Source organism: Lissotriton helveticus, chromosome 12 (genome assembly GCF_964261635.1).
Source record: "Lissotriton helveticus chromosome 12, aLisHel1.1, whole genome shotgun sequence".
Lineage (NCBI taxonomy): Eukaryota > Metazoa > Chordata > Amphibia > Caudata > Salamandridae > Lissotriton > Lissotriton helveticus.
In genome coordinates, this window is record NC_136073.1 from 740,731,130 (window position 1) to 740,875,308 (window position 144,179).

General features: G+C 43.4%; 1 protein-coding gene across 3 annotated transcripts; it reads left to right on the forward strand.

The window, feature by feature from the left end:
• The first annotated feature begins 12,361 nt into the window (after window positions 1-12,361).
• On the forward strand, window positions 12,362-101,675 carry HJV (hemojuvelin BMP co-receptor). Of its 3 annotated transcripts, XM_078671521.1 has the most exons (6): window positions 12,362-13,163; window positions 13,468-13,560; window positions 19,940-20,043; window positions 76,896-77,090; window positions 85,316-85,818; window positions 95,021-101,675. In XM_078671521.1, exons 4-6 carry the CDS (start codon window positions 76,997-76,999, stop codon window positions 95,678-95,680), a joined length of 1,257 nt encoding a protein of 418 aa, XP_078527647.1. In that variant the 5' UTR covers window positions 12,362-13,163; window positions 13,468-13,560; window positions 19,940-20,043; window positions 76,896-76,996; the 3' UTR covers window positions 95,681-101,675. The 3 variants fall into 3 exon arrangements, with proteins under 3 accessions (XP_078527647.1, XP_078527649.1, XP_078527648.1); XM_078671523.1 differs by lacking the exon at window positions 13,468-13,560; XM_078671522.1 differs by lacking the exons at window positions 12,362-13,163; window positions 13,468-13,560; window positions 19,940-20,043 and adding an exon at window positions 28,247-28,415.
• Window positions 101,676-144,179: the final 42,504 nt, after the last annotated feature.

Here is a 144,179-nt window from a genome sequence, read left to right on the forward strand (position 1 = left end):
CTTCTGCCAAGGGACTATTATTCAGTGAGTCTATTATCAAGGAGTTAGGTAAATATGTTTCTACATTTGCCACCATGGACAAGGCTCCGATGTCTCTTAAGATTTTTTCTCCTTCGGTTTTTGCCAGGGCTGGCAAAGGTCGGAGCCTCTTTGCCGGCCACTCCTCCAAAAGAGGCTCCTTCAATCAACAAGGTCAATTTTACTCTTATTCCAGAGGTAAGCCTCAATTCTTCCACAACTGTTCTAGAGGTTACTGGTCCAGAGGCTTCAGCAACAGAGGAGAACAGTATTCCGGTAAGTGTTTCCAGTTCTTGCCATTCTCCCGTAGGAGGCAGACTGCCTTATTTCTCAACTCATGGTTTTCTCTCACCACAGATCCCAGGGTAATCCAATCAGTTCAAGGGTATCTCATAGAGTTTTCCCAAACCCCTGATTCAACATCATCTCCCTCTTCCACCCCGTTTTTCCCAAGAGCAAAACAGCCTCATATTCCTCAAAATTCTGTGTTTTCTCTTCAGGTTATAGAACAGATCCCCTTCGATCCTTCAGGATTCCTCTGCACCATTTTTCTCATGCAGAAAAACATTTAGTTTGGTCCTAAATCTAAGAACTTAGTATTATATCATCACTTCAAAATGGAACAAATGTTACATCTCAGAGACATTCTCAGAGACATTCTCATTCAAGATAATTGGCTAGTCAGACTGGATCTTCAGCCCGCTTATCTGACTGTCGCTATTCATCCTTCCCACATGAACTATGTCCAGTTTGAATGGGCACATTTTTTATATTGTTACAAAGTACTTCCCTTTGGTCTGTCTTCAGCCACTTGGTGTTTCACCAAGATTCTCAAACCGGTGGTAGACTTTCTCAGAGCTCAAGGTATTTGTCTTGTCATTTATCTCGACAATGTTCTCATCATGGCATAGGACAAGAATCTTCTTCTTACTCGTTACATCTTTGTCAAAAATCTCCTGTTTTGTTTGGGTTTTCTTATAAACATACAAAAGTCCGCCTTAATAGTGACTCAACAGTTGGAATTGCTCGGTTTCCTGATAGACCCTTCCCATTCTATAATTCAATTTCCTCCTCACAAGGTGTCTCTCATAAAGAGATCCATCACTGTGAATCTTCCCTACTTCTACCTCAGGTCTTTAGCCCGTTTGGTAGGCCTTTTAGCCTCCTCAATTCAGGCTATATTTCCGGGCCCTCTCCAATATAGAGCTCTTCAACTACTAGCCTATTCAGATCCCCTTTTCCCTGGGACCAAGAGTCCAAAGAAGAGCTTCTTTAGTGGCTTTAACATTTAGACACCTTGAACAGGAGAACTATTTTCTTTGCCGCCCCAGAGCTTGTATTAGAATCTGATGCAAGTCAGACCAGATGGGGTGCAAGATGTGGCCAGTTTTTGACTGGAGGCATATGCTCTCCGAAGGAGTCCTTCTCGCATATCAACAGTTTTGAGATGCTTGCAGGTTCCTTTGCCATCCAGTCATTTACCAAAGAAAAAGTAAGTTGCACCGTCCTTCTTTGCATGGACAATCTGACGACTGTCAGATATATCAATCACCTCTGTGGGGCAAAGTCCACGGTTCTTGCAGATCTTGCCAAACACCTTTGGAATTATTGCCTTCAATGCAATCTTTTAGTGCAATCTGTTTATCTTCCAGGGAAATTAAAAGTTGTGGCAGAATGGTATTCCAGACACCTTCAGGATACCAGTGATTGGCACTTGAACCCTTCTGTGTTCAATCGTCTTTCTGCCACCTTCGGCAGAATGTCGATAAACCTCTTTGCTTCTTGGTGTGGTCTTTCATTGACAGGTTCTTATACAGGGTAATGCCTAGAGATTTTACTGAATCCGATAGGACAAAGGAGCAGTTTAGAGTGTTAAGATTTTTGAGCCAGGCTTGGATAGGTCGGTGGTTACTTTTCGGAGAGAACAGTATTCATTCTGTTTTGTCCGGGTTCAGCTTTAAATGGTTTGCGTTAAACCAGGATTGGATTTTTTATTTATTTTTATTTATTTTAAAAGTTTTATATAGCGCTGGATAGACCCGGAGGTATCAGAGCGCTTTACATGAGCATCGGATCATAGTTACAGGTTACATTGTTACAAAGGTTACACAGTTCTTAGAGCATGGCAACATAGTTACTTGTAAGGTCGAGATAAACAATAAGCACAAATACGTAAGGGGAAAAGAAGGCAAGGTGAGAGATTCAAGGGAGGGGGGTTGGAGTAGGGGAAGTAGACAGATAATGAAGGTGGGAAAGAGGAGGGGAGGGTGAGAGACACAGCATAGGGAGAGGAGGGGAAGGGTGACGGGGACACAAACCGGTAGATGAGTCAAGGCAACGTCCAAAGTCCAGTAAGCTGTGATCCCAGGGGAAGTGGTATCCCTTCCCTATCACTATTGCGAGAGGCGCCCTTTACGCAGTGGACTCTCTCAGAGGGGTCTCAGAGACTCCAAGGCCTACATACTGGATCCTTCCCCAAAAAGGGAAGAGGGAGTGCTTTGGCAAGGGGTGCCATACCATACCTCAAGTGTGAGTGGCTCCCTTGGCACTGTGGACTCACTCAGCGGGTTCGCTGAGACTCCAGAGTATAAATATTGGATCTTTCCCCAACAAGGGGAGAAGAAGTGCTTAGTCAAAGAGCACAACGGACAGGGGGGTAGGCAGAGTAGCAGTCAGGGGGAGAGACTCAGGGTAGAGAGGATAGGAGCTATGGAAGAGACAATAAGGAGAGACAAAAAGAAGTCTGCCTAAAGACTGACTGGGTAGGTGACGACCAAGGAGGGAATCCACGGCCCATCTCCCCTATAGCTAAACCAAGTAGCTCCATCGGGCATCAGACAAAATAGTTTGGTCTCAATACATTGAGAGAGGAGGGAAGGAGAGACATAAATAGAGGGAGGATGCTGGAGGAGACGACAGGAGAGACAAAAGGAAGTGCAACAATGTGGTTCAACAATATACCAGAAGAAGATCAACAAGTAAACATTATATCAAACAATCAGCAATACAACTAGGGGAGGAGAGAAAGGAGAGAGAAAGTAGTGGGGCGGGGCGAGGAGGGAAAGTGAGGATAAGGGAAGAGACAACCGTAGAGACGAAAGGAAGTCTGTCTAAAGACCGACTGGGTAGGTGACGACGAAGGAGGAAATCCACGGCCCATCTCTCCTATAGCTAAACCAGGTAGCTCCATCGGGCATCAGACAAAATAGTTCAGTCTCAATACACTGAGAGAGGAGGGAAGGAGAGACATAAATAGAGGGAGGATGTGGGAGGAGACGACAGGAGAGACGAAAGGAAGTACAAAAATGTGGTTCAACAATATACCAGAAAAAGAACAACAAGTAAACATTATATCAAACAATCAACAACACAATTAGGGGAGGAGAGAGAGGAGAGAGAATGTAGTGGGGCGGGGCGAGGAGGGAAAGTGAGGATAAGGGAAGAGACAACCGTAGAGACGAAAGGAAGTCTGTCTAAAGACCGACTGGGTAGGTGACGACCAAGGAGGGAATCCACGGCCCATCTCCCCTATAGCTAAACCAGGTAGCTCCATCGGGCATCAGACAAAATAGTTCGGTCTCAATACATTGAGAGAGGAGGGAAGGAGAGACATAAATAGAGGGAGAATGTGGGAGGAGACGACAGGAGAGACGAAAGGAAGTGCAACAATGTGGTTCAACAATATACCAGAAAAAGAACAACAAGTAAACATTAAATCAAACAGTCAGCAATATATTAGGGGAGGAGAGAAAGGAGAGAGAAAGTAGTGGGGGGTAGGGGAGGAGAGAGAGTGAGGATAAGGGAAGAGACAACCGTAGAGACGAAAGGAAGTCTGTCTAAAGACCGACTGGGTAGGTGATGACCAAGGAGGGAATCCACGGCCCATATCCCCTATAGCTAAACCAGGTAGCTCTATCGGGCATCAGACAAAATAGATCAGTCTCAAGTGGCGAGGGAAGAGGTTCACAAAAAAACAGGGTGGGGACAAAGGGCAAGGGCATGTGAGGGCAGAGGACAGAAGCTGGAAAGAGTAGGAGCGGAGAAGGGGAGGGTTGGGGGAAGGGGGAGGGGGAAGGTAAGGTCAGGAGAGACGCGGGCGCGTTAGCCCGAAGTCCGGCTGGGTAGGTGAAAGTCAAAGGAGGGAGCCCAAAGTCAATCTCCCCCATAGCTCGGCGAGTCAGCAGGCCCTGGTTCGTTCTTGCTCTTCTTTGGTTGGGTCCGCATTTCCCTTTCAGCCATTTTGGTGTCTCTTGTGTGTGATTCGTTGGAAGAAACCAGAACTCCTCGTCCCGCAACAACCAAGCCCGGTAGGCTAGGCTGCAGTCACGGCCCAAGAAGTTGTATCACAAAGTAGTCTGCCTAACTCACAACCATGGGAGAGCGCACAAATGAGGTAAGAGCCTAGTTGGTAGCTCTCGAAGAATATCTAGCGAGGATGAAGAAGATTGGTTGGCAGCTCTCGAGGAATAACTAGTGGGGGTGAAGATAATCAGGTTGTCTTTAGGATTTTCGCCAATTCTAGGTCAGGCAATGAAAGGTGAATGTAAATTCTTCAAACTGACGCCATTTTAGGGTCAGGCGATGAGTAGTCTGCCAGTATAGAGAAAACGTGGAGATACCGCCCATAAATCACGGCTGGTGATAGAAGGTATAAGCTTCCATAATGCTAACTGCTCATTTTTTATGGTGTTTGCATGATCCAATTAGGGAAGCACAATGGATAATTGCGAAGGTACAGTGATCCCGTGTTTATCGGGGCGCCGCCATTTTGGGTCCAGGCAGCTGTCGGTGCACAATGATAATTACGGGGGTACAATGATCCCGTGTTTATCGGGGCACCGCCATATTCGGTCCAGGCAGCCGTTGGTACATTTATTCTTAATTAAATAGAGGAGGTGATGCGTGCAATATTCTGGCGCCGTCACGTCGAAACTTATATTTGAATCGGCCAGTGCAGTTGGCGGGCTCAGGCATCAAGCGATGACATCAGCGAGCCGCAACGTGGAGGAAGGCAGGCAGGAACGCAATGCCTGAACAGTACCGTAGGGGCCGATCTCAGGCCAGGTGCATGTCACAAGGCTCAGGCCGCTCCCAGGATCAGGAATCGAAGTCCCAGGATGGGAAAAGGCAGGCACACACACTACCTGGACAACACCATAGGCGCCGGTCTCGGGCACGGTATCCTTTGCAGGGTTCTGCTGTTACAAGGATCCAGAACCACTGGGGCAGTCACGGCTGGACTCGAGAGTTGATGTTGTCGGTCGAGGTCACGCCGCCCAAGAACCGTCCTTTCAGGGAGCTGAGCATCAGCCAGGCAGTGCGCAGATCACTCCGGGAGCTGGACGCCAGCCAAGTCGAGCAGCGCTGGGGTCCGGGCAGCGAGGTTGCTGATCAGGGCTGCGTTGGTCGACCATGCAGGTAAGTTGGTTGCCAAACTCCGTTTTTTGGGATTGTTGGGAGGGCTCCACAGTCCGGTCCAGGGGCGGGCAGGTGGTCGGCTTGTGAGGTGGTATTTTCTGGGGATTTTCACCAGATGGCGATCCCCAAACGAGGAGCTCCTCGGGGGAATTGAGGTGTAGGGTATCCTTAGGTGATTTGGTTTTGTGGTATATTTGGGTGCCATCGGCATAGAGTTGGTATTGAACCCCTGCTTGCTTCAGAATAATTGCAAGGGGTTCCATGAAGAGATTGAAGAGGGATGGTGAGAGAATCGATCCTTGAGGGACTCCAAGTTTGACACGTGATGGTGCAGAGAGGTAGGAGTTGATTTTAATTTTTTTTGCGAACGGTGCTGAAGGAAGGAAGTGAACCATTTAAGAACTGTGTCATTAATGCCAGAGCGTCTATTCAGAGTCTCAAGTAAAGCTGTATGGTTTATTGTATCGAATGCCGCTGATAAGTCAATAAGGAGGAGGGCAGGCCTCCCCTACATCTACGGCTCTGTGGATATCATCTGAGATATTGAGCATCGCTGTTTCAGTGCTACAACCTTTCCTGATACCCGATTGAAAGGTGTCCAGCAGGTTGAAGTTGTCCATATGTTTGTTGAGTTGTTGGAGAACACATTTCTCTAATGTTTTAGCTAGGAGCGGTAGGTTGGAGATAGGTCTGAGGTTGTTGAGCTCGTTGGGGTCGGCCCCTAGATTCTTGAATACGGGGGTAATTTGCCCTAGTTGTAAGGAGTCTGGGACACAACCTGATAAGAGAGATGAGTTAATGATTTTTGTCCAGAAAGGTGTAACAATGTGGTTGAGATTTTTTACTATTAAGGATGGGAGGGGGTCCAAAGTGTGGGAAGATGACTTTAAGCTGGCAATTATATTGAAGGCTTCAATTTCTGACATGAGTTTGAAGTTTGACCAATTAGCGCCATTCTTCAGTTGGAAGCAGGCCTGGTTGTCTGTGGTAAGATTTTGGTCGGTTTGGTCAGGAGTGGTTAAAAGGGGACAGGTTGCGGGGGAGGGAGGCTTAGGGGATTGGATGAAGGATTGCTCAATTTTTGCGACTTTATCTGTGAAGAAGCTGGCGATTTCTTCGCATCGATCCTTGGTGGTAAATATTTCTTGTGGCGGTGTGACATTCTTTTGACTTTTTACAATTTTAAAGAGTTCTCTAGGTCTTTTCTTTGCCTGGTATAGTTGGGTGCGAAAGAATGAGGCCTTTTCTCTAAAGATGTGTTTCTTATATGCCAGCCGGCTAGACCTAAGTTGTGCTAGGTGGAGAGTCGAAGGGTTTAGTCTCCAAGTCCTTTCCTATTGTTTGAGTTGTCTCCCTTCGTTATTAAGATCAACATTGAACCAGGATGTAGATTTGGTAGATCTCAATTTTTTTAGTTTGAGAGGAGCTATTTGATCTAACACTTCTTTCATTTTTTAATTAAAGTGGGCTGTGAGGTCATCAGCCGTCATATTGGAGGGCTGGGGTAGTAGCTGGGCCTGAATACTAGATTATAGGTCGGTTATGGGGACTCCTTTGATTTTCCTGGTCCAGTGCTTAGGTTTGACAGGACGTATAGAATGGTTTCTGGCATGTGAGACAATAATAAACAATATGAGGTGGTGATCGGACCAGTCAATGGGAGAAATCGACCTCAGAGAGATCAGCTCATTTTTGGTGATGATCGTATCCAGTGTAACTCCTTTGATGTGTGTTGGTCCATTGCAAAGTTGTTTGAGGTTGTTTATTTCAAGCAGGGTGGAGAGGACCTGTGTAGTGTTGTCTTCTGGGTTGTTCTAGTGAATATTGAAGTCACCCAGGAACACGTCTTCTGTTTCTGTTAGAGAGAAGTGAGATATTATGTCGGTTAGCTCTTCAGAGATGATGGCACTTTCACCGGGAAGATGATAGATGGTGTGAAATTTGATGGGCGTGGTGCCTTTGATTGTAAGTTCGACACCAGAGTTTGGTATTCCGTGGATTTGAATTTGGTAAGTTGCATTCCTTCTTTGTAAATAATAGCTAGGCCGCCACCTCTTTTGATCTGTCTGTTGTGTCTGATGATGTTGTAGCCTGGGGGGGGGGGGGGGGGAGAAGGTCAAGGATGGGGGTCGAATGGTCATTGAGCCATCATTCTGCGAGGAATGCGATGTCTATTTCCTCCGCGAGTAAAACTTCAGCAATATCTGTGGCGTGTTGTACTTCTGATCTGCAGTTGAGGAGCATGCACACTAGGGAACGGGGGACCTCAGTGTTGTTGTGTTCTGTATGTATAGACGTGTATACAGCAGGGGGCAGGTCTAGGGATTCTGTTTGTGCTCACTAAAACAGGGATAGCAGAAGGGGCCGTGTTCTGGCTTATTGTGAGGTACGAGTCGTTGATCTCCTCTGCTTCTCATGCTGAGACAGGGCAGACAGTCCGGCTAGGTCAATGAGCCTGCTTCCTCATAGGGTTGGTGGGCCAAGGTGTACCAGGCAGGGTCATGGGCGAGGTTGTAAGGCAACCCTGATTGTGTGAGCAAGGTGGCTTCATCTGGTAGGCGAGGTCTTGTTGTAGGTGTAGGATATCTGCCGCTAAGGAGTCTATTTTCTGCTCCATTCATACAGTAAGTGGGTAAGTGCGCTGCAAGGGCATAATGCCTTCATCTGTTGTAGTGTATGACTAGAGTTAGTGGAAGGAGAGAATAGACGGTTGTGAGATTGAGAGGCATCATTGGGGTTAGGAGCGGGGATAGATTGGACGAGAGGAGTCGGGTCATTGTTGCTTCTGGTCAAGGGGTTAGGTGGAGGTGTTGTGCATCTTGGGTCGAAGGGCGAGGACAGAGAAATGTTTGGGCTGTGGGTTGTTTGAGTATGTGACGGTAGGTCAGGGGAGGGTGCGTGTGCAGTGGTTTGAGGGGGGTCAGTATCCAAGGGCTTGTTGGTGACGTAGGATAAGGATATTGTTTGGGTAGGAGGAGTAGTGGCAGTAGTGGAGTTGGGGATAGTTTGCGTGGGAAGAGTCGGGACTCCTGAAGTCGAGGGGGGGTATCTGTAGAGAGTTCAGTAACTGAACGATTGGCGATTGAGTCCGATCTGCTTGGCTCAGGATCCACCTTCTGGTGATTCATAACTGTGCATTTGCTGGACCTGGTGGTCCCGGTTGGAACCATTGTAATGGGTGTTTGACAGCGGAGAGTGATGATAGGGGTAGTGTGGTTATAATTAGTGATGGTGGATGTCCAAGAGTTGTGATGAGGGTCGTCTGGGGTGGGAGCTTGGGATGGTTCAGGGTTAGCTTTCAGGGGGGAAGGGTATGGGAGATTGGGTTTGGTGGTCCTGAAGATTTGGAGAGGAGAGTAATGTTGGCAAGTGTCGATCAAAAGTGGTGAGGTGCGGTTCCATGGCCTCTATCAGAATGTTTCCTGTTCTGAAGATGGAGATTCTGAGTTCCCCTTTAAAGGTAGGGGAGGCAGTTGTGAAGGTTTTTTCACCATAGGGAATGTTAACTGACTTGGCAACTTTAAAGAAAAGAGGGAAGGTTTTTTTCCACTTAGTTGGACGATTTGTGTAGAAAATGATGTTAGTTTTCGTCTTGCCATTAGTCACGGTACGGTAGTTGTCAACAATAAGTTTTTCTGGGTGTTATTTTCAGTTCATTATCCCTTTTTCCCTTCCCAACCTAAATTGTGGGCTGGAAATTGTTTCAAAGTAGTATGTTGCCCGTACTGCAGATTTGAGATCCTCGTCTTTCTCTCAATTAATCATTTCCTTTCATAAACCTCATAAGCCCATTTCTTTTCCTACCCTTGCCCGTTGGGTCATATGGATTATGTCACTAGCTGGTATTAACATTGATTCTTTTGGCACCCTTTCAGCCTGAGGAGCCATGACTTCTCTGGCTGTTTGGCCTGGGGCTTCTTTACACGATATTCTCAAATCTGCAGATTGGTCAAATGTGAATACTTTTGGAACTTTTTATTGCAAACCTTGCTCATGTTTCTGATTCTGTTATTGCAATGATTTGAACATGCATATAGGAGACTCTTTGTCTTGAAATAAAATTGAGATTTTCTTAGCCACGGTGTCTGAAAGGCTAGATTTTATTAAAAGACACAGAGGCGAGTGTTATCCCACCACTATATTTTAACCCTCCCTGCTGCTATTCTTTTGCAGTGCCAGCTCCTTCCACCAACACTTTCTCCTAATTTGGATGGGGCAGTTTCTCTCATACAGGTTACCGAGCACCAGCATGTGTTTCTTTTCCCATATAGTTTGCATCATGAACATTTGTTCGTGGACTGTTTTATGGATTTTTTCATCATGTTATTTACCTTTTATTCAGTACTTGTGTTTACTTCTTTACCCGTTTAACTTCTCGCTTCAAGAAAAGAGGACTTGTTTGCAGTCAACATTATTATTGGGTTACTCATCGTCTGATTAGTGTTGCCATTGTGATGTCACTTTGTAGTTTTTTTCTCTTTCATTTGATGGGAAACTTAGTTCTTGCTTGCCTGCTGTAAAAATAAAGCAAGAAAAGATTGCATAATACGTGCCTCCGTGTCTTTAATAGGCTAGGATAATCTCAACTGTTGTATCCAAAGTCAAAAGTGACAATGTCTCAATAGGGGTAGAGATGAAATTCAAATAAATTTCTTGATATTTAGTGCCAGGAGAACACACAGTTCATGACATCAGTTAAACAAACATGTTAATAACTGTGTGTTTTTTTTTTGATCCTTGTACTACAAAGATGATTTGCAAAGCTCAGGCCTAATGTAGCTTAGCAAACAACCAAAGTGGTATTGCATCAAAGGCTGAGAGAAAAGCTGTGCTTCTCTCGCCCGGTGCTGGCACACTTTAGGCTGCCAGGCACCAATCAATGCACCCTTACACCATAGTGCAGGAGTGTGTGTCTTTTGTCAGGAACAGATTTTGTACTAAAAGGGGAGCCGTTTTGCACAAAAACTATCAGTTAATACTTTTCTCAGTTTGTAGTGTGCTGTAGTACAGTGAAGCCCACGTGCATAGCTACAAAAATGTGGAACTTGTGAAAGTTGCTTAAGGAGGCGTAACTTTTTGGTGCAAATCCATTCTACAACTGTTGTAGATAAGGATTTACTTCAAAACCCATTGTGTGATTGCCTGAGTACACCCTAAATCACCCATGGTAGGACCCCTTGACCCAAAACAGCGCAGAACTACTTTGTCTCTAGAGGATTTCAAACACAAATCATTATTTGTGTTGGAACGTTAATTCCACCACAACACTTTGCACCGAATTGGTATCATTTTTGTGCCACAAAACTGGTGCAAAGTGTAACAAATATGGGGCTACTTGTTGTTTGTGTCTCCAAACAGTTACTTTACGCAGGGGCGGCTCTAGGGTCATGGTGGCCATGGGCAGGGAGCGTAGGTAGGGGGCCCAGGAAGAGGGGGTCTGGGTGGGGCGGAGCCCCCCGGAGCTCAGGAGGGGGGGTCAGGGTGTTAGGAAGTGGAACAGAGATGAAGACCACCAGATCCCTGCCAGGGGCAGCCACGCAAATATGTATCCATCCTCAGAGGATTATTATATTAAGGATATATATTGGCGTGGAGGCCCTTGGGGTTTGGTGGCCCTGTGCAGGTGCACAGCTTACACATGCCTAAGGCCGCCTCTGCTTTACGAAATATAGTGGTACATAATAATTGCCTCTGAACACAATTGTGAGGCGGGATTGGTGACCTAGGAAACCAGGCGTCCTTTCTGAAAAGAAAAGGACGAGTTTTTGTTCACGTTTGGAATCATGTCAGGTGGTCCGAATGTGGAGCTTTACTGAACGCTCACAGTGCATTTTGTCTTTTTTCTTTATACGAAGAAAATTTGGGGCAAAGGAAAAGCAACATTTTACAGAAAACCAATAACTGTTCAAGCAATGCAAGATTTTTTTTCCCCTGTCCGTTAATACCAGCATTGAGAATTGAGTCCATTTTAGCACCCCCACGCTGCATACGATAACTTTATTGTGTGTGTGGCGCTATATATCAACCGTTGGAGCCTGACGTTTGCAGGTTGCACGTGGGTCTCTGCAGTGAGAGCCGAACCTGCTGAACTACCTCGTCGACTCTCGTGCAGGGTGGGGCCCCCTTCTGAGCCCTGAGCCTCCTCGTCCATCTGTGGAGTCTTTTTTTAGCCCCCTGTAGCCCCGTTGGTTCTCCCCTCCCCTCCCCTCTCACGCCCACTCTCCGGGACCGTTCTTGCCTGCAGCAGCAGCACGTGCCCCCCGCGCGCCCCGCGCAGTTGTTGACTGCGGAGCAGGTGCGTCGTCCTGTTGATTTATCCGGGCAGTGTCAGTCCTCGCGCCCCACCGAGAAAGACGCAGCCACTCTCCAGAAAAGCCGAGGGGTGGGGAACAAGGAGGTGAACAGATGGACTGACAGCATCCGACGGCAGCGCGCACTGCAAACTCAGGGGAAACTCTGGACTCGGCCAGCAGGGCGCATTGACCCCCCCGGCCGCAGACTGTTTGTCCACCATTGGCCACGTTACACCCCCTCCCCTCACCTGCGCGAGAGGGCCGATGGACGCGCTCGGGGGGCTCTCCGTGACTTCCAAAAAGTGAGCTCGTGGGTCCTGGCGCCGATGACATCACTCCGTGCGCGCGGGGCCTGCGTCTGAGCAGTTGTTGCTTCGCACATCTGCCGGGAACCTCTGGAGAGCTGAGAGTGGGATTAGAGTCCATCTGGTACCGGAGAGGGGGGCTGCAGAGCGCGAGCGAGGAGGACCGGGGCTGCTCGTCCCTCAAAGACTGAGCGTCCGGGCGCGCACTCTGCATGGGCCTCGAGCTGACCATATCCTACCCAGTTAGGGCAGTTTGAGGGACCCTGCACCCTCGCTGTCTCCTGGAAACAGACCAGTTTTGCAATTGGGGTTTGGATTCAATTGTGCGGCGACGGATACTGCTGGTGCAGCTGAGATTTCAGTCCTGACAGCCATGAAGGCCTCAGGAGGGATACACCTTGCGTCAATCAACTGTAACACCTGGCAGGTCAACCCATGGCATTGACAGTAACCATACTTCACAGCATTGATACTAGTGGCAAACCTCCTGGAGTCATCAAGGACAACACCTCGAGACAATCAACAATAGTCTCAAGTTGCAGCATCGACTGCGATATAAATCTACTAGTAATCAGCAAGAACATCACCACGTTGGAGCATCCACAGTAGCAGTCGACAATAACTGCACCTTGCGGCAGTTGACCACAACTTCAAGTTGCAGCAGGGACACCAACAATATATCTTGTAGCAATCGACAATAACTGCACCTTGGGGCAGTTGACTACAACTTCAAGTTGCAGCATCGACACCAACAATATATCTTGTAGCAATCGACAATAACTGCACCTTGGGGCAGTTGACTACAACTTCAAGTTGCAGCATCGACACCAACAATATATATTGTAGCAATCGACAATAACTGCACCTTGGGGCAGTTGACTACAACCTCAAGTTGCAGCAGGGACACCAACAATATATCTTGTAGCAATCGACAATAACTACACCTCGCGGCAATTGACTACCACCTCAATGTGCAGTGTCAACAGTGGCAATAACTCACATCAAGGAAGTGTACTGCTTTGACAGACTAAATTAGTAAACAGCTTGCTCCACCAATATTTTCGGATGGTGTAAAAGTTAAATTGACGAATTGGCTTCGAGACATCACAGACTTGGGGAAAAAATGATTGTAAGTGAAATATTCATATCACAGAGCTTCGTGCAATTGCTTTTGTGGAGTTAGTTGGTTCAAATTGTGCCGCTTTGAAGTGGGTAAAAGCCACTTAGATCTAAGTTTAGAATTCTGCTGGGTTAAACTTTTTGTCACTTTGACATAGATTGATGGCCAATTTTTTGTCGTAAAATAATGGTCAAATATAGCACACGCTAAAATTGAATGATCTTTTTTCCTTAATTAACCAACTCAATGTTACTCGAACACTGGTACAGACTTGCCCCTCATTGGCAACCAACTTTTTCTCTCTGCTTCCCAGGGTAGCATTCTGCCATCAGAAAAAAATTATCAGTACGGGGGATCGACTGGTTTAGAGACTTTATTGCAGAACATTTTTCATGATCATTTAAAGGTGAGTAAAATCAATATAATGGCATGTATCTGCTGATCCAGGAGACATGGTCTAGTCTCAGCTTCATCACTTGATCAAATTGTGTGCTTCTGGGCAAAATACTTTACTTCCATATGGGTCAACTGCTTTAAGTGCCAAAATGAATGTGCCTTTGAAAAAAGGTCCAAACCCTACTATAAGCGATTTATGAGAAAAAAATACATACAATTTGTATCAATAATTGTAAACTGTAAACTTTTTTTGTTTGCACAATAACAGTAACTTTTAAACAATGTGAATAATGTTATGCATCACTGGAGCCCTAATTATGCAGGAGGTTTGATTAAATGATCCAATACGAAAAGCTAAATTATGCAGTATTACGCAACACATCATGTAGTGGTATTTTTTCTCTATTTTGGCATTTTAGCACATAATAATACTGTCTGGGCTATAGGTTTACCTTGTTAGTGTCAATGTAATACATTATGTGGCTTCCAGGAGGCGACAATATTTGCTATTCATTCGCAACTTTGCAGCACCAAGTATGGCACTTTTTAAATTACTTTGGTGCCATTGGGCTCTGCAAATTATGCAGCAGATGGTCGATCATGTGGCCAGTGTGATAAATCCATCATTATGCAGCTAATGCTGCGACACAGAATAGCAGGAAGTCAATGGTTGTGCTTTTAAAGGGTGAGTTGTTTGAGGCAGTATATGAGACATGCACCCCTCTGGGCCAGTCTTGTATAAGAACAGAACTAGTTGCCAATACTAATGCATAAGCACAGGGGCGGGTGCAGCAGTACTTTGTGTTTTGTCGCAGGACTGAACCTTTGGATAACCAGATCCCCTTAGCTGCTTTTTTTCTAAAATCCTTTAAAAGGACATTGCAAGGAACAGCCTTCTGGAACATGGGACCCCGGTGCTTTCCAGTACTGTCCCTTTAGGTGTGGTCTTTAAGTGAGTATATTGTAGTGTAAGTGTTGTTACTTACTAAGTGCTTGTAGTAATGCTTGAATGACTGCAATCAACATTTTAGCTAGAGTAAGCAGTGGTAGGCAAACCACGATTTCACTTTCTCCCTGCTCTGGTCATTTAAATTACACCCTTTTGGGGCAGAATGGTCTACTAGTGATAGGGTGTGATTAATCCAGCCTCTAATGCTAGTTAATGCCCAGCAGAGTGAATCCAGCCTCTAATGCCAGTTAACGCCCAGAGGAGGGAATCCAGCCTCTAAGGCCAGTTAATGCCCAGAGAAGTGAATCCAGCCTCTAATGCCAGTTAAGGCCGAAAGGAGGGACTCCTAGAAGGCCAGCTACATCTAAATCCACCTCTCTGTCTCACCCCTTAAGCCCTTATACGCTGGAAGAGGGTAGAATATTGCCCTCTGCGTCTTACTGAGTAGCTAGTTCAATTTTCTCCACCAGCTGTCCCGTGAAGACTCAGCAGTGGACAATGGAGGCCTGCAGCTGAAAATAACCCTTTCCTCAGAACCTCTGATCGACTCATCTGGAAACAGCAGGTCAACTTCACTTGGCAAGTTGAACTAACGGTTAACGTTTGTAGATTTAAATAGCGCTGCTTATCACCAGTGAGGGGATCTAGGTGCTGTCCACGAGCACAGGGAGATTAAGTGATTTTCTCAGAATCACAGGATGCTGCACCAACACTGAGACACGAACCTGGATCCCCAGCTCCCTAGTCGGAAGCTCTGGCTGCAGCGCCACACCCTTTACCTTCACCAACCATGGTGGGGGAGGGTAGTTTGGGATGGGGAGGTACATTGTATATAATTATCTCCTTAATAGTTCAGCTTCGGAGTAACTCCAATTGAAAGAGGTTGTTCTTCCTGGTCGGGCTAAGCTCAATCACCCAAAAACTGGATTGACCTAAAGCCAAAAATTAGTGAATGGTCGATTCTATTCATATCTCGGAGTCAAAGAAGATAAAGCGGAGAACCGTACTTAGTAGACGTTTACTCCAGAGCCCAACTCACACAAATAGCATCCAATTTATGGCCCTGAACTTTCAGCCATGATTATTTGCTCTTTTTTACTAAACTTGAGTTACTCAGCAGCACAGGGTTCAATGCACCTCGAAAGTTTTTGCATTTCTGTGTTCCACCACCCACAGAATGACGCACTTCCTGGAATTGTGACAGTATCAAAGTTCCTCAGCTGCACCGTTTCCTGCATTCTGTTGATGCACTAAAATTGGGAGTTGTGTGGGAGGGGGAGGACACTTGGAAATTTGGTTGGGTTGCAGTTGGGTTGCTACATTTCTCAAAGAAAGGCCACTGCACCTGATTCTGGGTTTCTGGAAGGGCCAGGCATGGATTCTGTATTAGCAGGTTGAGCAAAAGAGAGGAGTGGATGTGGTCTCAGAGCTAGACTGCCGACTTTGGAGCTGGAAAAACAAGGTTCGATCCTCGGGGTCGACTGCACATCCTGTGATCTCCCCGACCCTACCAAAAATGAATGTTCCCATGTGAAGCGATCCAATACCTTCAGTCGAGTTCGCGCTATATAAATATGCAACAACAAAAAAAATCCTCTCCGGCCACTTTTTTTAACATTCCAGTTCTGCCTCGATTTGCTGTACACCCCATTTTGGAATGGTCTTGACCGCATCAAAATACTTATGACGTGTTTACATCTCTATACGTCAAATGTGAAAACAATCCTGATTTTAAGGATTTTTATTTTACCTGTTTTGGAAAGAAAATCCCAGCCAGGCTCGAGAATGCTGGTCGGGAGGCAAACCAACGTTCAGGTCTGTTGCAAAGGCAATTCAATTTCAGAGGCTAACATAAGTCTGACGCCACCCCAGCCCTCCAGGCTATTCACCGACAGTAAGCCTGACAGTCCAGATGGGCTGCTTCCACTTGGCTATTTTCGGACTTCTGTCCCCCACCCCTTTCAGAGCATGGTGGCAGTCACAGGATAGGGTTGCCTGCTGGTGAATTGTAAAAAAAAAAAATGCCCAGCTCCAGTTAAACAGGTGCAGCGGCGCTTCTGGCCCTGCAGCGGAGAGGGATGCCAATGCTTGCATAGCGCAGGCCCTTTGATGGGTGGCAGCAGATGCCCGCTGCGAGGAGGCCAGCTTGCATCACCACCAGAGGCGGGAGAATCATTGCTGGGTCTATCTCGAGCACTGGTGCACCACCTCACTGACTGATCAACATCCTTGGCCCACAGGAGCTCCAGCGTGCCTGTGCAGCGGTGTATTCCACTCTATGCGCTTATGCGGAGTCCAAAAGGAGGTTGGTGAGAAGGATTTCATTTTGAAGGTACAAGTGCTTCCAAGGCTATGACTGAGTGTTCTTATGCCGAAGGCGCAGGCAGGCTTTATGGCGATCTGCTCTTATGCTAAAGTTAAAGGCATGGATGATCTATGCTCACATAAGGCATTGAAGGTCTCTGCGCACGCGTTCTCATGCAGAAGTTAAAGGCATCAGTGGTCTATGTCCACTTGATCTTATGCGAAATGTAAAGGCATCGAAGCTCTAGGCTCATGTGTTCTTATGCTAAACGTTTAGACATGGAGCATTTATGCCTGAATGTTCTTACGTGGAAGTTGTTGGCTCAATGAGCTGAATACTCACTTGTTCTTATGTGTAAGGTTTAGGTACTGAAGGTCTGTGCCTGTACTCTCTTATGCTGAAGGGACAGGCATTGAAGCTCTAAGTTCCTGTGTCCTTATTGTAAAGGTATAACCATTTAAGTTATATTCTCCTGCGTAATTAAGCTAAAGTCTTAGGTATTTACATTTTATGAGGAGTGATCTTATAACGAAGGTACATGTGTACAGCTCTGCATTCACAATTATTATTATGAAGCTGACATATGTATTGGCACTTTGTGGCCGAGTCCTCTAATGTTGAGGGTATATTTGACGAAGCTTTAAACTTAAGTCTTATGCCGAACTCTATCCTTTACTCTGCTTATGTTGAAGATCTAAACATTGAAGCTCTAAGTGCGAATGTTCGTATGCTCATAGCAAAGGCAGTTGACCTCTGAGCTTTAATCTTCTAATGCCAATGGTATATCCGTTGAAGTGTGAGTGTTATTATGCAGATAGTAGAGGCATTAAAGTCCTATAGTGTGTTTATGCTTAAGGTTTAAGCATCAAAGCATTAGAGCTGACCATATAATGCTCAAGGTGCAGGGAATGAAGCTCCATACTTAACTGTTCATATGTGCATGGCATAAGCACTGGGGAAGTAAGATGGAGTTTTCTAAGGTGGAAGATACTTCGGTTGAAACTCTAAGGCCGAGTATTTTGAAGTTAAAGGTATCAGTGTTGAAGCTTTATGTCTGGAAGGTTTAATGCTGAAGATATACTCACGGAAGCTCTTTTTCCAGGTACTCTTGTGCTGAAGGCACCCATTTAAAAAAAGCTATAGGAAGATATATATGTATAGTTATATATATATATAAGATATGAAGGTTGGTTTAGTCGAACATGCTAAGGTTGAAGGCGCATAGCAATAAAGTTCTGTCTATACAGGAATTCCGACTATGCTTCAATGTGCTGAAGTCGTACCCCCGGGTGCCGCCTTACCCTTTCTGAAGGTACACGTACTCTGGATATACCCTCTGTTTTGGTAAGCTGATGGTGTGGGTATTTGCTCAGCTCAGTGTGTTTTGGTTGCATGAACAGGTGTTTGGCCACTTTGTTTGAATGTGACCATGACAAAAGTATGTGCTGCTTAGCCTCTACACTGAAGAGTATATAGTAGAGGTCTCAAGGTTCAATGCTTTCTCTTCCCTACCCAGAATTTATGGGTGTCTCTTTAATATTTCTATGCTGAAGGAGAGTTCATAGGGCTCTGGGCTTTAGTTATTAAATGTTTATTGGGAAATCTTGTACAGAGCAAAGCATTGTCCCACAAGGCACCACAGTGCACTGGGGTGCATAGTGGTGTAAGACAGCAGAAATAGTTTGAGTTGAGAGGCCAAAATGTGTCGTCTAGCTGGATGCCAGCTTGAAATCAGCCTTCAAGAGTCATATAAAGCTAAGTTGATTGGCTCTGCCCCATGTCTTGGCTGTAGGGCATTAAAGATGGCAAGGGATGTGTCCAATGGAAGAACCTTTGATGGACCAGTTTTGCCCTCCTGAAGAACCACGTACTGATGGACACACGCCAAAGATGAATGTATATGTGTTGGGAGTGTTGCTTAGAAGGTCTTATGCTCTAGGTACAGGGGCCACGGGGCTTTACTATCTATATTCCGAAAAATTGATTTAGGCATGTTCACTATTAGCACTGTTGTTACTAATATCGGGTCTCTGTTCTTGAGGGATCTTATCCTGAAGACAGGAAAAGTTATGCTTGACTGGTATCACACCGAATCCATGGTACGGTCTCATGCCGACTCGATGGTTTTTAAGGATATGTGCACTAATGATCTTATGCGCCGGTGATGAAGCAATGGACATGCATGTTCCTGTGCACTTGTGCAGAAGTCACAGTGCACTGTCGCTTTCACTTATGCTTATGCAGAATGAAGCTATTGGCCATGGTGAATGAATGTATACTTGAGTGCTCATGTGAGGGCAGTTTAAGTATTGAAGTCACCTGCTTGATAGCACTTATGCTAAAGGATAATGTGGAGGAGATGTGGCCTGGCTACTAGACCAGCCGACTTTAAAACATGGGCATCCAGGTTCCAATACTAGCGTCAGCGCTTGACTCAAACCTCATGTGATTCTGGGCAAATTACTTAATCTCCATGTGCCTAAAAATGCATTGCGTGCTATGTATTTCTGTAATCCCCTCATGATGTTGCCAATCTACTAGATTGCCTCCCAACAACCATTGCAATGTAGAGTGACCATGGCTTACTAGCTCAATTTGCGCTATACAAATACCAAAATGTACATAAATACGTATTGCAGTAGGACTCCATGCTTCAAATTTCTTGTACTTACCATGCATATGTCATTGTGTTAGTGTAATGAAGACACAGGGCTGCTGAGGATGCTCCCTTGTGATTACACTGAAGATGCTGGTGGTTCGAGTTTGTTACTACTGGCGGTAGGGTGTGGGGGGTGTCTATGTCAGACCAAACACAAGATGATGGAACAAACATGGAGGCATTTGATGCGATTGCACTTTTGGTGAAAGGTATAGGCGTTGGGGGTGCCTACTCCACTATTAGTGCGCTGAAGGTGGAGTAATCCGGAGTCGAAGTACAGCTGAGGGGTACACTTGAATGTGCTTATTTTGCAGGTACCAGAACGCCTAAAACCAGTTAGGGGTTCTATTGACTGTGTTTAAGCGAGATTGAGTTTTTTGCTCAAGTGTGCTTCTAGTGCAGAAATCCGTAAAGAACAAGGAGTTGGATAACCTCTTCCATGTAGGTGACGCTTTGTTTTATGTTTTTGTAAACAGCTTATGCAGTTGGAAGGTTGATAACAACTGCGAAGAAACCCTACATAATTTCCAAATAGAACTCGAGCAACCAGATAATTAGACACCAATGACCCTACAACCGGGTAAGTGATCTTATTGTAAGTGATGGGGGGAGCTTCAAACTGTGCGCTACTCGAAACAGAGGGAGGGATGGAATTTGAGCGTTTAAGGAAAAAGGATGAAGTAAGTTCATCTAAGAAATGGAGTACAAGACAGCAACATCTGGGAATCTGATTTCTGGCAGTCCGCTTGTTATTCTGCACAGGGAAGAGTTTTGCAAACAAAAACAGGGAATACAGGTGGTCCATTAAATAATATGCAGATTACGAAAAACGACTAGACAATCTGATACTAGATATCAATCTGATGCAGCCTTCCAGGTTTACAGGCAGGATTTTTTTAAAATGATGTGGAACTTCTTTAAAAGTTCCTTGCACTTTAAACCCCTGGAGAAGTGTCTATTGAGGTATCTACTGGACAAAGTTTGGAAGTTCTTGGGCGGATAGATGTCTCAGGTGCAGATAGATGTCTCTTGGGTGGATAGATGTCTAAGGAGCTGTCATGCCCTCAATTTAACAGCATTATAGCCCCCGGGCAATGTATTGGACTGGGCCCTGCCACATGTCCACTCACAGGAATAAAAATGTTTAACGGAAAATTTGTGTTAAATTCTGGTCTGCATGGGTCTCCTATGCTCGTGGGACCCCGGGAAATTGACCAGCATGCCCAAGCCTTAAAACAGCACTGCTGGAAGACAGAGAGTGCAAGTCCACTGCAGATTGCAGGGTTCCTCTAGGACTAAATGAGAAACTGTACCTATTCTGAATAGTGTGTGAACTGAGAACAGCAGAATACCTGAAGTTACTTTGTAGAGCTGATTTGATAATGGCCTGGCGGAATGTGGTCATGCTATGGGCAGCAAATGCCCATCTGCAATGGAAAGCTGCAAAAAGATAGGACTGGTGCATCATGGCTAAAATATGTGTTTACGAAGGAAGGGTGTTTTCCAGAAATGGGAAGAGGTTTTGGGATCGCTGACGGCGTACAGTGGGAGATTATAAAACAGAAATAATTCTAAATATATATCAAATTAATGAAAGCAGAAGGAATCCCAGGGAATCCAGAAGACATCCACCTAGGCATTTTCTATGATTTGAACCGCAAAAAAATATACAATTTACAGAAACTAGTATACCTTTAAAATACAGCTAATATTAAACAATGTATTTAATTCATAATAAAAAAAATATACAAAAATTAAAAATTCTATTATAGTGAAGGTTGGAGCTTTTCAGAATTTGGTTTTATTTCTAAAATACAAAGTCGATATGTCATACTTTAGTATATCACTGTGCCCTTTATGCCCCAAAGGCATCCTTTCTTGTTGTCATCACATACTTGTGTTGCAAGCGAGGCCGTCAGTCCTCTGTACTACTACTTGCAGGACTTGCGCTAATCCTAGGAATTAAGGTTTAGCTTAAAGTTTCATTTTCCTTACATCTGCAGAGGACCCTTGGAGGTCTGAAATGCATTGGGACATAATAAACTGCTTTTAAATGGATTCAGCACTTGTCGTGTTCTTGGGAGAGGTTCGGATGGCCCCGTAGGAACATAAGAAACCTTGAAAATGGCTTTTTCCTTGCATGAGGATACATAACTGAGATTAATGAAAAAATAGAATAAGAATCGTATGAAAAATTATGAAAATTAGATATAAGCGACAAAGGATTAAAAATGGTTGTAAATGCAATTGAAAACGCTGTGCCACAGGTTGGGGCCGGAATGTGCCCCATTCGGATGTTGTTCTTTATGCCCCAAAGGCATCCTTTCTTGTTGTCAGCACATACTTGTGTTGCAAGCGAGGCCGTCAGTCCTCTGTACTACTACTTGCTGGATTTGCGCTAATCCTAGGAATCAAGGTTTAGCTTAAAGTTTCATTTTCCTTACATCTGCAGAGTGCTTTAAAATTTTAAATTTCGATGTAATATATTTTCTAATATGTTAATCTGCTAAAATTATTTACTTTTGTAAATGGCCATGGGCCACCCGAGCAGGCGTTGCAGACCGCTAGGGTCCACATGATAAGAACCACTGGTTTAGAACACTAAGTGGGCGTTAGCTTGTGTCGAGGCACTCCCAATGTTGACAGGAAACAGATCAGAGCATTGAAATAAAAAGGTTTTTAACAGGAGAAGGAACTTTGTGTAAATGGAAAAAAAATGATTGTGACTTGGGTGCTCGATCATGGATTTCAGGCTAGAAGTTTATTTGATTTGCTATGGGGTTGAGACAGGAAGCATCCCAAACAGGGATGGAGAATTATAGATGACTGACCAGTCCAGCACCCCAATACACTACCGGCCGCCCAAAGAGGTCATGCGTAGGTCAATGCAGGCTTACTACTAGGGCTGTACAAACCTGGGGATAATGTTGTAAGCCCCACATGTCATGTGGGGCACTACTTGCTAGATGAAATGAGCCCACAGAGGATTTATATATAACTTTCCTGCTTAGGCGTAAAAGGGAACGGGCAGGTGTTTCTCACTCCTCACTACAACGCGTTGTACTCATTCAGATAACGAGTGTTAGGAGTGAGACAACTCTGTCATAGTAGCTCTCATCTGCAATGGGAGTTTTCCTTATATATAAATGCAGATCCCCACCCCGGCCCCTAGAAACAGTAGATGCATACGCATTGGTTGACATTTTACAATAAAAGGTTATTTATTATGCACTATTCATACATAAATATTAAGTGCCAGAATGATGGCAATTATTGCGGTAATTTCAGCAGTCATAGTAAAAATAAAACTGACCAAAATACATGGAAACCCTCGGACATACGTGTTCAATCAGGTCAGGTAACCATTCATCCAGATCCAAATCCCAGATACATTTTAAACATGTTTATATAACCTGGGTGGCCAAGTGCCACATTTTTAAACTCCAGACAAACTGTGCCTTCAGACCCCATCAAGTGGTATTAGAAACACGGCGTATTGAAAAATCAAAAAGAAATAATTACATTTATGACAATGCAGAGGATAGTGTCGATCAGAGAGGGGAAAAAAGGAGAAAAGACAGTGCACCCAACTAATCTAACCATTTATGCACTGAGGGTTGCTACTTAGTTTCTACGTTTTATGGTGGCTGCCTCCATACTCAGAAATGCAAAAAGAACAGATGATGGATGGAATGCTGAACAAATCAAACATTCACTCTAGTCACATATCAGGGTTAAATCCATCATTTTTTTTACTCACCATGCCACCCCAGTATGGTCCAAGCCATATGCAAATCAGTCTTGATGCTGCGCATCCTGGGACCAGTTTTGGGGTTTCACCCCTCATCAGCCATGCTAGCTTGAATCCTGTGGCATAGTGAGCATGGGACCCACGTCTGGGCATATCTTTCCCACTTAGGGATTCAAATGCAAAAAGAACAGATGATGGACGGAATGCTGAACAAATCAAACATTCACCCCCATTCACAGATCTGTGTTAAATCCATTGTTTTTGTGCTCACCATGCCACCCCAGTTTGGACCCAGTAACCTGCAAATCAGTCTTGAACCTGCTCCCCATGGGAACAGTCCAGCCCGAACTGCCAGGCCCTCCACGTTTTATGGTGACTGACTCACTACTGAGAAATGGCAACAACTTGGGGCCTTGCAGGTTGTTCGCTATATTGGAAGTTAAAATAAGATTTAGGTAGAACAAGTAGATAGAAGTTTAATACATTTCCATAAGTCCACTATAAACGTCATTTGCAAGAATATATTTAGACCTGCAGTCAGGTCTGGCCATAAAATTAATGGCAGACACTGACAAACTCAAGACTAGTTTGAACAAGGCAACGCCTTTGAGGAAAACTGCCAAACCTTAAAAGAAAGAGGGAAAATCCTTGGAAGAAAGAGAACAAAGCCTTGGATGAAAGAAGAGAACACCTCAGACTAAAGAGGAGAACCTCTTAAAAGAGTTAGACTGAAACCTTGGAGTAAAGCAGGCAAAGACTTGGACGCAAGATGGCAATTTCTTGGAGAAAGAGAAAAATGTCTTGGGGAAATGAGGACCATGTCTTAGAGAGACAAGGTAAATACCTTAGAAGAAAGAGGACTAAAGCCTTGGATGAAAGAGAATACTGTCTTGGAGGAAAGTGGGCAAAGCTGTAAGTGGCAAGATGGCTAAATCTTGGAGGAAAAATGGCAATATCTCAGTAATAAAAGATTACACCAGCTTAAAGGAATACGTACAATGCCTTAGAGGTAAGAGGAAACTGCTAGGGAGGAAAGATGATTGCTTCTATTCTCACAGGCCGCACAGTGACATTAGCAGGCTGGGATGTGAGGCTGTTTTCAAAGGATCATAACTTGGCACTTTAACTGCCCTCCATTCCCACTCTGCTGCTGCCCAGTTAGTGGGTCTATTTCTGTCCCTGCGAGCCATGTGCTTGTTTTCCTTGGCTGGGCCGATGGGTGGGTTAAATTTAGTCCAGTCTATTTTGAACCCTACCTATGCTTGTAGTATCCTGATGAATCTGCAAACTGACGGGAAGGTCGGTGCTAGGAAACCCACTGGCAGAGCCGGGGGTACAGACAGCTCAAAGGTTCCCATCAGGGACAACTCAGAGTTTCCCGTAGTGACAATTCAGAGTTCCCGCTCAAATTTTCCCTACAGTGACAACTCACAATTCCCTGCATGGACAACTCAGAGTTTCCCCGCAGTGACAATTCAATTTCCTTGCAGGGACAATTCAGAATTCCGCTGATGGGATAGCTCAGTGTTTCCATGCAGTTACAGTCAGAGTTTCCCAACAGTGACAACTCAGAGTTTTGTGCAGTGACTGCACAGAGTTTCCTCACAAAAACAGCTCAGAGTTTAACCACTAGGACTGCCCAGAGTTGTCCTGCAGTGGTGCTTAATTTGAGCTGGTCGTTGTCGATGGTGGCCACCGGCACTCATTTTTGAGGACCGGCAGTTATTTTTCGTGATGTGACATTTTCCGAGAGCAAGGGAAAGAAAAACACACAAATGGGATAGACAGAGGAAGCGAGAGACAGAAAACTGTCACAGAGGGAGAAAGTGGGAACCAGCTAGAATGAGATAAATGGACAGCGAGGGTCTGGTAGTGGGTTCAGGACTATGAAACCTTGGTTTCGGTAGACTGTCATGTAATAGTGCCAGCCACGGGCTTCTGAGCAGCGCTTTGGGCACCAGCACTCATTGTTTTACAAATTAAGCACCGCAGGGTCAGCTCCTATGTACCCACAGTGACTGCTCTAAGGTCCACACAGGAACTGTTCCAAGGACTCCACAAGGACAGGTCCAAGGATCTCAGCAGGGACTATTCCGTGGTCCACTCAGGGACAGCTCTGACGTCACAGCTGGGACTGTTCTGAGGTTCCCTCAGAGACAATTCCAATATCCTTGCAGACAAAGGTCTAAGGTCTCATGAGAGGCAGCTCAGAGGTCCTCATATGGACAGGTCCAAAGTCAAGTCGAGGATGGCTCCAAGGTCCCTGCGGATACAACTTCTAGGTCTTCACAAGGACAACTCTTAGGTCACTGCGGACATAGCTCCAAGGTTCCATCAGGGACAGCTCCAAGGCCCCCACATTGACAACTCCATAGTTCACGCAGAGCCGGGCTCCGAGGTCCCCACTGGGACATGTTTAATGTCCCCAGTGAACAGTTCCAAGTCTCTGCAGAGACAGCCCAGAAACCCCTGCATGGACAGCTCCGGGATCCATGCAGCATGGCTTAGAGGTGCCTGCAGGGACAGTGCGTCCAATCATAGCAGACCAGTGTAGCACTGGAAAGACCTCCATAGACAAAAAACAGGAATGTTCTAACATGAATCCACCATCAAAACGTCCTCCTCTCATTCATCTGGGCTGAATCTAAACCTAAACGTCAACACACCTGGAATATTCACTTGTCGGGGAATGCCCTTCCATCGAATTGACACCTCCATTAACATCGGTCGGGAACATGGTGTCTTTTTTTGGGGTCAACAATGTCCATTCAAAGATCAATTTTTGGGATAAAATGTAACATTTAAAGCAAAATAGAATGTTATTGTTCGAGAGGAAAAATCCCCGAACTCAGGTTGAGTCGTAAAAAATCCAAACATGTAGAAATGTAATTATTATAGTCACAATGAATACTGTGCAAAGAGGGTTTGACTGACTAAGACAGATCAGCTGCTCATAAATTTCCATACAACTTTCTCTCAATCACGGATTTGAGTAACTTTCTTTATCTCTCTCCTGGAGTCCTGGTAAAGAATACTAACTTATTTCACTATGAACACCAAAGAAGAATGGAGTTATTTCTATTTTTAAAAATTGGAATAAATGTATTTCATCTTCCTGCAAAACGGCGTGTAAATCATGGATTTTCTTTCAAACTTTTATTGAGTTAGATTTTATTCCGGATTTGCAAATGCATTGAGGTTAATAGGAAAAACAACAACATGCTTTTGCCTAAATATGTATATTATGCATGCGACTAGAGTGCTCAAACAAATTCTAGCATTTCCTTAAATGAGCAGGCAGAAAAATTATTTTAGAATAATTCCAGTTTAGTCAATGTTTTTATTATTCTGGCACAAAATACATTTGATTTATTTGATCACATCACAGCCGAGCCAGGGTTTCCAAATAATACTATGTCCCATGTGTTCTTTTACATGAAGAATTCTGAAATCGTACTTTTTTTAATGAGCAAAGTTACTCACCACGATTTAACTGACTGTTTATAAAGATTTTGTATGGTTTAAGCATAGTTACTCAAGATTGTGAAAAAAATCTAATATTGTTTTTTTCATGTGATGGTACACTCTTCCCCCCAGATGCATCAAGCATCCATTTTGCGATTCCTTATTAGCGAAAAATAAGGATTCGCTAATAAGGAATAGCAAAATGCTACGCATGAAGAAATCGCAAAAAAATTGCGATTTCTTAATATTCCTTAATTGCGAGTCGCAAATTGCGAGTCGCAATTAAGGAATACCTCCCCATTCATTCCTTTGGGCCTAGAGGCCCATAGGAATGAATGGGAAGACATTCTCAATTTGCGATTCGCAATTAGCGAATCGCAAATTGAGAATGCAATTTCAAGGGTGCAGGGGTGTCCAAAGGACACCCTGTTGCACCCCTGAAATTAATCTGTGCACAAATGTTGCGCACACACATGCCCTAAGGGCATGTGTGTGCACAACATGAAACTTTGAAAAAAGCCCAAAAGTGCATTTTTCAAAGTTTTTGCAAATTACCATGAAGTTCAACTTCATGGTAATTTGCTCCCCCTATTAGCGAAATCGCATTTTTTTTTTACTTTGTTGCATTGCATTTAAGGAATCTCAATTTGGGATTCCTTAAATGCAATAGCAATTTAAGGAATCTCAATTTAGAGATTCCTTAAATTGTGATTTTTGCATTTGGGATGATGCATCCCAAATGCAAAAATACCGGTCGCAAAGGGGCAGATTCTGAGAATCTTCCCCTTTGCGACCAGATTTTCCTTTCATGCATCTGGGCCTTCATCTCTTACATCATCAAAACAAAATGATGACTGTGCTGTTACGCTTCATGGCGAGCAATGCCCAAAGTGTTTCTTAGGAGCCCACAGCCAGTGTTGCTGATGCCATGGTTACTGAATACCAAGAGGGCCTAGACTCGATTCCACCTCAGACCTCTTGCTTCCACCTCCATACACTTCAAGTTCCCTTATATCACTCTTCGAGGCTCTTTTTCATCCCTCCTTTCTTCCACTGTCACTCTTTTATCATCTTTAAATTCCTTCTTATGTCCCTGCCCCGATTTTCTTCCATTTTCTCTCTCCATCTTGTTCTAGTTCAAAGTCTAATGGTGAAAAATAAGTCCTCGTTCCCCAGAAAGGAGTGCCGGTGCCCATCGCCTGCAACCACCGGCAGAAATTAAGCCCTTCATATATTCCATACCCTGACATGGCATCTTTCTGATGGAAGTTGTGCTGAAGACAGTCAAGGGTGGACAAAGTAGTCAGAATAGAACAAAAACATAACTATACAGTATTTTCCAAAAAGCTCACAACGGGCTGTGAGCTCGCCTTCAAAAGAAATGTTGATGGGTCCTGTTTGTTATCCATTAACAAAAGGTTTGCTCTCTGCAAATACTGCTCTGGAAATGCATTCGTTTTGTGCTCGAACCCTGTTGACATTACACCCTTCTGCGAATGGGTCAGTGGCCAAAAATATTTTGCAACCATTTAACGATTTAACACTAGTCTGGGTTGGAGGGGTTGGAGGGAGAGGGGGTCGCGTTGGATTGTAAGTGTGAAACACATGAACAAAAACTCAGTGTGCATCAGGAGACCTGAACAAGAACATTTGTATTGAAGAGGCCTTGGCTATTGGTTACCTTTTCTCGATGTCATAAATCATTTCAAATCCACGGTATTTTCATCTATTATCAGGTATGTTGGGGGCGGGTTTCATGACTTCAGCAAAATCTGTAATAAATCCATTTTCATCAAAGGTTTTTACATTCATAGTTCAGTACTAGAATAAGTGTCACTGTACAGAATAGCAGTATGGATTGTTTTTTCACTACTGAATAATTTGTATTTATATAACATATTGTTGTGTCAGCCATATGTTTCCAACTTGATCCCATCTTTTAGATCCTCTGTGCAGAACTAACTTTCTGTTGTCTACTTTTCAAATTTCCTGTTAACTTTCAGCACAATTCGCCTTTAAAGAAAGGGTTATAAGCAGCTGTGAAACCCTAAACAGGCTTAGAAATCCACCTAGGTGTGTAACATCCCGATTACTGGCAGATAAACTCGCCACATTAGTAAATCCAAATGGTATTTGGGAAACTGTCACACGCTTTCAGGAAATTAAAACGAAATCGACAATGCCAGCATTTCAGCAATTTACATTGATTGTGCATTGCATTCTTTAGTACTAGGGTTCGTGTTGTGTTATGGTTGTGGCTTGTGTTTTATTGTCACAAGAGCTCAGTGCGAGCTCAGTCTAGTGGCGGCATATGACAGTTCACAAGGACAGAGAGAGGGCTGGCATGTTATTCTACCACAGAGGTGTCCAACATTGGTCTACGACCACTTGATCCATTGCATAATTCTAGGATGAGCACCATTTCGGTAAAGATTCCACATTTAGGTTTTCTGTACATACATTCTATGCCAAATGTAGCATGGTTCCATCCCTTCTGAACCAATTTGGCCACTCCTGATCTATATGCAGGTAGCCCAGATGTATGTAACATTGGTAGGCAAAATGATGCACAGGGCTGACTAAATTATGCGGTATGAAAAGGCAAATTAAGCTGCACAATGCTGTAGCAGTGTTATTTCAGTGTTTGCAATAGTGCAGCAGATGGCGGATAATGTGGCAACTGGCAAGTGAAGTAAAGTAATATTTATGCGAAAAATGTCAGAGACACAGAATCAGCAAGTCCAGTGGCTCCATCGCCATGTATGTCATTTAACTGACCTCGGGCTTGCTCACTGCGATCCCGGGCACTGCCTTTGCAACCCCTGGCCTTAGACCTCACAAAATCACTGCCACAAAGACAGGAGGGAGGGATTCCCTCTCCTTGTTTTGAGGTCATTTTTTTTTTAATTATGCTAACTATAAATACTTTTATAGTATTCACTATTAGTGTATTAAAAACTTGAGTATCAGGCAAGTGAAAATGTTTTTAAATGTATATTGTGTGCGTGCTTGTGGGTGAGAGTGTTTGTGTGAGATATGGGGTGTTTATGTGCAAGCGTGTTTGTATGACAGCATGTGTGTGAGTGAAAGTTGAAGTCAGTGATGGGACTGGCATTAAATTTATATTAAATGTGAATAAGAGAGTGGGGGTGAGTCAGGGTGAGTGAGAATGATGGAGTGTGGGTAAGAGTGAGTGCAAGTCAGTGTGAGTGAGTAGCTGTGAGTTAATCAGTGTGAGAATGAGTGACAATGTGCGAGTGAGTGTAATATTGAGTGCCAGAAAGTGAGAATAAATGAGTGCAAGTGAGTGAGAATGGTTGAGTATGAGTGAGTGGGCGAGAATGAGTGTGGGTTAGTTAATGTATATTAGCATGAGTGAGAGTGTGGTATGCTTGTGAGTCTGCTGTTGGCCCTGGTAAATTACTGGTGTTGGCATTCTGGGGTAATTATTAACAGATGGGCACGTGACGTACTAGAGATAATACTTGATATATGGGACATCCGTGGCAAAAGCTGGCACAGTCATACTGGAGGCAATTCTTCGTATAGGACATCCATGGCAAAATGCTCACACTAGCATGCTGGATGTGATTCTTTTTTTTTTTTCAAACCTTTTTATTGAGTTTCTAACTTACAACAAACAGTAGGTAACAGCCACCATGTCCCATCCCCCAAGTTCTACACATTTAAAACAGCTCATCCTTGACAGTTAAACCAACTTTGCTTTCACCGTCTCGACCCACCCTCTACCCGCCCATCTGGCTCCGCCTGCAGCCCTCTCCACGTCTCAGTTGTAGATACCCTTCTAGGCCCCAGGATCTTCTCCAGGGGTTTCATACTTTCGTCGGTTTTGTGGGGCATCCCCATCCAGCATATACCTGCTTTTCAGTCATCATGCACCAATCCATGTTCTCTGTCCACTCTTGCACATCAGGGGGTTCCCTAACCCCCCATTTTCTGGTGATATTCCTCTTCGCAACAGCCAGTCCCACCATTAGGAGAAGTTTGGTGTAAAGCGGCACCACCTCCTTCCCCTATATGTTCAGTAACAGGATCTTTATCTTCTGTGTCACCGTAACCCCGGTTGCAGTGCAGAGGCCCTGACCAACTGCCTCACAGTAGGACCGTACACTCTCACAGGACCATACTCGATGTAGAAAATCTCCTACCTTCTAGCCACCTTGACTAAACAACGGAAACTCCATCCTCCCCATCTTACAAAGTGTCTCCCTAGTGTAGTATGCCCTGTGTAGCAGTCAGATTTGTACCAAACGAAACCCGGCTTTCATCGATATCTCTCTTGAAGCCTGGAGCACCTCCTGCCACTTTCTATCTTCCAGGGGGACCCTCCCAGTCCATCCTCAGCAACCTCTCTCGCAAGTTTATCATTACTTTCCAATATACGAGGGAGATAGTTTTCCTTGTCAATGGTTCCTCCAACACCCTATCTTCTATTGGCGAGCCATCGTCAATCTCATTCCCGCTAGTGCTGTGCACTGCAAGAGCATGCCGCACCCTCAGGTACCAAAATACTTCGGTATCCGCTACAGCCCCTGGCCCTCCCGGACATCCCCCAGGGTGGAGATGCTGATTGTGTCCCACGGTTGCATGAAATCCAGCTTACCAACCACCCTCAAGTCATCATAATCACACAAAGGGGTAGCACCAGTGAGCTTCTACCCCCAGCCCAGGTGGATTGTGGCCTGCGTCCAGACCCTTGCAACATTGCGTGTATGTGGGGGGAGGCGATCCCTCTACTTATTTCGGTCTAAAGCTGCCAGGTAATCCCTGACGCTCATCGCATTTTTGTCCACCCTCAGTGAGGGATTTGCCAGTGGTACACAAGCCCAGTCATTCGCCACCACCACCTGCACCACGCAGTAGTACTTCTGGATATCTGGCAGGGCTATTCCTCCATCATATACCCTCCTCATCAATTTTGCCAGCACTATGCAGAGTGCCTTCGCATTTCACAGGAGGAGCTGCATCTTGCTGTTCACTTGCCAGAAGAAAGTATCTAGGACTTTGTTGGGTGTATTCTGGAATACATACAACAGTTTCAGCAACTTAATCGTTTTATATAGAGCTACTCTACCAAGCAGGAAACGGTAAGGAGTAGAGCCCTCCAGTGCTTTATATCTCTCCTGAACTCATCCAGGAGGCCATAAAGATTGCCCTTGCGGAACTGTTCCTCGTTTCACGTCAATCTGATGCCTAGATATTGGAAGCTTTCCATGGCTCTCTGGAGTGGGAGGTCCCTGGGTTTTGGCCCCCATGCCCAGACGTCAGCTAGATGTTCGACGTCTTCTAATATTATAGCCTAATGTGGTTCAAAGAGATGAAAGATGTGTAGGGGCTTCAGGATTGTGGAATTCAGCTGTGTCGTGGAGAGTAGGACGTCACTCAGGTAACTTGAAATTCTGTCATCCCACAAGTCATCCCATCTGGACAATCTGTTCTTCCAAATCCGTGCCGCTAGTGGCTCAAGTGCACTGCAAAGAGCATTGGCGAGAGCGGACGGTCTTGCCTTGTCTACTTGTGTAGCTGAAAGGTCTCTGGCATCTCTCCATTGACCTTGACCCACACGATAGATTAGCTGTACAGCAAGTGGACCTCTTTCTGCTATTCTGGGCCAAACCCATGCTCTCCAGTGCCGCCAAACAAAAGGGCTACTCCAGAGAGCCAAAGGTCATTTTTGCATCCAGGGAGAGCACCACCATTGGTTCCATAGCAAGCTCCATGTAGGCCCTGCAGCCCTATAATCGGCACAAATTGAGTCTTTCCCCCTATTGGGTATGAATCCCCAGTGGCTGCATGGAGCTATCACCCGTTTCAGTCTGTTGGTCAATAATTCTGCAAGAACTCTGATTCCAGCATTTCACAGGGATATTGGCCGATAGAAACTACATCTGCATAGTGGTTTGTTCTCAGTGGCCAGCCCCATGTCAAATGGAAGGATTCCGCTCCGACTGACTTCCTTAAACATGTTGAGGAGGTAAGTGGCCACCCCTCCCGCCCCTTTATAGAGATGTACGGGGAGACAAGACCCGATGCCTTTCCTGATCACCTGTTCTATCTATGTTGTTGTTATCTCTGAGTCTAGCAACTGTCTGTCCTTTGTGGAAAGTATCGGAATTTATTTTCCTCCACAAACTCCTGTATGTCCGCCAACGACCAGGTCTCCGTGGGTGCATAGATCTTCCCCATAGATTTTGGAAAATACTTTAGCTATGCAGGATATGATTCTTGCATGAAGGATGACAACTATGGCATATAGGAGGGAGGAAAACACGAATAAATGCTGCCCATATCATACTAGAGGTCAATTTTGACATAAGGGTCACTCATGGTACGTGGATAACATTAACAGCAAACTTGCAGGACAGGCATGTTATATGTAATTGTTAGAATAAGGGGGCACTCATTGCTTATAGAGGGCACCCATGGCAAAATGCTAGCCTTGGCACAATGGATGTTAGTTTTGGCTATGGGGGCACCCTTAACAAATTTTGAAACAAAGGTGGTATGTCAGATTTAATTGACTTGGGACACCATGAAAAGACTTGTATATTTAACGAGTGCCCTTTCATAGCCCATTGCTTTACAGCAAGCATCTTTTTATGTGAAAGGTTTGTTTTAAAATGCACTATTGGACCCATATTTTCCCAAAAATTGCTTTTGGGGAGAACCCCTACCTTCAATCCCATTCAAAAGAGCTTTGGTTCATTTGCTATGCTCAGTTCAATTTAGGGCATGTTTTGTATTACATATATCCCACCACTATTATAGGTTATGTCAGCACCCTAATATATGCGGATCCAAAAGAGACATTTGTGTCGTATTTTATATTAATGATCCATTTATAATGTAACTTCAGTGATGTCAATTATTGTGGTGTTATCTGGGTTAAGGTATAGTCACATCATTTCCTGGGAAGATTCAGGATCAAAGGTCATATGATGTCAAGTCCTTTGATTTCAACAAGGTCAAAGGGTGTGTGATGCTACTTCCGCTACCCCTGGAATTTTGGTGAACCGACGTCCATGTCTATCTCCAGACTAAGAACAGAGGAGCCTATCAAAGCTTTGGTCAGGTGCAAAGAGAGGTGAGAGTAAATACAGTAAATACTGAGGAGATAGAAGCAGGAACGTTGTGATGTTATGGATGCTCTTTTGAAATTGGCCCTATGAGGCAATGGGGTGCAAACAACTAAATACAAGTTGCTGCATTGGTTAATATAGCAAATAAATAAGATGACACCCAATGCAAATGACTAGTGTTAGAAATGGGATTTCTGGTTGGCTAGGGCTTGTGCCTAAGCCAGGCACAAACCACCACTCTAGTCAGGGCAAGGGAGTTAAACACTGAAGATTACCCCTGCTCACCCCCTTGGTAGCTTGGCACGAGCAGTCAGGCTTATCTCAGAGGCAATGTGTAAAGCGTTTGCGCACCACACACACAACAGCAGCGACACACTAGGCACACTACAAAAGAAACTCCACACAAGGTTATATAAAAATAGCCTTTGTATTATCATAAACACATTAGAAATCATCACAAATGTACACAGTGCCATCTGGCACTAGGCAATATTTCACAGGCGATTATATACATGACAGGGCCAATCGGGCCACTGTCAGAACCATCAGAATGCAAGTAGGGAATATAAAACAACCAGTAACTACTGGTAAAATACTGTACTCAGGATTATCACATTAGGCATCAACACATTATGCATCACATTAGGCATAAACACATTATGTATTATATTAGGCATAAACACATTATGCATCACATTAGGGCCTTACACATCCCAGCACATCAGGTGCTTCACAGGCCACTGGCCTTTTCTCAGGGGCCCATCTTGGACTTCCCCATCATGCCCTATGTCCACCAATCTTGTGTAAAGAAACAGGAGAAGAAACTCATCAACCTCGTTGGGATTGGGGTAGAAAGATATGTATATGAAACAATATCCCAACTGGTATTATTCATAGACAATTAAGCAGGATATCTGTACAGGATTATCCAAAAGAGAACAAGGAGACTCAACTTGAATTTCATATGTGCTCAAAGCATCATTTATATCAACATTTCAAAAAATCATATACGACAATTGCAATTACAGTTAGTATCAGCACTGCAATTAATAAATAGCAAATGGTAGCCCAAATTTGTACACTGTGCACGAGTGCAAAGTGGGTGGCACTACGGCGACGCAAGTGACAGTGAAAAGCAGCGTGGTCGGCGCAAAGTGAGAGGTGAATAATTATATACAGTGCGTAAAGACAAAGTGGTATTCGAACAATTCAATTTTCAATTTTCATTTTTTGAGAACCACTAAGTGAAGGGCGCCTAGAATCTCGCTGGGGAGTCGACGGCATTTCGATCCGTAATATTTTGGGTCATCTTCAGGACAGCAGGGCAGAAGGCAGTGCGTCTGGCAACTGTTGGGAGCGTACCACGGGTCACGGAACAGTATCGGTATCTCTTGGGAACAATGTATAGGAGGCGGGGTGTGGGGACTGGCAAGTCCGAGATTACATCTTCGGTTATTTAACATGTAATTATGAGGAGTGATCAGGGTCCGGATGGTCCGACCAAGATATGGATACTCTCGATGTGACGAGCGTAGATGAAAAAAATCGATCCGCGATAATTTTATCCATGGGTGGCCATGGTAGTCCGCGTGGTGGGCCGAGGAGAGTCAATCTTTCCTCGGAGGTGTTCCGAGCGAATAAAACGCTGTCTCGGGGTTGCTGTGGTTGCAGCCCTGAGACAGCGTGGTCACGCAATCAGAATCCGCGCATGCGCATAGGGTAGCGTAGAGCGTTTGCTACGATCTGTAGGGATTGAGTGGACCTTCTGTCGGCCATATTGCGAGGGTAGGCGTTATGTTTTTAACCTGGAAGCCTAGTGATCCCAAACGATAGTAAGATCCCAAATAATCGTGCGATCGATAATTTAAGTATCACATAACTGAGTGCGGGGATAAAAAGACTGAGGTCTTATATTGATTACATATACCCGTACATAGTGATAGGTAAGGTAGATCGTAAGTTGATGGCTCGTTATGGTGGAATCAAGCTTGATCTAGTCACATAACAAGGGCGGAATCGGGAAGGGGAGGGGGAAAGGGAAAGGGGAGGGGGGAAGGGGGGAGGGGGGGGGCAGGGCAAGGCCGGGCCATACGATGAGCCAGGGGTCTGGGTAGAGGTAAGCGTGGTGAATGCAGGTTGCTTGAATGGTCTAATTGCAAGGAGATGGTCTAGTTGCTAAAAGATGACCAAGGTACGGCGTCGTTAAGGCCCAGTGTATCCAGTTTAAGGCGATGAACCCACCTTTGTTCAATCCTGAACAAGCCTTCTTTGGTGACACCTGGGTGGCATTCAAGGATCAGCCAGCGGATACTGTCAGCTGTGTGGTCCATTTGTGTGTAGTGTTGGTAGAGTCTGGTATGCGTTTTGAGGCATCTTATGTTGCTTTTGTGTTCTTGAATGCGCAGTTTGGTTTGTCTCATTGTCATCCCAATGTACTGCTGGTCACATGGACAGGTGAGGAGATAAATACACTTGGCGCTATTGCAATTGGTATGCCTTTGCAATCGCCAGGTAAAGGTGTTAGATAACTGGATCTCTTTGGTGACACTGGTTTGCGGGCATACTGTGCAACCGCCACAAGGGAAATGGCCAACTATTGGAGGGAGGTCCCATAGGGTGCTCTGAATGTTAGTATTCTGTTTTTTAGGTCTTGTGTGAACCAGTGCATCTTTCAAATTGGGTGTGCGTTTGAATGCAAATCTGGGGCCAGGGAAGCTCAAACCCCCAGAGTTGATAATGTTCCAATGTCTATTAATAGTCTTCTTTATGAAGGCAGAGTTCTTTGTGAATGAGGTCACGCAGGTGATCACATCCTCCGAGTCTTTCATTCTAGTCTCCAGTAGTGTTTCTCTGGGGTTGTTTGCCGCCCTTTTGTAGGAGTTTTTGATCAACCTAGTAGGATAACCCCTGACGCTCTACGCTACCCTATGCGCATGCGCGTATTCTGATTGCGTGACCACGCCCACCATGGTAATCGCCGGAGTTTGGAGACGAGGGTACAAGTACGCTACACCCATGGCGACCTCGTTACCAGTTGCTCCGGATCCCGCACGGATTCCACGTGGGGGTAGGTTAGCCGGCAGAGACCGCACGCCGTTTGGGTAAGTTTCATTTGAATGGTGTCGGCTCACCAACGGGTTGAGCTTCATTGAAATACTCGTGGCTTCCAGTGCAATTGCATGCTGTGGGTTTGTGTGCAATCTGAGACAGGCTAACCTGGGGCACACGTGCTCTATCAGGAGACGGGGACCTTACTATGCTTCTCCATTTGGTGGATGTTATTTTGGCAGGGGAACACGGGCGTTTCCTCCCCTCATACTCTCACGTCTACACTCCCTGTTGACATTGCAGACCCGAGGGGTATGGGGAGGCTCGTGGTTCTCCCTGCCAATCACCACTAAACACAGGAGAGGCTGTACCTCCGGAATCCTTTCCTTAAGCCTAATTCTGCTACAGTTACCGCTCTGAGAACTGGACATTGGACATCAGCAGTGGAATTGGCTAGGGTAGCCTGGTTGTGAATGTTCTTTTCCAATAACTGAAAATTAACATGTTCAGCAATTGTAAAAATAGTTGTAACCTGTCAGAGTTGGAAAAAAGATTGAGAGAATAAAAGAGAGAGAATGAGACCCGAAGAGAAATTACAACGGTGCCTATAGTCCTAAAATGGGTTGGCCATGCGAAATTGTGAGGCGGAGAGATGAGGTGTGGTATTACTGAATACGGAGAAAGTATGTGAAGGCGAGTGAACAACTGTCTCTAGGGTGACGGAATCTATATAGCCGGACCGAGGACAGAGAAAGGAATAGCGGAAACATATGCCTGAAGGCAATGACCTAACCTTGGATAAGGCGTGCAAAGTGTGGGGCTCCTTTGAAAGGCAGAACCTCAATGTGGTGAGCCGGTATCCAATGTGCGGCTGGAAAGTTTGGAAAAATTGCGGGTTGCCAAGATGGTGGCTATCGGTGATCAATACTCCGTGGGACCGAGAACCTGGATGAGAAAAGGGTTAAGTAAAAACCGGCACCCGGATTGCCAAGTCATGCAGGTGTACAGGCTAATGGTGCGGCGCTTTACCTGTCCGAATGGAGTAACGAGGCAGTGGTTGTGCATGCGGAACAGCGGGGCTAATTATCCTCGTCGGTTTTGGGGCAGCGGGAGACAATGCCTGTAAAAAGAGGTTAACGCCATGAGCGGGACAGAGGGAGTGAATGGGTACAAGGGGCGCCAAGGAGACAGGGCGCTTACCTTAGCGCTCAATAGCGAGTGTTCAACGACTGCCGGGCGCGATGGCGTGAGCAGGGATGACTCACTAGGGAGCGTGGAGGGTGGTTAAATAGACAGGAAAACACGGCGGCCATCATAGGTGAGGCAGTGTTTGCGGAACCAATAATTAAAAGAGGTGTGAGGAGCGAAGGGAGACAGAACAGAAATTTAGTCCCGAAAAAAAGAGAATTAAAGATATAAAGGAAAATCAAATTAGTGTTACATTAATCATGATCATAAGCATTTTAGAAAAACATTTGAATTAAAGCATTACAATTGTAAATTCAGAGACTAGAATAGAAGACAGTCAGTTCTGTGGAGCAAGGCTAAAGGAGTGAAGTCCAATCTTCACTCCGATTCAGTCCAGTTCTTGTGCTGTCCATAAGAATTATCATCTTGAGTTCCTCTTTGTTTAGAAGGAGAGCCATGTCGCCGCCTCGGGGGCAGCTTCAGAGCATTCAGAACAGTCCACTTAATGTCATTTTTATTATGGCCTTCCTGTGTAAAGTGATCAACCAGAGGAGCATTGGGGGTTTTACAATTCACCCTGCTTCGGTGCTGCCCAATCCGGGTTTTGATTTTCTGTGTCGTCTGGCCGATATACACTTTTTGACAAGAGCATTGAATTAGATAAATTACATTACATGTGTTGCAGTTTGAGAAAGTGCGACAGTTTATTTTTACATTATTGAAGGTAAAAGACTTCCCTTCGAACGTAAATTCACATACATTACATGCTCCACATTTTGAATGTCCTACAAGTGGGATCGGGTTCCAATGTGCATCAAGGGTAGAGTGCTGGACTATGTTGGGGAGTGCTGCGCTTACCAAATGGTCTTTCAGATTGGAACTTTTACGAAAAGCAAAAATTGGTCGTTCAATATTGAGAACTCCTACGTTGAGTAGTGGCCAGTGTTTGAGTATGGATTTTCGTAAGGAATTGGAAATGGGAGAGAATGTTGTCACACATGCAATTTTGTTAGTTTGATTTTTTGGTTTGGGACTAAGTAGAACCTCTCTAGGGCAGTACCACGCTCTTTCCAGAGCATTGCATATCAGTCTTTTGGGGTAACCTCGGTCTTTCAGTTTCAATTATAATGTAGTTGCTTCTCTGAAATAGTCCTCTTTTGCAAAACAATTGCGTCTAATTCTTAGGAATTGTAAATATGGTATCGAATCTCTAAGGGCCCTAGGATGGTTGCTAGTGTAACTAAGCAGAGTGTTACGTTCTGTGGGCTTGCGGTACAGCTTAGTAAGAAGGCTACCTTCAGATTGATAAATGGCCAGATCTAGAAAGGCAATAGACGATTTACTGCTTGTGATGGTGAATGTAAGACCAGAGCAATTATTGTTCAGCCAATGAAGGAATTGATTGAGGGTGTCTAGATTGTTGCACCAAATGAGGAATATATCATCGATATATCTTCTCCAAATGATAACTGCAGGAGATAAAGGGTTGGAAGGGGAGAGTATGGTATTGGTTTCAAGGTAGTCCATATACAGTATTGCCAGATTGGGGGCAAAAATAGCCCCCATAGAAGTTCCCTTGACCTGTTGGTAATGCTGGTTTTCGAAAACAAAAAAATTCCTAGTCAGATATAGTTCCAGTAATTGGAGAATTAATATGGTAGGTACCAAGTGTGGACGTGGTCTGGAGTCAAGTATTTTTTGAATGACTAGCATAGCGCTGGTCTGGGGAATATTCGTATACAACGATTCTACATCGAGTGTACAAAGTAAATCAGTATCTTCGGTGAAGGGGTGATGTTCTATCAAGTTGATCATCGCCATGCTATCTCTCACATAGCACTGGGTGGGTGGAACAAATTATTTTATAAAAAAGTCGACGTAGTGTCCGAGGGGCTCAAGGATTGAGCCACAGCCCGAAACTATGGGTTTGCCAGGTGGGTTCGAGGTGTTTTTGTGGACTTTGGGAAGGGTGTAAATGACAGGTGTCCTAGACGATTTGACATTGAGGAATAGAAATTCCTTCTGACTGATAAATCCTGTCTCTAAAGCTTCGGTTGTGATTTTGGTTATGATCCCCTGTAATTCTTTGGTGGGGTTAGTGGGAAGTCTTGTGTAATGGTCAGTGTTCATGAGCTGTCTGAGGATTTCCGCGCTGTATGCATCACTATCTTTGAGGATGATCCCACCCCCTTTATCTGCACTTTTAATGATCAGTAATTCAATGGATTTCAGAGATCCAATTGCCTTTTTCTCCTCCAGAAATAAAATATAGGGAATGAATCTTCTGGTTTCTTTAAGTAAGGAGAGATCTTTAACGACCATTTTTTCAAAAGCAATGACTTCAGGGGGAACCATTCCAGATGTAGGTGAGAAGGTAGATGGTGGACGAAAGGGAGTGTGAGTTGTGGTCATAGGTGAGGGATTAAGTTGAAAAAAAGCTTGTAGGTGAATGCGGCGAAAAAACCTCAAAAGTTCAGTATGTAGGTCCAAAAAATTGGTGGGAATGGTAGGAACAAATTACAGTCCTTTATTAAGAAGTGATATTTCGGCCTCAGACAGAATGTGCTTAGAAAGGTTAAAAATGGGAATGATCTGAGACTCCGTCATGTTGGTATCTGATTGACTCACCATTGATAACATTTCTGGCGGGTCCCTCTCGTTAGGTGTATGCCCGCCCTCTGTCAAACCGAGTTTTTAGAGGGCGAGGACTGGCCAATGATGAAGCATGACACCAGGTGGTGTGTGAGACCAGTCCTAAACTTTTTGTGAGATGTCCACACTCACATACACATAACACTTCTGAGAACTTTTTAGGTCATTCTAATAGGAAGTGCTTCCCAGGTTTCCTAATGTAGATGGACCATTAACTTACGTTGGCCACCTGTTTTTTGAGCGAGTGCAGTAGCCTCGAACTCGGTTTTGGATTTGCCAATTTCCTTTTCTGAAGCCGGATAACTGCTTGAGGGACATCGGCTTGTCCCGTTAAGTGCTCTATGGGCGCTGGTGCCCAGTGGATCTAATTCGCCCTCGTTCCCTGGGTGACCACCACTTGGATGAGCGCGTGTTTTTGTCTTCAGTACCCTTGTCCTGATGATGCCATAAAGACCCCAGTGGCTGAAACGCGACCGCGACAGCGTCGACACCCTTGTGATTAGGAGTCCCTGCTTAGTTTATCTTTGTTTGTATAGTCAGGCGCCTTATGCAAAAGAGAGCGTTGAGAGAAGTTACATCTCAGGCATATTGGGATCTCCATTATAGAGTTATATCACTCGAATTTAGGAGTGTATATAGTGTGTGATAGGTCATCCAATGAGATCTATCTATGGGTACACGTTTTGTATATATATGTAATGTATAGATTGTATTTGTGATTTGTATATAATGCATTGTTATGTGTGTATATAGTGAATTTGCTTTCTCTTTATACATATTTGTTTTGCGCCATTCCCTTTTTGTACTTGTTTATATGTCCTCAGAATTTTGTAAGTGATTTGTTATATATTTAGTTATATAGAACAGGATAATTTATCTTTTCATGTTCTAAAATTATAAATTGAATTTATCCCTCAATACTATTTTGTTCTACTTTTTCATCTTTTGATGCTCCTTGTCCAGGTATGGGAGGGTAATGTGGACATAAACCCTGTTTTTGCTCCATATTCTAATAGGAGCAGCCCATTTGTGTTTAACATTTTGTGTTGGAGGCTGGATGGTTCCCTTCCCCAGTAGAACCTGGGGCTAGTGTGCGCTCATTGAGGACTGCAGTCAGCCACAATTTAGTAAAGCGATGCAACAACCCTCCTTCTTTTATGGTTACCCAGGCAAACGCCATGTTTTGCTTAACAAGTACGTAACCCTGTGCTCAAATCAGAAGTGTTCTGTTTTTGCAAGTTAGTAAAGTAATCATTTAATTTCCACTTGCCTAAAAAAAAAAAATGTGACCTTGTGTAAATTAATTGGTGCACATGTAAAGCGCTCAAATACTTTCTGGTGGAATTTGCGTTGTATAGCACTGCCAAAAAAAACGTTAATCCAAGCAAATCTCGAAAACCAGGGTCCTGCAAAATACCCCAACCCCAATGCGGGGAAGGACGGTGGCCAAAGCAAAAAAGGCCACGCCCTCTGCCCCATCACACACACAACCCAAGATCTTTATTCTAAACTTGCTGTTCCTCAGAAGCTGCACAGTGAAGGAGAAGCAGGTGGCTCTGTTTACTCAGACCACAATTAATACAGGCCCCCCCACTGATATGCTTTCGTGCTCAGGAGCGACAACTCACCCAGCATGAAAAGAGTCACCCAATCTCCGTCTCCCCGGCAGCCCTGGTCCCTGAAGCGAGGCTTGGCCTAGAGTTGCCCGAGGCTGAGGAAGCTGAGCCCCGCTTCTTGTCACGCGGTGGCCACTGGCGTCTGCTTGCGTCATTCACTGGGCGCCATCACTCAACCTCTTATATGCCGCTCAAATATTATTGTGCGAGAGAGCCGCTCATGTGAGCATGGAAAGACAATATTGGTCGAACCGCCTCCCCGAAGGGTTGCTGTTTGTACGGCTATGGCGCTTAAGCTCCAGCCCTGAGAGTGGCTCGCCCAGCTCCACAGCTCAGCCTTTCATATTAGCATGAAAAGCACCTCTGCCTTGTTCACTATTGTTTTTCCGATGGTAATTTATTTAGCGGAACTCTCAGAAGGCACTTCCTGTCCATTAGCAGATGTCATCGCCGTGCTGACTGCCTATGGGTGGGAATTAAAAAGGCTGGCTGCCTTCAGTTTCACCAGAAGCAGACACTTAGCAAACGAAAGCTGGGGCTACCCTCTCACTTGTTTGCAGAGCATCCTGAAACTCCCAGAAGGCATTCGCATTTCAAAAAGGGCAGACAAGCGCAGTAGCGAAAGTGAAAGCGACTGTGCTGGGTTAATTAGTAACCCGATCCTGGAATGCAGCTGGCACACTGTGCGCCAGTGCTCGCTCCTGAGACCCATAGGCCATGGGAGTGAACCTTTTCAGAAAAGGCGGGACATACCCCCGCCTTTCACCATATGCGTGCTTTCATTTTTGAAAGCCACACACAAAGGCCAATGGAATTTGTGTGAGGAGTCCGACCCACACGGAGAAGACTCTTGGAAGTTTGGAGTGATTCCAAGAAGCTCTCTCCTAGAGCAGGGCCTGCTCACTGCGCTAGGCTCGACCTAAAGAGGGGTGCCTGTTCCTATATGAAAAGTGAAAGGTTGAAGTTTGTAAAGTGAGGGTTTTTTCCTTATTAGGGAGTGTTGCCCTCACACACCCATGTGGGATTCATGCTTCATCATTGGGCTTTTGCTCCTCGTGGGGCCGGCAATATTTTTGTTTCAGCTGTGATGATATGTGTGGGTGTGTATAGACTATGGTGATAAATATAGTGAGAGAAATGGTGGTCTTAAAACTACCAAAGAGTACCAACAGGTATAATCAGGGGTCTCCTTGGCAGGATTAAAATCAGGAAGGTGTAGATTGCCAGGGCAAAATTAAGAAGCATGACAATCTAGTTTGTAGTGTTTGGAAACTTAGGTCGACTTGTTTCACGCCTTTCTGGTCCAGGAGGGATCCATGGCATTTCTTCAGGACCAATGAAATTAGATACCGTACCCTTACTCAGCGCGGGTTGTTTAAAGTTAAAACTGGGTTATGTCTAACGATCTCTAGTGGTGAGACAAAAGGTCAATAGTACCCAGGAGTTGATCACCCCATGGCAATCTCATAATGCAACCTAAAAATAGAATAAAAGAAACAAGAGCAAGTATTTCTACAAGCATTATTCAATTCAATTTTTATTTATTATGTTTTGGCTCTCAAAAGAGGGCCACATAAGACAAAATACAGCAAATACAAATATTTCTCTAAAATAAAATGACAACTACAACACTTTCCACTAAACAAGAAAATCAGCGTCACAGACCTCCATATTTCATCAATAAATAGCTAAAAACATTTTAAAAAGTTAAAAATATTGAAGCAAAACATTTCATTTGGAGGAGTATATAAGGCCTGTAGAAAAGAATTCACATTAAGGATACCCAATTGCAGACATATTGGTTTCAACCACTTCAACCGAAGTGGACGCAATGCATAGCATGTAAACAATATATGGGAACGATCCTGAACAGATATATTACAAAAATTACATGTGGAAGAAGACCCATACCATTTTGCCAAAAGAATGTTCAGGGGTAACAAGTCCTGCCTTAAAAGGAACCAGAATCTCCGAATACCATGAGGTAAATTCCAGGCGACATAGGGTTGGGCAAGCTTCATAGAATATGAGTTGACAAGGAGATCACCTCCCCTCTTTACTTGCATAGACTTTTTATCCAACGTGAAACATAATTCTCATGACGCCTGTTTCAAAAGGGATTTTAACTGGTTAGGAGAGATAGTAAAGAGAGTACTCTCTTCTAATTCAAGAAGTGCCACAGCCTTTCTAAAGTTCTTAACAATTTGGGAGTACTCTTTTAAATTACCCAACAATTCCCCCTTAAGAAGGAATCTCAAAGACCCCGTTTCTCCTCTAGCAAGGCTAACAACCCATCGAACTAAAGCTGATAGGCCCTGCGCCCAACTGCTACGGAGACCGAATTCCATTCTGCAGGTGGCCACAGTACAGGCCAGGTTAAGGGATGTAATAGACCTTAATAATTTTCCTTCTACCGTCTGCAGAAAGCCCCAATGCTTTATATCAACCAGTTCCATTCCATACAAGAGAGTTGGAGGAATTTGTGCCCTAAAAACCTCCAGTAAACAAGCAAAATGTCTTCTCCCTGTGGCGGAGTAGAGGGCACTCAGACTTTTGCCTTGGGATCTGGCTTTACGAGAATTATTATCAATATGAGGCTTCTCACTCAAGTTAGCGGAAATTATTTTTCCTAAAAAGGTATATGTCTTAACCACTTCCAGTTTCTGACCGCCTACTGCCCAACCAAAATTCTCAGATTTAGATTTTTTCTTCCCTGTAATGCACATGATTTTACTTTTTGAGGCATTTATCCTCATATAGTGAGACTCTGCAAAAAGATGTAAAGCCTGCAGACGATTGGCCAATCCCTTGGGAGTTAAATCCAGGATAAGAATGTCGTCTGCATATAGCAAGCAGGAAATGGAAGATCCCCCCCACTACCGGGGCTATGCCAACACAAGATGAAAGGGTAGCAGGAAGATCAGCAATGTACAGGGAGAAGAGTAGAGTTGTTTTAATCCATTAATGGAGGGGATAACTCGCGATAGACCCCTTTCTCCTCCCTGTAAAACTCGGCACCAGGTGTCCGTATGTAAGGATCGCACCAGATCTAGTAGGCGAGGGGGCATGCCCAAATCAAACAATTTTCTCCACAGCAAGGGACGGTCAACTTTGTCGAATGCTGTGGAGAAATCAATTAAAGCCGCATACACTCCTCCCCCCGAACTCTTATATATTTGTCCGTAATAACCTGAAGGGCTGTAAGGCTATCCAATGTACCATATCCCTTACGGAAGCCAGTTTGTTCAAGGGGTAATATCTGATTCACATCAACCCAATCCGTTATTAAAGAGAGGAGACATTTGGCAAAGACTTTTCCGATGGCATCAAGGAGGGCTATCTGGCGATAATTCATTGGATTATCCCTATCGCCCTTTTTGAATAGAGGGACCAATATGCTCCCCTTCCTAAGAAGAGGGTACAATTTTGCTAATGAAGCAAGATCTAAATAAAGGAAAAAGAATCTTACTCCATGAAATAGGATCCTGCTTCAATACTGAAATGGGAAGTTCATCAGGCCCCATTGCTCCAGAGGAGCGCATATCCCTAATGGCCAATTCAATGGTTTTCTCCGAAGGGGAATCAATCGGTAACTCATCTTCTTTAATAATCTCCTTACAATCTACCATTGCGATATTCCCAGCATACAGGTTGGAAATGTAGATGACCCATGATAGTTCAGCAATGGGAATGGGGAGAGAGCTGACTCTTGCTCCACAACCCTCGCCAATGAGAGACCAAAATTGTCTTACTTTGCCATAAACAGCGGCCTCCCGAAGTCTTATCCAGAGTGAGTCTTCTTTTTCTTTTCTAAGTTTCTTCCTAATTCTGTTTCTCCTTCTTTTTAGCAAGTATATTTTCTTATTTGTTTCGATAGTTCTGCACAAAAATTGCTCCCGCACTAATTTATTTATTTCCTTATTTAGGAGGAAAATTGATCTGGGAACATAGATCTTTTTTACAGAGAAGCTAGACCTTTTGGCAACAGAGATGACCTCCTTCATAAAATTCTCAAAATGAATTATTTCGGAACCCTGCCAAACATTCAATTCTAGTATTGTTTTACCAAGTATACCCTCCAGGCCTTTCTTGGCTTTAAAATTCCAGAAGCATCTACCAGAGTCCTTATGGAAGTTAACTATGTCACTGCCAAAGGACCATGAATCGGATTTAGGAGGGTGAAATGAGAGGCTTATAGTAATCACATTGTGGTCACTAAATAGTGTCGACGAGACCACCAAATCCTTCACTAGGGAGAAAGTACCATAGTCAGTGATTACATAGTCCAAAATTGACTCACTTTGGGAGGATCTATGAGTATATTTAGCAGGGACATCTGAGGGAAGCCTACCATTCACTATTAATCCCTCCGCCGCTGAAAGTTCTTCTAACAACAGCTTCCCTCTCTTATTAGTTTTAATTTTGTTAGGGAAGAGGGATTGGGGAATAAGAAGGGCTTCTTCTTTAAATTTGTTTCTAAATAGCTCTAAGCTTGAATTGGAAACTTTGCAGTTAAAGTCACCTACTAGCAAAACATATGGGGGAAATTCTACATCTTTAATCTGTTTAATATATGAAAATATTTGCTTCAATAGATTATTAAAACATTCATCGGGGGGGATGTATGCATTTATTATTACCAGGGAATTAAAGTTTCCCCTACTGGTTAAGCTACAGAGGGACACTGCCTGAAATAGGTTGCTTGAATCAACATAATGAGTGAAGTTCCACTTCAATCTATTGGACAGAAGGCACGCAATTCCCCCTTTTGCACGCCCTTTCTTCGACGGAGCAGCCACAGCCTCTAGAACAAAATAATCTCTCCCTGCACACAATCTACTAGCGCACCAGGTCTCTTGGATGCAAATCACACTAGCGTTCAGAGAGAACAAGTACTGTAATTTCTCAGGGCTATTGTTTATCCCGGCGGCATTCCAAGAGATAACTTTCAAATTACTGCTAAAGATGTTGAAAAAGTTTAGGGTTGTCTGTGGCTTTACTAGACAAAGCACCGGGCAGCCAATTCCACCGCTGATTATCTTCTATTGGAAGACTATTCTGAATTAACGGGGGGGGGCATTACATGTGTCACCAGACGAGTGTTTTTCGATACCCATATTTTTAAATTGTCATAAGAGGTAGTGGGACCATCTTTACCATTGCCCTGCTGGGGAAGTCTGTTATAAGGGAGACTATCTCTTCGAGAAGCATTACCTTTAGGAACCATGGGGCAATTATTCTCAGGCAGTAGGAGTTCAGTTTATAAACTTTATTTGTTTTTTTGATGAACCATAAAAATCGCACACACTCAAAAATACAAGATGTTTCAAATACCTAAAAACATAAAACTAGCCAAAAGCAGCTAGCCCACGTAAAATTCATAAATGAAACATTGTCAATTTTCAGCTGCAACAAGACCATTTTCCATTTTAAATTTCAACACCAGATCCCAGCAGTAAAAATATCATTTTTCAAAGTGCATAGTGCCATTTGTTAATGAAGAGCTTTCCTGGTTAGCAACGGTGTGTAAACAGGGGATGTAAACATTTGATAAAGTGCATAGTAACTTTTCACAGAAACTGACAGGTTTCAATCAAGTATAATTAATTTTCCTATTGTCATTGACTTTCAAGTAAAATTTGGCGTTCAGCCAATAAATAATGCCTTAAAAAGCAGTCATTTTTAAGGTGCAATGATGCTTTTTTGACAGCGCCAGGAAAATCAAACTGTGAAATGTAAAATCCTCCACAGGTTACAAATAGTCATTTTAAAAAAACCTTATGGGGTAAAAGACAGAGCAACATCTCAAAATAGGGAGACCCATTGTTTTCCAACTAATCTCCTAAAGCGAATTGCAGCAGCAATAAATCTATATATCATTTCGCAAATATATATTCTGATTGGAGTAGTCGGAGATAAAACAGCACTGGCCTACATTTATTGATGTTCAAAACCCTCAAGAGTGGTAGGATGAATTACCTGCATGGGATATTGTATAACTCGCAAAAGAAAAGAAAGTGCAATATATTCTGCCTTGAATTGCAATCACAGGAGGATGGGTCCAGATTGGCCTTGTGGTATTTCTGACTGGGATATGAGACCAATAAGTAGGCAAAGCCGAATCTAAACCTAGTGAGATTAAAAAAATGAAATGACTTAAAGGATATAAAAGATATGGCTCAATTCCTTCAGGGGTAATAAAAGATAGATAATCAGCTACCTGCTTTTTACTGTGCTCCTTATTTTCTCTGTGATCACTTAAAGATTTAAAATACCTCTTTTTAATTGGAGTTTCGTGACTGAGGTGATAAGCTGAGGGTTTGTAAAGCGATCCTGCCTTCCCATGCTGGTCAGCTGGGTCTTCACGTTTTCTCACCTTACTTTTGGGTCTCAACCCCTTCCTTCCTGTGCTTTACTCACTAGATGCGGGTGGCAGGCGAGGGAGAGATAGGTAGAGATAGATGGGTGAACAGCGTTCTCTCTTTTAACAATTTGAAAGTGGTGAACCTGGTCTAGAAATACCAGCCTGAACAGATGGCCATGTCCCTATCCTAATGGAGATATAGGAGGGGTTGACCAAGGGTAACTGCATCACCGAAAGTAACAGGTCCCGTGTTGTTACAAGTATACAGAGAGGGGGACGACCTGTTCCTTCAATTCCCTGAGCTCCTACTTGTATTAGTCTCACGTAGCTGAGCCATGGTATTTTGTGTGCATGGTCACACAAAATACCACACACAAATGGTCAAGGGAAGTCGGTCATTTGGTGCGGGTCTGGGGAGTGCCAGTGTGCCTCTTGAGCACTGCGTGTGTACGTGGCGGCCATCTTGGTGTTGCATAAGCTTCCTCAGAGGTATGTCATTTGTGCTATTTTTAAGTTATATCAGGCCGTGCTGGCAGTAGATAGAAGTGTTTGAACAAGAACATTATGTGTATAGTTGGTCAGATGTTATAGGTGCTTATTTTGTGAAGTTATGAATTGGCGGAGGATGTGGAGGGATCCATAATCCATAATTATGTAGCAGAGCCAGCAGCAGCCATCATGGACTGGTGTCACCCTTATTTTTAGAAATGTCTCAATGCGCTGATGTGAGTCGCTTATTACTGTGAAATGTACGTATATCTTACTGATGTAGCAGTGGTCCACCCAACAGGTCTCCCAGCACAAAGTATCTGACAAAGGATTTGTGGATGATGTATTCTGAGGAATACTCAATAGCGGAGTCACATAGTGTGGGCTAATAGTGAGAGTCTGTACAGATGTCAGGGGTGTCATATTCTGTATTCCAGTGTGTGAGACATGATCATTGTCAAATTTGGGGCGGAAAATAATAGAGGTGAGATCACTCTTATTTATTTTTACTGAGTTTTATATAGCGGAATCTTGACGCGAATCGGGTATCAGAGTGCTGTACATAGCACCAGTTGCATTACATGAGGACACATTCCTTTTTGTTAGGCACTGGGAGATTAAGTGAATTGCCCAGAATCACAAGATGTTCAGCATCATTGCCGAGACTCGAACCCAGTTCCCCAGATTCGAAGTCGACCGCCCTAGCTTTTAGGCCAGCTCCTCTTCCCTTATATTGTAATAAAAAATATATCTTAGTCTCCACAAACAAGGAGCAGGTGTATGTAGTGGTACCAACAGAACTCCTTCCTTATCTAGTGCCTGGTGTTCCTGACTTTGGTCCACAGCAAGGAAAAGAAAGGGAGTAAGGGGAGAAACAAGGATACAAAATATTAAAACAGTGATAGAACCTTAAATCTAGGGGCCTTATTTATGAGGCCTTGCAACACTTTTGCGCTGCTGTTGCACATCACTTTTTGTGCCATGTTGCACCCTATTTACACAGTGACGCATCTAAGCAGATGTATCACTTTGTAAAGCCCTGCGCTACATTATACCTGCGTCAGGTATAATGTATGCAGGGTGGGTAGTCCCAAGTAAAACGCCTCATAGAAGTGGCGCAATGAAATCTATCAGATTTCACTGCACCACTTCTAGGACGCCACTACATCAAAATCTTACACCTGCCTCACAGCAGGCATAAGACTGACGCAGGCCCATTCACACTGGCTTACCCAATACGAAAGGACACACTGCTGGAGTTGCGTCACTTTCATGACACACTCCAGCAATGCGTCATTACTGCAACTATAAATACGTAAAAAATACTTGCGACATGGAGAGCTGTACATTAAATACAGTGCATCCATCGTGTCGCAAGGAGGGCACAGCGAAAAACTGTTGCATCCCTTTTCATGCACCGATGCAACAGTTTTTTCATAAATGAGGCCTTAGATTTGTTAGACAATAAGTGTAGGAGATGGGAAAAGGAGGACTGAGGTGAAACTAAGGCCACTGAAATAAGGCGATTTTGCAGCTGCGGCGATTTACACCTAATTTTGGATTTGACTCAATTGCCAAAGTCCATCATCTACTACATAATCTGCAGATTTCAAAAATTAAATCTAGCTCAAATGGATCAAAAGTTAATAACAACTCAGCAACACGTGTTGCTGCGAAGTGGAAGACCCTTCGCAAAAGTTGGCTGATCACCCTTCCTTTGCTTATCACTGTATTTGAGGGTTAAGCACTACTAATGAGGCAAAAGCTTACGCGGACAGTGTTAGTATGTATAAACATGGCAAAATAATAAATAATACTATCGCAAAATGTGCCCTATTATGCGGTATAATTTGCATAAATTAGTCAACCCTGCCGCATCATATGGTCGTCCTCGGCCGCATAATTCCAGTGGCCCTGGGTGCACCCAAGAATAACAAGGGTGGAGATGCCATTTCAGGAGCCTGACTGCTGCAGGGGTGTGCAGGGAGGCGAACCCTGGCCGGGTCCGAGTCTGCGGAGGGCCTGGCACCCCACACCGGCCAGAAGTCTTACATTCCTCCTCCCACGTCAACCGAGTTCCCATCAGCTGCAGCTCTCTGGCCCGGCCTCAGCCCGGCAGAGCAGGTGGTGTCCAGCAGGACCGCGGCCTGGTGGTCATTAGCACCGAGGAGCTACGCTTCCTTCAGGGCTGGACACGAACCAGCTGCCCGAGGCCATAAATCGCCCCTTGTCCCGCGGCACCGGGGTGGGTAGAAGCGAAAGCGGGCACGGGAGGAGGGAAGTATTCTAGCAATGCTCTGGTGCACGCCGCACGGGTAATCCCTTCCAGGCACCGCCGCCCCCTTCAAGCCCCACGCGCATCCCGGGGCCAAGAACGCGGCCTCGATGGGAACCACGGACGGCGCACGTTCTCACCGCGCCACGCGCGCACTGCGCCATTTGAGGAGCAGGAATATGGTGCTCCCCGGGGACATATAAATGATGTAGTTGGGTTAAAAGAAATATCATGCTTGGAATGAACAACTCCTGGAACTCGGTGAGGTAGAGCTTTTAGACCCTATCATTTCAGAATTGTGAAATTTAGAACCACGGAGAGTGCAGAGCATCATCAGCGAGACTCCCTTCGTTAAGCGCTTCCACGCTTCGGCAGGGGTAGTAAGCGCTATACAGGGCAATTACAATCCAATCAGTGTCGCGCTAGTGACGGCCCGTGCCTTTCTTGTGACTCTTATACGCATAGTTTCCACTTAGCAGTAGTTTGCATAATGGGACGTTTACAGGTGCACTTGACAAGCTGGAAAGCATTACTGCACAATTCAAAGTGTTATTTTATCGATCTGGGAGAAATGAAAAGCAGAGTTCGCCCTGCTGAGGTCCAAAACAGTGATCTATGAGTTACGCCTACTATTTTTCATTTTACCACAGTGAAGTGACATCCGTCACCTTCTATGCGCTACCCCGCTTACCCATAATCCTCTACGTGGAAAGAAGGGATGTGCTGAGACAGATCTCTATTTCCATGATACCACTTTATGAATTCACCATTCAGGGCTTGATTCTTTTAAAAAATAGGAATACATTTGCATTTAACAGCATTGCCTAGCAGTATGCCGGGAAATCAACAAAACTCATAGATATTTCCAAGTGACCACGTGTCCACCAACCCATCATTGCCAGTTCAGGTCATTCCCTAAGCTGGAGTGTCCATTGAAGGTCCAGGAGGGCAGGGTCTATGTCGAACTGTCAGGATAACCTCTGATTGTGTAAATATATTCTATTCATATTAATTGTATATGTGAATATGCTGAAATTCCTTCATGCGGTGGCCCAGCTAGACTTACATTGGGCAAACACCCCTTATTACGTCGGGGTATGTTTGCAAAAAAAGGTTTACACCCATTAGATGGTCGGGACTCTCGGATTCGTCTCTTGAGGGTGTGACTTTGTCGTCTTCCTCACGAGCTTCCAGTTGTTCCGTGCTGTCGGTTATATAGATTGATGCTTTTCATTTTCCCACGGGACGCGGGTGTCCAACATAGTTCCAAGAGGGTCAGATCAGTACTAGATTTTCAGAATACCGAACTTCAGATAAATATACATACAATAAATTGACATGGATCTCATTTGCACAGCAGCCACCAATCATGAAAATCTGAAGTAATCCTGTCCTCCAGGAGCTACGATGTACATCCATGTTTTAAGTGTGGTTTTAATAGTGATTTCCGCTGCGTTCATATCCTTTTTGTTTGCTTTTATAATACAGAGAAATTAATGCTGGCTTCAATTTTGGTGTATTGCACTCATAATTCTACCAACATTCAATTAAAATGAACCAGCCACAGACTCAAGTATCTTTCACCATATTACAATAAAACCAAGCATCATAATTGAAAAAACAAACACAGTACTTACCCAATTATAGCATCTTTCCTACCTTTGGGCCAGAAGTGTTTGTGCACACACATAAGTATAGGGTCTTAAGAAAGAAAGAAAAAGAACCATTTCATTCTATCAAAGAAGAATCAACATCCAGATTATGGCAGCCCACGCTTCTTTACCAATTGCCAATAGGTTAAAATGCAATAGTAATGATCTCTCTCTCTCTCTTCTCTCTCTCTCTCTCTCTCTCCTCTCTCTCTCTCTCTCTCTCTCTCTCTCTCTCTCTCTCTCTCTATATATATATATATATTTTTTTGTAAACAAAAGGCAAGGACGCGGCACTCCTCTTGAACACGATAGTTTATTTTTAGGTCTCTTTGCAAAAACTCCTACGCGTTTCGAACTAACGTTCTTGGTCACGGCAGTGTTCTACAAGAGTCCCTTTTCACTTTCCACCATTTATACTATTCACTCAGTTTTACAAGAATGAGGAATTATGGGCCTTGTAGTTTATACATTTAAACGTATGTTTTTCAAGATCAAACAAACAAAACATTCATGTTGGGATTCACGTGTGGGTAACATTCCTTATAAGAAATGTTCTAACATAAATTTTATAACAATAAAATTATATGCTAACTAAATTCGCAATTATAGTCCATGTTGTGCTTTCACAATAAACACTTTTCATCATGGACCTATTGATATAACGTTTGCGTTATACTACGTTCATGGCTGAGTGCCCCATGTCCCACACATTTCCCTTGATTCTACGTTTTGGCCCGTATTGTGTTCCTTCACACAGGATTGTACATAAGGTCAATGATCAGTGTTTTTCAGAGGTGTACATGCATCTCCTCGTCTGCGTTCAACCCTCTTGGCTGTCTTGTTTTGAACTTAATTATAAGTTTAGACTCCAAACGTCTCAATTTCAGAAGTCTGTCTCCCCCTCTTTCCTGGGTGGGGATAGATGCTAAACCCAAGTATCTTATATCTTCCCAGGTTTTGTCCGTGTGTGTTTTCAGGTGTTTTGCCATGGCATAGTTGTTGTCACTGTTTTGTATTGCCCGAATGTGTTCTAAAATTCTCTTCTTGAGAGGACATTTGGTACTCCCAATGTATTCTTTCCCACATTGGCACCTGAGCATGTATACAACAAAGGAGGACTCACACGTTATTTTTGTTCTGATTATGAAGTCTTTGCCTGAGGGGTCTGTGATGGATGTTGCATTTTGACCTATTCTACATGCTTTGCATGTTTTGCATTTGGTAAATCCAATGTTTCTTTTCTGTAGCCAGTCTTTTTGTTTCGTCAGTGAGAAATGGCTGTTTACCAAATGGTCCGAGAGATTTGGCGCTCTCCGATATGTTATTAGAGGGCCAGTTCCAATGTCATTTCCAATGTCCGGATCCTTCATTAAGATATGCCAATATTTTGCCAATATTTTTCGGATTTTATAACTTTCTTTGTTATATGTTGCAATCATTCTCGGTTTTTCTACATGCTCTGTTGTTTGTTTGTTTTCTTCAGGTTGTTCAATTTCTTCTGACTCTTTGGGTTTTTCCAGATTTAGTGTTTCCAATCTTGTGTTATATTTCGCTTTTTCTTCCCCAGTGGTTACATCTCTGTGTTTATAACCCCTTTCAAGAAATCTTTTTCTCGTATCATCAAATTTTATTTCCAACTCCTCTTCTGTTGAGCAATTTCTTCTCATCCGGAGAAACTCCCCGTAGGGTATGCTTTTAACCAATTTTTGGGGATGGAAACTTAAACCGTGCAGGATGCTGTTTGTTGCCGTTTTCTTTCTGTGGGTAGTTGTCTCAATTTTGTTGTTCTGTACAAAAACTTTAATGTCCAGGAACTCAATTTCTTTCTGGCTTATGTTATACGTAAACTTTAAGCCAACATCGTTTTCATTTAGTACATCAAAGAAGGTTTTGAACTCCGATGTGCTTCCCTTCCACAAAAGAAACAGGTCATCTATGAACCTCACCCAAAGTGCTACTTTGGCCATATGTTGGTCGTTTTCTTCTCTCCAAGCTATGCTCCTCTCCCACCACCCCATCATGAGGTTCGCATAGCTTGGAGAGAAGGAAACTCCCATGGCTGTTCCACACCTTTGCTGGTACATTTTGTGGTTGAATAAGAAGACATTGTTGTATAGACACATCCTGATCATTTCAATTAGCATTTTCGAATGTTCTCTTTCTGTAATGGGTCTTTGTTTCAGAAAAAACTCTATGGCTTTGATCCCAATTTCATGGCTGATGGAGGTGTAGAGCGACACCACATCTATCGTTATCAACGAATAGGTTGGATGCCAATCAGTATTCATGAGCACTTTAAAAAAATCTCCAGAGTCTTTTATGAAAGATGTCAGGGTAGGAACTAATGGAGCAATAAAATAATCCACATAATTTGCCACATTCTCATACAAACTGCCACAGCTAGATATTATCGGTCTTCCAGGGGGTTTATTGAGTGTCTTATGAACTTTCGGTAAGAAATATATCGTGGGTATGATTGGATTTTCCACCATTAAATATTTCTTTTCATCATCTGTTAGAAGGCCGTTCTGTTTCCATGTGTTGAGCTTGTTCTCCAATTCTGTTATAAGTTTAGGGATTGGATTCGTGTTTAAAGGCTCATAGTTCTCTTTCACAGTCAATTGTCTTAGGGCTTCTTCTATGTAATGTTCTTTGTCCATTATTATGATGTTTCCCCCCTTATCGGCTGGTTTTATTTCGATATTGGCATTGTTTTTCAAAGTTTGTATCGCTGCTCTTTCTTTTTTGGACAGATTTTCTTTTTTCCGAGGGTAGTTGTTTGTCATTTTCTCTATGTCTCCTATTACAAGGTCATGAAACAGGTCGATTTTGTTGCCTGGATGGAGAACTGGATAGAATTTAGATCTTGGTTTGAAAGGAGATTTTTTATGCTTGTCTGTCACTATTTCCATTTCATTTAGTATTTGTGTGGAAGTTATTTGGGATCCACTTTCTTCATTTGCCAGTTCGTATGCAATCCGGAGGTGGGGAACATCCTCAATATTGTATTCATTGCTCGTAGTTGTCTGTTCAGAGTTTTTGTTTGTTTCGCCGGGTTTATCAGATGTTTTGTCTTTTGTTTTTGATGTTTTACTGAAAAATTTCTTTAGTTTCAGTTTCCTCACATATTTATATATGTCAATTTTAGTGTCTACTTCATCATGATGGGTTTCTGGACAGAAAGATAATCCTTTGTTTAGTAGGTTTATTTCTTCTTTTTGGAGATTATATCTTGACAAGTTGATTACTAAGTTCGGTGTTTGTTTGGTTTTCCGACTCAGCTTCTCGCTGGCCGCGATCTCAGGTTGTATCTGCTTCCTGTGTTTTTGGCTTCTTCGGGTTTTGTGTTTTGTCTTCCTGAGAAGTAAGTACCCCTTCCTCTTGCTCTTTGTCGCTGGAACCCTCGTCCGCGACCACTTGGAATGTATTGGGGCGTTTGTTGTTGGTGGTACAAGAGTTCTAGTTCCTCTAAAAAAGAAAACCTACGTATTCCTGTTGCTCTTTGTTCCCCATCACTTATTTCCGACTCCGATCCACTCATTTGGTGAGTAGTTCCCTTCTTCGTTTCATCCCATTGTTTTTTAGCTGTGTCGAATTTCCGTGCGAAGGTCAAGATTGTACCAAATTTATAATCATCCTCATCGCGACGGAATTTGCGTTCCTTTCTTTTTTGGACCTCGTCATCATGTTTGTCCAGATTTTTATTCATCTCCGTTCTCAGTTTTTTTGTTGTGGCATTCTCTTCTTTCAGTGCTGATATTTCCTTTTCAGTATCTGTTATTTTTTGTATCAGTTCTTCGACCTCTTCTTTTGCATATTTTATAATTATCAACATCATCCTCTCCGAGCAGTCCATATTATTATTGCCCCATTCCTCCAACATCTTGGGTTTTGTGTCTGGATGGTTAGGGAGAGTGAAGATGCGGAGACCCCTGGGTACCATTTTACACTCCACATATTTTTCCAGAGTTAGGATCTCCCATCCCCTTGAAATTTCCTTTCTCATTAGTTTTTCTAATTTCGTGAATAATTGTTTTATCGTCGTGCTACTTTGTGGTGGTGTTTTTTCTCCACCTCCTTCGGCGCCTGCGGCATTGGAACTGTCTCTTCGTTGAAACATTGTTTCCGCTTTGGCTATCCTTCGCGTTGTTCTCTCTTCCATTTTGGTAAGTTTTGGTTATTGTTTTCACCACTGCTTACTTGACCTGTCTCTGCTCCTGTGTGAGTACTGTTTAGTATATTCGTGGTAGGAAATAATTGGAACACTGGGTTCAATGGTCTTTTGGATTCGGGTTTATTGTTTCCCGTTTTGCGAGACCCTTAAGTGACAAGACGGGTTCAGTGACTCTGTTTGCTTCACAAGTCACTCGTTTGTCGCTATGTCAGCTTCTTCAAACTTTTTAACCCCACTCGGCATCCAGGTATTCATACGTTGCATTCAACACACTTTTACTCACCCGGGAGACTCCCGACTGTGTTCGCGTCCTCCGACTGAGCACGTCGGCGCTCGACCAGGGCGTTTGCGTGTTGTTGATGTTCCAATCTACTGGTTTGGTTCCCGAACGGCTGAACTGAATTACACGAAATTAGGCAGAGAGGTAGAGTTCTGTTCGCAGATTGTGCTTTTTGTTAAATGGTGTAAATCCGTTCAGTAGTTTCTGAGAAAATTGCAAGTAAAATCATAGCGATATCTAGAGACGGAGTTCAGCACGCGTACGGAAACCCGTTCAATTACGAGCGCGATCTGCATGCTGATTGGCTGTGAACTGTCTGTCAACAGTCGAGACCAGGAAGTGTTGGTGGCCATCTTGTGCCTCGCTAGAACCGAGCAACAAGAAAACAGTAAAGCAAAGTTGAGAAATAAGGGAAAGGGGTAGGCTACAAACATTCTGACCCTTTAGGCTTACTCATGGGGTCGTACATGGATGTTTAGGCTCTATTTTTTATTTTTATTTTTATAAAGGAAAATCACGGCGTACGCGTATGGAAACACGTACAATTACGAGCAAGAGCTGCATGCTGATTGGTTGTCAATACTCCAAAACAGGAAATGTTGGCAGACATCTTGTTTGTCGCGAGAGCAGAGTCACAAGAAAACAGTAAAACAAAGTTGAAAAATAAGGAAAGGGGGCAGGGTAGAAACATTCTGACCCTATAGTCTTGGTCAGGGGGATGGTACATGGATCTTTAGGCTCAATTTTATTTTAAATAAAAAAAAATGGCGGGGTACTAGTGCAGTACTTGTACGCGGTGGAAAAGGTGAAAAAAACTAGAAGTATTAGGTTCCGGGGGGGAGGGGCAAATTATGGGGGCAATTTTTAGAGCTATATTTCTATGACAGTATGTAAAACTTTCTTTTTTTTTTCTTTTTCTTCAAGTTCGCCAAGCAAACCTCTCCTGATTTTAGGTATTAAATTTGCCGCTTTCTTTTCCCGGGTCATGTGTGTCATCCGGTGCTATACTTTTGTAATATATTAATAAACATATTGTATGTATATTTATTTGAAATGTAGTGTTGAGGCGCCAAACGTCGATTACATACTCCGTCCAACCGCCATTTTAGTAGTTTTTCTCCGTTATTTTTATTATACCTGTTACTTTCATTTTATCCTGTGCATATTTTCTCTGTGATCGATGAGATTTCGTGCCACAGATACCACGGTGTTCTTCCTTGGTCTCCGATCTTATCAGACTTGGTCACACGTATAGCTAGAAACTATTTTGAAGGACGTAAGGCCTTAAAGGCATTACAACACGTGTTGGTCAGCAAAAAAGCATTATTAAGATTATGCATTTATCCTGTGTGGTAAATGCATACTAGTTGTAAAAGCATGTGTGGAAAAGCGATATGCGTGGTAATGGTTTTGTGGTGACGATCACGCGTGCTTATGAACCGGGTCTGGGCGTGGTGGAGTCTAGGGTACCAGGCGAAGGTGCACGCAGCTGCACTCATACAATATAGAAGTAATATAGGATTTTTAAAACTTAAAAAAAATTTATTCCATAATTATCCTAGATTAAGTCTTCTGTTAGTATGTTAATTAAATACATGAATATATGTTTTTAAACAATTAAAAACATTCGCGTCTTTTTTGTACGGGGCGCCGTACATGACGTCACACGGAAGCTTTGATGCGACGTGTAACATCAAAGGGTATTCGTAGCGTATGCTGAGAATGATTAGCAGTACAAACTATGGTGCGATCACTCTCTCACTGCCAAATCAGAGCACAGGGCGCGCTATGAGAATGGTTAGAAGTGCTGACTCATTGGAGATCCAATTCAGGTGTGTGGCTTATCCACAGTATCATAACGTTATTTTTTAACGTGGTTAAGTTTGAGGTTTGCATGAAATACTATGCTATAGGCAGATATGGATGTTTAGGGAGCGCTTATCTGCATGAAGCTTGGTTATTACCATTTACATATAGGTGTCTGAGTGAGGTAAAAGAAGTCTATGTGAATGGCGAGGATTGCACAATAGTACCAGATCACTCCTTAATTTGTAGTCACATACAATTGCATGGCTCTTGTATACAAGATGCGCCTAATTTGGACTGAGTTTTGAAAGGTAGTCCGACACCTGCTATTATAACAACGTTCAGTTTACTGGAAACAGGAGTTATTTACTTTGAAATAATGGAGATTGTTGTGCAATGTTAGCAGGCATCTGTTACATGATTACGGTAACTGAGTGTGTGGTTTGATTAAAAGAAAGTTGTGTTAACTCCTCTGCATGGAAAGCTGGATGTTTCCATCTGGCTGTCGATTTCGACCTTGAAAGCAGAGTCAACCAAATGAGTCGTATAAGAGCGCTATTGTCTCAAAAAGAGGTTGCTCTTATAGCTGGTACAGAAACATTTGTCCTTCATGTAGCAAACACCCGCACAGAAGTGCATGATTTATTAAATACAGACGTGCTCTTGAATTTTGGGGAGTTAATTCAAAGTATCTTTAATGTGTCCTTGACTACGGGGTTACCTTACTTTTTTAAAGTTAGAAGCAGTGGCCTTGTGACTTCTGTAGAAAGTATATTTGGTGTCTTTTTGGGATTTTTTCATTCGATTTTTTCCAGTATCTTTGGTGGTTTGCGCTTAATACTCGCATTAGTTGCCTGTGTGCTTTTATTAATTTGTTTACATAAATATGGATGCACATCTGCAGCAGACGATAATATGTCCCGGCTGTTGCTGCTTCGCAACCGAATGATTAGTTACTATAGAGCGCTGCCTCTTGCAACGCTGAGTGCAGTTTATGGATTATCGTTTCGATTCTCCTTTTTCACATGCGTTCAACCTGTCTTCCATTGCCTGAGCTGTGATTTCGACTGGGCCCTGGATTTGTGTCTCTGCAGTACGGTGTCTCCCAACGCGGATTATGACCAGCTGATGAGCCCCTTACTGGTTCATGACGTGCTCTGTTCTGGCGGCGGGATTATGGCCTTAGCAGCGACACATGGAATAATGGGACGTTGGAATATTTTTGCAGCGGCGCTTGAGTTCTTGGCACGCAGTTACATTGAAGATGACCCGAGTTTTCCTCTAATGGTGATAGAGGCTCAGGTCGTTGAGGAACATGTATGTTCATTCCCACTATTGAATTGGATGGCTGAAATTTTTTCAGATGAGAACAATGACTTCCTGTTGGAGGCTGTTGCTGCATACTGTGCTTATACGCTGTTGGATTAAGACTCTTTGGTTTTTCTACGTATTCTTTATTATTTAGCTACTGCTTTCTATCAAAGAGCGAATAACTTTTTATTGGAAATGTGAACTTGACTCTGCTTTTTAGGCTTGGACTCTGCGTTTCTAATTCGCCCACATTTATATCACGTGTTTTGATCAAGAAATGGTGCCGTGGGGCTGAGCGTTGCACTCACACCCTGTTAAGTTAGCATGGGTTTATTAGAAGCTTATACGCTATTTTTTCTTTCCTGCTCTGCTTTGCACACGACACCTACTTGTGATATTGTTTAGAGAAGGCTGATTATTTTGCTTTATATGAGAATAATTTGGTATGCTAGATTTATAAACTGCCTCGCTAGTTTTGTGTGTATAGTGAGAGCATGGAACATCAAGGTTATCTTGAATACTGTGTCTGTTATTCAGAATGATCCTCGCACGTTCGAGCCATAATACATATGGAGCTGTGGCCACCTCTGATACTTGCGCGTTTCATAATCCATTGTGGAGGCAAAGTTACACACAGTTGGAGAACATTCGTATCTTGACAGTTTGTGGAGCACTGAATGTGATCCACTACTGCTGAGTACCAGAGGTATGGGTCTGCCCATGTAATCCTATGAGACTTTCTGTAGTTATAAACTAATCTGCTAGGTAGGGAGGGTGAAATGTAGGTATATTTTAAATTTGTTTATCTTTAGCATTATAGGATGCTTTTTCCGTTTGTATTTCTGATAATATGTTTGGTTGTATTTTCTAAGGTTCTGTGCATGAGATTATGGCGTTAGAAATAAACATTTCAAAGTTGCACGTGTCTTTATTTACATCTTGTTTTGGACTGGTGTAAGACTATATTGAAAGAGTGTTTTTGTTATCCACTTTACTTCATGTAATCTAAGTCGCATGTTCTGGGTTGACTAGTCATTGGTGTTTTTGCTCTAGGGCGAAGAACCAATGAGTCACTGATTGGTAGTTTGGTAGGGGATTTGTGTAGTAAGGTGGGTTTTGGAACACCGTAATTCACTGCGGTCCTAAGTCTTTATGCACAGTTCTGTGTATGAGCAGAATTCCTGGAAATGTAGTTACAACAAAAAGGCTCGTTAAAGGGCTTGCACTTTGAAGATGTATATAAAATAGAAGAATAGTTGATAATCACAGATAAGGAATGCAGTAATTAGATGTGTGTATGTGTGGATGATGTGTAGATTGAGTGGAAGATGAAAAACGTGAAAAATTAGAAAGGTTGGAGAGATGCAAACTACCCACTGCATTTTCAGTGAAGTGGATCCTTGGATTTCCAGGTCATTACACAGATAGGGTGTTGGATTCCACAGTGTGAGCAAGAAAAACTAGTACAACAACTAAGGAAGAAAGCTAGTGCATAAAGTACACACAGTTGGGCAGATTTACAAGGTCGTGGGAAAAATGATGCAAAAGTGGCACAAGGGGCTTGTAAACCTGTCGCAGTGTGTGGTAGAAAAGACGCAAGAAAGGACAGAAGTGTGCAAATTACCCACTGCTATTCACGGGTAGTAGTTACCAAGAAGGATGAATAAAGGGCCTGCACTTGAATTAAAGAAGAATAATTGATAAGCTCAGGCAATAATGGTAGCAAGTAGGTGTGTGTATTTGTGGTTGTTGTGTTGATTGAGTGGAAGATGACTAAAGTGAAAAATTAGAGAGGTTGCAGAGATGCAAACTTTCCATTTCTTTGTAAAGGAAGTGGGTGTTTAGATTTCCAGTGCATATATATATTCACTGAAAAAACCATAGGTTTCAAGCACATTATAGTTAGGAATTAGCATTTAAAAAACCTTAGAAATACACTGAAAAAACCATAGGTTTCACCCACGTTATAGTTAGCTGGAGATTTCTCTCATACAAAACCATTGAAATTCCCCCGTTATAGTTAGTTCAGCTAACTATAACTCGCGAGCCCGCAATGCACGGCTGATGACGTCACATATTACATATCACTCATCACATGGTCAGTAACATCACTGATGACATCACTCCGCCATGATACAAGGAGTTGCCACAAATGGCAGAATGCGGTAGGTCTTGCTGTTTGCGTTGATTTTAGGGCCCGGTGTTTGTCTCGCGTTGGAAAATCAGCGCAAACAGAATGATGCGCAGCACAAGAGGGCGCTGCTTCTTCCTGTCGCTCGAGGAGATTTTCTACTCCAGCTGCAGCTTTCTCAACGCAAACAAATGTTTTTTCAAGGCGAGCGGTTGCAACCATCCACAGCCGCAAGCGTTAGGTCTGGCAACTTCTTCTTCAAGGGATTCATGACTAAGTCATAACTCCCTTTCTCCACAGAGATTCCATCTGTGGTTTAAAGAAGTTGTTTTGATCTAGAAGTATTCCTAGATATTTATAACTTGTTGCTTGGTCTAAGTGATACCCATCCAGGAACCAATTAAGGTTTGTTTTCTTGTTGTAGTTTACTGCCATGGTTTTTGTTTTTTTTAAATTTATTTTTAAGGCATTCCGTTGTGAAAATCTATGAGTCGCATCCAGAAGATGTTGGAGTCCGATAGGTGTCCAGCTTATCAGGACTAAATCGTTGGGGAATAGCAAGTTTGACAGTGCAGTATTACTTAACTTCGGGGCATGAGATGTGCAACTGTCCAATTCCCCCGGAAGATCCGATAGAAAAAAGTTAAAAAGCAATGGGGCAAGGACGCACCCTTGTTTTAACCCCTTCAAAGTAGGAATGCTTTTTGATAGATGTGTCCCAGCACCTAGCTTTATTCTGCTCCAAGTGTCGGTATGCAGTCTACCTGAGTTGGTCTAAGAGAGGAGTAGGTATCCCCCAGCGTCCAGTTTTTGCCAGAGCTTAGTTCGATCTACATGGTCAAAAGCTACTGTATAGTCTATAAAACAAAGGAATAGGGGGTATTTTCTCTGCTTCGCAGCATCCAGAAGCATGGTTAAAGCAATAATGTTAGTTGTGGTGCCTTGTCCTTGGCGGAACCCTGTTTGCGTTGTTGGAATGATATGATTCTCAGAAGCACAAGTAGCTAGTTTATTTGAGATGATCCCTGCATAATATTTGGCCTCTGTGTCAATGAGGGCGATCAATCGTGTAAATTGGGCTAATGATTGAGGCTCTCCATGACTCTGGGATTATGAACGTTCTAAGCACATATCTAGAAACTGGTACTAATGCATTACTCTAGAATTCCGGGTCATAATTGTACAGCATTGGTGGAATGCCGTTGGGGCCAGGATCTCCTGCCGGTCTGCCCCTAGCCATTGGTTTCCTTATCAGCAATGCTGGGGGACCGTTGTGCTCCTCTGTTGTGCTAAGTGGGCGATTTAGGCCTAGTAACGCTTCCATCTCCTGTTGCTGTTGTGTTAACCCGGGGTAACTACTTTCCTCAACGATAACAAGGTTTTGGATTGTTGCTTCATTTATGAGGCTACTGATGCTTTCATTCCCTGGATAGACATAGGGGGCAGCTGTTTTTTTCTCTGCGTCGTTGAAGTGATTAAAAAGATAATCAACCCAGGTCGCTTCGTTTACATTAGAGTTTATGCCGGGATGGTTGGGCGGCTGTACTTTTTGCCGTCTTAATTGGATGGCTGCTGTTTTCCTCTGTTTTGGCCTCATCTAGTTGTACATTTTTCACAAAGGGATGTGACAAACTTATCCCAACTTTCTAATGGCTGGGTTTGGTTGTCCTTTCCTTGATTAAAAAAGTCTTAAGCAGTAGATGATATTTGTCAATATTACCTCTATGTTTCTAGAATTACATCTTATTAGTTTAAGGTTTATAGTTTCATCAGAAACGATGGTTTTGCAGACCTCTGGTGATAGAATTGGACTTGCTTTCTCAGTTCTTGTGGCATGTGGTCACTGAATTAACTGTTGCCTATTTTAAAAAAGGCGATTTTGTTGAACAGGGTTAGAGTTGTAAAGGTAGCATCTAAATGAGAGGATACTTTGGCTGAATGGTATCTAGCTGGTGGTGGTTTGTCCCCTTTTAAATGACTGTGTAAAGCTCTCAGGTTTAGGTGCTCTAATTCCTGAAGCAGGTACTTCAAGTATCTCACTGATTTGATGATTTTTGAGGAACCTTGTGCTGGAATTCCGCATGCACCTGTTAAATCTTGCGTAGAATCCTCATCCTGGTCGTGCCCCAGGAGGTGCATATAGAAATCACCAGCCAGGATGATATAGTCTATATACTCTTCTTCAATTACTCTTTTTAGTTCCATTGCCAGCTCCTTTGCTGATTTTAGTTTATGTTTTGGATACATGTAAACATTATTACTTTCTGAGTGGTATGATTGAACTTGAGCGTTGCTATTATGGCCTGGATGCAGCTTGGTGGTGCTATGTGGATCTTTAAGGGAACGATTTCACCTATTTCTGTGAATGTTGCTACAGTGATTGTAACCAGAAAGAGAAGGGAAAGCGAAGGAACAAAGGCGCGTATCATCAAAACCCCATCACTCCCCTTGTATCCCCAAACCATCCACTTCCTGTTTGTTTCTGCCCTCCAGGTAGTCAGTCAGTCAGTCAAATTACTTTATTGCGATAACTTAATATCATATAAAGACAATGGCAGGTCAAACATACACATACAGCAAATACAACAAAGACATTCATCTAAAAACATTTAAGATACAGTACTATAAAAATCATACATCAATTTACAATTCATAATGATGTGATGATGAAAAGTGCAAAGTGCTATAGTGCAAACAAGTGCTAAAATGCAAAAACTAAAAAACTAGAGAGAGGAAATCCCTGAAAAATAGGCGTTACAGACACGAAGGTCCCTGAGAAAAAATCATGTATAACTACAAGTCCTAATATAAGCACATATAGATACGTGTAAATAAATACATAAAAGGTACCTATGTGGGAAAAACAACAGCATTTTTTAATCTATCATTCCTACTCCTAATAGCTCTAACCAAGAAACTAGCTACACAGGACATGATCTTGGGAGTCTGTAGAAGCTGCAAATAAATAAGAGCAGGTTTAACCTGGATAAATCCAGCTTCCTTAAGAATAGGCACCAGAAACTTTCTCCTAGCATCAATGTAGTGACTACAAAACATCACAAAGTGCATAGTGTTTTGTTCGGAGAAATGATCACAAGAACATGGTAACGCCTTATCAGGGGTACTCCATACAGGATAAAAACCAAGGTTAAAATGTATCAAATTAAAACGAAAACGAGTTAAAATAAACCTGTGATAAGAATGGGTCACTATATTCAGATAATTCTCTGGGCCATCGGGTATAGACAGTAATAAACCAACCCTAACACTGGGTTTTTTCAACTCTCGTTCTTCTCTTTCCAAAGATAGGAGCTCTTTCATTGCAAGTTTTGTGGACTCTATATCTTTAGATATTATAGAGTCTGCGTCGAAATAAAGCTCAGGCCTCCCCAGCCTTGTGAAGTTTTCCTTAATGTATGTCAACCAACTAATATTGTTAACTTTGTCCAAACACAGACAGTCTCTCATAATAATATGGTTTAAGGGGATTTCCTTATTAAGCCACAGCCTCAGCCAAGCAACTAACGGTGCTATTTTTATTAGGTCTGTAATGTAGCCTTCCCCTAATTCCATATGAACAGTGTGGGACGGGGTTGACTGTGGGACTCCGAGGATTGATCTGAAAAATGTATTTTCCATCGTCTGTAAAGGAACCAAACCCTTATATCCCCAGATTGATCCGCCATAAGATGCCACTGAAATACATTTGGCTTTATAAATTTTCAGTATGGCTGTGATTGGCCTAGCCCCGAGTTTCTTAGAAAACCCTTGAAGGGCTGCAGATGTTCTAGCTAACAAGGTTGCTCTATTCTTCACCTGAGGTCCCCAGTTGCCCTTCTCGTCAAAGGTAATCCCTAAATAGGGAAAAGAGGTTACACGAGCAAGTTTTTCTTGTCCACAGAGAAAAGTTTTATGATAATTTTTCCTAGTTACCCTGCCCATAAGCATAATTTGAGATTTTTTTGCGTTTACTTTCAGATCAAGAGAGCACATAAACAATTCAAAGGCGTCCAGGAGTCGTTGGAGTCCCACCCCGGTACGTGCGAGAAGAACCGCGTCGTCCGCGTAGAGGAGAACAGGAATCCCCTGTTCCCCCGCACGCGGAATGTCGAGGGTTACGTCCCTAAGGGCGGGCTCCAAGGCGTTCACATATAATGTGAACAACAGAGGCGCCATAATGCACCTCTGTCTAACTCCTTTCTCTGAGGCGAAGACATCAGTACACCTTCCTTTGGAGGAGAGTCTGATTTTTGCAGTAAGGCCAGAATGTAAGTCAGCCAATAAATTGACTATTGACCTATCCAAGCCCATTTCCAGTAATTTTGACCAAAGCTTAGATCTATTGACCAGATCAAAGGCTGAGGAGAGGTCCATGAAACCGAGGTACATGGACCCCTCCGTAGCCCTGGTGTATTTCTCAATCAGCAGGTGGAGATTAAGGCATTGATCAAGGGTACTTCTTTTAGGTCTAAAACCGTATTGCACATTTGTCAAAATGCCATTCTCGTTAACCCAATCATTTAATTTTGCTAGTATGACTCTTCCTAAGATCTTAACTGATGAATCGATCAATGAAATTGGTCTATAACATGCAGGGTCCTGCCTATTTCCCTTTTTAAACACAGGAACAATAATAGATAATTTCCATGACAGAGGAATATTATCATGGCTTAATGCATTAAAGACCCTGCAAAGTAATCTTGACCAAAAATTAGGAAAGCATTTAAAAGCGTCTGCAGGAACACCATCGGGTCCTGGCGCCTTTTTCTTGAGGGTACAATCAATGGCATTTAAAACTTCCGATACTTCGAAGTGCAAATAGTTCCCAGTAGCGTTGGTGTCAACCGCCTGGGCCCCAAGATCTCCACTGGTATGGTCTGAATAGATCTCACTAAAATGTTTAACCCAACCTTCATCAGGGATATTAGGTTCAAGGGGCGAGTTTTCCTCCCCTGTGAATAAGGGCTGATTGACAATCTTCCAAAATTCTCCACTGTTTTTCAATACTGCTGGGTCTGAAAGCTGCATCCAGGCCTCGTCTTTAATCTGTTTTTTCCTAACTGCTATGGCCTTTTTATACTGGGCTCTACAAGTAATAATGAGTTCACGATCTTTCGGTACAACTTTTAAGGTTTTTAACAGTGCAGAATGTGCTTTAGAACAGCTGCGATCAAACCATCTTTTGATGGGCATTTTCCTAGGTATAGAGGTGACAGATAACCTAGAATTGATCTTACTACATATACTAGCGAACGCAGATGTTACGTCCCTATCTTCAGATCCACTAGATAGGCACACTCCAACTTCACCCTCAGCCTCAAAGAGTACCTCCTGTATGAAAGATTCAGGAATTATACTGTCCCATTTCAGTCTGCGTCCTTGGTCTTTAGCCTTAAGTACATGTTTGAAACTACAGGGGCCATTATTTTGCCCTATAAAGTCTGTGGCCACAATGTCCAAGGAGACGGGATTATGGTCACTGAAAACAGAAACCACAGTTTTATACATTAAAACCTTAGCTAAAAAACATGCTGAAATAAATATGTAATCAAGAATAGAGCCATTGTCAATTCCCTTAAATGTAGGGGCCCTCTCCCCCCCCTCTCCGCAGCCAGACTCATATAGGTTCCATCTTGCTAAAAAGTTCTCTAAACATTCCCCCTGTTTATTATGTTCAAGATGAATAGTCAAACAGTTTGGGGGGAATCTACATCATCGCAAACACACATTAGTGAACACGGGTGTATATTAAAATCACCCAAAAACACAATTCCAAAGGAATTAACATTTTCACTATACACTGACAAGAACAAATCCAATCTATCTAGGCTATGTGAAGTACCATCAGATGCGTTGGAATTATAAAAATGTATGAATAAAATGTTAGGGAATTCAACAGAAGAAAGTTCAACAATTAAACAATGCTCGGATCCCGAGTCACATTTCTTTAGGCTCCCATTAATATTCAATTTAAAGAGGGTTAACAAACCTCCCTTAGCTCTTCCAGCAGTGCTAGGCACTGCAGGTATACAAAAAAGGCTATAGCCATCTAAAGAAAAGCAATTATTTTTGTCCCACGTTTCCTGCAATGCAATAATGTCGAACTTATTCATCAACTCTAACCATGCAACATTGCCTATTTTTGCCTTAATTCCCGCAATATTCCAGGTAAGTATACTAAATACTGATGCACAATTCTCTTCACGACTTGTGTGATCAGGCAAAAGTCAATCATTTTGATCCATAGAGGACAGAGGTGCATATCGATTAGACACCAAAAGTGGCTGTACAAAAGGATTTTGATAAACGGGGAGAGCTGGGTGATTTGAGGTATTTTGATGTTGTTCTCCACCCCATCTAATGTTTGAGTCCCAATTGTTATCCCTCCCAAAGGCTGGGGTCCTGGGGTAGGTTACATTCTGTTGCTCTCCATAAAAAAAATTTAAAGTTAGAGGAACAACAGTGCCATTCCTACGTTGGGGCGGTAGTAAGTTAGTGAGGATGCTTGGCAACACACCTATATGTGAAAAACTAACTGCCACACAATCCCCTTTAAATTTCTTGGGACGATTTCCTAGCCAGGAGACCCTTTTTGCATTTTTGATCTCTTGAGCCAGTTTCTGAGCCCCCCCTGGGGCTAGTCTCATGTTATGTGTAAGCCATTGCAAGGCCTTATTAGATAGATTTGTAGGAGTTTCCACAATGCCAGCTTCTAGAGGGGGAACGTTAGCTAGTACTAGGACAACAGGGGAAGCTTCCACTATAAATTGTAAAGGGTCTGTTGGCAGGGGCTGTTCTGGGGGAATTTCAACTATTAAGGGAGCAGCCCCTTTCCCAGCTATGTCATTAGTTTCCAATGCCACTACTTGCGTACGGGAGTTATTAGAAAATAGTTCATCTGTAGCTTCACCCTCGGGGGTAGCATGCTCTCCATGGTTATTCCCCATATTAACGATCAAGGTGGAAACATTTTCAACTCCCTCCACTAGCTTATTCTGCTGGCCAGCAAGCTTTTTGACCTCAGTTTGTAATTTATCTATTTTAGCAATTAGAGGTCTAACAATGGCTTTAATTTTGCTTTTATTAGTTCAGCAATTTTAAGGAATAAATCATCATCAACATTAAACGTTGCCCTTCGCTCTGCATGTTCCTTTAAATTAGCCTTTGGAGTATTTGCCCTCTTCTTCCTTGCCCCTGATCTTAACCCTCCCCGTTTTGGCTGCGGTTTTACCCTAGAGTATTCAGCCCGGGAGGCATGATCAAGTGTCGATTGGTCTTCATCTGAAAGACAAGCCTGTGTATCTACTTCAGAGTCACTGCCTATGTGGTTTACAGAGTCCACAATAAATAACTCAGGGCTCGGCACAATATTTTCAGTAAGATTGCCATTATCCTGGTTAACAAAAGAGATGGATTGAGCTCCACAGTCAATTTCCGATGATGTAATATCGTCCGTGGAGGGAGATATGGTCGGGCTCACAAGTCTTAAGTCTGGTGATTGACTCAGGCCCAGGGATTCTCTCCTCTGTGTATTAATTTTTTTCACAGTTTGAACCATATAGTTATCCATCGTATTTGCAGTAGGACCAATAGGAGCAAGACCTTTTTTCCTCATACTACTACAAAAATGGAAGACTATGTCCACAAACAATGGTAGATGTAAATATTAAGTACAGCAGTGGCTTAATTGTGCAATGGAATGTACCTTAGGCATCCATAGGCGACCAACAGAGTTTCTGGCCCAGTCCCTGTCGCCTCCTGCCGCTGAGGGCCGTAGAGGGCCCGCCCTTTGCCCGGGCTTAGCCCCGGGCGTCCCGCTCGCGTCCCGTGAGGCGGGGGTGTCAGCTGTTTTATGGCGCCAGCGGCGCTCTTTCACCTGCGTCAATCACGCGCCGCCGCGAGGCCTGCCGGGTGTTGTGGTTCCCGGAGCGGCGGCACGACACTGGAAAGCAGAGTGACTCTCGGCGGTGGCGGCTTGGCGTCCTCTATTCCCCTGGCGATGTCGGCGTGTCAAGGTGAGTTTTCCGTTTTTCCCCCGCTCTGCCGGGGTGTCAGCTGTTTTATGGCGCCAGCGGCGCTCTTTCACCTACGTCAATCACGCGCCGCCGCGAGGCCTGCCGGGTGTTGTGGTTCCCGGAGCGGCGGCGCGACACTGGAAAGCAGAGTGACTCTCGGCGGTGGCGGCTTGGCGTCCTCTATTCCCCTGGCGATGTCGGCGTGTCAAGGTGAGTTTTCCGTTTTTCCCCCGCTCTGCCGGGGTGTCAGCTGTTTTATGGCGCCAGCGGCGCTCTTTCACCTGCGTCAATCACGCGCCGCCGCGAGGCCTGCCGGGTGTTGTGGTTCCCGGAGCGGCGGCGCGACACTGGAAAGCAGAGTGACTCTCGGCGGTGGCGGCTTGGCGTCCTCTATTCCCCAGGCGATGTCGGCGTGTCAAGGTGAGTTTTCCGTTTTTCCCCAGGTAGTCAGATGTGACCCATGAGACTATCCCTTATATGTGCATGCCTCCACATTAAGAGATTCAGCCCAGTAATTCCTAGGAGTGATCATGAGACCTTGGTTTTCCGCCCAAGATCCCCATACACCCAAATGGATCTTGATAGTCAAAGGGTACTATAACAGCCACAGCCTACGTCTCACATGACTAGCTCACAGCCATAGACATAGCTTCTGCGTCAGTGCTCATTGCATTCGATATCTCAGTGGAACGCTACACAGCTGACCGCGGGCCAATGCTGCAGCGACAGAAGCTGTTAGAACTTCCTCAGGAGTGCCAGGCAGACAGGAGTGACTGGCCACAGGTCCTCATAGTCAGAGCCACGTGTCCCCTGGAGGTATACTTTACTATTGAGACCAGAACCGAACACCAAGTGCATCCCTTTGGCACTTTACTCCCAGGGAAGATAAGTGCCAGCATTTGTAAAGCGCACAGCTACCTCCAGAGAGGTGTCCCGGCGCTGGGGGCCGTCGGGAAGATTAAGCAAGCTATTGCCCAGAGTCACATGGTGCTGGGCTAACCTGCTGTTGGAGCCGGGGATCGAACCATGAACCCTGAGGTCCGGAGTCAGGCACCCTGGCCGCTGCGCCACACCTCTTCCACAATACAATGGCGTTAACAAAACTTGAGGGCCCCGGCAAAGTGCATGGATGCCCCTCCCACCCTTCGGACCCAGTCACGAGCTACCAAGCCAGGAACCCGCCGACCGTTCACAGTGCTGTAGATGGCCCCTTGGAGCTCAGGGGCCCCAGCACCTCAGGGGTTGCGGGGGCTAATGTTACGCCACTGGGTAGATACTGAGCCTTCAAAGACTTATTCAGTGAGATGGTGTGAGGTCGAAACTCGGTTTTCAATGAAGCCACATCAGTCAATGAATGTGGGTGCAACCAATTCCTTACCTGAAACAGAAAAAAGCATTTTACAAAATGTTGTACATAATTATGAGAGGGCATTTCAATGGTATGCAGCTATTCAGGTCATAATTATCGTGCATTGGGGACAGCTTGGGCTGCTTCTTCTAGGACGCATATCAAATGGTCACACTATGCGTGGCCTATTAGTGCTTAAAGGAGGCAGTAGCAGTGAGTTTGAGCTGACACTACCCCTGCCCTGCCTGTAGATGTTGCCAACATCTGCGTCTGAAGTGCTTGGGCACACTGTTGCTAGACGACTGCCAGCAGCACTAGCACGGGTAAAGAGGCTGAGCTCTGTTTGTGCTGCTCGAAATCTGCTGCTGCTTCAATGGGACGGTCATCCTCAGGCCCAAACACACCTCCACCAACCAAACAATGTGAAGAGCCCACCTCAGGACACAGAGGTGACCAAGATGTGTAGGTCAAAGTGCCCACAGTCACTGAAAGGTGACCCTCGACAGCCTGGGCTGAAATCGGTCATTATTCCTCAGCGATGAGCAGGTACAGGTGCCCTTCTTCTTTTGTGAGAAACCCACAAGATATGTATGCAGTTCCTTGGTATTTCTGATCTAGGTGGTACAGTCTTCTACCATAGGTCTCTGAAATATGTCACTGAATTTAGAGAGTGGTTCTAGTACTGACTTAAAACCAGATACTATGGGATGGCTCCATAAGCACCTTAACCCTTCTCTACTGTGACAGGACACTGGCTTCCAGTAGACCAATAAAGGCTCATTAGCGGTCAGTTTTTACCCTTACTTACTTGAAGTTTATAAACAGAGTTTTGAATATTTCACAAGTGCAACTCTGGAACATGCTTCAGGCTGGTCCTGCCTCTTACTTATTCCTTTGAAACGGGTCCAGTCACAGTTGCTCTGGTGTCTGTAGGAAGGTGTGTGGGGTTTGGAGGGTCTTGACAGTGGAGACCCACAACACAGGCACAACAAGGGAAAGACTTCCTCACTTAACCTGGTGTGGGTAACACTTTTAGCAAAGAATGAAGCATGGGGGGCTAGGGGTTTTACCACACTACAAAGAGACCCTCTGCCTCCTTTCCACCACACCCTAGGACCTAGTTGACTACAATGAACCTCCTAAGTGTTGTGGGCACGATCTGCAAATCATGTCACAGTTCAGAGCTCTCTAACCCTCTGCCAGAGGATCCATTACAGTGCAGGAAATCAAAATGGATTCCACCGCGGCCACATGTAACATGCACAATGCAGCAGAGCCTACGATGCATACGCTGGTTGCGCTCATGATTGTCATCCATATCCCACACGGATGGAGTGAAGGACCCAGTGCAGCAATGGGGGAGTTGGGGGGGGGGGGGGTCAATTTTAAACACAGGAGTGCCAGTAAGCAACTCTCTTTTGCTTACTGGCGCCTGTCCTTTTGCTCAGAACTGAGAAGGTATGTCCGCATTCAGCAGACTTACCTAAAAGAACTGAAGCACCGAAAGAGGCGTTTTGCGTCATGGTTGGGTCACCTCTCACAGTCTGTGGCTACTCTGACCTACACTTCATGATCACTGCTGTGACTCAAGGTGGGCTCTTTGCAGTAGGCTCCTGGTGTCATCACTGTCACTGCATTACAACCCAATGAGCTGTTGGTTGTCATGTTTCGGAAAGGAGGGGGCAGATAGTTTGCCCCTACAAGTCAAAAAGCCCTGCTCTGGGTCACATTCAGTGTCACATGGATCCCACAGCATGCATGGATCATTGTTTCTGCTTAAGTGAAAAACAAGAAAAAGAACAGTGTAATACTAAAGGGAAAGCAAGGTGGGGGTGAACCCTCTGCAGATCCACTCATTGGCCCTTTCTGTTCCAATATAAGATTTTTGGTACATTTATAGGACAAGATGTGCAGGTGGTTAGTGGAATACATACCTCATCTATTGGCAAAGGCTTGTGTAGGGCTTCACAGGAGTAAGAACCACCACAGTTATTTATATTTGGTTGTATTACTGTTTATGTAAAACATTCATATTGATCAGTGGCTTGTTTGGAAATTTATAGTTACATTTGAAGTAAGGACATTTAGAGTGCGGTGGAACAATATAAGAGATATACATCCTTGCCTGCTTTAGAACAGAGGGAACTACTGGTTGACCAATCTTGGAGCCACTGCAGTCAATCAAAGGCGGAGAATCACCTTTCATGCATCAGAAGACCCACCATATTTGAGGTGTCCTCCTGATACATATTTACCCTGCCTGTGTACACTGTGAGAGGCATGAATGTCATAGGCAAAGAAAACAACAAATAGGCCCCACACATAGGCAGAAAATCTCTTATGCACCTGTCATTGATTGTTCTTTTTCACAAACAAACTGGAAATATTTGTATGTCTCTCCAAAACCTTTTGTATCTCATTAAAACAGTGAAGATTGCACGGCACTATATTGTTTCCTATGCTGTAAATTTAGCAGGAGCCGGGAGGCTTCAAGAGAAAGAGAAAGATAGGAAGGGATAGTAAAGAGAAAGCAATCAGAGAGGGAAAATAGAGAGAGGAGAGAAGAAGAGAGCGAGAGTGGATGGATGGAATGAGAGTGATAGTGCAAGAAGGCGAAGAGAGATGGGCTTGTTTGAACATTTTTCCTAGTACTGCTTGTGGTTCCCCAGTCCAGTCCTGGTGACAGAGGCACATGAAGTGGCCTTGGTGTTTCAAAACTGACCTCCAAGGGCTCCAGCACACCGGGAAATGCCGGGTCGAATAAAAGACCTGCCCGTCCCTGACACAAAAGTTAGTTGTTAGAGGGTTACTAGGTCCTGAAGGAGTCTGTAATAAGTCTCCAGCCTCAGCATCATCTGTAATAAAAGTACAGCTGCAGTGTCTCCCTCATCGATATATTCATCAGTGGAGGGTACACGCTGGAAAGAAGATGTAGTAGGTAAAGCAGCGACCGTTAGGTATACGTCCCTTTGCGTCCCTAGGTGCTCTAACTCCTTGGAGGGTGGAGGTGTTAGGGTTTGAGAAGAAAGACTCCTCACTCTGTTGACTGCCAAGTCCTGGCACTCACCTAGCTCAAGATATACTGGACAAGGCTACTATAGTGAGTGGCTTCACAGTACGTTGCCTCGATAACACAGCAAGACTTAAAATAACACAGCATAGCGTGTGTTTGTAAACTGCACGTTCACCCAGGAGCACCTGGTGCTAAATAACAGTTGTTTATTGTTCGCTGACTCAATGGCACTCATTTTATCCACCTCGTGGAAAATGAAATGCTGAACAGGCCCGATTCTAACCTATACACGTGGGGTCAAACACAGAGGCCTGCAGTGGATGCCTTAGTTCAGGGAGCCACCAGACCCTGTACAGGGAGGAGTGATTACGGACAGGAGGCTATATCCTACTGGTCTGGTGGCTCAGTGGACTAATGCATCCGCTGCAGGAGACTACGTTTGACCAGAGGGTCACAGGTTAAAATCCAATCAGTTGCCGTATTATGAACGTACCCTGGGGGGGCGCAACGGGCGTTTGTGCCTGCTTTGCGCGCCCCTTAGTCACTTTGGTATTACAGAAGGGACCGTAGACGCTTGTGCAGCCCCTTTTGTAATATCAGTAGCCCTGACAACATAAAGCGCCAGAGCTATCTTCAGGGACATTCCTTCATTTGCATGGGGTCGTGCCCCATGCAAATGAGGGAATCATTTTGCATGTGCGCCCATGCCGCATTACAGACGCGGGCGCAGAGACAAAGGAGCTCTCAGGAGACGCACTGACAGCGCGCCACCCAGTGCGCCTCCTGGTGGCAGCCCTCTGGAGGGGTGAAAGGAATCCCATACACATGGTCAGCGCTGTTTAATTCTGGGTGCCATCTTTCCTATAAGCCCATCTAAAGACAAATGTGTACCTACACCCTAACCAGCTCACCAAGTGGCAGGGCTGACTCCTCAGCAGTGTTGGAGGAGCATCGCGCCACTGGCTCAGAGCCAGCAGCTGAAAAATAAAACTATATTCTATCATTGTTTTATATTTCACATGCTGGCTGAGCCAGTGTGCATAGGGAGGGGCGGGCCAGGGCCATGGGGGGAGCAGGAGGACTGGTTGGTGCACTTCTTTAGGTGCATGTGTGTTTTGCTGGCCGTCTTAGGCCAGCCAAACACACATGAGCACTTAGGTTCCTCCAACCCAGCTGTATTGAACAACCGGGCTGGAGAAATAGCACAGAGTCGCTGTCCTGTGCAGAGCGTCAAACCAGCCTGTTCAGGCCAATCCCCATGCTGCTCTCATAGCATGAAAACAGCATGGGGATTGCACAGGAAGTCTGTGATGCCGTCCCGGTGTCTGCTGGGACCAGGAAGAACACTGAGGCACGACCCTACACGGGAGGTGGCCAGCAGCTTCAGGTAAGTTCCTTTTAAAAAAAAATATATTATTATACTCCCCCGCGCTCCCCATCTCACGCTCCCCCCACGCCCACTCCACCCGCCCCTACCACTTTTTGTTTGTAGTGGCCACCACTGCCAAGTGGATGGTACTTTAGAGTCACTAAAATGATTATGCAGGACACAAATGTCACAACTTCACTTACCACTTATAGAAATGGGATTCTTGCATCTGTTCTCTAGTCTGTTTTTAAAAACCTTAGGTGTGCATCACTGGGTAAGACAAATATTAGTACAAATATATAATCATGGTGACCCAGGCATAATCTTTGTAATTTTCTGGCCCGATCTGCTTTACCGCTAACTTAAAAGTATTGCTTTTTTTCAGAAACGGCGGGTCTCTGGCCTGGAAGAGCAGCCAATAAGCTATAAATGAAACAATGAAGTAGAGGGAGGAAGGAAATCCCTGCCAAACCTGAATGGACTGGAATGGGGAAGTCAGCTTTTCGAAGTCTCCTAGGATCACCACAGTGTGTTCACCTGGTCCTTAGTGTCCTTCTATTAATATCCCTCTGCAAACAGGGTAAGACTATTCAGATCACACGACTGTCTTCTCTTGCCTAAGCAGGCGCAGAAGTATTATTCAACACATAACATGATATATAAAGATGCATTTTCATCATCTGGTGACCATCATGTATTTTTGAACAAATGGGGGTGCACTGAACTTAATACAAAAGTCCAAATAATTTTCTTTCTTTTTCGTCTTTTATTTCAAACTTGACAGAGGTGCACAGAGACATCCAACGCGTTTCTTTCCTCAAAACCACAGCAGTTTTTGAAATAAAAGTTGAAAAATAAAGAAAATAATTTGGACTTTTGTATTATGTTCAGTGCACCTCCATTTGTTCAAAACGTTGTGCGAATCTGTAACCAGAGGCACCGAAAGGTGACAGGTGCTGGAGTCTTGTGCATGACAATCCCTATAAGCCAGCAGGAAGAGAGTGAAGTACTAACCGATTGGTCCGTTACCTTGTATTTACTTTTGGATTATCATGTATTCCAGTTGTGGGTTACATGTCAAAATACATCATACACAGAAATATCGTCTGACATTAAAATAAGGCTCTAAATATTGTTTACAAAAACCTTGCCCTTTTGGGGGGTATATTTCCATTATTAACCCCAGTGGGACAATATATTTGCAGACTATACTTAGGCCATGATTTTTATGTCAGACAATATTCTGACAATGAGATTATGGCAACTCACACAGAAAGTAAGCGGTAGGAGGTAAAATGTCCCACTTCAACCTCCTGCAACACCTATTTACCCACAAAATAGAAGGGGGACTGTGTACTGATGATCACTGTGATCAATGGTTGGGGGAACACACAAGGGTTTTAAAAGTGCCCTCACACACAGCGAACTGTGTCATGCTTCATCATAGGGCTGCTAACATACCTCCGCTTTGACCAACGCTGGAGGTGGAGCAATAGGGAGGGGGAAGACAATACAACACGTAAGTGAAAACAGTATGGGATCACAAGTGAACATAGGTGCAGAAACAGTGATTAAAACTAGTCACAGGGAATCCAAAATACAACTTTAATCTTGGATACCCTGTCCAGAGTAAAAAGGTCACTTCAAGACCAGTGGATGGTGGTATGGGGCACTATGATGAGTCACCTATCCCTCCATTCTTCAAAACCGTCGACATGATTCAGCCAGCAAAATATAAATACCCCGGCTTTCATCAGGACTCACATGAGAAATGATCCAAGGATAAAGGGAAGTCACCCTTCTGAGTACCTACTAAGATAATATGTGGTAGAGCGCCTTGCTCTCCAAGAGGAACCTGTAACAAAGTTAATAAAAACAAGTATCAAACAAACTGTACAGTGCCCTCTGTGAATAAACACACAAGCATCCAAAGTGGTGAACACCTACCCGATCAGAACAGCGATTCCTTAAGGGTGTCGCGTCACCGCCACAGGCCAAATGTGTAATTCTTAAGGACTGCAGTGTATTTAATCAAAAGAGCGCACAATCTGCACTCGTTTATAAATAAAAGGTTACTCAAGTAAAAAATCAGGCATCAGTGCTAGGAGACAGGAACACAACCACTTACTCTGCAAATCTTACCGAGTTCATTTAAAATCAAAACTTGAACTGGCCGGGGAGCAAGGACAGCTCCCTACAGTCACAACTGCGAGACATAGGGATAGAAAATGACAAGGTGATTAATTAAAGGCACACAGAACAATGTCATAAAGGTCTCTCTGAGAAACGACCCAGGTCTGGTACACCCCGTGTGATAATTAAGAATGGTATTGTAGCACCACGAGGGACAACAGCCTCTGTCCACTCGACCTGTGCACTTCTGCCCGAACCGGATCTCTCTCCGACCTCCATTGAGTAGTAAAAAAGTGCCCAACTTACTTCTTCAAGGTGAGCTGTGTCCAAACAACTTGTCCCTCCCAGCTGCTAATGTGGGTGCACAGTGCCGAGGTCAGTTCTGGAATCGAAGGGTGGAAATATAGCTATATATTTAGTAGTGAGTGCCAAGGAAATACAGACATACATATGGCATAACAAATTAGTAACAAAGCAAGTATTGAACAATTTCAGATATAATCATTCCAATTCCAAGAATACCATTGGACATAAAACAAAAATATCTAAATACAGCAGATATATAAACGAAACAAATAAGAATTGGCTACACCATTGCAGGTTAAGATGTTGCAATTTCCAGCATCATTAATAACCAATTGCATCTGCTGAGATAGCAAATGCAGTCAAGAGCAATTTAATATTTATGACATTGAGCAGTCACCATTCAAATATTCCTAAATTTAGGAATACGTATCCGACTTACACCAGGTCACTTTGGGATAGAGATTCTTTATAAATAATGTGAACATTATGTAACGTCCCAGATGCATCTAATAAAGACTTTTGATCTTGGTTACAAATAATAAACACACTCTTATAATAAACACAATGATTAAGCCATGTCAAGTTTATTTAATGACTTTTTTCTTAGCTCAAGTCAATACCATTCCATTCCAACTATTTTTTTTCGGTTGATGTAGACCATAAAAAGTAGATAGTACAAACAGTAGCAAAAGACACATAACAAAACAGATACAAAAAGATTAAATGCAAATAGCACTTGATTATTGACAACATTAAAATTCATCACAGGGTGGGGGCTTCTAAAAATACAAAGCTTCTTCTCGACCTCCAGCAACTACCATAGCAAATACCCTAAATAGCCACATATCATTTTGATATGATTGAATTCCAGGTCATCAATAATTTTAGTTTTTGGAATGTAAAAAGGGTTAAGAGTGAGTTAAGAACGAGTTCAACGAGTTCAAAATGATTAAAATGTGACAAAGTGTATATTGAGGGAATGTTATACTTGCAGTGGTGAGTTTAACAGCACTCTACCACTATGCCATATTGAGTTCAAGAATCGGGACACTGCAAAAACAATAGGTGGGCAAGTATCAGTTCTCAATATTCTAAATGCCTCCATACACTGCCTACACCCCACATTTTTGAAAAGTGGTGCAAGCCATCGCCGTCTGGCTGTTTTATAGCCAGGACAAAAGACAAAGGCATGAATATCAGTCTCATCTACACAGTTGCAAGCGGGCACCCAAGGGGGCTTTTACCCATTTATTAGTGAAGACACAAAGCGGCAAGGTCCCTATTCTAAACTGGATGTATAACTTCCTTGCCATGGTAGGTTGAATATCATCCAGAAAAGGCTCAATGAGGTACTAAGCTTTAATATTTAAAAAATCAGCTGCTAGGTGACAAAGTTTAGTGTTCATCTGGATATCAGCTAGTTTGAGCAATCAATAAACTCTTACTAGTTCTAGGCGTGAGATTGTTGGGCACACTACCTCGGGGTTGTTCCATAAGTTTGGAATACCTACCCTTTAGCATACATCCCTTATATGTAAAAATCATGGTAATTTGCCCAAACCAGGGAGACCAAAAATCTCCTTTAGTTCTGACTGGTAGACTGCTAGTTCCGGGGTCACCCACAGTCTACGCAAAAAGGTTAACGGTCTGAGTCCAGTCTCCTCTGCAATAGGTCTGATTCCTAGATCCAGGCATAGGGGGATGAGGGAGGTACTTGGCAGAAGGCCCAACAGCTGTCTCATAAATGTATTCTCTATTTTGGACAGTCCGTCAGTGAGTGGGACAATGACCCCAACGTTCAGCTTCATACATTTCAGCGCTCCTGGCTTGCACTTTGTAAATCTCAGCCACTGGCTCAGCCGGTTTGTGGGAGGAGTTCCTATATATTTTTGTTATTCCCCCAACGTCTGGGCTAGCTTGAGGCTTGCTTTGGCTAGTTGCGGGCCCCATTCAAACGTTTCGGACAGCGTGACACCAAGATAGTCAAAAACAGTCTCACTCTCTAGCAAGGTACCATTTAGAGATGGTTTTGGACGGGATGTTTTGGCCGGGTTGAAGACCGTAAATTTGGTCCTTAATGTATTAATCTCCAGCCCCCTGCTGTTACAGAATGTTGCAAAACTGTCAAGAATCCTCGGGATGCCCATAGGCGAATTAGATAACAGCAACGTGTCGTCCGCAAACATCATTGCTGGCACCTTACTGTGCACCAGCTTTGGGGAGTTGTTGTCCTCTACCTCATTTAATTGGGCAACCAGCGCATTGATAAAAAGACAAAACTGGGTAGGGGCAAGCACACACCTCTGCCTTACTACTCTGTTAACTGGAGAAGCGAGGGGTTTATTCCCCAAGTTTCCCATACCTTGCTTGGGCAAACTTGCCATGTGCATTCTCATGATCAATGTCAGAGGTAGGGGGGATTACCAGTTGTTTAAGAATCTCCCACAGTTTGTCTCTGGGGACCAAATCGAAGGCCGTTTTCAGATCGACAAATAGCAAAAAAGAGGCTGCCACCCACTATTGACACCGTCTTCCAATATAGTAATTGGAGCCTGAAAATTTGGTCAGTGGTGGAGATGTTTTTCCTGAAACCAGCTTGATAAGCACTCAAAATTTCACACTTCTTCATCCACACATGAAGACGATCGAGGATCCTTGCAAACAATTTCTGGGTGCCATCGATCAAACTGATCGGCCTATAGTTGGTTCGGCAGGAGAGGTGAGCCCTTTTTTAAGACTGAGAAGATTTCAGCCCCTAGCCAGGTATCCGGGATCACTATACCTCTCAGGATAGCATTAAATATTGCCCAAAGGTAGATTCCCCATATATTTGGTTCTGCCCAAAATAGTTCCCCTGTAATCTTGTCTAATCCCGGGGCTTTACCAAGGGGAAGCTTCCTGGTTGCTTTTAAGACTTCTGTTAGAGTGAACCCTTGGGTCTCTTTGAAAACAATCCCAGGAATTGTTAGAGATGTTTCATCTTTTGAGTCTGTAACTTCCTCAGTGGAGTATAGAGCTTGGAAGTGAGACTTCCATGTAGCTGGTAGTTCTTGAGGTGAAGGTGGAAGGAACTCTGTTGGCCCAGGTATAGTCTCTACTAACCAAGATTCAGATCCAGGGGTTACGGCTTGGGAGGTCGATGGCACTGTCACCTCACAGAATATATCTGGAGTTAGAGACAGGCGCCTCTCAGTCAGCTCTATTTCGGTCATTACCACCCCTATATCCCTCTGGAGAATCCTGTCAATTTAGGTTGGGGGCAGAGGAGAAGCATTGGACACTTGGAGATGTTTTGCTACACAAGTGCGCTTACTCATATTCAGATCAAAAAAAGTTAAAATACCGCCTTGCCCCTAGAGTAAGCCAGGTAGGGATGAGAGAGACGTAGGCACAAGACTATAATTGCAACTGGGGAAGAAGATACAATCAAGTTGGTCAGTTAAGAAGGACAAATGATTAAAAAAAAGGAAGTTAAGGACTCAGTAGACACAGTGAAAAGGTCTCAGGTACTACCCTGGCTAATACGATGCTTAGGTGGCTTGCACGATTGTTCAAATGGGTCACTGGATTACAGTTTCCTGGTTCCACCCCCAGCTCCCGCTGGTAAATATGGGAAGAATATTGACAACTATACAATACAGTCAATGCACTTACAAGTTAAAGCAACCGTAAGCTATGCAAGAAATTCATGAAATGTTTAAACTTAGACTAACAACATGTATACCATTAATAATGCAATATATAGTAACACTATTTGTAATCTACACAATTATAATCTTATGCAGTCTTTGGTCAATAAGCATGCATGCAGAGGAAACTTGACATTTCTAAGGGCCAAAGGATAAAATGGGGCCACACTGCGATTTTCAAATCCTGTACATTTCATTACAGATATAACATGAAGCCGGGTCATAATCCCCATGCCCAATCACAGATATGCCTGTAGTGTGCTGCCATAATCATATATCCCAACCAGATGTATTGTTTCCAAACGTTGGCAAACATTTAATGATTTAATGGAAAACTGACCAATATCATTGGCTAAAACATGATAGCATTTAAATATTGCTTTGCATTTGGCTGTAGGTGTTCTCATTCTGGAAATTAAGGGGACATTTCTGGAAAGGAAAAATTAGGGGAATATATTCACGGAAATGTAACCAATTTTCATAAAGTTCACCATTTAAAGGTTGTTGTTATAATTGTTTCAAAGGCACATTGAGATAGTAATATTGCCCACAGAATGGTGGTATTAAAGACCAATGGAAAGGCTTTTATAGATTGACTTCAAAGGCATATTTCCTCGAACTGTATAAAATAGTGCATTTTAAATTCCCGTGATCAAGTATTTTAAAACTGGAACAATCATGAGTGGATTAGCACACTACTATAGTTGAGCGCATTTTGAGGATTGGAGAGAGAGTTTCCTGGATGGAAATATTTTGGAAGTGAATTAGGGGGTTGAGGTGCGGGGATGTAAAGTTTATAGGCCAAAAGGCACGAGTTAAACCTAATGGAATTTAAAGATCGCTTTATAGATGTCAATAACATTGGACAAACCTTGAAATTAGTTAATTTCCACTCTCCATAGGAGTCATTGGATCGTCCCCATTTCCTAAGAATTGTAAGCAAATGTTGAACTTATAATTACTTTGGACACAGTAACATTAGCCAGGATGTGATATTTTATACCCTCTTTAGGAGGGTTCCCTTTTATAGCACGAGTAAAGCAGATGTAACCAACTTCCACACACTCATTGCCATGCCACTTCGCAGATTGCCACAATACAACATATTGTCTTGTCCCCCTCCGCGGTCTTCTAGTTAAGTATACACTACCAATCTGGAAATTTAGCTCAGTGATCTTAGAACTCTCTTAGAGACATGCAGATCACTGGTTTCAATACCCAGTTAGGCAGTCTCTGCTTTTCATCCATTGCAGGTTGCGCAATGGGCACAAATGCTTTGGGTAATAATATTATACAAGTGCATAGGGGGAATCCCGTTTGTGTGTAACTAACCAGTACTGAATGCAATTGTTTAAGGGGGAAATTAAAATTTCTAATTAGCCTAAATCTAGCTTTATTTATTGCACATCAATGTTCAAATCTGTGTGCCATCTGCTGGATGTACCTGTTTTAAGTTATAGTAAACTTTCATTTACAGCACAAAACTAACAACCGGTGACAGGAAGTGCTTTATAAATGAAAGACAAGAGGAGCATAGAGAAAAGGCCATTCAGTGATTCTTATATGGAATCTAAAAAACAACAAAGGTCATGTTTACACAACTTGCTTTTCTGTAATACGAGCTACTTATGTTCATTGGAAATCATTGCAAGCTACTAATATTATTGGTGTTGTAATAGTGACCACTTCGGAAAATATTACAATAGTGGCCATCATATGCAAGTTTACCAGCAGAGATCACCTGAGTGCATTAGGCAGGGTTGCTAGCAGTAATGAAAAAAAAGGATTTGGTCAGCCACTGCTGGCAGTGCCTCTGGCACGGAAGTAATAATTTTAGTAATAAATCTAAAAAATCAGCTTTAAATATATTTTGGAAATTCAGAAAATGTTATCCAAACATCAGGTTCTGAGTTCTTAAAATACACTCATTTTGTCTTGAATACACAATTGTGGCATACATATATATTAGTTCAGCCAAGCAAAAGTTTCCAATTTAGTAGGCTGGGCTGAACACAAGAGAGTCACTTAAAATTAGCCGGAGAGCTACCAGTAGCTCTCAAACTACCCATTGGAGGAGCCTGCTAAAGAGGAAAGCACATATTAATTTATATCTGTAACTGATGAAGAGACACATTTTTTGCAGATTTCCAGAGTACAATTCCCCAAGGTTTGTAATTGTCAAATGGATATATTTCAATCGATAATACAAGTGGCATATTTACTCAAATGTGTGACACAAGGGATGCTATTTATACAGGTGTGTAGTAGCAGGAACAATTCACCCCAATTTGTAACATGGTTAGAACCTTATTTGCATAAAGGCATAAGATATTTATATATATATTTTTTTTCCTAACAGAAATATATATATATATATATATATATATATATATATATATATATATATATATATATATATATATATATATATATATATATATATATATATATATATATATATATATATATATATATCTCACTTATATATCTTGACTTTGGTACTTATTGAGATCAATGTTCAATACAGAGGATTTTTTCTCCATATTTTACCTCTAATATCCCTTGCATAAAATCAGGAGTATCTAATTTTTTTATATGACTTTCAGGATGTACAGTTGCCTTTAAGTGTACCTCACAGTTTAATGAAATGCCCAATTTCTTTTGATTTCTGTTACAGTGTCCTCCCAGTGTAAGATTACGAAATGTAATTCGGATTATATAGCTGCTACCATGAAACTGCAAGGCACTACTAAAAGCACCGCCAAATGCAACGCCTTGCGCTCGTTCTCGCAGTGCACTCGAAAGACTGCGCGTACCTGCAGGGGTGACTTGGGCTATCACTCTGCAGTCCACGGCATTGAAGACCTGATGATCCAGAACAACTGCTCCAAGGATGGCCCCACATCTCAACCTAGGCCACGGCCTCCGCTGCCTAACCAAGAAGCTCCAGGCATGCCTGATGTTTGCAACTACGAAAAGACCTATCGCTACAAACATGGCATGCCCCCCAATTACCTACATTGCGGGGTCTTTGGAGACCCACATGTTCGGACCTTCAGTGATGATTTCCACACATGCAGAGTGAGGGGTTCCTGGCCGCTGTTGGACAACAAATATTTATTTGTGCAGACAACCAACTACCCAGTAATGAACGGCTTCAATGCTACTGTGACTGGAAAGGTAACACCCTACTCATTCCGAATGATGCTAAGAATCAATGCAACATTTCACTAACTACTGCCTGCCAACCACAGCAAAATGTTTTATAGTTTCGGGCGTCAGGAGTAGTGTGGCTGCAGAGAGACAGGATGCATCTGTTTACATTAGGGGTTATCCCATGAATCAATGTTTGTATTTTTGCAGTGTTATAGTATAGCAGGACTAAATAGTTTGTATACTTATATTGCACAGTCCACAAGAGGAATTTCTCTAAGTGATGTTATTATCCAACCCATTGGCATATTTTTATCAGTATCACAGGGATGAGACAGATACACATATAAGGCTTAATTCACAAAGGTCCTCCGCACTCATGGCGGAGACCCCTCAGTCGTGGGGGGAGTCCCCTCACTGAGGGCGGAATCTCCGCAGTGAGAATTAGGCCAAAAGGGAGGACTGGGAGTACAAATTTAGACACAGACTCTGCTACAGTTTTGGGCTGACTGTTGTCTTGAAGCACTGTGCTTTTACCATCACAGACAGTGTTATACGGTTGCTTATCACTGGAGCTTGAAAGGCTTGAAATATAGGAGCATTGACATATCTGAAGTAAACAACAGAACATAACTCAAACACATACCCAAACAACATAACACAAAATACCTGCGCCCACATCAAAACAGCTGACACACAATACAGCACAAGAACCACAACGCAACACCACATCATCACACTGCAATGCTAATGCTCAAAAACACTGCAGTATGCAAAACAACAGAACCGTTCAACACCACACATCAAATATGTGCAAATGTTCTTGTCCCACATTACCACCTTCAGAAACCTAATTTCATGATATGGTGGTAAAGAGTGTTTGCATCCTGAACTACTTTAACTTACCACTGAGGGCATGAAATGACACCATTCAAAATAGGTTTGCGATCTGGCCACAAATGTCTTTATTTGGGTCAGAATTCTTCAGAAAGTTGCATGAACTATTCAATTCCTTTGGGTTTTTGAAAATAGGAATAACGTCTCCATAGGCTTGGGTGGTTAAAATTAACATTCATTTGAGCTCACTGCCTAGCGCAGCCCATTACCGGAATAGCAGTCTCTTGGACTGAAATTCACAGTGTCTACATGTTAAACATTTATAGAGTGGCCATGTAGGCATCCTATTCCATTATAAAGGTCTATTTAGGACTCCATGTGACTTGAAACCTAGCACATTGCTCCTTCCCTCAGTGTCTTTGGTCTATTGATACACAGAAAAATTCTGTTTATTGATGTCCTATTTTGAGCATTTAGTCACAGTTTGATGAGGCTCTCTGTATCCTTGTTGCTTATGCCTGTGACAAGAAAGAAGGACAATTGGGTAACAACAAGGTTAAGTAAACCCTCCTACTGGTTGCTACTCCTTTTCATTACAATCCTAACAAGCTTTCCTCTGTTCCCAGTCTGGATCCTTTGTAGATGTTGTCCAGAAGTACTGATGATGCAATTCCTCCTTACGTGTTTATTACAGTTGAAAAAGAAGAAAAGTCCCTGACTGTCCAGGTGACCATTAATAGTCAGGCAAAAATAAGGCAATATAGGACACTTAAGTATTGAACAATTAGCAAGTACTCTTCTTGTTACCAATCACAGAAAAGGAAACACATCCTGCCTGGAAAGTCTCATGTCATGTGCCATTCTTCTCTCTTTTACATGTGCACAGCTTGCAACTCTCATGCCACTTACTACAAGGCTTCACCCAATTATTTGTCCAATAGGATAGTGGAATACTTTCCTAAAAGAACCCTACATTCTCAGTCAGCAAGGCTGTTAACGATTCCCCATACCAAACGAAAGAGATGGAACGGTTCTGCCAGCTTGATTCTTGCAGCTGGCTTACTGACCATTTCCCTTAGCGCCCAGACACTCTGGTAGTAACTGCTGCACTTTACAAACCCCCTCTTTCATTCATTCATCTGTGTTGACACAGTCTAACCTCTCAGCTAGATGCGTATCGGACTTACAAGTAGGGCTCCTGGTTTTATGGTATTTCTTTTTTTGTCTTTTCTGTCTGTATCCATATTTTTATTTGTGTGAACTTTATCTGTATTTATCCATATTTATTATGGATTTTGAGACAAAATAAAACTAAAACTGGAATATTTCTACATGTATTTAACCAATAAATATGCAGTCAATTGCCAGGTTTCAGTGATATGAACACCCGCAGAAGATAAATCAATGCACTTACTTGAAATTATGCACATTTCAGGTTTATCCTTGTGCATAGCTACTGCTGTTTAACCCTCTTTACTAAAATCCCTTTCTTTTTCAACCTCCTTACCTATCAATGCACACAGTTATTGGCCTGGCAGTCATGGCAAAATGTGTTTAGAATCACTCAAAAAGCACTCAATTTCTGTTTTTATCCACATTTATAAAATAAATGCAAACAAAAAAATAAATGGTTTTCTGTCTGTATTTATCTGTAAAAATCAGTAAAAACAGAAAACAGGGAGCCTTACTTATAAGGTGTTGACCATGAGATAAGAAGTTTGGTAACACGAGACATCATTTTTGTGAATTACCAGCTCAGAAACAATTTACTTCCAGCAAATCCTCTTTTTCAGAACGTCTTCGCACAGCAAGTATTGAAAACTTCAGAGAACTCAATGGATCACTTTCTTTACTACCTATTAAATGTTTGGTCAAATATTTATTCCCCTGATTATAAATTCTTTCTAATGATGCCCTAACTTAAAAAAATATTTCTTGACCCAGTAAATGTTAGGCCAATCTTTTACAGTAGTACAGTAAAATTCTTAAACAGACAGTTAAAATTCTTTTGCAATCTTTAAACAAACAAATACAATTTTTACCATTTTGAAACATGATTCCAACTCCAAAGGGAATGGAAAGTGTCGGGGTCTCCGTTCAAGATGATCTCAGATAAGAGTTTGACGATAGTAGTGTCAGAGCTCTCATCATGCTAGATCTCTCTACCCCATTTAATAATCTTAACTGCCACTCCTTTGACAATGTCGGCTATTGTTATTACTCAACTGGTGAAGTCATTGATATATTTTCTCACAAAGGTGGTCACATTAATTCCCTATAAGTCAACATCCTCAGACCTTCCTGAAGGAGAGTCAATAAAAGCTCAGATTTGTTTGCCTCTCCAATTTAAATGTTGTCTTCAACCACAAATTCTTAAAAAAAAGAGAGGAATCCCTCTGGAACCCAAAGTACTAGGATCCAAAATCAATTCTAAAGTAAGCGTCCCCTGGGAGTACTTAGATTAGAGATAAACCATATTCCTTCACAAACACACTTACATTCACCCCACAACCATAACGCATTTGGTAGAAGGGACCACTGTTAGCACCAACAGTCCATATATTAGCACAGAAACCTACAATTGATGTATTAATATGCTGATTTTATAAAAAAATGTGTACAAGGGTAAAAACATATCATATATAAAGAAAAGTGAAAAAGTTTCTTTTCCATTAAAAACAACACACAATATAATTGTCAAATTCACAGATAATTCATAAAAAATAACACGAGAGATAACATCGACATTAAATTTTGACATAAGGTACCACAACCACTACCAAAATGCTATACACAATCACCCTAATGTATCAAACTTCATCAGCATTTGAGTTAGATTGAGAGCGGTGAGTTTATGGAAAACAGGCGTCGACGCGTTTCAAAGGTATAGTTTTTTTTAAATCTTCTTTTTCAAGACTACATGGATTAATGCTCTCAGCGATAAAAACATCTAAAATGTAGATGCATGTAATTATTAAGTAAATATTAACATCCTGACAGTATTACACTGCAATACTTCAGTTCATTTTTACAAAACAGCATCATAATAATCATTGCCCAAAACAATATTTTCCTTAAAGAAGAAGGGGAAGTTTCTTGGGAAGAAAAACAGGAAAAAGAGAAAGGAACATGAGAAAACATCTGCAGTTTGTGATACAGGCACATTGCTACTCCTGGTCCCAACAATGCCCTTATTATATCCAGACCATTCATTTTACTCTTTGCTCGCCATTCAAAACTTGCATTCATCAACATCCTCCTCACATGCATTTCTGTTTATAATTTAAGTACCAACGCTTACCTATGATATAGTAATATCGTTCATAGAAACGCTCATTGGTCGCTATTACGTAGGTCCAAATTTCACTATAGGCAAACCAGTCCGGGTTTACCTGCTACAACACCACATATAAAACCAAAACAAATATGTCTTTTAAGTTCAGTGAGCATCTAAACTGTCCTTCCTATTTATCTCCAATCTTATGGGCAGACACACTTGTATATACAAGATATCCTACTTATTTATATATTCCCATTTTAAATTAATGCTCTGCCAAACGCTTATCTGCAGTGATTCGAGGTCAGTAGCAAGTTACGCTATACCGATTTTCTAGAAGTAAAATGAGGCACCTGGGTGCGGCAAAGACTTAGTAACCCTAGTTATTCCTATTGGTGTAACATTTATAGAAAACTATACTTTCACCCACCTAAATACTACTGTTTGAGTTTGTTTTAAAACCGGATTCCCTTCATGCACAGCGGCTATAATTTCATTGTCCGAATCTATTCAGTTCGAATAAAGAAACATAAGTTTATATAATCTTTCTGTCCCTTCTCATTCTAATTTATAATGTCACAGTGTTATTACTGTATATATAGTCAGAAACTTACTTATCTCTTAGAATATTTGTTCTAAGGGTCCTTATGCTTCTGTGGCCCTTTTCGCTACAAGAGAAACAAGACCCATTATTACCTATCTGGATTGTATCTAAAAAAGGGGAGAAAAAAAGGATACAGAACCTCACCCGCGGTGTACTTTAGATTAGCCTTCATTAGGCATAACCAGCACCAGTTGCTTTTATGTGCGGTGCGGTGGATACACTCGTCTAGACCACTGCTCTTTTACTCCACTATTCTCGCTCCCCATATACGTCTATCTCTACGTACATGCTCTTACCTCTTGCAGAGAACCGGGAAGCAGGAAACTTTTTCGTCTACTTGTAGCGGCTGGTAAAAACGCGGTTTCCTTAAAGGGCGCTGTTTAAATAACCACCGTACAGCATCTACGCTACTGAACGTAAGCGTAAGAGACACGTGACCTACGTTTGATGTTACATGGTCTGGTTGATTTTTTAATACTATATTTTTTCCCATCACAATTAAAGCTTTATTGAGGAACCATTACCTAAATTTTAACTACGATTTACGTTACAATTGTTGGTTACTTTTTTTGGTGCTGTGGCTTTTCACTGCACAATAGAGGCTTTATTGGGGACCCTATTGATCCTTGTGATCCCATTATTATTATTCAAATAATAACAATATTTTATATAAAATCTTGCCAAGACGTCCTCAAATAGAAACCCATGGAACAAAAGAAAGAAAGACAGACATCAATAAGAACTCAATAAATACATTTCAGTGCCCATCCTTAATTACATTGAGAACGAGATATAACCTAAAAAAACAACCTCCAATGTTAGTTTATACAGAGCAATGGTTAAACAATACCAAGACTTAGATTTTAATCATATTGGCATATTTCATGGGTAACGTTGCAAAACAATGGTTAAGAAGTACTAAGAGCTTATTTTACAACATTTTTGACTTCTAAATTGGAACAGATATATTACCTAATTCTATACAGAGATTGTAATCCTCTATCTTATCTTGGAGAAGGCGATATTATTGGATAATGGACATCCAGTCCTCTCTAGAGTTCAAACCATTCCGGACAGTGTTTAGTTTACAGATGTACCACTGTTCCCTCAATTTTATTTTCTTATCAAAATTGCCTCCTCTCCTATTACCTGTTACTTTCTCCAATATGAACCACCGTTAAGTCATTGGAACTGTGGTTCAGCTGTGAAAAATGTTTTGTTAGAGGTGCATTCTCCTTCTTTGTTCTTAGTGCTGATTTGTGTTCCAACACCCTTGTGCGCAGTTCACGACTGGTTTTTCCTACATACCCAAACCCACATGGGCATATGAGGAGATAAACCAAATTTTTACTGCAACAGTTGTTCAAACGGTTACAACTTATTTCTTTGCTAACCGCAAGCCTATGATCCATTCTTATAAAGTAAAATTTATCATGCGCACTAATGACGCCCAAATGACCTTCAATGTAGGAATAGGACCGTGCATCATAACCAAACGTTAAATCAGCACTTTTTCAGTGGGTAATGTCAGTCAACTTATTTGAACTCAACTTCATCAAATTTGAGATTCTTTTCACTTCTCTTTGTTGACACAATGGATCTGAGTCTTCCACAATACTACATCTGAGAATTACAATGTAGTCAGAATGTGGCAGGCAGAAAACTGTTTATTTAAAAGCCATTCAAGCATTTTTTTAGATTTGATGAGCTCATTATATTTGGTGCTGGAGCAGAAAAGGATACAGGTTGATCTATCTGTCCCTCCGTAATCTGAGTTGAGCATATATTAAACTGATGTGTGTGAATTAATGAAAAACGAAAACTGAGAAACCACAGTGGAGGACACCAAATCTTGGAAAACAAATTTAAGGAAATACATTTTAAGGAAATACAAAAAAATTAAAATTTAAAGGGGGAAACATTTTAACGGAAAGATAATTTTAGGAAACATCCAAAATTACATTAAACTTGGGTGATGTTTAGGACTACTATGAGTTTTTTGGGTTCAGGGATGGGTAATCTTTAGGGTGATGAAGGTTTTTTAGGGATCAGTAATATATGGAGTTCGGGTATAAAAAGGGGTTACAAAGTTCAGAAATGGGTGGAGTGTAGGGGTGGTGAGAGGTTTTTAGGGTTCATGGATGAGTGGTGTTTAGGTGTGTGAGGTATTTTTATGTTACAGGGACAAACACGAATTTCATTTCATTCATTTCATTCCATTCATTAATTTCATCCATTCAGGTGAAGAGTAAGGGTGTGGAGGGGCTTTGGTATTCATGGATGAGCGGATGTTAGGGCTGTTGAGTGTTTTTAAGATTCAATTATGGGTAGTGGCTCGGGTGGTGAAGAATTTTTAGGGTTCAGGATGGGGTGGAGTTTAGGCTGGTGAGGGGTTTTAAGGATTATGGGATGACTTGAGTTTAGATGTACAAAGGGGTTTTTAGGGTTCTGGGATAAGTAATTTAGGGTGGTGGTGAGTAGTTCTTATGTGCCAAGGATGGGCAGTGTTTAAGGGTGGTGAGGATGTTTTAGGATTTAGGGATGGGTGGAGTTTTGGTGTACTGAGGTGTTTTAAGGGGTATGGGATGGGTGGGGTTTAGGTATAGTAGGAATGGGTGGAGTTAGCAGTAGTAATTGATTTAATTTTTCAGGGATGGTTGATCTTTGGGGTAGATAGGGCTATTAGTCTTTTGGGATGAGTGTAGTTAGGTGTGGTGGGGGCTTCATAGGAGAGGGATTGATAGTGTTTAAGGTTTGTCAAGGGTCACAGGTGAATTGTGTTTATAGGTGGTGATTGGTCAGCGAATTAAAAGCATCTGAAGTAATTGTTTGACAAGGTAAATATATTAATATAAAATAATGTCATCTGTAGTGAAGCACCAAAATAAATATCCCTGACAAAACTGTTTCTGAGAGTAAGATCTGCAATCATTGCATTTACATGAAAAAAAAGCTTTTAAAAGCCAATTTCGACAAAAATACATTCTGTGAATCAGTTACTAGGGAAAAGCAAGTGCCATTAATTCTAGAAATTCCCATTAAACAGTTTAGATGAAACAGTTTCTCAGTAGTAGTATTCCATTATATGTTTTTTTCTATGAAATTACATATGACCATATTTAACATCTATGTTGCATTTAAAACTCCTGTTCAAGAATCCTACTTTTTTTCTTAAAACATTACTGGTGACAAAGCCCCTAGAGGCTAATTGTGAGCTGGATTGCTATCCCATTCTGTTTCTAAACTTGAGTTTCTGCTTAATCAGAATTGCGAGTTTTGTCAGAAAACTGGCACATTCAATATTTGAAAAAGTGCACATAACGAGGAGAAAAAAGTGAAAATGAGTGCGCAAACAATGATTTTCAGTGGAATCCTTCATTTTGAGAATCAAATCCTATAATTGATAGGGACTCCAGAAGACCAATAATGACCACATTCAGTGTTATCAATAACCAACAGGTGACTGGTTTCAAATCAGGTTCCCTGAAGTTCCTCTAATGAATGCCTTAGTCTGTAGGAAGCTCCACCCTACAGCCTAATTTGAGAGTTGAAAAGTAACACCATACTTCATGAAAGAGAGTAAAAACTTAAGTGTTTCATCTTCTACTGCGTTTTCTTTCACATCTTTTCACAGTTAATTGTTGTACTTCATCAATATTGTCTTGAGACCTTGGAGGTTGAAAGTTCTCCTTTAGCAAAGAATATCATATCACATCATTCATGACCAAAATTAAGGCTATAGTAGCCAGACATCTAATGTACTCTGCCCTCAAATGGGGACTAAACTGTGGCCTTAGTGCGGTTTTTGAGGATTCCCTTTAAATGTTTTGACTACATGTATGATTGCTCGATGCACAACTACTAAATCTTTATGGTGTATTTCCTTGCACAGAAGACTTGCTTAAGTTCATCGGGTATGACACATACAGCGTATTTGGGTGATTCAGATTTGATCCTTAGCATCAACTGTATGGCTAAAGCTGTTCTATAGTGTACAATTGTCACAAAACTTGAAAAAGACTATCCAACTCTTAGATTACCTTTAGTACATTGCTCTTCCTGAATGTGCAGTAGCGAAGCCTGTTATTTTGTGAACCGCAGGCTTTGGGACCATACAATCAGTTCAAAAATCAGCTCCATGATTCTAAGAGGCAGAAAGGTAAGTAGAAGGAGTAATTGAATGATATATTGAGAACAGAGAATACAAGTCAAAGTGGAAATAGGGTCTAACAAAGAGATCTAATGAAATGAGATCCAATGTAAATGAAACCTAACAAAGAGGCAGGAGTGGAGTAGAAATATGGGCAGTAAAGGAAAAGTGCGAAAAAGAAATGGAACAATATATTTACAAAAATTCAACAGAGACTCTAACAAGCAGGAACTCTGTGCAGTAGACTAAAACCCATTCAGTTTAAAAAATGTTTTATGTACTTGCAATGGAGTAGTGTTCTTCCACTGCATGACTCTTACATTATGACTGTGCCACTGATTCAATGCTTTTCTTTTTACAGCTGACAATTATTTTCAAAAACATGAAGACTTACATCGACCAAAAAGAATACCAGCCAGAACTAGATGCATGCATCGACCAAAAGGTGTACCAGGCGGAAATAGACAATGTGCCAGCTGCCTTCGATGATGGGTCTGTAAACGGAGGTGACAGGCCTGGTGGAGGCAGCCTGACCATCCGTGAGTTAGAATCTGGACATCATGTTGAGATCCAGGCCACTTACATTGGCACAACCATCGCCATCCGGCAGCTCGGACTGCAGCTATCTTTCTCTATTCGCACTACAGAAGAGGTAGCCCGGTCCTCCACAGAGGAACAAGACTTGCAGCTCTGTGTTGGGGGCTGCCCGTCACGCCAGCAAATCTCCAGGACTACATACCCCAGCCGACCATCATCAGCAGTCCTTGATTCTGCCAGGACTATGTGCAAGGAGAAGCTGCCAGTGGAGGATGCATACTTCCAGTCTTGTGTGTTTGATGTCATCATGTCAGGGGATGCAAACTTTACCACTGCTGCTCAGTGGGCACTGGCAGATGCCAGAGCCTTTCACCCGGATGCTGAAAAACTTCACATATTCAGCAGCACGTCTGACAGCAGTCATGTTTCTGCAACACCTGTGCTGTTTTCTACTATTTTTTTAATTCTGCAAATAGTAACCTAATAATGCCATGACAATGGTACGCATAACTGATTCAAAAGGTGTATGGTTCTCAACAAGGGGCGAAAAGGATGCAGTAGTCAGCATCAAACCCATCAATGCTCTAATTGTGACAATCGAGATAAAAAGAACAGACTAACTCACTTTGAGACAGGAGAACTGAACCCTCTATGTCAACAGGCCTGGATGCATCATATCCTTTGCCAACAGGCTAAGACTACATACAGACCTTCTCTCTAGGGTCCACAAGCAGGATGGGCATACACCACCTATTCTCTGAAAGCTGTGATGGCCTTGAAAAACAGGGTACTCTGACTTGACATATATCGGGCAATACAATCTACCTGTTTGGCAGGGTAAGGCTTCACCTCCATAAGAAGTATCCTAGAGCGGTGCCCACATAGTCTTGGAGTATAATTGCAAGATGGTATTGTTGGATTAGGAAGTGTCAAGACTGCTTAGCAGGACTGCATAAAGTCAACCCTTTATTTGGCAGGCTTAGGAAACCCATCACATGGTAGGTGTGTGAATAATGTATCAATATCTAGGAGGGTGTGGTGTGTTCACTCTCACCAGCTGTATCCCCCTGTTCTTGTAAAATATGATCTTTCATCAAACCTGAAAACCTGTTGAAAAGTCTGCCTGAAATGCTTGGCAATCCACGTCTTGTCTTCCAATGGCATTGAATACTACTTCCAGGCTCTATTAATGTCCTACACACTGCCATTAAGCAATCTGTGGAACTATGAGCTCCCTCAATACGCAAGGTTCCTACTGGTGCAATTCCTAAGTTTGCTCTGAGAAGCGACAATGCACAAGTAATAGATGGGGGACGTAGCTTGGTCAGTAAGACTGGGGGGGTGAGTGTCAGATTTTCCAACAATCACGCTGGCATATCATGTTAAAATACATTACAGGACAGGTAGGGCGCATATGGGGGCTTAAGGGGCACTGAAAAGGGAGAGAAACATGGATTGATAAGGGTGCTAAGTGAGGGGAAACAGAATATTTTGTTAAAAAACAACGTCTTTGAAGACTTTCAAAAGAGAGAGAAAGAGAGATTGTGTGTATGTAAAAATTCTGGGTGAATTCTGACACTTCACCATATTCAACTGAAAGCATTTGTACCCAACTATTTCCCAGAAAATACATTTATTAAGGGAGTGTAACACCCCAAATACCCCCCCGCCGAAGCTACGCTCCTGGTTATAGAAATAAAGGGTAAGATAGATATCTTGCCATTGGCATTTTGATGGCTAACTATCACCTGGTATTCAGATACAATACAAAGCACAGCAATTCCAACGGTGGTCGCCTCGTCCCACGAGAGTGAGACAGACGTTAGATGCAAAAACATGGTTGCCGAAACAGCCCTCCCTCTAGAAGGAGAGATTTTTATTTTACTCTAACCATACGATTTCAAAGAATACACCACACCATAAAAAGCCAATTAATGATGTTGACAAAATCTCAACGTGTTTGCTATTAAACTCCGTCAGTCACAACACAAGGGAGAAGTGTATCTCTTTGTCGAATTAACAGATATTTTAACATACCATCAAAAGTAAAAGGCGTTAAAAGCTTCTGCCTGTTGTAGGCATACAGTACAAAGCAATGTGGCGGTTCTGACACATAACAAGACACATTAAGGGAGGATGTAGATGTCACCACACACTTCCAGACTGCTTCAGGCTCAATTAGAGATAGAAAGAGGCTGACTTCTGACATCCCTATTCAAGCTGCTATATTTTTTAAAATGTTGTGGTTGACTGCAAAAATATTTCCTATTTTGCACATTACCACAAACATATATTTTTTCCTGTGCTTGCCCATACACTGTTTGCTTCCAGGGATAAATTAAAGCTGTGACCCGTGCACGTTGGTATATGAACGAGCCACTAATCGCCAAAGCACCATAAGACCCCATCAGCCTTTACTAATTGAGAGATCCAAAGAGAATATTCAAATGGTTAACCTAGGAATTTGAGGTCGATCAATGAAGGAAGAGACAAGACACTGGCAGAACTCTCTGCCTTCCAGCTATATTCTCTTTATAATACATCACCACTGCCCAACCATAAAGAAACAACTACATGCTTCTTTACCTTACTGTGTACCCCCCCCCCCAATGGTCTCAAAGACAGGCTTTGAAGAATGCTGATGTAACATTCAATAAAACCCAGGGAACCTACATATTGACAATTCACTTACATATCTCCTGGTTGTAAATATTCAGGATATGTGCAGAAAAACAGGAGCTACTGTGATTATGTGAGTCTTTCCACCGCAACATTATCAATATAATTAAAGATTTACAGCATGTGACACATAATGCATCAGCTGCTGCATAATGTGTAGATTCCAAGAAAAAGTGCTTCCAACTCAAGCCGATCAAAAGTTACTAAAAAGATGGCTACTTGTGTTGCTACATTAGAAGACCCTTTGCAAAGATGGCCTGGTTGACTTTCAGTTGATTATATCCATATTTTGGTGTTCACTGGTTCTTATGAGCTGAAACCTGTTCTGTTCATCATTTAAACAGTTCAGCTGACACTCCTCTTCCCTACTTTAGCTCCAGTTGGTATTCTTAGCGCTTGGACGCCTCAGGGCAGCTATGTGCGCTCTAGAAATCTCCATTCATTCATTCATTCAACCTGTGCACACACAGGGTTAACATGTATATAAAGTACAAAATAATGAAGTACCACTATAAAAAAATATGCTGAATTACTCTGTCTAATATTCCTTTTTGTTGTCATATAATTTAGTCAACCATGTTGCATAATTTAATTCTCTCCGACCGCATAATGCCAGTGGTCCTGACATGAGGAATTTATGGTTAATAATCTCTACTTGAGCACATTTACGTTCCTCTTGCATAATTCTTTTCATACAGTATACATTCTCCTTCTTAAAAGTATTATACATACATTTTACTTTTATACATTAAAGGTGTCAGACATTGATCCATATATGAACAATGCATTTTAACTAGTACTCCTTAGGTTGATATTAGAGTTACAAATATATTTTCCATACATTTGCTAATTATCACTATCATGTATTTTCTCCACATCACAACAGTAACAAACTGGAAAAGGCTGCTGTTTTGACCTCCTGTTTTTCCATGGTTTTTGCTTTTAAGTGCACTTTTCTAATACCTCTTCAGCTCCATCTCAGGCATTAATTATTCCCACAAGGTATTCTATCACAAATTGCTTGAACACATTTCTTGCTGTGAGGGACATGCCAATGTATAATGGACAATGTGTAGGAGTCCCCTACAGGCTGATGTGTATACATCTAGGCATGTTATAATGTGCACATATATAAGGTGAGGGTAGATGTGAGCTCTGAATACAAATATTAGACCATGGTACATTATATTTATGTCTAAGCACACAGAGTATACATTTTGTGCACACGCAAAGATGCAGCACTCTGCATTCGTAGTATGCATCTATGTGCCTCAAGTGGTGATGCCATGGCCCAGTGACATAAGAAATGAAAGTATTCATTTGAAGAAACCAGTGGTTGCTTCCAGATATGTACCGGAAAACATTTTGAAAAAGTGCTTATCACTAAAGATGTGCTCGGGTAGTTTGCGGGGAGCTGACGATGGTAGTGCCTCGTACTTTCTGATTTTGTATTGCAGCCGATCTGTGTTTTAGTACCATGCAAAATGTACAAGAGATTCACCAAACAAACATCTTCAAGCATCCAAGTTAATTGCCGTCCTATATGAGCATGTATGAATCTGTTCCCCTGCAGATGTCGTACTGTAGAGCAATAACAAATACTTGTGTATATTTTCTTAGAATGAGCCGGTAGAAGATTATTTATTTATTTATTTTCTAAAGGGCAGGTTGATGGTAGCAAATATCAGTACTAAAACCTTGCTGTGATTGGAGGGAGAATGAGAAGGGAGAAAATGGTGGCAAAAGGTCAGATGTTAAAAGAGAATGTTTTCAGTATGCATGGGGTGGAAAGCATTAGTTTTGTAACAGATGGCCATGGGTGGGCGTGGAATGAAGGTGAAACTGGCAGCTGCACTCACATATCTGATTGGGCGTTGCCATTGATCCCATGTGGAACATAGTTTCTAATTCCACTTTTTCACATATCGGTGGGCTGTGATTGGCTAGTAGGAAGGTATGGCTGAAAATGGACGTTATGGTATTGACATAGAAACAGACATTAGCCGTGACATTAAACTAACTTATACTATTTATTGGTTGGAAAGCAGGATGAGCCTTTAGTTAGATGTGATACAATTGAAGGTGGAACTGAGATTTACCCAGCCCACTGGTAATTTGTTAGGAAAACGTTTGAGACTGCGAAAAGGTGCGGTGCATTTGGAAGATAAGTCAAGGTCTGTAGTAAGTTTGTACTTGAGATGGGGAAACTGTTCTCGGAATGTTTTGACAGTGAACCTGAATGAATATGATTTTGCAAAAGACATCAGGAAAAATTGTATTAGTATTGTAAAGATGGAAATGCAGATAAGAAAGAGGCTTCTAGAGCATGTGAGCGATGGAAGGGGTGCAATGTATTTGGAAGGTAAATGAAAGTCTGCATTATGCTTTTACCTGAGATGGGAGAAAGACTTCTTTCGAAGTTTTGACAGTGAACCTGAATAAATACGAGTTTTGCAAAAGACCTCTTTAAAAAGTACATCATGTAAGTAAACGAGCGATTTCCTGCATGGAAGCCATTTTAGAGTCAGGAAGTGCATATAAGGAGGGTATTGGAGAACGTGAGGATGAGATTGTTTGGTGTTTCAAGAAGATGACATTGGTCTGTCAAATGGCTGCGGGTACATTTTTGAAAGGCATACAAGTTTTTGAAACAGAAAAAGAAAGTGTGTTATGATTATTAATGATAAAGTGGAAGAAAGGGCTGTGCTCTGTAGTGTAGACATTGGGAAATATAGTAAAAGTAAAGGAAGGAGTGGGTCAGTCTCTGAAGGTAATCAGTAGTTGATATGTGCACCCAAAACGCTTCTGAAGCAGAGTCAAAAAGAATTCGAGTGTGTGTGTGTGCGTGCACACATGTGTGCATGCGTGGACAGAGAAAATGGGAACGGTGAGTAATGTCAGCCTTGCAGTAGCCAATACAAGCAGACCTTGTCCTTTAAAGGCAACCTTTTACAACATTTTAAGGAGGATTCAGCGGCATCAGTGACTTTCATACTTACAGGAGAAGGGGCCAGATGTAGGTAGCCATCGGTATTTGGCTTTTGACATGTAGGTGGCTCGGAATTTACAGAATCGGTATATTTACCGATTCGGTAAATTTACCACTTCGGTATTTTTCCGAATCGTTAAATATACCGATTCTGTTAATCCATATGTAGGTGGCACGGTTTGCAGTGCCACAGGCCCTTAGGATTTCTTAATTTACCACCCAATCCTATTGGGTGGTAAAATACCGAATTCCAGTGTACATGCACATCTGTGCATGTACACCTATGCCATGTGACACACAGACATGCCCTTAGAGCATGTATGTGTGCCACATGGCACACAAGCCTGCAATTGGGGTGCTACAGGGTGTCAAAGTGACACCCCGTTCCCCCTGCCAGGATTTGGTATTTACCGATTCGGTAAATACCGATTCTGTAAGAATCGGTAATTGTTAAATTAAAATTACCTACATCTGCCTACTTCCAATTTACCTACTCTTAAATACCGAATCGGTATGATTCGGTATTTAAGAGTAGGTAAATCGGAATTACCTACATCTGGCCCTAGATGTTTTAAATGCTATTTTATGACACAAATGCCATTTATGTTCCTCTTGCTTCTACTTTGATGTCTCTAAATGTGGTGCCCATCACAGGATGACCCCTTAACCAAGCCCATAAATGTGACTGGCCCTATGACTGTATCCTATTTGTAATTCCTGATGTTTTATCATGTGTACCCTCCATTGCACGAGGCCACTATGCCCAGGAGGAGACTGAATCACCTTGATGAAATAAAAGAATGTAAAGTTATTGCTCTTGCACATGCCAGGTCTGGATCATTCTTTTTGCATCCTAACAGGAATAGTGGTGAGCCTATTTACAAGAACTATAACAATAAAAGTATTGGTACAGCTATTAATGTCTCGCTGCAGTAAGTTCAGTGTCCCTATAACCACAAAACTACAGAGGGTCCCGCAAAGCAACCACAAGCTGAAAAGGAGTGAACGCAATGCATCTCTTCCAAATAGACTGCCAACCTTCCGGTCTTGCAAGACCATCTTTGAGTAGTATGTCCGCTTTATATTAGTATGGCTTTAAGAATAAGGGGATCAGTATTGGTGTGATTATGTTGCATGTGACAAATAATTATACGCGTGGGATCATTATTGATCAGATGCTTTAAATATTGTCAATTATGAGTTATCCCAATATAGTGGTGAATTACACACTGCTCACAGCAGAAAGATCTACCGGTCCTTCATTTTGCGGAACATTTTACTCCAGTAAATATTGGCAAGTTTGACCTCATGATACTTACTGCCAGGGGCGTAGCTTGGGCAGTATGATGGGGGGAGGGATTTTCAGATTTCCCAGCAATCACGCTGGGACAACTTGTGAAAACACATTAGATGTGAAGCAGTACATGAGGGGGGGGGGGCTTAAGGAACAGTGGAAAGAGAGAGGAGTGCAGATTATTAGGGGTACTTAAAATGCTATATCTTTCAAACTAATCAACATTTCCAAAGGTCTTCAAAACAGACGAGAGAGAGTGTGTGTGTTTTTGTCAGTGTGGGAATATAAAAACCCCAGGTGAAATCCAACAGACACTTCACATTACCCGACTGAAAGCCCTTGTACCCAACTAATTATTACAGAATATATTTTTAAAGGGGGAGGGGTTAATAGCTATGCCATTGTTTATGATATTTGTGCAGGGATACATCTTGCACATGTGTTGCATTTCCGATTCGGTCACAAACTCCCCTTTTTGTCAGACTCAACTTTACCAGATCACACATAAAGATGCTCTCACAGCGTGGTTCTCATCCAAAACCCATTCACAGTCTCAAAAACACTCAGCACAAATAACATTGTACAGTATAGTATACCTAGTGTGCTTGTGCACCCAATTAATAACACTACACCAAATTATTATACCAGCCGAAGATGGATACGGTAAGGTCTGAAACGCATTCAAGGAAACATATTGCACATATGTTTGTACAAAACATAAGCTTAAATCAGTGCTTTAAATGGGCAGGTAATGTCTTGTACTGAGTACCTGCAATTCTATAATTTGAAAGGGAGAGTACCGACACTACTCAGCAGTGATGCAATACATTTAATGGGGGGGGGGGGGGGGTTACCGGCCTTTGGAGCAAGCAGGTACCCTAAATAGTGAGTACCTGCACTTCTGTAGTTCCATTTAAAGCACTGGGTTAAATATCTCAAAGAAGTGATTGTGAACTGTCAAGGATGATGTGTGTTTTTTCACGGAATAAATCACAATATGAATATAGTCAAATAAATATTTTTCTAATGTTATTGGAATATATGAACATGTATACTGGCAGCGCTAGGAGGCATTGAAGCAGAATGCCCAGAGCATGTTGCAACATTTTAGAAATGGTCCAAGGACTTAAAGGATGAATATTAATTAATAATAATGAAAAAATAATTTTGTTTAAAAAAGTGTGCATCTCAGGAAGCTTGTTTTGCTTTTTGTTTATTTTGAAAGAAAACCCGATAATTATGAGCTTGACATTTTCATAGAACATCAGAGGCTCCCTCATTTGCATAATCAGCTGGTGTTGGAATGTGCAGTGCTAGATATTCCTAAGTGCCTGATGCAGGAAAGACTTTGCGGTAATTTATTATAATTTATTTAATTACATATGTTATACTTATATAGTGGAAACATTCACCTACATGGGGAATTTTGGCGCTTAAAAACCAATTACTGGAGCTGTCCAATGGAAAGCCTGTAGCAGAAAGAATGGAGAGAGAAAACTAAATTAGATCAAGTAGAACAACCAAGCTTTCAATAGTTCATGAAATGTAGGTAAAGTGGCTGCTGGCAGAACAGAGGTAATCTGTTCCATTTTGTGGCAGCTAACCTTGGGTGGAGTTCGTGGAGTTGCACTACGCCAAGTGCAAAAAAAACTCTGTCGCACTACGCAGAGCTTCGAGAGCGGCGGAGTGCAGTAGAAAAATGCCGTCCACGGTGATTGCACACTGCCGAATGCTTGTCTGCACTGTGCAATCATTGTGAACAGCATCATGCACAGCGCAAGCTTACCTTTTATGCTGCTCAAGTAGATTTTTACCCGAGCGGCAGCTTTATCAATGCAAACGGGAAGTTTCTCAACGCTAGCGGTTGTGAGCATACGTGACCACTCGCAATGAGAAACCTGACCACCCACCCGCATTGAGCAATCTCGCAGGGAGGTTTATTTTCCTCGCTCGCGCTCGCCAAATTGATGTTGGTGATTGCGAGCGAGGAAAAATCTCGCCGGCAGACCAAGACTCCGATCGTTTTTAATCAAACTCAAGAAGAAATTCATCTTCAGATCTCAGAAGCTGGCGGAGTTGCTACCAATGAAAGCTAAGACTAAAATACGAAGATCTAGGATTGAACATGTCTTTGTGAATCAAACACATTGATTTTTAGGTTTAGGGTCTCTCTTAACAGTCTCGAGGCGTTGGGATGGTTCCCGGCTTCGGTTCTTGTAAGTCCTGGTTTGGCCGAGATAGGGGTGACCCCTTCTGGTAGCCACGGTGCTGCCGACATGCAAGCCTAAGCAGCCAGTGTCCTGCAGATGGAGTCCTGAGAGGAAAAACCCCAGAGGGAAAAACCTCTGATGTTGATGATGAGACTCCAGGAATGAAGGCGAAGACAAGGAGCCAGAAAACACTGGAAAACCAGGAGCCCAAAAAGGAAACAGGAGAAGACTGGAAGACATGCTGGAATAGAAGGCGCAAGGGGAATAAAGTGCCAAAGGAAGGAAGGAATCACCAAAAGAGGAGTCACAGGACCAACAGGAGCGAGGACACACCAGCAGGAACCAACAGGAGCGAAAACACACCAGCAGGAACCAACAGGAGTGAGGACACACCTGCAGGAACAAGAAGTGTTGCAATGCAAGGAAGGAACGGTTCTGATCCCTTATATACAGAAAAAACAGGAAGTGACATACAGGAACAGGAAATTACATACAGGAACAGAAAGTGACATACAGGAACAGGAAGTTACAAAACAGCAAGGAGAGGTGTACCCATCTTGGATAGGGAAAGGAGGGAAGTGCAATAATATGGCCACCAAAGAAGGGGGATCACTAGACACCCATATCAGGTGAGTGTAATGTCCCAAGGTGCCTCAGGAAGCAGATGGGCCGCTGTGCAAGTATGCAGCATGCCCAAAAACCAACAGGCTTCGCAGGTGCTTTCCGCGACGCTGTTGAAATGGCCGTAGGGGGCCGCGATGCGGTACCGTGGGGCCCCACCCTCCTCTTTAGGGGCGTCGCGGTACAGCACCACGGCCGGGCATAGAGGAAATGGGCGGTGCTGTGGATCGCGAGTTCGCCTGTGGCGTAACATTGATATGAAAACTCCTTAAATGGCGACGAGTGAAGTGATAAAAGAGCAGGCTTAAAAACGTTTCTATGATGAAGACCAAGAAAAGGTCTGCTGATAAATTCCTGAACCATCTGTAGTTTGTGAACCAATTAGCCAGCATGCCCAAGATTGTTCTCATGAAACAGTGCAACAACTTTGTGGATGGAGCATGGAATAGGCTTTGCCTAAGTGCACACATAACGTTGCTCTAAATGTTTCCCATGTTGTTGGTGCCCTAGAAGCTGCCAAAAAAATCACAATTTGTTTTGTTTTAACATGTTACAACATACCCATGCAATCAACACGCAAGATGCAAAAGGCTCTGTTTTACTGAGTTTGTTAGAGAAATTGGATAAAGGGTGCTTGTATGGGAACACGGAATTTCAAGCAGGGCATGAATAAGTTGTCAACAATAAAATGGCTTACACAAGATCTGGAGGAGCACGCTCTCAAGTAAAGACTGGCAGAACCTTTATGGATGAAGTGGTGGCACATGGTAAGGCTAGGGATCTTAGGGGCGGTATGCATCAGTAGAGGCACAAAGGTTCATACAACACTTTTAAAAAAATGGCCACATCTTTGAGTTTGTAGACAAACCACCCACTTAAGAAGAGTGATAGGGCCTGATCTAGACATTGGCAGTCTACACTCTGTCCATCGGGGTGGAAGAGTACATTACATTTACCACCCTGATAGATAGATAACCACCATATTTAGAGATCACTTCTGGTCTAGTGGTGACCTCTGCTCCTTCAGAAAAACAGCAGCGCACCAAACATTTTGTTTTTCAAAACACAAACTCTCCAAGTGGAAGTTTGTTACTGAAAAACAAAAACCTAATGACCTCTGAACAATCTCTGAGAGTTTTCCTGGCAGTGCCAGACATGAAAAGGAATGCATCAGACCGTCCTCTCTCAATAGGATGGGTATTATCATGTCTTTACATTGATGGTATGTTGAAGTAAAGTTTCTGATGTTGGTTCGTTAAGATGACAGTCCACCTGACCCATAATAGAGTGGGTGGATAAATGGTTTGATAGGTTTGTGGTGGAGAACCCTGTCCTCCAAACTCTGAATCAGGCTTTTAGTTCTGTGAACAAGACAATGGGTATAGACAAGCTTGGATCAGGAGGCTTCATACAGCAGTGTGTCATCGACCTAGGGTGGGGGGGCGCTGGGGGTGCCTGATCCCACTCATAGTCCTATTTCGTGGCACACGGGGATTAGGCCTGGGAAGAACAAAACTCAACTAACCAACGGGCAATTGACATAAATGCTCTCAAAATGACCTGTGATGTGTTAGGCTCTATTATCCAAACATCTTTGAAGCAATAGTTATTCGCAACATTACTTTCACAGGCATTTATTGTGGCTTGAAGAGACAGTGAGTTAGTAGAGAAAGATAACAGGAGCAGGAGAGTCCTATCTGTGGATGACCTTAAGCTCTCAAGTTGAGGGCAAGGTTGGCAAAGAAAGACCAAGAGTAAAGGAAAGGACATGTACATCTCATAGAAAGTTGCAGGTCATGGGGAATGAATGTTCCAGACAAATATGGAAAAATGGCATACTGTAAAAAAAAGGGAAGCACCGGGGTGCCTCAATGTTTTACGATGAGCCATCCCAGAGGCTTGGTGGAGATAGAAGGATATCCTAAAGCTTTAGGGAACTGCAAAACACTTTCAGAATGCGCTATCGGAGGGACATCAGAGTTATACTATAAGAAGTAGCTTGCCATCCAAACAGAGGACTGAAGGCAGGTTTGAATTAGGAAACTAGTTTATTCATCACATAAAGCCTCAGCCATCCGTTTAATCTCTGACTGGTCCCGCGCTCTAGGTTCCCTTCAAAACATGCCCATTCTCGAATGCCTCTAATCCAGCGCTCCTATAGAAAATATGCCATAAGCAACACTACCCAATTCCACAATACTCACCATTAATCATAAATCATTCACAAGGCCCATAAACTCACATGACATATTTTGAGCAATTGAATCATGTGACCTAATTAATGAAACCTATTCACAACCTATATACATTTTATATACAATTGCAGTATAATAGTTTCACCATGGTTATTAAAAACTTTGCATTTAATTAAGCCATCTTGGCGAATGAATCTGCTAATGGTAACCTAAAATTCATAAATAACAAGGCCAGCTTGTGGTTTAAGAATCTTATTTATTAACCATTATTCAAAGAAAGTGCATTTTATTTATTAAATCTTTTTATTCAAGCATTATTATAGAGATTTTAGTAAGAGGTAATGACAGTTTTAAGCAAATCAAATAGCATAATTCAAATGGAAATAACAGTTTAGCACCTAAACCCTAAGTGCCTAGCTACACTTACTCCATTAAGAATAAGGGAAAAGTCAAAGGCCCTAAAGAAATCTTACGTGCTCCAAGAAAAGTCCAACAGCACGATACGCCCAACTGGTATCAGCAAAACAGCAGCTCTCCCCCTCCCAGAGGGACAGTTTTTATACCTTTCTGACTAACTAATCAAAGTAAAATTGAATACTTTTCTGTCACTCAGAGTTCTCATTGGCTGTCAAATGACAGACCATAATGTCATCACATTCTTTGGAGCCCAGTTCCAACTCTTTCTTAGAGTCTATTGTCCCTTATTTTCGAGTCACGTAGCTTCCTCCAGTTTGCAACATCTAAATACAAGTGTCCGCGACTTCCTTAGCTTGACAATCTCTCTGCCGGTTCCTGGCCTTGGCCACGCTGACCAAAAGTACAGTCAGTTCACTGAACAACCACGTTTGTATTTTTTCTCCTTTTAAAACTTGGCAGGAACTTTCCACACTGGGCTCTTGCTTTCTCTGAGCAGAACTTTGCCAACTGCACATTAAGACGAACTAGGCCTCAACCTCAAGCCTCTTTTTCAGAAACTAGTGCATAAACAAACACAAAAGAATAATTAATGCAAGAAATAAAGTTCGTTCTGTTACCCACCCACCTTTGCTAATTATTAACCCATTAATCTATGTTACCTAGCAGAAGCAAATAAAGCAACAAACAGATTCATGCAACATTTAAGACAGAAAAACAAAACATGAGCACACAGAAATAAGCACATGCCATTAATAAACGGCCGCATTTAGTTCTGACATGACAATAGACAGGATTAATTCATTATTTTCACACACATGCAAATGCAACATAATGCACATTTATGAGCACACATATTAGTTTCCCGCGTGTTCATGAGAATGCAACTTTTACTCTAGGTTGGTTAATATTTTCACCGCACATATTAACCCATTAATCTATGTTACCTAGCAGAAGCAAATAAAGCAACAAACAGATTCATGCAACATTTAAGACAGAAAAACAAAACATGAGCACACAGAAATAAGCACATGCCATTAATAAACGGCCGCATTTAGTTCTGACATGACAATAGACAGGATTAATTCAATATTTTCACACACATGCAAATGCAACATAATGCACATTTATGAGCACACATATTAGTTTCCCGCGTGTTCATGAGAATGCAACTTTTACTCTAGGTTGGTTAATATTTTCACAGCACACATTATTAATAATATTATTTTATTATGGAAGTTTAAACTTCGCGAGCTGAAATAAATGTATTTCTAAATCTCGCTCCATCACCTCATTAGTAAAGATATCATTCTGATGTTCGCATCACTAAAGATGAAGCTCACTTTAAGCTTATCTTATATACCTCAAGCTGTAGTGAGTCACAATGGAAGTCCCTTCCCTTGAAATGAACACATTTGGAATTCATAAACATTTGTAGTTCTGAGCAACTCTGTTCTGACTCAGAGATGCTTCATCTTAAATGGGTGCAAACTTTTATGAAGGTGGGCAATAAACGGCTAAAATAGACAACAGATGTATAAATATTCAAAGTTTTAATTCTTCGATGAGTTGGGACTTTTCCTGGCTATATAACACAGTACTTGCCCCATGATTTCCAGGTATCACTGCCACTGTTGTGGGGGAAGGTTGGGTCCTATTATCAGTGGCGGCTCCTCCACTAATGTGGAGGAGCGTCGCCCTGCTCTGTAGAAGTAGTTAAAGGAAAAATATAGTTTTTTGTTTCCTAGTGGGGGGCAGGGCTGACATGGCAGGGGCCAGGAGGAGGAGTGGCTTGCCCACTCAAAGTGCGCATGAATGTTTGCCTTTATGACTGGCAGCAATCGTCCTTCATACAGACAATGCTAAATGTCCTTGGCGTTATAAAGTGCTGCAGCTTCTCAGCTATTTCCCGGTTCTGGCAAAATGTTCTGTTTCATTGATGTGGTTTTGCGAATAGTCCAAGCCAATTTTATCCTAGAATTTTTTCATATCTTTCTGTGTTCAAGTCTGTGCCAAACGTATTGGCCAGGGATCTGAAGGAAAGACTCACATTGCAGCACCGGATTGTGTACCTATCAGAGAAAAATGCAACCATGTGACTTGTGTCTTTTTTCAGTCTCTTTTCTGGTTCCCAAGATAAGGAGAACATTCTATCCAATCACAGTCTGCAATGGGGTCAAACCTTGCATGTGACCACCTCATTCTTGATTGGGTGTCTGTCGGAAATCATTTTTATAGTGAACTCTGGAGATTTCAGGGCTGATTTAGAGTACAGCAGACAGACTTTACTCCACCACAGTGAAGGATTAAAAAACTCCAACTCCATGATGTAGTACCTGGCTGCCATACTTAGAGATATCCACCTGTCCAGCAGACATCTCTTACATTAACAGGAACCACTGTCATGCCGGCTCCTGTCAATGCATTGAAAATTGGACGTACGGCTCTGTCAACATTGCAGAGCCATACAGCCCGCTATCATTTTATTTTTTATTTTCAAAAACAGAATCCCAAACTAGGATTTTCTTTTAAAAAAAAACCCAAAACACTCACCCTGGGAGTCTTCTCCCATGGCGGCAAGGGGGTCATTTACATGTTTTCATCGACCCTTACTGCCTCGTTTTACCTGACGGTGAAAGACTGTTAGTACTGGCCATTTGACCATCCATTCTAAATTGGGTGACCATTTAAATGGCTAAACCTCCTTAACTCATCAGGCTGTTGGAGGTGTATGCCAGCAGCAGAGAGACATAGAAGCCTTCACTACTGACATACTGAGGGCCCACTCGATTCTTAATGAGGCAAGCGGACCTTTAGTACAGGGGAAAGGATACTCCTTCGCTGTTACGGCATAGTATCGTTTCTGCCAAATCAGAACCCTTAACCACCTCCTTAGGTCTGGAGGATGCCTGCTTTCACATATCAGTTCTACCTCTACAACTGAGGAATCATCAATTTACAGTCACCTCTGGATAATACCAATTCCAGGTCCTGCCGTTGGAGATGAGATTGAATTCTAGTGTCTCTCTGAGATTCCCTGTGCTGGTGTGCTGGATAGTACACTGTGCCTGGATGACTGGATGATTCATACTTAATCTGTGCAGATGTCTCAGTTGCAGATCAGCCAGGTTTGCCCCATCTTTCCTTCTTTCATATCAAAACTGAACTCCAAAAAGCTTAATTATTCCCTAGCCAAAACAAGAAAATAATCAGAGTTCTTTTTGACAGTGCTGTGGAGATGTTTTCGACCATACTCCCAGGACAGTTAAATTATTGAGATGTAAGAGGTGTCTTGTTTGCTAGCGGGTAGACCCTGCATGCACTCTATCTGCATGCACTCCTTACATGCACATGGGGGCATGTCCACCTATGCTTTTCTCCATCTCCCAGGTAGCACTTCAATCCCTGGGAACATGGCAACACACTGGAGCCTGTACTGTCCATATCATAGCCTACCCATTGTGATACCCAAATCCTTAGCACACTAACTCTGATGGTGTTTCAGTCCAGACAATCTATGCAGGGTCTTCATACTCCTTCTCTATTGGTCTTGGCAAGAACAGTCAAGAGTCCTGGGTGATTTATAGTTTGGTGGACAGGTACTACATCACAAACATGACAGATTACCTGTCTGCCAAAATAATGGTCCACCGGCCCTATTTAGGATTGCGAGGAGAGTCAGCTTTCCATTTATGGAGCCCCCACTGGCTCTTTCAATGGAAACCTGCCTTGGATGGCTTGACTTGGTAGGGGCAGTAGGAGGGAGGGCATTACACTGCCTGCCCTATTTACTATCAGCATTCATGCTGGTCTCGCTACACCTGAAGAACCGGGTTATTTAAGACCCGGCAGCGCCAGGGGCACGCCCAAAGTCTTCGGGTATCACCTGTCTTAGAACACAGAGACACGGAAACTTCTTGGTGGCGTCAAAGATCGAATTTATTGGCTGCAGCCAGTAACAGAAGTCCTAGAAGTCAACACGGTATGAGTTCTCAGGAGACTGCTCAATTTTACAAAGCAAGTCATCCCTTTTTATGCCAAAAATCACATTCCAGACAAATACCTTACATTTACGAACTGTCCAATCACATGTATCCACACCAGAGGTATCGCATGACGGTAAAACCCACTTTTCAGTTGCCCAGCCCATGATCAATCATCGGTCAAACCCAACATTCTTCTTCAGACAGATCGAACGAACCCATATTAAAAAAGGGCACATCTCCATCGTAAATAGACCATAAAGAAAGGCGCAGAAACAGGTGAGAGTAGGATAAGGCATATTTGTGTGCAATAAAGTTTTACGATGTCCTGTGCTTTGATCCTCAATCTTGATCAGCTACTGGGAAAGGAACGGGCCTAACAAGGTTGGCTTCAGGCAAGAGGGTCAGTTCGCTCAGGTCATTCAGAAGTCAGCTAAAGTGTACGTGTGCTAAAGACTCGTTCGGCCGCAGTCATCGGCCTATGTGAGGGCAACCACAAAATGGCTGCCATACACAAAATGGAACCCAAGGGTTCAGAACGAAATCCCTAAATATGTAGTGAATCCATCGGTCTAACGTGATGAAAACACTCATACTTGTCGTACTATCTAGTTACGGTTCGCTAATATCAAATTCGTAACGAAACTATGACCTTTATGAAACGGGTTCAGAATTCACGGAACCTCAGCCCCTCCTTTTGCCCTTACATAGGCAATAACCTATACTCACTTCAATCTGAGTCCAGGTCTATATTCATCAGATCATCAAGATGTTGCTGGAGCATAATCCTATTTCTTAGTACCTTTCTTGGGACAGGTCTCCTTGCACACATAGTAGCACAGAGGCCACATATAGCAGGAGCGCACTGCACACAAAGACAGAACAGGAAAAGAATAGCTAAAGCCATCCCAATGATCGTCAGAATCTTCCATCCCCAGGTCGATAACAGTTCCCAGAACCATCCAATCAACGACCAATCTCCTTTATCCACATTTATAGACTCAGAGATCTTATGTAACTTGGAAATGGCCTGGTATACCGTAGGAGCATTGTCTGGTATGAAAACGCAGCAACTTGATTGGATCACTTTACATACCCCACCTCGATCTGCAAGTATGACGTCTGAAACCATACGATTTTGTAACGTCATAAGGCGATCCACTTGAAGCTCAGCTGTCAGATTACTAAGGGCACCGGCAGTTTCATTTATGGTGGACTCAACCACTCTCGTCAATTGCCGTAAGCCTCTACTGTTAGCCATAGGTCCCCAAAATGGTAGGAAACCCTTGAAAAAGTCTCCCACTTCTTGTCCCGTGGTATCTTCCTTACTGAGGACACCCCTAACAACTCTTGTTCTGTGGTAATCTACGGCAGCAGTATATGTAGGAGGCAACAAATATGCAACATAACATGTTCCCGAAAAATCAGGGGGCAACCATGTATATGCTCTATTATAGCAGACACAATACGTGCCCTTAGCTGCTAAAAACGGTGAGGAAGTTTGGGACGCAAAGACATACGTCTGAGTACAAACACTCTTCCCTAACTGAGCTCTCGGATTCTTGCCCTTCTTTTGCAGACAAAAATGACCACGATGGGGTACAATCCAAATCGGAGGTGACCTTTTCCGTCTCTGCTTCTCACCCAGACTAATACTATATCCAGTTGCGTTCCAACCAACATATGCTAGTAACTCATCCTTGGGAATGGTCTTATACGTTTATATATCTCTACTCATATCTGTGATTCCTTTCACCAAAGCTTGGTTACTCATGTTCTCTCTTCCAAAACGCGGAGGGTAAACCTCAAGGGCATAAAGGAACATAGTCTGGAAAGCCCACAAAGACCCGTTCTGACTAAATGGTAGAATCAGATAAGGAATACCTCTATCCATAGTATGTGGCATAAGACCACACACTCAACAATTAGTGGTGTTCACTACTAACTGGTGTTGATGGAGGAGTTGCACAAAGGAATTATTCACAAATTCGGACTTTCTAATTTGCTCGTGTTCAGGTAAGACATGGAAGGAATGCAAAGAAGTAATAGCAGGCAAAGTCGTAGGTTGGAAAATGGGTGCAGAAATTAGTTGAAGAGAAAATACAAACCAACCCACCAAAGCTAACGTCATGCTAAAAAACATCAAAAGACATGTGATCAGAAAACATTTGCTATGCACAATTTTACACAGTTTCTTCTTAAAGTTAATTTTCTCAACGGCTCTCTCAATCTAAAAAAACTCCATCCTCTAACCGATGCTGTTCACGGCGGTTGGTTTTCTTCTGCTAAAGAATGCTTCTGTCAGCCCAGGGAACTCCCTTAGACCAACCAGAACCGTCGACCTTGCGTCTTCGGCTTGCACTCTCTAGTCTTTGCACCGCGACCCTAAAGCTGAACCCGGATGGTGGTTCACAAAAAATATACCGAAAAAAAGTTTCTTGGCTGAGAGAGTTCAATTCCTGAGACAGTTCAGTTCCAAAAAAAAAAAAAAGGAATTCATTAATTTTATTAGTTCATTGTTTCTAGGACGTAGATTATAACGCTCTTTTCCAGGCCTCGTTTGAGGCTGAAACAACAGTTCAGGTTCAGTAGTGTCTAATCTTTGAGACACAGGCACAGCTTCTTGAAGGACATTGTCGTTTTCTTTCTCGGAGCCTCTCCACACCAACTCAGCGTCGCTAAACGGTGCAAACTTCGGCACCCTTTCAGTCTCTGAATCTGCAATACCTTCACGGACCCACTGGTCGTACGGCAGAGGCAACGGCGCCCTCTTACAATGTACGCCGTGGATCCAGTTCTTTTTCCCGAAAACTTTCACTGAGGTCCTCGTAGACAACAAGACTTGGTGTGGGCCGGTCCAGCGGGGCTGATCATTCTTGGTTCGCTGAAAGTTCTTTACCAAAATCCAGTCACCAGGATTGAGGGTGTGACCTGGATCCACAGAAGCTGGCGGCAATTTATCATGAACCTGTTGATGTAAGACACGCAATTTAGTCGTCAAGTCATACAAGTAGTCCACTAGCATATGGTATTCGATGTCACTAAACTTCGTTGGCCTCGGCACTCCCCAAACATTTGCCGGACGGCCAAAAACTATCTCATAGGGACTAAGGCCTATCCGGGAATGTACTGTAGTTCTAGTTGACAAAAGTGCCAACGGTAAAGCATCAGGCCATTGAAGACCAGTGCTCACTTGAATCTTAGCCAGCTTTAACTTTAACATGCCATTATAGCACTCAACTAAACCAGCTGATTGGGGATGATTCGCAGCGTGGAATTTCTGGTGAATTCCCAACCCTTCACACACTCTCTTCATCACCTTCCCCACGAACTCACTTTCATTATCACTCCACACCATCCTTGGCAACCCAAACCTAGGGAAATATTCTTTAACCAGGACTTTAGCAGTGGACGAGGCAGAATTATCTTTTAGGGGGTATGCTTCTACCCATCTAGAAAAGGCGGAAACAACTACAAGGACATACTTTAAATTATTGCACCTTTCCATGGGGATGAAATCCAATTGCAAAACCTCGAACGGATAAGTCGGAGGAGCAAAGTGACCTGCTGGAGTTGGGGTTCCCTTGCCAGGATCATACATTAAACACACCATGCAATTCTTGACCACATTCTCCGCACACTTGGGAATTCCAGCATTCTGCCATACTGGAGCCAACAACTTACAAATCCCTTTCACACTGATGTAAGACAAACCATGTGCCATAGTAACCACTGCAAGCATGTACGCATCTGGCAACATCCATCTTTGGTGTTCTGACAATTCAACCCAACAACCAGTCGAGTCCAATCTACCCGTAGTTTCTCTCCAAACATTCTTCTCACTTTCAGTAGCTTCAGCCTGTATCGATTTCACACTCTCAATCGTATTTTCACACATTCCACCAGCCATAACCCATCTCGCTGGTCCTGCAACATACATACGGCTCATCATATCCTTCGCTGTTTCCTTCGCAACTTCATCCGCAAATGCATTACCACGGCCAACATCATCCGTAACCTTCCGATGAGCACTACACTTCACAATCGCAACTTGCTTCGGCAAAGTAAGTGACTCGAGAAGCTCATTCACCAACTGCCCATGCTGGATTTTAGTTCCATGAGAAGTAAGGAACCCACGCTCTCTCCACAAACGTCCAAAACTGTGAGCAACACCAAACGCATATTGACTATCGGTATAAACATTCACTCGTTTTCCTTCCGACAAAACACACGCTCTAGTCAATGCAATCAACTCTGCTGCTTGCGCAGAATTCTGTGGTATACGTGCTGTCTCAACAACTGTATTTAAAGTTGTGATAGCATATGCTGCAGTCGTCTCGCCATTCGGAAGCTTAAAACACGAACCATCAACCCACAGCGTACCATCCACATTCTCAAAAGGAGTGTCTTTAAGATCCACTCTAGCTTTTGTTTCTTCCTCTGTGCGAAGAAAACAATCATGCTGTTCTTGGACATCCGTCTCTGTAGAGATCGGCAATAACGTAGCTGGATTCAACACGTTACATCTTCTGATATGAACGTGGCTAGCCAACAGTGTCAACTCGTAACCTGAAAGACGTGCACTAGTAAGGTGCTGTGTCTTAGTCCTATTTAGTAAAGTATCCACTGCATGTGGAACCATCACAATCAGCTTATTATCCAACACCAAACCAGCAGACTGTCGAATAGAAACGGCTGCTGCCGCTGTAGCTCTCAAGCAACTCGGCAACGCTCTAGCTACCGGATCTAATGTTGATGAAAAATACGCGCATGGACGCTGCTTGTCCCCAAAAGATTGTGTCAACACTGACAACGCACATCCCTCTCTCTCGTGCACATACAACGTGAAAGGCTTGCTATAGTATGGAGTACCCAACACAGGAGCCGAACACAATGCATCACGTAATTCCGAAAAACTTTTCAGACAATCGTCAGACCACGGGAGAGGATTCGGTGTATCTTTACAAGTCAATGCCAACAGAGGTTTGGCCAGCAGAGAAAAATTCGGTATCCACTGTCTACAATATGACGTGATACCCAAGAAAGCGCGTACCTCTCTCTGCGTATTTGGCACAGTCATTTGCGCAATCGCTTGAATTCGTTCTGGGATCAACCTTCTTCCCTTCTTTGACAAGAGATGACCTAAGTAGGTCACTTCTTGTCGACAATACTGCAACTTAGAAGGTGACACCTTATGATGCAAGTCCGACAGATGTCGCAACAAAGAAAGAGTAGCTTCTTTACAAGTTTTCTCATCATCAGCGGCCACTAACAGATCATCCACATACTGAATAAGAGCAGCACCAGCAGGCAACACAAGAAGAGTTTTCAAAGCCTGACTATAAATAGAAGGACTTTCGCAATAGCCTTGGGGAGCTCTCTTAAACAGGAAGCTTCCGCCTCCTAAAGAGAAGCCAAAAATATCTCTACTCTCCTCAGCAATTGGAATACTGAAGAAAGCATTTTTCAAGTCTATGAAGCAGGAATCAAAGTCAACAAAGCAGTAATATCCGGAACAACTGGAAACTGTGGCACGACAATCTTGTTAACCTCTCTAAGATCGATCACAAACCTGTAAACAGGTGGCTGAGAAGAGTCAGTGCATTTCAGGACAGGCAAAACAGGACTGTTACACACATTACCTCTCGTTTCTTCAATCACATCTTTCTCAAGCAAATCATAGATGATCGCTAAAAGCGCTCTTTCACCATCGCTAGAAATCCTATATTGGGGGATGCGTGGCAATTTAACATTTGCTTTAAGCGTTACAACATAAGGTGGAATCTCCAAAAGACCCACATCATTAGGACCAGTAGCCCAAAGATTATCAGGGAGAGAACGCAATTCCGGTGGAAGCCGATCTTTAGACAAATACATCGGAGAGATCACTTTCTTACCTAATGTAAGCTGTACTCACGAAGGAGAACAATGTAATGTCGCATTCAACCTTTTAAACAAATCCAAGCCTAACAAATTCTCACCACAACCTGTTGTTAAAATGAGAGGTGCTTCCAATTCACAAGGCCCTATAGAAAGAGACAAAGGACTAGAAACTGGATTACGAACTGGGGCGCCAGAGAATCCTACCGAAACATTCGTTAAGCCAGACAAAGGTGCGCCAGGGAGTTTAGAGTGCATGATAGAACTCTTCGCTGCACCAGTATCCAAAAGAAAAGGCTCTACCACACCCGATGTGGCTACTGCAACATAAGGCCCACTCTGATCTACTGGAACCGACACTACTCCCTCTCTTTGTCTATGGTTGTCCTAGCAATCATTATAATCAGCATTGTCACTCTCAACATAATAGTCATCAGCATAGTACTGAGTCGATTGACCAGATATTATCTTCTGTTGATCAAAGCAATTCATAGAATTTTGTGGAGGGAAGGAACGTTCGTTCTGAGGAAATGCACCACATCCTCTACCCCTAGACACTTTCTGAAAACCACCACGGCCTCTCGGGGCCGGCATACCACTCGCACGCTGTCGGAAAACAGGGCACTCATTTTTATAATGGCCTTCCTCCCTACAAAAACGCACATTGATTCAAACCCAAGGGTGGTCTTGGAGGAAAATACCCAATGTTCTGTTGCGGCCTCTGAAATGGCGGAGGTTGCTGAAATTGTGGGCGTTGCTGTGACCCTTGCTGATTCGAGCGAGGCGGATACGCCTGCTGCAGAAGAACCTTTGTCTTTAGGTCTTTAGTCTTTTTCTCTACTCTGTCCTTCCCGTCCTTATCCCTATTCTCATAGTACTGTGCAGTCGCTAATATCTGGGCCAGCGAAGAAACAGCCCAAGAACTTTCAGAATCTTTCAACTTATTACATAGTTCAGGGAGCAAATTAAAGACAAATTTGTCCACAAATAATCTTTGCCCACCCTCCGTACTCATGTCCTGACCACTATGATCTATAAATGTTTCTTCAAACCTAGTGAAGAAATCAGATACACTTTCGTCCTTCTTTTGCTTACAAGCTGCTAACTTGTCCCAATTTACTCGTAACGCTGGCATCATCGTTTTCATAAGATCTATAATTCTGCCAGGTAGATCTGCCACTAGAGCCTCAGGTTTAGCACCACCAACCTGTCTAGCGTCCGCAGCAGCAATATTGAGCCATGTGTCACCTAATTCAACTGCATGATCCTCATGACGAATCTTTGCCCATAGAGGTTAAGGTACTACATTACCCAACAGCATATCTATGTCGGCTAAATTCATGATGCATGCGTCAACTGTCTGGGACAATTCTTTGTAATAGCCAGCTGGATTTTTACGGGGATCAGGTAAAGACTGTTTAAGGGCCAAAACTTCTACTCTCTTCCATGGCACATGTACCCATACTCTTTGAAAATGTGCTGGTATAGCTCGGGGAACATTATTCGGACCAGCAGCTACCGCATCACGTCACACTGGAGGAACTTCTCTCATCGGATACTGTCTCCCTTTTCTCCTAACTGCGGAATCAGGCTCAAACAGTCGCTGAGAAGGGAAATAGTTTCTAAACGCAAGTACCATCGCAACTGCTTTCTCAATTCCGGTACCCACTATCGTCCCTTTTGCAAACTCAGACTGGACATTTAGCAATTCTACAGGGACTGAACCCAAATCATTATCTTCCCATTCCTCACGAAGGAAAGTACACATAACATCAAAAACGTACCTTTTTTTCGGTGCCTCCCACTGTTGGAAGACATCCATAACTGATTCTAAGTTATACCTTGAAACATTCGAAACCCATCTGCGAGCCAAGAGATCTAACACTGCCCATTCTTCGGGACCAGGAAGCTGACTACGCATTTGTTTACGTGCAGAAACAGGGGTCATACTCAATGACCCAAAGAAAGGAGACAAAAGACCAGTAACAGTATCAGTCATTCGTTGTCGAGCAGAAGGAGAAGCTGTCATAAGGACAGGAGACAAAGTGTTTTGAGGTGATAGAAGCATAGGGTTAGTAGCAAGAGAAGTTGAAGGTACAGGAGAATAAGGCAAAGTAGTTCCAGACAAAACCGATAGCAAAGTCGGCGGCCCCAGAGGAGACTGCGCCGTAGGAGGAATAACCAGCTGAGGAGGATCCGGTGGCTGAACAGCAACAAGAGGTTGTGCAACTGGAGGTTGCGGAGGTGCCGTAGCACTCTGTGCATAAGGGGGTGGCAATTTCAACAAATGTGACATCAAAGGATCCTTCTCAGGGTCCTTCGTTACATTCTCAAGAAGAGATGACAAAGCTGGATAACATTTATCAATAGCCATATTATGTTGCCTATCGGACACCTCAATTGCTTTATCTTCTTCGTTTTCTTTAAACTGCCTAGCAGCTTGCATTATTGATACATCCTTTTCTCTTTTATCTCTTTTAGCCTGTTTAATTTCTCGTTGTCTGGCTTCTTTACGCCAAAGGCGAAAGAAGTCAAACATTGCCGGCCGGGCTTTCTTCTTAAATAGTTTAACTTCCAAATTATCTAGAATCTCTGTGTCATACCTACCATGATGTGGCCATTTTAAAATACCGTCTTTCCTAGTGTATCAGACCCATACTTCAATAAATGTAATGGGGCCCACGCAGTGTTTAGAATAGAGCTCATAAGTCGGAGTTCCAACTGGAGGTATCGGACATGAATCCTCCAATCGGGAATCCCTGTTACAACCAAAACAGAATATTCTCCCAAGTTTGCTAAGACCAGGCATCTTCGCTCACTAATCTAGCTTCAAACTTCAAGGGATTATCTACAACGATAGTCTCGCAAATATAAGAGTCCCTCGGCTTTGGAAATTGCAATTTTCAAATCAAAACTAAGGACCAAACAAACTAAGAACCAAGAACCAAGAACTAAGGACTGGGAGCGACCCACTTAAACTTAACTGAGGTATCAGTCACGCCACCAGAAGACCCGTCTATTGTCTCGACATACAAAGCATCACAAATGGGTCCAAGACAGGGCGACAGTCAGGGCAGCAGTCCTTCATAGCCGTCAGGAAAGCGGGAAGCCTCGCAGAAAAGACCTTCAGTCCACATTCGACATGCCGGGGTCGATGAAGTGGTGGCCGTCCTCCAGAATTTCCTCACGAAGCTCCTCACGATCTTCAGGCTTGGACCGGTACCACTGAAGTCGCCCAACGTTGGGCGCCAACTGAAGAACCCGGTTATTTAAGACCCGGCGGCGCCAGGGGCACGCCCAAAGACTTCGGGTATCACCTGTCTTAGAACACAGAGATACGGAAACTTCTTGGTGGCGTCAAAGATCGAATTTACCTTACATTTACGAACTGTCCAATCACATGTATCCACACCAGAGGTATCGCATGATGGTAAAACCCACTTTTCAGTTGCCCAGCCCATGATCAATCATCAGTCAAACCCAACATTCTTCTTCAGACAGATCGAACGAACCCATAATAAAAAAGGGCACATCCCCATCGTAAATAGACCATAAAGAAAGGAGCAGAGACAGGTGAGAGTAGGATAAGGCATATTTGTGTGCAATAAAGTTTTACGATGTCCTGTGCTTTGATCCTCAATCTTGATCAGCTACTGGGAAAGGAACTGGCCTAACAAGGTTGGCTTCAGGCAAGAGGGTCAGTTCGCTCAGGTCATTCAGAAGTCAGCTAAAGTGTACGTGTGCTAAAGACTCGTTCGGCCGTAGTCATCGGCCTATGTAAGGGCAACCACAAAATGGCTGCCATACACAAAATGGAACCCAAGGGTTCAGAATGAAATCCCTAAATACGTAGTGAATCCATCGGTCTAACGTGATGAAAACACTCATACTTGTCGTACTAACTAGTTACGGTTCGCTAATATCAAATTCGTAACGAAACCATGACCTTTATGAAACGGGTTCAGAATTCACGGAACCTCACACCCTCTTGCTCTAATATTGTGGAAACGAAGAAAGACAGGAGATTCATACCTACCTAAAGGTAATCTCCCCTACACCAATTCCCACTTTTGCTGGTCATGCACATTTGTGATGCTCCATGCTCCATCATTGCGGTCTTTATTCGGAGCTTGCTGTTACATGACATGCTTGTAGCAGGCATGGACGTTTCTAAGCCGCGCTTCTCAAAAGTGGAACCAATATAAAAAAAATGGGGCTTTTTATTTTGCTATTTGCCCCTCTTTTGGGTAGAACAACTTATTTGTAGAGATTTACAAGGACGAGGAGGAATTGGCATAATGGACATTATCAGTCAGTGATCAAGGCATAGTGTGATGAGATGTCCCCCATTTTTTGGGAAGGTCCTAGTTTGTCACTGAATGTCATGGCAAATTTCAGTAAATTTGGCACATGGTTTGGTTTTCAGAATGGGTTGATGAAAAGAAGTAGGGGGCATCCTTTTATGTGTTTCAGTGTAAGATTAGGGAGCAGCCTTAAAAGTAAGAAATGTAATTGCCACTGATGATACCATCTTGAAAGGCTTCAGTTAATTATCACTTAGCCCCTCAGTGCCTGTGTTTTATATGCTGGAGAACGCTGCCAGCTCAGTCGTTGTGTTTCATTTGGTCAACGCAAAATCAGAGCCCTAGTTCTATGTTTGTTGAATATCCCAGTTTTTTATTTTGAAAACCTGGTCACCCTATGGTGCTGCTCCGTTGTACTGGAACAATGTTCAGAGAGGGGTGCTGCCAGCATTGTTACATCACTAAAGTCATAGGGACTGTGAAAAACCTTACCATCACACCAAGAAAAACTGTAGCAAATGAGCCACACCCATTCAGCAGGAAAGTGGTAAGTGTGTGTGGTGTGTGGCCTGTGTAGCACTGGGGACAACACTGTTGGAAATGTATTACTAAACCATGGTGAGGCAGAACTCACTTACAGGCAGCACCTTTACCATTGAAAGGCCACTAAGTTTGCATACATATGCAGTTGTACTGATGAAACTATACAGTGCATAAACAATAAAATGTGAACATTGTTTTTCTGGAATATTTATCATTTGTGCATCAGCAAGTAATCTGCCTTGATTTGTTTCTATTCTACTACAATTTGAATTCCATCAGATCTCAGAACTACAAAAAAAAATGTGCTTTCGAAACTGCTGATATATGTTGAATATTTGCACAGTTCATTTACAGGTACCTGAATTTTGCTGTGTGTAAAAACAAATGATATCCAACAGTTTCCCCTTTCCCACTCCCTGTACTCCAGCAAGAATGTCAGTTAGCTTACTTTAAAATTCCTCTAACTTTGCAGTCAGAGAAAGAAAATTAACACAACTTTATCTAAAGATTAATACCTTAGAAGACATTAACCAGCTTAACTCCGCACTCATGAACACCCAAACATGGTTGGCAGAAAATGATCTCAAACTGAACGCTCTAAAGACCGAATTTCTCCTTATAGCCCCCCGCTGAAATCCCTGTGATGCAAGACTTAATCCAACATCTCACTGCACTCAACGTTCAACCAACTATTGTGGACTCAACAAAATCCTTGGAAATAACTCTGGAGAGCAGTCTCACTATGCAGGAACACATTAGCAACGCTACAAACTCCAGATAAACATTCTAAGGAAGTTGAAGCCATTCTTGCCAGTCAACGACTTCAAGCAGGCTGTACAAGCTCTAGTTATCCCTCGTGTGGATTATGGTAGTGTCTCTTTATGCGGCCTTCCAAAAGCGACTACAGCCCCCCTTAGAGCCTCAATAAACTCTGCAGCAAGACTCATCAGAATAAAACACTACTTCTCGCGCTAGCCCCACGAACCTAACTACGCTCCTCATGCTATTTTAATTGCTAAATGTACATTTGAACTTGTGAACTTTTTAATATTGACTGTGTGCCGGTGAAAACTACTTGCATATTTGTGGCAGCTTGCCCTTTGATCCGAGTGCTCTCCCCGGTCCACCACAGCAATCTCGTGCTGTTTGTGTGGAGGGAGGCACTCACTTCCTGGTGGAGCCGCGCAGAGCGGCCATTGTGGCAGGGTGGCGCTCTAGTGCTCAACCACTTACATACGTCTATATAACACCAAAACGCCTACGCGCAGCGGACGCGCCGATGGCGCGCCAAGGCGCGCCTAAGGCAAGCCCGTCTGCGCCCGTCCGTGCCCGAATGGGACCAGGGGCCACGGGCTATGCCCAAAAGTACACCTACTTAGCAGAAGAGCTTATCGCCCTTAGACCTTCACCCCACCTTTGCCCTCCCATTGCCCCTCATATCCGGAGACGTACGGCCATGTATGGTATCTCCCAGGACACGGTAGCCTACCCAAATGCCACACCTCGCAATACCCTATTGGCTACTGTCTCCCAAACAAAGCTACGTTGCAAATATCTTAATACCAGATCCATGGTCAAGCACCAAACCGACATCTTTTTATTACTCTCCACTGATAAACCGGACATTTTTCTGGTCACAGAGACCTGGCTTTCTCACGACTCACTACCGGACATTCTCGCAGCACTTCCATCTGATTATTACATCATAGCTGAGAATCGTCCGATGGGTAAAAGAGGTGGGGGAGTGGCAGCTATTATTCGCAAAGAGCATAAATTCATACAACTGCCTTCTCTTACTCTGAGTGACACAGAGAACATTGTAATGAAAATGGATACAACTGGTGGGGCGCTGTTATTCGTATTGCTATATCGACCTCCTCAAACTATGACTACTTTCCCTATGGCGTTGGCAGAACAGATTGCACATCTTGTGACTAAATACCCAAAAATACTCCTGGTCGGGGACCTACATTTTTGGTTTGACAATACTACTAGTGACCCTCAGGCGCTGGAAGTCTCAGAACTACTTTCTAATATCAACCTAACTCAGCATATACATGTGGCTACGCATGAGAAAGGTCACACGTTAGACCAAATCTGGTCGCACAACCTATCCTGTACATTAACATCCATAATGCCCTGCATTTGGTCTGACCACTTTCTTATCCAGTTTGCACTAACGATTGGCGGGAATATCAAAATCCCACCTCTGGCGGGCGGTGAAACTAGGAAATGGAAAGCCACAAATATACCTGCCTTCATTAAAACACTGGCATCTACGGCACCAGTATCCAAGAAGGCGGTAAACCTTATGGAAGAGGAGATTTCACACTGGCTCTTAAAGGCCACTGACCTTCATGCGCCCTTAACAAGATTCACACGTGCACGCACTAGAGACGCACACAAGTGGTTCACCTCGGATCTTAAGAATCTAAAACTCGAGGTACGTCAAAAAGAGAGAAAATGGAGAGCAAAATACAAGCCCCAAGACAAGGAGGAATATACCGTGGCTCGCAGAAAGTATTTGAAGCTTAGTCTACAAAGCAAAATCAATTACTTTTCTGGTAAAATTCTAAATTCCCAAAACAAAACTAAAGACACTTTTAACATAGTAAATGACTTGTGTAATAGCGAAAGAACTGCACTTCCTTTGTCGACCTCGCAGGAGCTCTGTGACTCTCTAAATAATTTCTTCATAGAGAAAATCGCCATTATAAAAAAGAACATTCAAAGTCTCCCGGATGGGGATCCTATTGAAGACACTTGTTTTAACCCAGTCACTCTAGACACTCTGCCTCCTATCGATGAGAAGACCCTTTCAGAACTTCTTTCGCGTGTCAAATCGGGGTCGCCTTTCGACAGTTGCCCCCCTCATATTCTAAAGGAGGTGTGCCTAGCTATTCCATCAGGAATTCTTTTTCTTTTAAATGAATCACTGGATCAGGGCAAGGTCCCTGATGGGTTCAAAAATGCCACTGTGATTCCACTACTGAAAAAGCCAGGAGCCGACCCCTTAATTTTAGCCAACTATAGACCTATCTCCCTCCTCCCTTTTTTTCCAAACTTCTGGAGGCACATGTATCCAGATGTCTATCCAATTTTATTGAAAGTTCTGAATACTTAGAACCAAATCAAGCGGGATTCCGTCCATCTCACTCAACGGAAACTATCATTCTAGCTGTGCAAGACACGCTAAGATCTAATGCAGATAAAGGCATCCATCAGGCCTTGGTGCTCCTTGATTTGTCGGCCGCGTTCGACACGGTTGACTATAACATCCTGATCAACCGTGTCGAGCAGGCCGGCCTCAGGGGCCCCGCTCTGAATTGGATTGCCTCTTTTATCACAAATCGCACACAGTCAGTGCGACTAGGATCTTTTACAGCCCCCAAGATGTCATCTACTTGTGGTGTTCCCCAAGGTTCGTCACTCTCCCCTTTATTATTTAACCTTTATCTTCGCCCTCTGATTTATTCTTTAAAAATTACAAACTTACCATATACAACTATGCTGATGATCTTCAGCTAATTATTCCCTTAAATTCCCCGAATTCAGCCGCCGAATGCTCAGCAATAATGTCACATATACAAAACTGGATGACATCAAACCATCTTAAACTTAACCCAGGCAAGACAGAATTGATCTTGCCTGGGGAAAGTGGACTGAGCTGGGGGCGACTGTGTTGGCCAACTGATATGGGAACCCCTCCTATAAAGACCCAATCGGTCAAAAGCTTAGGGATCACGCTAAATGAGGATTTATCCCTTAAAGGACAGGTGGGAATGGTGGTTTCCTCTAGTTTCTTTCAGCTTAGGAAGATCAGGAAAATTGCCCACCTACTAACACATCCCGCACTCATTCAAGTTATGAATGCCCTTGTTCTCTCTCGGCTGGATTTCTCGAACAGCCTCTACTTGGGTCTTCCGATTGGCCTATTAAAACGCCTCCAGATGGTTCAAAACCAGGCGGCAAGGCTGATCTGGAAGCAACCGAAGTGGCAATCAATTAGATCTGGGTTGGAAAAACTCCACTGGTTGCCAGTGGCCCAGCGAATTGCTTTTAAAACAGGGTGCATCACTTTCAGGGCGCTCCATGATAATGGCCCTATATTTAGTAGGCAATCCATTACTAACTACACACCTTCGCGCAACCTACGTTCCAAACATCTAATTCTTGCAAATGTCTCTTCATTCAAGAAAAAACGCCAGGGTGGTAGCTGTTTTTACCATCTGGCTAACTCCTTCTGGAATGCTCTTCCACTCTTTATCAGACAGAGCAATGACTTATTGGCATTTCGAAAGTCCTTAAAAACGTGGTTGTTCCAACAGGCTTACGCTTAAGAAGTATGTTGGCTGTCTTGATTCTATAGCGCCAAGAAACCCAAGGGTGTACGCGCGCTCAAGAAATTGTTATTTACATAACATAACATCACTGGCTCGAAAAGAAGTTCCCACATCTCCCCTGATCTAAAATCCTTGAACTGGCTCCCGCTTGAAGCAAGAATTAATCTAAAAATAGCTTGCGTGACACATATGGCCTTACACCACAAGGCACCTATTTACCTCCCACAGAAATTGACAATCTCTGGTGGCTCAAGGTCCTCTAGGGGTGCAGATAACCTACTACTGAAACCTCAACGATTCAATTGAAAGAAAACATATAAATGATCCTACTCTGGAATGGCGCCTTGGATTTGGAATACTCTTCCCCCAGAAACCAGACTGAATTCCTCTATTGTATCTTTCAAAAAGGAAGTAAAAGCGATTCTCATGGCAAAATGTACTTGACCATTCTTCCCTGCCCTGGACATTTTTCAATCGAGATGCTCCTGTTATGTTCTTTGACGACTTTTCTGTGTTTTTGTCCTGTGATCCCATGCTTCTGTACTTTACGACTTTTTCTTATGTGTTCGTATATTTATTCTGTGCTTGTTCTTTCCCCATATTACTGCATGTACAGCGCTTAGAGACCCCAGTGGTTATAACGCGCTATATAAATTAAATAAATAAATAAATAAATAAATAATGTGTCATGCTAATAATTATGTATAATCAGTCTTGTTCATTGTAAAGCGCTCTGATATCCGCAAGGATCTTGTTCGCGCTCTATAAAACCTTCAAAATAAATAAATAAAATAAACTACCAATCTTGTGCTAAAAGAATTAGCAGCAAATTGACAGACGACATAGCCTGATATTTGACATCCGTCTTTGAACGCAGATCAAATTTGACAAAATTGAAACAAAATGTAAAGGCATCTTTATTTCTTATTCACTTTCTGAACACTACCACAGTGTAGTAATAATTCACTACTAATAGTTAGTTCCAAGTTAAGTTTTATTAAGATTGATGCAACAGGTGCCCCCAGCTTGGCGGCTTAATCTCTCACTGAACGTTCTAACCTGCACTCCCTGATGGAGTGCAGATTATACCAAGTGGGCAGAGAAGGGAGGGAGGAAAACGGGGAGTAGGAAAGAGTGGAAGATTACAACACACCTCCCTCCCTAAGGAAAATGAGGGAAGGAGAAGCGGGGGGACTCCAAGCAGAGGGAGCGGGGAAATGGGAAGGAGGGGTGCGGGATGGATAGCGCCCAGCAACATAGGGTCGAATGCAAGGAACCCCATGCTATAGTCTAAATAGAAGAACTATAAGGACTTCACTATTAACTGTAGTACATATGCTAAGAACATTTAGTTTTTTAATTGACGTGTCTGGGGGATGTGCTTATATAATCCCTTGGCATGTCCTGTTAGGATTTCCTTAGTAACCCCTGTCCACATATTTATCTGCAGGACACAGGATAATGCTCTTTCAAACACAAAATGCAGTAGGTAAAATTATCTGATAAAGTCAACCAAAGTTAAACAACTGTAACTGTCTGGTGCAACGAGGGTGTGCACCGTTATGGTGTGGGCAATGCAATTCAATGGATACACGGGGTTGTGCTTACGGCATCCTGACATGAGTGGAGAGCAGGTATATATATATCACATCTTTTTTCACCCTTGGCTCCCCTCTGTCCGAGCTTGCCGCACAGTCTTTTTCTCCCTTGGGTTCTGAACTCCTCATGCTAGAATTACTATCCCCTTACGGAAGATTGAGAATGGCTGTACTGTTCTTTTCCCTAGGCAGTAGTTTGGGCCTGGACACACCCCGTAGATTTCCTCTGACACAATAAACCCCTCTTTCCATGACCTTATCCCTGCCTGGACTGTCCTCATTTTCTTGTCCATAACCAGTATTACAACCTTTATAGCATTTAGATTCCAACATCCTCCAATCATTTGCATGAGTCTCCTCAGCCATAAGTATGTCCTCCTGTTCCCTCTTGGGCTTTCCATAAAAGAACTTGTCTGTGTCTTCTGGACCATAACACTTTGGCTTCCTCAGATGATCATATGATGGACCCATCTTCCCTTCCATGACTTTTAATGGAGATCCTTTTAGGTTTCTCTGCGTTTTCATGCTATCACTCTCCATCACACCATAATCAAGCCCTCGTATGTATACATCTTTGTTTTCTCCTTTTGACTTAATGTAGCTTGCACCCCTCTCTCTCTCCTGATCAATATTGTCCACATGCTCCTTTGACATCTTGGTCCTAAACCCTGCCAGCTTATTTCTTTGCCACATTTCATTGCAATTATACTGGTCACTCTTATACATCTGCCATCCTCGTTCTTTGGCTGTGGTGTTTAAACACTCCTCCTCCCTTTCAAATTTTCCATCTGTCTCAACTTTTTGTTTCCTACAGTCCTTTCTCTCTAGTTTCTTACGTATTTCTCTTTCCTCCACTTGATTTTGATACGTGTTTTGTTTCTTGTTATGTTCGTCCCTGATAGCTTTTTTTTCCCACTCTTTTTCACTTGCAGCTCTTTCAAATACTGTATAACTCTTAGACGGCTGCCTACGAACATTAACAGTTTCTCCTCTTGTCTCTTGTATGCTTTGAACCCGTGCCTGCTCATTCCTGTGTCCTTTTATATTTTCCTCTAATGAAATCCTCAACTTCTGTTGGTCTCTCCACCCTAGCATGTTGACACCACTATCCATTATGTATATAGTACTCCTCAAATTGTTTTCTTTATAAACTACATCCATGACTTTGAAGCCAATAGCCTGTATATCCTTCCCTGCATACGTTTTAAGGACTATGTTGGCTTCCTTCAATTCATTACCATATTTTTTTTTAAATTTGTGGTCCCAATCACTCTTGCTTACCACACTATGTCTTGAACCAGAGTCTGTGATCATTTCAGTCTCAATTTCACATATACTAACGGTACATCTCTGAAATCTCTTACTGGCAATAATTTCCTCTTTGCCATCCCTTCTTTCCTTGAACCCTTCATTTCTTTGTGCCTTTCCACATGTGGCTTGTTTATAATATTCATCCCACAAATTCACAATGTTCTCATAGATATTTCTATCAGTTCCTTTCATAAATACCTTCTCCATCTTTTGATACATTTTCCTTCCTCCCGTACCTAAGTTGTGAAGTAAGATGTCCGCCTTTACTTCCGGTGAAAGAGATACTACCTCTTCTTCCAGGACGGACAAATAGTTTTCAAAATACACTTTCCACTCCCTCCAATCGGCACTGTTATTATTAGACTCCTCCATGAACGGCACAGGTGGATGGAGATTATACATTCGGCCCCACTCCATGTTTAGTGTGCTGCACTACACCTGAATACACTGGAAAATACCACCCTTGCAGAAATTACAACACCACTGTTGCCACTAAGGGAAATACGCACCACGTTTGATAGGTAAGAGGATTCCAACAGGAGTTTCTAGAAAGACTGCAGGGACTGATTCAAAGCTAAGGAGTGTAAAGATATTCCAGTACCCTCCCAGCTGCACATTTATGAATCCCACAGTTAAAAATGCCCCATCCTACTCCTTTACAGACTCAATGCCTCCTGCGCTGCTTTACACTCGGTAATTTTGCCCCTTCAAGCATGTGTATGCCACTGGTTCCTCTTACTTGAATGTTCCAAAGGACTTCGAAAAGGAAAAACAAATTCTACTCCTGTCAGCAAATTGCCCCTTTCTGTCACGACAATTTTCCTCAAAGGCTACCTCTCTCCTAAACCTTTCCTCCAAATCGAGTTTGTGCAGTCCTCTTTCTACTTCCACGGTTGAAAAATTATGTTCAAAGAACTGCCTGCTTTCCCTCCCACTGGCGGGAACTCCCTGTGGAGAAACTTCCTTTCAAAATAGTTCCTGACAGGCAGAAGCCAACTCTCGCATGGAGCTGTGATATCCAGGCGTGAACTCCACCGGACTGCTGCCTATTTCAACACCTCAGCCTTGCTCTACCTGGTGCCCACTCAGGAGCAAGGAACGAATATAAGCCACAGAGTCACCACATATTCTTTCAGCAAGATTACCGGTAAGCGTTCTGCTTTTCGTTAGAATACCGTCAGCGCCGTTGGTTGGTGCGCGCAGAAAGCTTAGGACAAAGCTGATCAGCCTCAACGTTCGTTCAGCGCGTTATTAGCTTACACGCGCCGGGGCCTCATGCAGGGTGGTAAACTCAGGGCGCCTAACAGCAGGAAACGGGATAATTAGTTCCGCTGACCACTCTTCATACTATACTACAGTTAATTGATTTCAGTCACACAGATAAATGACTGGATTGGAGCGCACTCTTCCCCTCAGTTCGCAGCTTGTGCCCAACTCAGCACACCAGTGTGAGCGAATGACACACCGACCCTTAATGCTTCAATTCCGCTTTTGCTAGGGCCGTGTGACGACTTGCCTTTAGCACCTCTCCGCAGTTCGCCTCTCACCTCCTCTAATGCTTTCTCCACGAAGACGAGCCTCCTTTTCCTTTTGTTCGGTTCACACCACAGGATAATCCGCACCTACACCAGGCTATGCTCCGCCTGCGGCACCCTCAGAGATGTTTACACGATGTCACTTCTACTTCATCGATTCAACTGTCATGCACTGAAAAATGAAATTTCCTCAAATTTTACTACTTTGAATATCCACACGGTGGCAGGATTTCCCTGATATGGTTATCATCAACTGAATTTGAGGAGAATATTAATAAACGTGAATTAACTTGGCTGCACACAGAAAGGCTGATGAGGGTTTATCTCTACTATTTGCGGATTCCCCTCAATATCACTTAAGGAAACAGAGTGCGCAGGACACTCCTGCCTCGATCACTTTCTCACTCGTCCCCTTTTCACACGGACTTTTGCTCCTTTATAAACTTCGTAACCACGGCTCCTATTTTCAACTTCAAGACGCAGTGAGAGCAGTTGACACCAACGTAATCCTCCGCTTCGCCCAGCTCTTCTCATACACTTCAGCTGCTCACCTCACGAACTTTCGCCATGTACTTGCCCTTTCCCACGGACTTTCACCTTTTCCAGAGCTCCACTCAGCTCTTTTCATTATTTTAACTGCTCACCAGTCGAGCTTTCACCTATTTCAAAACTCTTCAAACTCGGGTCTTACTCCTCTTCACACTCTCAATTTCATAAAGACGCCCGAAGTAGGTCTTCGCCTCATTTCATTATATCTTCTATTACCTTGTCACAGGACACAGGTTGCCAGATACACATACGCCAATCAGACCTCAACACGGAGGGAACGCTCCTCTTCTCCACACGGCTCCAGTTCACCTTCACCGAGGCTTCTCACCCGACCTCCTTTTCCGTTCCGGAATCGAGAATCTCACACCCTGCCCAGGGGAATACCTCGATGAGAACAGCCTGGATACCGGTACGTCTGTTGTCCAGTGATCATCAAACTTTAACTGGCGAGTCCTTCTTTTCACTCCAAAACTCCGCACAAGCATCAAATTCATCCAGGGGGGAAACACCAAACTGACCCTGGCTCAGCATCCCGTCCTCGTCGCCATAAATGTAGTAATAATTCACTACTAATAGTTAGTTCCAAGTTAAGTTTTATTAAGATTGATGCAACAGGTGCCCCCAGCTTGGCGGCTTAATCTCTCACTGAACGTTCTAACCTGCACTCCCTGATGGAGTGCAGATTATACCAAGTGGGCAGAGAAGGGAGGGAGGAAAACGGGGAGTAGGAAAGAGTGGAAGATTACAACACACAGTTATTTTGGGGCTTCTGCAGCACCCCTGCACTCCTACTTCCAGCGCCTATGCTAAATATGTAGCATCATGAGGCATTGCGGCTCTTCAGCTGGTCACTGGATGGCAGCACATACCAAGAAATCCTTGCTTTATTTTTGGTACATAATACATATGATTACTGACTTATATAAGTTATAAAAGAATAACAAAACTGCAAAACTTTAATGTGGCGGTAGTACCGACATTTGTTTAATTAAAGCTCGTCCTGTGAAAAAGGCGCATAGGCTTTGGCAAAGAGTTTAGAATGGAGTACCTACCCCGACACCAGTCGTTAATTTTTAAAAACTTAGGTGTCAGGTCCAAGGTATATCACATGGGTCCACTGCAGCTGGTACAGCCCACATGTCACCTTAAACCGCAAGCTCTTATTTGATTTTTTAATTGATTAAAGATATATTAAACAGTTACATTCTCCAGTAATGAGCTTTTCTAAAAAAATTAACACACTGCACAAACTTGTGGTGGATTCTCATAAATATGGTTCGATGTCTAGAAATACATGCCGGTGCAGAGCACTGGAAAACACCACCACAAATAGCGATTCTCCTAATTTTTTTTTATTATTATTTTTTTATTAATGTAATTATTGGGATTTCAGAAAATGCACAAAAAAAAAACAATAGCATCAGATCAAGGCATTCGCATATGCATACAACGTACTTGATCAAAGGTAAACAGATGACAAAGTTACACATCCAGTAGTGCAATGACGGAGTAAATCACAGCATTAGGGCAACAAAACCCCAGAACATGTTGAGTAGACTTCAGCATGTCACCCAGGGACGCCTCTCCCCACCAGTCATCCATAGAGCCCAATCTGTGGCTCGTCCCGCTGTATCCCATGCGCATAGCCTATCCAGAAAGAGTTCATGCCACAGGGCAGTGGCCCTCCAACAGGGTAATTATACGGTAGCTGGTAGTTGGTCTTCCATAGTAGGCATGTCCACCTCCCCCTCATCTGGTGCATCCTGTGTGTGCCTCCTGTCCAGAAACAGGGACCAAAGTTCTTAGGCCTGTTACGTGGGGGCAACCAATCGCTAAATAATTCTGTCTGTGTGCTGCAATAAAGCATTTCGTTAGACAGGCATCTGGATCGGTTTGCTGACGTCACACGCCGACAGGAGAGTCCGTGGCAGTCGATTGCAGACCGCAGACCGCGGATCGCGGACCCGAAAACCCTCACCGCGCTCACTGCTACTTGCTACCTGCAGTCCGCCCCCCCGCCTCTCCCTCACCGAGGTGCTGTCGGGGGCTGTCAGGGAGCCGCGGTTGAGGTCTGGGCCGATCCTGTTGATCCTGCCGCTTAGCCCGTCCCCGGTCTGCCCCCCCGGAAAAACGAGCACAACAGTCCGACTGCAGCCAGGAGCACCCGGGCGTCGGGGCGGGTGCAGGGCTGGTCCAAAGCCCGGTCCACAGCCTGCCTTCTTCCGACGCCGGGGCAGAGAGCAGCGGTGGAGCAGGCGGAGGAAGCGGGTGAATGCTGAGCGAAGCGGAGACGGCCGTTTTGATCCCGCTTTGATCCCCGCTTTGATCTTCGCTGCTGCCCGCTACTGCTACCGCTATTGTTGCAGCACGTTGCTGGTTTTCACCTCCATTCGTCCAAGGCGCTCCAGCCAGCTAGTTAGCGCCTATTGCATCGATAGCCTGGGCCGGCGTTCAGTCCTAAGGCTCTCACCACGTCCATCCACGTTCATTCACCACGCATCGCCCTTTAAGATCTGGAGAATCTGCCTTACAGTGCCCTTGCAGAGTTTGTGCCCCCAGTGGACAACAAGCTGGGGAGGAAAGGCAGGTGGCAAGGAAGCTGAGAGCTTGCAGGGACCCGACGGGGCCAGGACAGCTTCCAAGCACAGGCTCCAAAGCCTCAAAACCCCTCAGCCAGGACCGGAATTGGGTCTGGACTCGGATAGGAGCAATCAGCCCCAGATCTGCTCAACCCAATTTACCTCTTACATCAACATCAGCACCAGCGCCAGAGTCTTGTACTTCCAGGCACGCGTTTCTTGGCATGAGATGTGAATAAGAGCCTCAGAGACCCCCAGGAAAGAGAGGACCGGAGCAGCGCAAGGCAACAGGCAAGTGGCAAGGTGTTTTGTGGGCAATAGGCGGAGAGAGGGAGCACCCTGAGCGCGAGAGCGGCAGCTGTAGAGTGTAGTGCCCAGGCGCGCACGCGGAGGCGGCCCAACTAGGCTGGGTGTAGTTCGCATCATCTCAAAGTGCCCTGCCCATTCCTTTCTCCCGCTTCAATTACTCCACGCCACTATCGCTATTATAGCCACCACCGCCTTGCCTACCATTGTAATATAGAAAAGAACACACTAAGTCTTAGCCAAAGCACCCTAATCCTCCGATCCTCCGCACTCGCACCAATCTTGCATTAGTTTGCATTAACTCCACATCATGAGATCGGGAAGAGTTAGAACAGAGCCAATCAAACACAAAAGACGCCAACAGCAACGCAGAAATATGAGTGAAGGATCAAGTGATCCATTCGACGAAGAACTAACAGACGGGCTTGACACGAGTGTCAGTTCCCCCCCTAATAAGACTCAAAAATCAACCCCAGGCCTCAAAAACGCCAAGATTACAGACTTTTTAATCCCTTCTACACCCTCTTTACCGTCTTCATCCACTATATCTTCAATGTCCATGACTCCTTCGTTGCGACAAGCACAGACACCCAAAATCATCACCAGTAATAAAAGAAAGTCCCAGTCAGTTGGCCCGACAACGACAGCCCCGCAGCCTCAGATCAACTCTACAAAAGACACCAATCAAAGTCCATGGCCAATCCCCAAAATAATGGCTGACAAAGTAACAGTCAAAGCGCAAATAAACTCAAGAGAAGCACTAAACAATCCAAATGCCCAAAAGGAAATGTTCACAGAATCATCGGTCCCACCAGAGGAAAAAACTTTAAACCTGTCAGCAAAGCCGGGCATAATAAATCAGGATTTTCTCTGTTGTACCGCGGGGCTCGAATCAGGGGCCGCCCACCCAATATCCACAGGAACTGCCATCAGTGATATGTGGGACAGGAGCATCATAGTCACAGAACTCAAAGAAAGTTCACAGGTAGAATGGCCGTCTGGCAATGCACATACAAACTCGGAAAGTCGTAGGGCACAGGAAAGTCAAATAATTTCAAAGGAGCATTCTAAGAATGATAAAACATCAAAATGTCCAGCAGGTTTAGGACCACAACTAACACCCAATTGCGCCAGCGAGACCAGCTTAATAAATAGCAGTGAAGACTCAGCAAAATCATCAAACAGTTCATCAGGAGATGCTCACCCCCATCTCACTGTCATCTCACCAAACATAGTAATTTCATCAAAAGTTCCAGAGTCCCAGAACTCAGAATGCAATCAATCACCAACTACGGTATCAGGTCCGGCAAGTGCTTCACAAGATTCCCGCCGGAACAAACCAGAGGAAAAAGCTTGGCACAGTCCACAAACCAGTGATAATCAGTCAGATCTCTTTCCATCAGAACAGGCTCCATTATGGACTCCATTTATAGGCATCATGGAAACTATCTCGACGGCGTTACTTCAACACTCAGTAAAACTGGAGTTACAGATAGACCTTTTGCAAATCCTGGCCTCTCATGTCGTAGGAATAGAAAGAAAAATAACTGAGTTTAATTCCCTCATTGAACGGGTGCAGAAAGACACGCACACAAAGTTCCAGGAATGCCAGTGCCTTGATATGACGACCCATCTAGCAGCACTCCCAAACATATTAACAGACATTTTGTCAGAGGTAAGAAAAAACACAAATAAGTCCCACATAACCACTGAAGATTCATGTGTAAGAAATGCCCATAACCCCCCGTCATGCACTACCAGCGGGGACACCCCAAGCAGCGAGGACACAATTGAGGAACTAATGGGAGGAAGCCCACAAAACACTACCGCCAACATCGGCGGGGTCTCCTCATCCAGCGAGGACACAATTGAGGATCCAACGGGAGAAAGCATTTCAGTTACCATCGCCCATCAACCAATTGGCACCGACGACCCAATCAACCAAGGTAGTCAAGAACCAGGGCCACAAACCAATGAGCAACCAAAACAAACTAACTCCTCAACAAAACGTGAACGCAAACGCTTGAGGAAAGCTAGACAAAACAAGCAACAAGGGAAAAAAGGAACAACACTGCTCAAAAGGCACCCGCACCAAGAGACCTCATTGGTCAGCTATTCAAAACAAAACCAAACAATAGAATTAAAAGAGAACGGAAAAAAGGGCAAAAAGTCAATCACTAATGCGTAGGAAGACGAAGGGGCAATCAATCTGTCTGTACCCTTCCCCACCAACCCCATCACAGTTAGTAACTCAAAATGATTTCAAAAACACCGATAAAGTTTTCCATCCAGTGCAAGAAAAGAAAAAAATAAAATCGGTGGTTGGTCTTCCCCTGCAAAAGTCTCAAAAAGAACAAAAAACCATCACACATTACTTCACAAAGTCGGTCACGTCACAAAAAGGAAACTCACTGGCCAAAGGGTCGCAACAAAGTCCTCCTACAGAAGGATCAGAGTGTCTAAGTCTCTTACAACCAGTATTTGAGAATGAGCCAGTAGCTCAGACAAATATTCTATACCAGGGCCACAGAGCGAATAATCTAAAAACCATCCAAATTAGGCAGGTGGGGCCAAAAGAAGAGCTAGAGGCATTTTATCCAGTCGAGGTACTTGCCCACGAACTTATCCCACATTATAGCTCCAGGGGGAACCACGACATTCTTAACCGGAACGCCATTTTAAAACTAACAAACTCAATCGAAACATTGAAACACCTAAAGACCATACACATCGAAAGTATCGAATTCAAAACAATTCCAAATGCAAATGGAAGAGAGATGACCGTGGTAACATGGAAGGATCCCTCGAAGGCCAAAGAATTTTGGCAACATAGGGAAGAGTTCGCAAAATGGGGAATCGAGATAAGACCGGTCGAAATTGAAAGATACCCGGGCCCGTTATCCACGCAGGCAGATGCAAATTCAAAGTCCGACAGTGGAGTACTCCGGGGTGCAGTCGGCTGTTCGGACAGCAGCAAGGTAGGATGGGCCAATCTACGGATCATCCATCAAGGCTGGGCAGGAGTTACCAGCCAGATGCGGAAAGTCGTACCCCTAACGGCAAGCCCAGCGGACAACAAGAGGGATGAAGCATGAAAACCGAACTTGAAGGTATGCTCTTGGAATATAAATGGACTGGGAGGAAAAACAAATGACCTTGAACTAACAGCTTTCCCCAAACAATTCGACATTATACTATTTCAAGAGACTTGGTCAATTTCATCGGACCACATAAATGGCTTCAAAGAAATTCAACAACATGCCATCAAAAGAGGTGCAACGGGCAGGGCCGCGGGAGGTCTATCGATTTATTTGAACACCAGCATCCCATGGTCACTTAAGTCAATCGAGTCAGGTCAAACATGGATCCAATGTATCAAAATCACCCTCCCGCCAGACCCCAGTTCAGGACTACAGGATACGCAAGAGTGTCAGTCACTGGTCATATGCAATATCTATATACACCCGGCATCTAAGAGCAAATTAGAGAAAATTCTGACCCTTAAAGGCACTTCTCAAATCCTTGCAAGCCACGTACCCACAGGCTGGTTTGGTGGTTTCTGGAGACCTGAACATGTTCCTACTACAAACAGATCCCGCCTACGATATCCAATGAACCAAGCTGCACGGGAAATCAATCCCCCCAACAATAACAGACCATCTCAAAAAAGACAAATATGGTAAGATGTGCGCCCAAATGTTAGCCGAAATCGGACTGATTACTTTGAACGGCCGATTCTCGCAGGACCAGCCGGCATCCTCGACCAGAATTGTCAAAAAGGCTCAATCAATTCTGGATTACACTATGGTGGACTTGGAGGTATTCCAAATAGTAGACAACTATAGAATAATCCATAAACTGGAGAGCGATCACAGCCTACAAGTAATAGAGATCAGATTACAACACTCAAGGGCCCCAGCAACCAAAGATCTGACTGTAACCCAGGCCCTTTACAATCTTAACCGGTTAGCTTGGAACGGAAAGAATGTAGGTGAAATCATGGTTCATGTGAAAACTATGTCGGCAGAAGCCAAAGAAAAACACCCTCTAGCATACCAGGATAACTGGGAAAAAATGACAGAGAATCTAACTGACAAATTTGGTCAACAAAATCAGACTAACAAAAGAAAACCCTATAAGGTACACCAAGCGCACCTGGGAGCAATAGGGAGTAAAAAAAGGATTTTCAATCAGGAAGTCAGAAAGCTTAAAGGGATAGACACAAAGAGGGGTGACGACATCAAGAGGCAAATATATAACCTAAGGCAAACATACAAAAAAGAAGTATGGACTGTAAAGAAAAAACATCAAACAGAAATCTGGCTAAAAATATTAGAAGCCAGTAAATCCAATAACAACAGGAAATTCTGGGCAGAAATTAACAAAGTAGCCAATGGAGTAGCCCTCGATTTTAATGTAAACATACTACAAGAAGACTGGATCCACCATCTAGAGCAAACACAAATGACCCATGCGCACGTAAGGAACCAACATCTCCTCACCCACCCGCTGAATGAAAAGCATGAAGAAGATCAAATCTTTGGTGCAAACTGGATTACGCAATGCCAAGTCCAAATGGTCTTGAAAAAATTGAGGCCAAAAGGTGCGCCAGGTCCGAACGGCTTGCCTAATGGGCTTTTCAAACATGATCAATCGTTTTGGGCAGAATACCTCACTCCACTGTACAATCACGCATTTCAACCAGGAAGTATTCCCTCTTCATGGAGAGGGAGCATTCTGCACCCAATCTTCAAAGCAGGCGGGCGCACAGATCCAGCGAATTACAGACTGATTGCGCTAATTGACGTAGAGGCCAAGGCATATGCATCAAATCTCCTGAAAGCATTGGAAGATTGGGTTAGCCGCAACAACATCCTCCCAATCACCCAGACAGGGTTCAGGCCTGGAACCAACACGTCATGTAACTTGACAGCGCTGAATCTTCTTGTCGACAAAGCAAAGGCCAAATCTACAAAACTGTACACCTGTTTTGTCGATCTAAAAGCGGCGTTCGACACAGTACCAAGGGAGATCCTATGGGAAAAAATGGCCAGCTGGGGCATACCTCCGAAGTTGCTACGGGCCATTATAAATCTGTACTCATCCACCTGGGTTAAGATAAAACTTGGCAATGGGGACAGAACAACATCAAAAATCACCACCCACATCGGGCTCAAGCAGGGATGTGTATTGGCCCCAACCCTTTTCAACATCTTCACTGCGGACCTCGACAAGAGCATCTCAGAGATCCAAAGTGACCCGCCAAATTTAGCCCAATACAAAATAAGGAGCATGCAGTATGCTGACGATATAGTCCTTTGCAGCCAAACCCCGCTGGGTCTCCAACGCGCTATAACAAGGCTGCATGAATACACCTGTACGCATGGGCTGCATTTCAACTACAAAAAAACAAAAGTGGTCTGCTTTGCGTCTCAGCCAGGGCAGCAAACATTCAGATGGCACATCGCTGGAAACAACATAGAGCAAAGTGCCACCTATAAGTATCTGGGAGTACTGGTTGATTCAAGATGGTCATTAAGAGAGCACACCCTGTACAGAAAAACCCAGGCAAATAAATTGCGGTTCGCCTTAAACATACTAAAAACAAAAATAAAATGTCCTTCTAATGAACACCTGCTGAAAGTGATTGCTGCCAAATTTTTACCTTCCCTTACGTACGGCTCCGATCTATATAGAGGCAAAGACGCAAATTTCCTGAACCTCCAACAGTCAGTGTTGTTTAAACACCTTTACCAAATCCTGCAGTTTGCATCACAGGCGCAGGTACGCCTCGAATTCGGGTTACTAAACCAGCACCAAGCCAGACAACCCGCCACAATAAAAACGTGCTGGAAACTAAGAGCAGCTCAAGGGGACACGCTGAAGGGTTATTGTTGGTCTGAAATTAACAATCAAGCAAAAGGAAAGAAGGCATGGAAAACAACACTGGAAGAAGCATTGAAAAACTTAGACATGCAAGAGACGTGGAACACCAAACATACCTTCGCGGCCTTTAAAAAAGTAGCCAATGGTGCTGCAAAACATAAATCCTGGATTGCTGACAAAGCAGCATTGGCTAAGAAAAAACACGGCTGGATGGTACTGGCTACGTATGAGAGATGCGTCCCGCAACCGTATCTTGTTAACTACATAACACCATCTACGCAACAAATGCTACTACAACTGCGGCTGGGAACCTATATCTCAAAAGATCAGATCCCGGCATGGCGGCAAACATGGCCAACAGCACTGTGCAGACTTTGTGGTCTCTCAGAAGAAACATTGATTCACGTCCTGTGCATCTGTCCCTCTCTGAGCAACTTGAGACAGTATTATCTCCTTCAAATATTCCGCCTTTTCCAAATCAGAACCTGTCGGTCGGCAGTCATGTTAGTAATGAACAGCCAACAGCTGCAGACAACCTGCAGGGCCACCAGATTTTTTCAGAAAGCGAGCCTCCTACTGCTGAAAAACGAAAAAGAGGTGATCAATGGGACAAAACCCCAAAGTCTTAGTGAAACAAATGACTTTGAAGTTAGACAATGAAAGATAGACTTTATTACTCCAAAAATGGTTATCAGTCTGTAGATACATTTTATTTATTTATTTTATGTAATAAGCTCCTTTGAAATTTACTCTTTTGTAAAGGTTTTAACTAACCATACACAATAAAATTTTACTTACGTACTTACTTACTTGCATTTCGTTAGTCCACTGCGCTAACGTCGGCGTGGGGCCTCGCATCCAGGAACGAGCAATACATCTCCTGGCCAGAAGAAAAGCCATATCAACCAGTCGTCTGAGATTCTTATGAAGGGGTTTAGAATAGCCCAGGATGGCCAAGAGTGGGGCTGGCGTCAGTGTTAGTTCAGTAACCCGATTCCCCTCATCATACACTGTATGCCAGAAGGAGGCGATCCCCGGGCATGACCAAGCTAAATGAAGGAAATCAGCCACCAGCACTCCACAACGCTCACATTGCGGGCTCTCTCGGAGTCCGTATCTATGAAGCCTCTCGGGGGTGTAGTACACTCTATGCAAGAATTTAAAATGAATCAGCCTGTGTCGCCCATTAAGCGATATTCGCCTAGTGCTCGAGTAGCAGTATTGCCACCTCTCGTCCGTCATTTCAACGCCTAGATCCCTCTGCCATTCCAGTCTTGGTTCAGCGTATGCAGCGTGCCTTCCGAGAGGGTGATGCGGTACAAATTGGATACCAGTTTAGCGGGGGATTTTGCCTTGACAATGTAGGTTAAGGCAGAGACCTCCAGAGGTTCCGCCATATCCTCTCCTAATAGGCGCCTGAGAGCATGACGCACCCTGTGGAACTGGAAACGCAACATCAGCGAGTAAGACTCACCCTCCACCGCGACCTCATCCCAGGAGCGGGCAGTGTCATCCGCGAAGAGAACCCCCATGTTGTGTATGTCCAATGTCCCGAGCGCGGCTATCACCCCTTTTTCCCTACAAGGGGCAAGCCAAGAGCACCAAGCTAGAGGTGCCAACGGAGCATACAATAAACTGCCGGCTTGTACATCCAGCATATGATGCCACGCGTGAGTGACCGAGTTAAGCGAATCTATGATACCGGTACGGCGATCCTGGGGCATAAAGAGTAACGCAGGAAGAGGAACAGGGCCCGAGACAATAGTTTCAATACAGAGGTGGGGAGCCTCTGAGGGACCGTGGATCCAGTGATATGCATGTGAGCTTTGTGTCACCCTGTAATATAGTTCCAGGTCGGGAGCACCCAGGCCTCCCGCCGAGTACGGTTGGGTGAGAATTTTCCAAACCACCCATGGCTGTTTGCCCGCCCAAGCCAGGCATATCACCAACGAGTGTAACTACTGAAAAAATATTTTGGACAACACCATGGGTATTGTTAATGAATAGAAAGAGCAGATGAGGCAGAACCATCATTTTCATTAAGGAGACCCGCCCCATCAATGACAGTGGTAGGGTAATCCACCTTTCAATATTGTCCTTCAGTTTGGAAATGGCAACCCCGTAGTTCTCCCATAACACGACCTCTGAGTCTGTATGCAGACGGATTCCCAGGTATCGCACTGTCCATTGCAGTGGGTATTCCGGGACCACCCGTGACGTGTCTGACGTGAGGGGGAACATAGTAGATTTGTTCCAATTAACGTAAATACCTGAGAGGGAGCTGAACAGCACCACCTCCCTCAGGACCGGGGAAAGGTGCACCTCAGGGTCACGGACGTATAAGAGGGTATCGTCCGCATAGGTGGGCACAATGTACCGGTAGTTAGGGAACCGTATGCCCCTATGCCCGTGGTATTCGCGCAAGGCGCATGCAAGTGGTTCAGCCGTGAGAGCATAAAATATGGGGGATAGGGGACAGCCCTGTCTCGTGCCCCTGCAGATACGTATAGGGTCGGTAACTGTAGATCCTATCCGGACACGAGCTGTGGGGGCAGAATACAGCGTCGCCAAAAGGTGAAGAAAAAGCGGCCCAACCCCCATGCGGCTAAGAACATGCCTCATAAAAGGCCACTCGACAGAGTCGAAGGCCTTTTCCATGTCTAAAAAGACTGCCACCGCAGGGATCTCCGGGCGTGTGTGCTGCATGGCTGCAAACACCGTCCTAAGGTTATAGGTGAGATTGCGACTCGGCACAAAACCCGCCTGTTCCGGCGCAACCAGAGAGGGAACCAGGGGACTAAGGCGGTTGGCTATCAACTTTGCGAATATCTTCGCATCAACATTCAAGAGCGACAGGGGTCTATATGAGGTGCACTCCTCAGGGGGCTTCCCCGGCTTAAGTATAGCTACCAATATCCCCTCACGCATAGTAGGCGGCATTGATTCGGTATTAGCAATGTCCTCAAACAACGTAAGTAGCTGCGGCAGTAGTAGATCTAAAAACGCCTAATAGAAGGCGACCATGAGACTGTCACTCCCTGGCGCGCTCCCAGCCCTCATAGAAGACAGCGCCAAAATGACCTTGTCTCGATCGAACGGCCGTGCCAGGAATTCCCGGTGCAAGTTCGACAGCCACGGTAATTCAATATGAGTGAGATAATCTAGGATGCGTTCCTCCGGAGTAGGTCCACGGGAGGCGTACAATGCCACATAGTACTCGCGAAACTTCTCCGCCACCTGAGCTTCAGCGAGCAGCGGGTCTGACGGCGAGGTCCTCATGTCCGGGATAACCGTCCTGTCCCGGCGCTGTCTAACTAACTGCGCAAAGACCGTACCGGGATGCTCCCCTTCCCCATAATGTCTAGCAGTGGCATACTTCCCGAGGTGCTTTTAGCCAGATGCATCAACCAAAATAGCCATTGCAATAGGTGCGAATTAGCTATTGCGATCGCTAATAAAAGAAAAGCTATTCATGATGCCAAAAAACCTCAAATTGCGATTTCGCAAAATCAAAAATGCGAATTCGCTAAATAAATCGCAGAATCCAGGTGGAACCCCCTTAGCGAATTGGAATTTGCGAGAATCCAAGGATACTGCAAAATATTTTGCGATTTCGCAAAAAACGATTTTGCGATATCGCAAAATAATCGCAAACACTAATCATGAAATATCGCAAATAGCAATTATATCAAAAATCGCTATTTTGCGATAGCAGTTTAAAGGGAATCACAATCAGGTGGTAAAAAAAAAAACTTTACTCACCT

Coding starts and splice junctions, on each gene's coding strand:
- HJV (XM_078671521.1), top strand. CDS start 76,997: ATGGGGAAGTCAGCTTTTCGAAGTCTCCTAGGATCACCACAGTGTGTT. Junction 77,091..85,315: donor AATATCCCTCTGCAAACAGG/GTAAGACTATTC, acceptor TTTCTGTTACAG/TGTCCTCCCAGTGTAAGATT. Junction 85,819..95,020: donor ATGCTACTGTGACTGGAAAG/GTAACACCCTAC, acceptor TTCTTTTTACAG/CTGACAATTATTTTCAAAAA.